This window comes from Nymphaea colorata, chromosome 3, assembly GCF_008831285.2.
Source record: "Nymphaea colorata isolate Beijing-Zhang1983 chromosome 3, ASM883128v2, whole genome shotgun sequence".
NCBI classification, from domain to species: domain Eukaryota; kingdom Viridiplantae; phylum Streptophyta; class Magnoliopsida; order Nymphaeales; family Nymphaeaceae; genus Nymphaea; species Nymphaea colorata.
In genome coordinates this window covers 16,800,388-16,941,258 of record NC_045140.1, presented here as the reverse complement: position 1 = coordinate 16,941,258, position 140,871 = coordinate 16,800,388, and the positions used below count along the sequence as shown (strand labels likewise).

Here is a 140,871-nt window from a genome sequence, read left to right as displayed (position 1 = left end):
CCTGAATTTATAGCTAAATGACTCAGTACCTCTCCGAAAACTTACACTTTATCAGCTAAGGATGCGAGTCTTACAAAGAATATGAACGTCAGACCAGTTGAACACGACGAGTTTAACTTTTCAGTAACGCAAAACTGTGGGTTAGAGATGCTGACAACTCTTGTGATAGAGAGAGAGAGAAGTAATAAATTACTAATTGCGATACAAACCTTGACCTCCATTCTGTATTTATGTCATCTATAATTAGGGTTGCACCATAATTGTCTGTCCTTTTCTGTTGATAAGCGTTTTGGTTTTTCATTGAGAAAACGAGGGAAATGTTCGTTGTCATTTCTTCCATAATCTTATCTCAATTCTCACCTATGGTAAAAAAAACAGTGGTCCGCGTCGGAACACCGTTAATTTTATGTATAGCAAAAACAAAAATTACAAAATACCGTTCGACAATTGATAGATTTACAGGATAGCGATCAACTTTCAAAATGGACTGGTTAGAAGACAAATTTACAAATGATCGTTTCTCAATGGAAAACGTTAAACGACCCTTGAGCGTAACAAAACTCCCTTCGCTTATTAATGAAAATATTAAAATGCCCTCACCCTCTTGTCCACTGTTTGGAACCGGGACGTAATTGACCAAGATTTGAGGGCGTCCGTGTCAGATCAAACATGCACAATCCAATTCATAGATGAAAGTCAAGAATGTATGCAATAATGTGGGCATGTGTATGTGCGCAACTTTACATCGAAAACAATTTCCAGACTTAAGAATTATATTTAAATAACAAAAAAAAATCTGGCTTCATTTTTCCAAATCTATAGTTTTTACAAAACAATGCACTATCCTAAAAGAAGGAAAAAAAAAAAGAGAACCGAACCTTTAAGAACTTAAAAACAAAAAAAATTTAAGTTTGTAACAGTATTGATGCCGTACCAGCTTGGCATATGGGCTTGTAAAAAACAATTTAACATTACTTTAAATTGATTTTGAAATAGAAAAATATAAACCTATGCTTTCAAACGCCAGACTTTTTTTTTCATTTTTCAAAAACCATAATTAAAAAATACATAAAAATATTTTTTTTCAAATTTTAATAGCGTATTTTGACGCTGCTTTAGAGCAAGCGTCAGCTGTTGACGACAACAGAATGCTGCTTTCCGAAAAATAACGTCGGAAGCCAAAAGAAAAACCTATTACAATTACAATATTAAGACTCTCAGGCCCAGAGAAATCGGGCTTGACCGGGCCCGATAATGAAAAACCTAAAAAGTTCGGGCCTTAAGTATATAATATCAATAAAAATAATATTAAAAACAAAAAACAACAATCAAAATATGACAATGTAATTTAGAAAAGAAGGTGAGAAGACAGAGAGAGAAAAGTGACCGTATGAAATGGACGGGAAATCATAATCCACCGTTTGATAGACATGCATAAAGAGAACTCCGAAACCATTGGGATGTAATCTCTTTTTTTTTTGCTGTTGCCTCCGTAATTCTCTTAAAAGCATTACGAGTTTTCTTGAAAACTTACCGAAAATATTTTCTGCAAATTTACTCAATATCATTTTTTTTTCATTCTCATCTTTTTCTCCAAATTTACTCAATATCATTTTTTTTTCATTCTCATCTCATTTTCCTCTCGTACCTTCGGTTGAGGCGCCGCTGTACGTCTGCGGCTGGGTGACTGTGCCACTCCGTCTTTCCTCTCTCACCCCGCCTCTCTTCTTTATCGGTGCATTGTATTGTATATTTATTTTGCTTGCTTTTGTTTTTGCGGTTTGTTTTTGTATCTAGGAGACCTCTTGTCCGTAAATTTGTTATATATTCATATTTATCGGCTCTCGTGCCTTTGACCCTTGAACGGTTTTTTTATTATTCTTCGGTTGTTCATCCAGACGGGAGCACTGGCCTCATTTTCTCTATCTTCCTCTTTCTCCTTTACTGTCTACGACTCCCTTCATTCATCCTTAAATTGGACATCTCTAAAGCCTTTGACTCGGTTAGTTGGGAGTTCCTTTCTGACCTCCTCACCTGTCTTGCTTTTGGTCCATCGTTTAGACAGTGGATCATGTCGCTTGTCACTGGGGCCCAGCTTGCGGTCTCCTTCAATGGGAAGTGTGGCGATTTCTTCAGTCTCGAGCGTGGCCTCCGTCAAGGTTGCCCGTTATCGCTCTTGCTTTTCAACTTGGTTGCTGAGAGTTTTTCTACGCTTTCCATCACGCAACGGTCGTTGGCTCCCTCACACCTCATTCACTCCCTCACTTACTGACTTTCTCCACCCTTCAGTATGCTGACGATTTTTTCCTGTTCGGCAGTGCTTCCCGCCAACAGATTGTGAGAACATGGCTCATCCTTCGGGTTTTTGAGCTCATCTCGGATCTTTCTATCAATTTCGCCAAAGCTTGCTTTGGATGTAAGACTACTAGCCTGCCCATGGACTACTTGGGGCTTCAAATTACGTTGTCGCTTCCTGCACTCTCCTTTTGGAATGGAGTGGAGCAGAAGCTTACTGATCGCCTTCAGTGTTGACAGGGAAAACTGCTTTCTCTCTCTGGTCGTATTACTCTAGCTAAGCACTGCTTTGCGTCGGTCCCTCTTCATGCTTTGGCTGTCTTTCGGCCTCCTGTGGCTGTTTTGCGTAGGTTTGATAAGCTTATTCGTAAGTTTATTTGGAATGGTGATCGACCTTCAGATCGCCTTGCACATTGGGATGTGTCTGCACCTTCTTGAGGGTGCTGGGGTTACTAACCTTAGTCGGGCTTGCGAGTCTTCTCTGTGTTCTTGGTGGTGGCGGTTAGCAACTGAACATTCTCCTATCACCCAATTCATTAGTTCCAAATTCGACCTATCTTCCCATAGTATCTGGAATAGTTCTATCTCTCACACCTCTTTCTCTTACTTTTGGTGCGAGATGCTTTCTGTCTTTCCTCTTTTCCTTTGCCTTGCTGACCTCTCATCATCCACGTCCTCATCCTAGCCTCTTTCACCTATCCGTGAGTTCACATTTTCTTCTTGCTACCTGGCCTCCTTTGGTCATTCTGTCGCGTCAATCCCACCCTGGTCCCTTTGGTTTCCTGACCCATCTCCCTGTGCCATTGCTTTTGTCTGGCTTCTTCTTACTAGCTATACTAACACTTTTGACCACCTATAACGTCTTGGCATCAGTTTGGCTAACCAGTGTTCCATATGTCTTGTCGCGACTGAGTCTCGGGTCTGCCTTTTTATTTCGTGTCTTTTTTTCTCTAGTGTCCTTGCTTCTGCCTGGTCTTCCCTTGTTAGTAGTCTTCCAAACCCACCATCCATTCGTCTTCTTTTCTTCTTTTGTCCTTCCCCCCACCTGACTGCTTCCTGGGGTCATGTCTGGAGGCCGTGGCTCATTTCAGCTTGGTGGCGCATTTGGGAGGAGCGCAACAACAGAGTCTTCAGGGACACTTTCTCTTCGCCAGATTCTGTGGCTCGTCTTGTGCAAGGGGATGTCCAGTTTGCCATTCGGTTGAAGCGCCGCTGTCTGTCTGCGGTTAGGTGACTGTGCCGCTCTGTCTTTCTTCTTTCTCTTATTTTTCTGTGCATTGTATTGTATATTTCTTCTTCTTGCTTCTGTTTTTGCGGTTTATTTTTTGCGGATTGTTTTTGTTCTTAGGGGACCTCTTGTCTCTAGATTTTGTTATATAATCCCATTTTATCGGCTCTATCTTCCTCTCTCTCCCTTCCTTCCTTTTTCCTTTTCTCTCTCTCTCGTGGGTGAGGGTACCGTATAGGTTTGAACACTCTAATTTTGAAAACTATGAGCATGTGGGTATGATCAATTTTATATTTTTAAAAATGATAAAATAAAATAAAAACATTAATAGTTTATAGTTATAATTTCATAAGTCTCAAACAAAACACAAACAAAATTAAGAAAAACTGAGAGGAAATACAGAATCTTAACGAAAGAGAAATATAAAAGAAAGGAAAAATGAAAACTAGAGAAAAATTAAGTTTAAAAATATAATTTTAAATGTTTTAAAAATGCAGCCATACCCACATACACGTGTCACCGTACCCACGTTCCGACACGGGCACCTGGCAAAATTACAAGTACTTGTTTCACAATTCACATAGTTTCACCCTCTATAGTAGAATGAAACCCTTTGAGTCGAAGGCGAAACCACCCAAGGAGGGTTTCCCTTTGACACATGAAAAGGGGAAAAAATGAATCATGATGCAGTGGGGGAGCTAAAATTTTTTTGCAACAAGGAACTGTTGCCTCACGCACATTATGAACCAGAGTTGACATCCAATAGTGGATGCCATGTGCACCGACAAAAGTTGCTATAACTTTTGTAATGTAATGCATGGTGCACACTACAAAAGTATAAAATAATAACAATAATAACAACGATATATAATACTGAATTAATGACAATATGGAATGTTAACTTATTGCATGACAGTTCAATGTAATGCATGGTTAACCACTAACATTCTTGTGACATATGCATACGTGTTCTCTAATGTCATTTGACTAAGTGAAACAGCTTAATTCTTCAACTCCCTCGCTCTAAAATTATACGACGAAGAAGCATATCTAGTACCCCGTATTCAATATTCTTTCTCAACCTTTAAACCACCACGGTCATTTTCTTATGATTGCTGCCATGGGGGCGATGGATATGGCTGTTGCATTTCTGATGCAAAATTTAAATGCTCATAAAGCAAAGTGTGGGTCTCCTATTTGTCAAACATGGGCCAGAAAACATTCACTGAGGATGTATTCTGTCACTTCTACAGGTCTATTAGAGACCATCTATATGGACATCTGTGGATGTTTAAGATTCGAACTCGTAATGACATGCTACTTTTTTGTGATATTCATTGATGATGTCTCATGTATGAGTACCTCTGTTTAATTCATAACAAAATCATACACTCTTGAAAATTTTAAAGAATATAAGAAGTGAAATTGAAAACTCATTTCATCAGTACATTAAGATAATAAGATATGATCGAATAAGTGAACATAAATGAATTTTTTTAATATTATACAAATTTTAGAATTGATACAAAAAAAAAAACTTAGCCACAATAAAATAATGATGTTGAAAGGATTAATAAAACCCTCTTGGACAGGGTAAGATTAGTTTGCAACTACATATACATTGAACAAGGTGCCTTTGTCAAGCTGTTCTAAATATTTTTTAGGAGAGACAGATGTCTATGAGACTATGGGTCATCTCAAGATATGTGAATCTCGAGCACATAAAGATATTGGATCCAAAAATTGACAAAATGAACAATAATTATTTGGTGATATGGGTATTTATTAGATATCCAAAAAATTCCAAATTATGATACTTATAGATAGTAGAGTTGTGGACTTCATAAAAGAACTCAAGATAAATTCAACAAACCAATTAAAGATCAATTTAAATTGCTGGATGATGTTAAATTAACACTGGGTGATGAAACATCAAAGAAATAATAAGGCAATGAATAAATTGATTCTGCTGCGTTCACATTTTAGTTATTAAATGGCCTTAAAATGCCTATGGTCCCTCCCTGATATTTGAATGATTATGATGTTGTTTGCATCCCAAAATTTTCATTGGTTTTGGAGTGCTCCAGAAAAATAAGGTTTTTGTTTTGAAAGAGGAAAGAAAGGGACTCGCCCGTCGGTACGAGGATCGACCATTCCCGGCGCCTTTACCGGGGGTAATCAACCCAAGGACTATGTTTATCATTGATGTATTTCGTTTTAACTAAAACATCTTTTTGATTCTATATGCGGTGTAGAAAATATTGAAAGTTTTGAGTTTCAAACTTTTGAAAGGGTTCTTGAAAAATTGCTTGAAAATGTGAAATGTTTTGAGGAAAAAGTGAAACTAGTAAATATCATTTGAAAAACTTGTGAAAACATTTTGAAATCACTTTAGTGTTCTCTTAAGACTTTAAGTAGGTTTGAGATTTTGCTCTAATTCGGTTACCACCTAGCTAGAGTTCCGTCCCTTCTTGCTTAAGTTCCTTTAGAGAGGTGTTTGTGATCATAAGTGAAATAAAGTGGGTGAGAATGCATGAATGCATTTACCCTATATGATTGAAAAAAAGTAAAACATTCCTACCACAACATTCATCTAATATCATTCCTACCACAACATACATCTAAGATTTCGTTGTTATAATTATTATATATAAGAAGGAAAAGCTTTTGAAAATGGATAGAGATTGTAGACCATCAAGCATGATTCCAATATTGGGTCATTACTTGATTTGTGGTCTTATTTAACTTGGTAAATAGAAAGTTCATGAGATGAGAATGTTAAGAAGAATACAAGAGATAAAACACTCTTATGAAAGGAAAGAGAGAGATATAGAGAAAGACATGCATACTTGTATACATATCATCACATATAAAGAGAAAAAGATGTATTGATTCGAAGAGAAAGAGAGATTTTAGAGGAAAAGAAAAATATCATACGCATATATGGGTATGAGAAATGTTATAAGAGAAGATTTTTGTCTTGAAAAGAGGAATAAATATTTGAAAGAGAGGAAATGAAACACATGTACATACGTATTCATGCACATATGAAAATTTATAAAATAAAAAGTGAAAGCATAGAGAGAGAAAGATGGGGGTCATCATGTTGGCATAAATGTATATAACATGTGTATACATCCATACCTTTACAAGATTAAAAAAAAAAAAAAATCAAGGAACAACTTTAAATTACCAACTTCAAATTTAATGTAGGCCGGAGGGGAGCTTGGACTCATGCAAGAGTCTAAACTAAGTCCCTAAGGCCATATTAGAAGGTTCTTTTTTAAAATGTTTTGGAAAATATGATTTATATAAGTATAAAATGTTATTATTTAGTTTGTTGTAAGAGATATATTTCTTCCACCGTTGGGTATGAAAGAAAACAAGCAACATAACGAAGCACTCGTTAGGGTTCCTAATGTGATGATTAAGAAGGAAACTAGCGCACAATGCCATGAAAATGCATATTAACATGTACATTTTCGTGAGGGTTTATCCCGGGTTGGACAAGTTCCAACCTCAAAAATTAATATGAAAATAAAGAGTCTTCAAACCACACTCTCATTCCCGCCATACATTCACGTGTAAGTAAAGAACCAAGCAACCATGCGTGCATAATTTATAGATAACATTCAAGGAATGAAAGAAAGAAAGAGAATGATGGAAAAAGCAAAGTTCAATTAGGAGGGAAGACATGATGTAACTATGAATTGATATACCACCTCATCTTCTCATGTTCCCGGTGCACTTGAGTATAGCCTCTTGACTCTAAAATAAAGATTGAGAGCTATCTCTTTGGCCATGGAGAAATGAGGAAGAGAGGAAAATAAGAGGAAACAAAAAAAAAAACAATAAGAACACTATGTTTAAGAGAAAGAAATAACATAATAATAAGAACATTAATGAAAAGAAAGAAGAGAGAAATGAGAGAGATGAAGATTACATACCTCTAATAGGAAATAACTTAAGGAAGATGAACACCTTCACTTGAAGATCCCTTTTTGAATGAAGCTCCAAAAGTGCTTGCTCTAAGTTGGAGAAGGAAATGAAAAGAGGAAGAGGGAGAGAGAGAGAGACTAAAATCACCCTTTAAAAGGGTTTTTTGGTCAAAAGGAGGGGTAAATCGGTCTTGCTTGAAAAAGACTAAAATCACCCTCTAAAAGAAGGTTTTTTGGTCAAAAGGAGGGGCAAATCGGTCTTGTTTGAAAAAGACTAAAATCACCCTCTAAAGGAGGTTTTTTGGTCAAAAGGAGGGGCAAATCGGTCTTGTTTAAAAAAAGACTAAAATCACCCTCTAAAAGAGGTTTTTTGGTCAAAATGAGGGGCAAATCGGTCTTGTTTAAAAAAAGACTAAAATCACCCTCTAAAAGGAGGTTTTTTGGTCAAAAGGAGGGACAAATCGGTCTTGTTTAAAAAAAGACTAAAATCACCCTTTAAAATGAGGTTTTTTGGTCAAAAGGAGGGGCAAATCGGTCTTAAATGATTGATTTGGATCTGAACTTGGGTTTTGGATCTAAAAGTAGTATTTTGGATTTAATTTGGATCTGAGAGTTCTATTTTAGATTTAATTTGGATCTGAGAGTAGTATTTTGGAAATCTTGTGCCTAAATTTGAATTTCGCATTTGGATAAAACATCATAGTCCTTTAGAAAAATTTGGGGTGATTACAGATGTGTATATGACTGAGGAATTTATCATATAATTATATTAACATTGATAAGATCATAGATAATCTGACATACAGTAGAATGATAAATTAGCATGAATCATTAGATGGGATAAAGGCTATGGATAAAGAAATCTATAAAGAAAAAAAAAGTTTAACAATGAGATCTTTTAGAATGGAGAATAAGTGTTAAAGAAAAATATAAAGCATACGAAACGAACTTGATCTAAATATGAAGGTAGAATAGTTGTATAGAGTTGCCCATAGAAAAAAGAACTGATTTTCTGGAAACCTACTTGTCAATAGCAAGATTTGCTCCCGTAAGAATTATTTCAGACATAGCTGCACTTTTTCGTCTAGATGCATTGCAAATGGATGTGGGAACCATTTCTTTCCCAATGGTATATATATATATATATATATATATATATATATATATATATAAAACAGCTGTCGTGGACTGAAATAAAGTCAAGTTATCTACATTGAAAAATCCTTATATATATGGTCTCAAATGATCTATAATTAGACGGTTGCATTTTACTTTTTATAGGGCTATAACAAATATTGGATATGTTGCTAATTAATTATATTGGAATGCATATGGGAAGAATGGAAGTTTGTTTTGTTTTGCATATTATCACTATATGCTAACGATATTATTTTAACAAGAAATGACAATGAACTATGGCTAAACTATATGGGTAGAATATCCCATATACTGGCTATGGGAATCACCTTGATAGAAAATCAATCCGAACAAGTTTGGGCTCGACGATTTGTAATGCAAAATGCTTAACCAAATGGAGATCCCATTACAAAAAAGAGTTAGGACATGACAATGGAGAATGACAACAAAAACTAAAGGTATCCAGGCATGGTCATGTAGTTAGCAGCTTGATGTATTTAAACCCCAGATGGTATCCCACTGGTCATATAGTTAATTAGAAATCGACAATTCCTGTCAATTGATATGATTAGTGATCCTTTAATGACTTTCATTCTTTCTTCATAAAGCACGTAATCTATATCAAGCCCAAGCTATCGTAAATGAATTACGACGGAGAAAACCTAAATATTAAAGGCTTCATATCAAACCTTGAGTTTGAAAAAATAAGTTACATTAGAAAGAAAAGGTATAGAAAAATCCATAAATGTCTTTGTAAGAACGGAAGCAAACTTAATTGCAAACAGGAAAAAGATAGAAGGAAATTAAGGTGGGTCAAAAGAAAGCCAACGACGTGCGTGCAGGAAGATCGGATCATCATCTTCATTTCAATCTAGAGAGAGATACTAGTAGCGAAAATTTTCTAAAAGAACCATATACTTCTGCGAGCAAGCCTCCTTCCATCTCACTGAATCGGACGCAGAAGTTGTAGGTTCTTTTCATCAAACTCAGGTTGATGAAATCACCTATGTTCTACCTGGGATTTCTCGCCTCCTAACTTGGCAAAGAAAAGAACAGTTGTAGAAGGTATCGATCGATCCCCACACCCTACGACACATCTTATTGGCCAGAGTTGATATCCAACAATGAATATTATGTGCGCCCACATAACTTACCATTACTTAAATATTATTGTGTGTTAGAGAATAAGTAATTAATAACAACAATAACATGGAGTGTTAATCTATTGCAAGACGTACGGTTCTGACCATAGTATTCAATTAAATAATTAATGCCACATTCTTGTCATATATGCTTACACGTTCTCTGGTATCATTAATTTGACTAAGTAAAACAGCTTTTGTAATCCTCGATTCCTTCAACTCTTTCGCTCTATAAATTGATGAAGAAGAAGGTTATAGATACCATTCCCCTCACGACCCTAGTCAACCTTCCTCCAGCAGGTTCAAAAACCAAGGTGCTGCCACCTTCAAGAAATTCAGTAGTTGGGGCAAGTGCTGATTTAATCATCTGGCCAGGTATACGTCGCTTCGCTTTTAACAGATCATATTTGGGCTCTCTGCTGTTGATTAATCTCATCTTTTCCTGTAGTTTACAATCAGTAGCTTCAGGATCTGATACAGACGGTTGTATCTGATAATATAATAGATGGTTGTATCTTATATCAGACTTACAGTTTCATGTGTGCACGGTGCACAGGAGCCTGTGCACAATGCATTTGTATACAAACTTGTGCATATAACCAGGTTTCAGCGTCCCGTAGTTTGATCTCTCTCTCTCTCTCTCTCTCTCTCTCTCTCTCTCTCTCTCTCTCTCTCTAAGTTGTCCAACTGGATGACGGTCACTAGCTGGGTGATTTCCGTTCGTTTGGTCTACGGTCGTATTATTAGTATCACATTTTAACAAGGTTCAGTTATGTGAGAAACAAGAAGTAGCAATGACCAAAGCACAACAAAAATGTCGAATGGATAAGGAAAACTGAAGAACAAAATGTATAAGGCTATGCTCCTTCTAGATTGAGAGCTTCGTTGTTGAGCCGCTTGATTCAGATCGGTTGATTCATTATAACATATCCTGCCATGGGCAGAGCCAAACTAAAAAATATTAATGAGCCTCCTGCATTTGTTTCCTGGCTCTGCCATTGAATCCCATTTTGCACGAGTTAATTAGTGGTGATAATGAATTGCTATATCAACTCCATCTCTGTGCTGTAGTAAGTCATTTATGGTTATTTCTTTATATTTTCGTAGTTTTTCCAATGAAATTGCCGTTGGACTTAATTATCAGCGGTCTTTACATTGAAAAGTGTCCCGTACATCTTTTATTAGGAAATAGTAAAAAATGTCGCTGTCCTTTCTTTCATCGTATAACTAAGCAGAGGTGAGTTGTTAACGGGGTCAATAAAACTGAAGATCCTCCTTATTTAATATAAAAAAGAGAGAAACACTCGCGCGCCGCTACTTCTTTCCTATTAGCTTATACTTCAGCAGAGATAAGCTCTTAACGTGGTTAAATTAAAACTTAAGCTATATGTATATAATATATCAAGTTGGGACTAAAAGGTGGTATTTTACACCAAAATTAGTTTCCCTTTTCTAAAGTTTTATATGAACAAAAGTTAATCTTCTAAATAATAAGTTACCTGTGTTGACATCACTCGACAAGAGTATAATCTCTCCACAAGAATATAAAGAAAAACTGGATATATGCATACGCCTGTGCAGCTATGATAACGCATAACACATACCCCTGTGGGTCGGCCAGAGTCTCCTTTGAAGAGGGTTTGACGACACATGTCATGCACGGAGAGTTGTACACAGTAACATCCCAATGCACATAACTCTCTCTCATAATCCTGACTGAATATTCATTATCATAGCTTACAAAGTGGTCTGAAGGCTTCTTTGATCTCTCCCTTTCTCCTCTCATACACATTTGTAATAAATTTCTTCAATACTATACTTCAAAAGTTTTCCCCTTTGGATCCTTGATATTCAAATCCAGATCTCGGTGTTAGATTCACAATGGTACGTTCAAGCTCAAGTCATACAAACATTTATAGATATTCTTAGTGGCTCGCTATAGATAAGAACGGGTGGTCCAGTAGACTATAGTCACCGCTACAGAAATCTATAGAAGTTACATCAGTGCTATAAATATCTTGCGAACTTCCCCCAGAGGAATGAAGAAGAGTTTCCGGATCAGGAGAAAAGGGATTCAACGGGGGTGACTGAAAAATCACTGCTCCAAATAATTACAGTTGCCAACTACAGTGGGGATCACATAAGCACCAAGGAGAGCAATTGGTAGAGATCCATGCCGGTGTCTATACACTGTGAAAGCTGTTAGAAATGCTTTACAGCGATCAGAGCTCAAATGTGTCTAGGACTTAGTTTGGTGACTGAAGTTGACAACCCGTCAACCGTTTGCCATCCTTACATGAACACGGGCTTAATGGAGAAGGCGTGCAGGACCAGTTCCGGAGAAGAGAATTCGGTCCATACGTGTGTATCTAACCAATTCTCTATTCGTTTCTGTTCTCGTATATATCTATTCTCATCATACAGCTAGGTACTGTCTCCGAATCTTGACGAGACAGAGGTCTATATATACTGAGAATCTGAAATCATGATGACAGCATTCAGCAATTGAGCTACATATGGGACAAGTCATACTTTAAACCTAGTTTGGTAAAATGGGAATGAATAACCCGGCCCCTTTAGGTTATTCCCAAAAAACTGTGCTTTGAGTGTGTCATCCAAACACAAAAACTAGTATTTAAAGAGCACATCAGAAGACTTAAAAGGGGTGTTTGGATGACATCATCAAAAACCCAATTTTATGAAAACTTGGTTTTGTGAAAACAAATTCTTTTAGTGAGTTTTTAGGAAATGCATTTTGTGTTTGGGTGTTGCATGCACAACGAACTTTTTTGTGTATAACCAGCTCGGGGGCCGCGGAGGGGAGGTTATTCATTCTTCCTTTGGAAACCAGATTTTGTAAAAATTTGTTTTGGATAAACCTAGTTTTGACATCATCCAAAAGACACCCTAAAACTGGTTTTGCTTCCAAATCTTAATTCTGGACTGCCATCCAAACACCTCTAAGAGTTCATCAAAGAAACCATGTTCATAGCAAACTGTCAAGTTACAATCACTTCATTGGAGAGACTTTAGTATTTTATTTTGGAAAAATGGAGACTGATTGTCTTGGGACACCCTTTGCCATGCTTATTTCAATTCCTCAAAATTTGAGACAACTTGAAAATGAAATATTGGTGCAAAGTACCTTAGGGACCTTTTTTTCCACCGATCCAAAGGTGTACTTAAGGAGAGCTTACTCGATCATAGAATGCCATTCTTGTAAAATTTTTATAACTCTCTCTATCTCTCTCTCTCTCTCCCCTTATCAGTTTTATATATTGGTTCTCGACACCATGGCTTTCTTTTATCTTCAAATATACCTTTATTTTTGCTATGTAAATTTTTTGTTGTATGACGCCACATGCAATTACGGGCGGATTTGCTACGTAATTTAACTAGCTAGTAGTCCTCATATTGCTTACTCTTCACTTTGTAGGAGACATCGAACAAAAAATAAGAAATGGCTCAAATTCCTGTTCAGTTATTGCTCAAAACATTGGGAGATTTCTTGGTGAGCGAAATAAGACTCCAAAGGAGTGTTCGACCAGAGCTTGAACAGATCATGTTGGAGTTGCAGAACATGAGGTCTTTTCTCAAGGATGTAGACAGTAGGTTGCTGAAAGATGGAGCACCGGTCTCGGAGCAAGAATGGGTTGAACAGGTGCGGGCGGCAGCCTATGATATAGAGGACATGCTCGACGAGTATATGCTTCATTTTGGTCGTGTGCGATTTGAATTTGGCATTCCGACCTCATTTCTTATTAGATCACCAACGTGCATTAACAATCTATTCAAGCGACGCATATTTGCAATGATGATAGAAGACATGAAGAGAAAGATATCTGATATTTCTGCTAGAAGAGACAGGTACAACCTGAGAGGATTAGACGAAGGAACGTGCTCGCCAACCGTCGAGAGCCAAGTAACCGTCGAGCGCCAACAATTGACAACTACTAATGAAGCATACATTGCTGAAGACTCTCATACCGACGGGATCGACGAGAACGTAGACATCTTGATGAAGTGGGCACAAAGTGGAGACCCGAAACTCGCCACAATCTTGTTGGTGGGGATGGGAGGCTCCGGCAAGACGACCGTTGCAAGGAAAGTCTACCATAAACTCATGAGAAATGGTGCTTCTGCAGCAAAGAAAATTTATCGTAGGCTCATGGGAGATAGTGCTACTATAACACAATTTAACTGCTTCGCATGGGTTCCCGTCACCCAATCCTTCAACGCGAAGGATGTCCTTCAACGCCTGTGGATCGACCTCGGCATTGATGGTCTCGCTATGGAGAGGGATGTCACGTCACTAGGGGAGGCCATCAGACAACATCTCCACAGTAGAAGGTATGTTATCGTACTAGATGATGTATGGAGCAGCGATGTTTTAAACACCGTTGGTTTTGCATTTCCTAAGCATGACCACCAATGCAGACTCATCGTTACATCTCGTTTAGAAAATGTGGCTTATGGCAGCATAGAAGTTGAGACATTTAGTCCGACCAAGATCCATCGAGTTAAGCCCTTGAAGCCTGAAGATTCAATGAAACTGTTCTCTAGAAACGCATTTCGAGAAGACCAGGAACGCAGATGCCCCGAGCACCTTCAAGAAACTTGCGAGAAATTAGTTGATAGGTGCAATGGTCTGCCGCTTGCTCTTGTGTGCTTGGGAGCTGTCATCTCAAGAAGGGAGCGCACACAATTAGAATGGACTGGCTTCTATGACCGCCTGTCTTGGGAATTAGAGGTCAACCCTGGACTTGGTAGAGTGAGAGCCATCTTCTCACTAAGCTTTGATGAGTTGCCCATACACCTCAAGGCATGTTTTTTGTATTGTGGCATATTTCCAAAGAACCACTTGATCAAAGCAAGTAAGTTGATAAGACTCTGGGTGAGTGAAGGGTTGGTGGAAGAAAAAGACGGCACGACATTAGAACAGGTTGGGAAGCAATATATTGAGGAACTTACCCAGAGGAGCTTACTCCTGGTGGTGGAAAAAAACGACAAAGGAAGAGTAAAGTCATGCCAAATGCATGAACTTCTCCGAGAACTGATGATGCCAATGTCTAAAAGGCAAGGGCTTTCAAGAATAATACATGAAAGCGGTAATGGATCCCAAGATCATGTATCCAGAAATGAAAGAAGCAGGTCTTTATCGCTCATGGGTTCTACCGACAAAATCATAAAAGAGATCTGTCTGCGTGATCCTAAGAAGGCACGGCGAGTTCGTTCTTTGTTGATGTTCGATTCCCCCCGCATCCCTAGCCTGCTTCATAAGTTCATGTTGTTGAGAGTGTTGGACCTGCAAGGTGTCTTCATTGAGGAACTGCCTCATAGCATAGGACATTTGTACCACTTAAGGTACTTGAATTTGAGAAACACCAATCTCAAGAGAATTCCAAGGTCACTCGGGAAGCTCCATAACTTGCAAGCGCTCGATATCAGGGACAATCAAATTGAAAGGATTCCAAACTTATCCAAGGTAAAGAAATTGCGGTATGTGTCTGCATATTCACATTTCATCCATCCATACACCATTAGCCAGTTCTCAGGATGTGATTTTCCAAGGCATATCTGCAAGTCTGAATGCCTACAAAAACTGTCAGGTATAAACGCCACAAACAAGATCATTGAAACAATTGGCAACCTGACCCAGCTTAAAACCCTTGGGTTATTCAAGGTAAAACAGGAACATGGGGAGAAGCTTTGTAAATCCATTGAGACGATGAAGGACCTTCTTTGTCTAGGCATATCAGCCGACTCCGAAGGTGAATTAAGGCTGGAGCTGCTGAACACCCCACCACCTCATCTCGAAGATATCTGGCTCTTTGGAAGAATAGAGCGCTTCCCGAAATGGGTGAAAGGTGTCATTAACTTGAGGAGGTTGGGCTTGTACTTTTCCAAATTACGTGACAGCCCTACCCCCTACCTCCAAGAATTGCCCAACTTAGAGTGGTTTAAACTCTATGATGCCTACGATGGGAGGAAGCTCAAGTTTCAGGCCAACAACTTTCCTAAGCTGAAAACTCTCACGATCGTAAAGCTCTTGAAGTTGAGAAGCATTATCGTGGAGGAAGAAGCCTTGCCGCAACTTCAAACACTATCCATTTGTGGGTGTCCAGAGTTGAAGAGGATACCTGACCATCACCGCCTTACCAACCTCAAAAAGCTGGACTTGGTAGACATGCCTCATTACACTGTGACAAGTGTTCCGGGGCAAGGAGAAGACCAACATTTCGGTGCAAAACTTCATCTCTACAAAGGAAGTGGTGACAAATTCAACAAGCTTTGAACTGAGGACACCCAATTAGGCGTCGTTCCTTGTGCATGCTTAAGACCGATCTCGGGACATAAGGAACATATCAATCTACTTTGCCAAACATGCTAATTATGCATGTGCTAGTTCCTATTCTCTTGGTTTATCAATCTGTCTTGCTTCAATTCTTAGCATTGCTTTCAAATTTCCTTTGGTTTGTCAAAAGTGTGCATTTGGATTCTCATCCTTTTTCCACACCTGTGACCTCTAGAATGGTCTGATGCTATGTTTCTCTGCTTCTGGGGAATAAAAGAGCTACAAGTATCTAATTAGTTTCGTAGTTGTTTGCTTTCTAAAGCTTGTTAGGCGCAATATCAAATTCACATATCATCTCATCCAGGACCCTGTATGGTTGACTCCAAAGATTGTCAGAGAACAGTTTCAAGGAAGTATCTATGAGAAGGATAATGCTGCAGAAAGTGACACTGATAATCAGGAAGGAAAGTCAGATATGTTTCCTCAAGGTGGAAGTGTCTGCATCCCTGCTAAGCAAGGAGATATTTCAAAATGTAGCAAAAAGCATTTTTCTGTGAACAGTTGCTCAGATAAATGTAAATCAGTTCCTCATCTCATGATGCCTTTAATAATTCAGGATCTGATGTAGAAGGAAATTCCTAGATTTCCTTCCTTTCTTTACTGTGTAAGACTTGATTAATATGAACAGAACCTCCCATGTTTCTCATTCAAGAGGGAACGTGAGGAAGAGAGAGGCGTAGGTGGCTCTATTACAAAACCTCTACAACTGTTTTTTGTCTCTGTTATCTTTCATTTATAAAGACTATAACCTAAAAATATCAAGAAACTGACGAAAAAAAAATTAAGCCAGAGTCTGTGTAACGTGGAAAATAAATGAAGGTCGCACGTGACTTAGGAAATCATGAAAATCGATCCAGTAACTCATAGAATCGATAATATGAGTGCAATGCAGTTTTATGTCTTATATGTAAATGAAGAATTATCTAGAAAAGCAGGAAAACGCTAGTCAGGCTGAATGGTGTGTTATTGATGTGTCCTCAATTTGATTCGTTAGGTGCTACTTCTGTAGGTTGCAAATAGTTATATGCATGACACTTGAGGTCACGAAGTCGCTCTGAATCTCCAGGGGAGAAGGAAGAAGGGAGGGCTTCGGCCTCTGACTCGAGGAATGGGATTCCCTTTGGCTTACCGAAAACTCATCTATGGCGGCAGAGGTGAAAACCAGATGCTGGAGGCGTCAGACGCGGGTGGACATGGCGTCTCTTTTTTCTTAATTACTCACGAATGCAAATGTTTCTACGTATATTCTCGACTTTCGCTTTTAGGCACACAAGACCAGCTATCTAAGTATAATATTGAACAGAGCCATTCTATCAAAATTTCCTAACGTACAGAACAAAACATGCACTGAGAAAATTAAGATGAGGAAAACAGCTGTAAATGATTCTAAAGAATAGAAAGGAAGCAAATTGCACAGAGAGACGTTCTGACTAGATCCACCTTAAGATGAGTTATCCATAAGATGCTAAAATGAAGCTAGAGAGTTCTTTGTTGTTATAACGTTACAACATTTTAATTTGTACAGTATACGACCATTTTTCTTCGCCAATAACGATTTTTTTTTTCATGATCCGTATAAAATAATAATAGAGGAGTTGATGGTGCAGAGTAAAAAATAATAATAATAATAAAAGAGGGAGAGAGAGATTACTCAGCGCTTTGCTTCATCGCATTTGCCCATGCTACGGCGAGACTGGACGGTGGCGACGGTCGGGCGATCCTTGCCCTCGCTATAGTATCTGGCTGCGGTCGATTCGACCCTCGCTAATATGGGTCGAGCAAAACCCTTGCTGTAGAGTGATGTCTGATAACGATGTAGTTCATGAACTTGAAGAGGGATCGGTTGTTGAACTCGTGGCTTGCGATCTTCCTTGGGACCTTCCGCATCAGCCATCGGTGTTGAAGAACCATCACCAACGAGGTCGTAGATGCCAGAATAGAAGGAGGAGCCTTTTGGGTGAGCGTGGAACCGGATGTTGAACATGTGCTCGACGTTGGAAGGGCTGCAGTAATGACAAGCAGGAAACGGAGGGAGGCAGAAGAAGGCATTGTGGGTCAGAGAGGCGGGGATGATGCCAGACATGTATTAGGCCATGCGGTCGACATTAGCGGCAATAGAAAACACAAACCGACAATAGAATTTGGGTCCATCGGAGGGTGGTAATGGGGATGAAGAATGCTTGAGGAATGGTGCTCTGGCCATGGTCTTGAAGAATTTGATGGTGAGAGTGATGAACAGAGTAGCAAAGGTCAATAGAACTGTTCTTTCCATGTTCTTTAGTTGAATGAGGGAAGAAATAGGGAGATAACCTCGTGGGTAGGTTGCCCCTTGTTGCAGCAAGGGCGAGGCTCGGCCGACCATCGTCGTCCGGTCTCGTTGTAGGGGTTGGGGTCGACGACTCTGCAGGGGTTGACCCTTTGCTGCTGCCCATCCCTCGCCGATGGCTGCAGCGGGGCTCCATTGAGCCTCGCCGTGTGGGAGGGTCGAGGGACCGTCGCTGGACAACCCTCGCTAGACAGCAGCGAGGTCGCCGGCAGCTCTCGCTGACGGGTCCGGCGATGGTCATCCTTTTTTTGTTAATTTATTTTTATTTTTAAATAATGTATAAGGGAGAAATTTTTGGTCATTTGATTTATTACGGATGTTCGAGTGTTTGATGGAAAAATTGATGGCCTATTTGTGGTTGGTGAGGGTTATTTGATGTTAGCTCATTAGTTGAACGCCATTTTGTAAGTTTCTCTTGTAATTTTTACAGTTGGATTACCATGGCATATCACCTGGGCTACTTTGCACACCATCTTGGGGATTGTATACCAAATTTTAGAACAGCTACAGTAACAGAACATAGCCACTGCCCCACAGTACAATGAGTACATAGCTGTGATAAAGAATAAAACTACAAATGTTTTTGTTTCCCCTCTTCCCAAAGGAAAAAAAAATCGTCAAAAATATTACTGGTGAACAGAGTAATAGCATTATCCTTCTATTTATTACATTCTTTATCCACTTCGCTCATCCTTACTTGTGCTGGAATTTTAACGCGGGCCAAGTGTCTTAGCCATATATTGCACGCCAAGCTTCCACACCAACCTTAGCTTTCTCTCGTGTCAAACTTCCATTAATCTTGTCTGTGCATAAGCACAGTCTTCCAGAAGATGCCAAAAACTCGCCTAGCTCATAAAGTGCCTAAAGAAGAAAACATAATGTTGCGGAAGATATTAGGATTTTGTTACACAGCACACAGGATTCTGAAAGTGATTAGTGAGAGCATATATAAGGTATTGACGTTTAACATCTTGGTTGTCAGGATTTCCCTTTATAAATTTTAGGAGTTGCTTATTTTATGCTACAGAAGTCAAATGCCACCAAAGTAGTACAAAATGTGAATATACAGCAACAAAAACAAGAAACCAACATAAAATCTGACTCCTGTCCCTGCATGCAGCTCAAATCTAACAATAGAAGATTTGTATCCACTGCTGCAAAAAGATGGCTGAGCATATAGCTAAAGTGCACATTGTTTGCATGAGAAGCATCACAGAGTGTGTCCATTTAAACATCACACTCAAAATCATACTACTTTCAGGTAGTTCAAGTTGAAAACGTCGCTGTTTTTTTTCCTGAAAATTGCAGAAGCCTTTCACTTGATTTCAGCATATCTCGATATTCCTTTTGCATATATAAATCAGTGACAACTTAAATGACCACAGCTTCCCCAAACTAAAATTAGATCTTTCATCGCTTAATGTGTCAGCTATAGCATTGCATGGTTAGATACGTACAGCTTATTTGCACTCTTAGAATCTAACGGCAAGATCCATTATTATAAGTGGATTGCTCGTTCAACATCATATGAAGTTTTACCTGATCATGCAACCTAAGGGTTGGTGCAGGTCATGTCAATCTCGTATCTTTTAATTTGTGCTGATATCTAGAAGTACACGTAATATTAGCTGCCATTATGTCAACTTGATGCACATCAGAGAACATTTGTAATTGTCAGCAAGGTTGCAAACCAGACCTTTTACAGTAGTTGTCCGCAAGGTAGTCTCTTTTTATTTCTTCACATCCAAAAGAACTCTGCCTAGTTTTATCTGCATAGGTGGTGAGAGGAAGGGCAAGGTACCCATCTTTCCGTCAGTAGTTCAAATGATTTTATTGAGTGTTTTATATCAATGCCGACTATGTTTGTTGGTCAAGGTTCAGGATGATTGGGATGCATTCAAGTGTGGTGGACTGGATTTGCACAAAGAAAAACAAAAAAAAAAAGTCCATAGCATTGTCTGCAAGAGAGGAAAAAAAGAACATAAATGTTGTGCTGATTACTTTAAGAGTTTAGAGTTCAGATCTGCTGCAACTTTATCTTGCATAATCAACTTTGAGAGCTACGTTGTTTGATCGGTGAATTTCACATTTCACACAGTTGCTTGACCAGATCATCATGCATACTTTTCTTATATGGTCAATCCTGCACACCTCGAGCAGAAGCCTTTGGTCTGTATGTAAACACGGCCATAAGGCCCTGATCTTGTGCCAATGTCTGATCTAGCTGTGATGTAACAGCCGTAATAAGGTTCACATTTCTGAATCTGCTGACTTGAGATTAAAGCTTCATGCAAATGAATCATATTTATCATGTATAAATTTGTTTCTTTGTTTCGATGGTGATCCTTCCGACTTCTTTACTTGTCGGTTTTCTTTTGTACTCATCTTGTATTAATTCCCAGCCAATTTTTGTTATTCATATTCGGGTTTGAACCAAGGCACCTCATTGTAACCTCAAATATGCGCATCTAGGAGATGTTTGACAACAGGGACATTGACACAATGTTCTGCAAATATGCCCAAAATATTAGACCGAACATTGCATTAGTATTCTCGTTACCAAATGCGCCCCATATAAAGAGGAAATTATGGGGTGAGGATGGTGATGGGGAACAGAAGTAGAGGCCGGCACCAAGCCGACGGCCAAGAGCAGAACAAGGATCCACCTTGAGCTCACATCCTTTTCTTCATTTCTTAGAATATCAGGATATGTTTCGGAGTAATACTTTCTTTTATGCTCTAACTTGTATATCGGTATCTCTTTTGCCACACAGAAAGTTTACATACCAGGAATTCGAAAAAAAGACTTGACTGTCTATCAACCCTTGACCCTTGTTCTGTCCGCCAACCGAAGTAGTTTTAATTTTTTAAAAAAAAAAAAATAACACCAAAACACATAATGTTAAGACACGTACTTTTGATCTATATATACAAAAAATCATGTGAGTAAGTGAATGTGATAATAATGACTGGACCAACTTGGCATGCATCTACAGACCATGCAGCAATGACGTCCCATAATTCGTGACGTTATTGACAAAATTATACGTCCGAAATCAATAACAGTCAGAGATGTCCAATCTTTGCTTTTCGTTCGCATCAGGTGTTTGCCAGACTGGGGAGGGAATGTCCCCGAGACAACCTTCCAGTGACAGAATGTCGTGGATGAGCTGTCTCAGGGCACGTGATAGAGACCTAAATATACCCTTTACCTGTTTTTCCGAAGACAGATCCGATCTGATCTAAAGTCTCATGTTAGAAAGCAAAAAATGTAACGCCGGATACATATATGCAGACAAGAGACAAAGAAGACAGAGTTCCGTAATTGGGGTGCTCTTCCGCAGCTGAAAGAATCCTGCCTAACCCTAACTTTTTCGATTTTTCAATGGTCCATAAAATCTGCGCTACTTTTATTTGTATGCATTGGCTTGTAGTGCCTGCTTTTCATTTTTTGAATCAAAACAAACATTTTAAATACTATAAATTCATTTTAAAAATAAAAATAGAAAATTTTAAATCTGCAATGAAGTGGCTAATACCAGATTATCCCTAGCTGAGGGGGGAAGATGCAGTATGGACACACTTACTCCATCGGAAGAAAGAAAGTCCCACAGATAATCAACCGAGTCTTCAGTCATTTCTTTAAAAGACAGATTGATTTACTGGTTCCACTGGAGGATACATCCAAACTATGATAATCTCCTTCACTGGAATGTCGCTCCAGCAATCCTTCCAGAATTTGACTTTCGATCCATCGCCTAATCTCCATTTGATTTTTGTCCTTCACGCTTCTCCAAGCTTGGTGAAATTTCCTCCAGGTAGTGGACGTTCCAACACCAAGGTTGCTGTTGTCCCAAAGGCTTCTTCTAGAGAGCTATCTCTCTCTGACTCCACTTGCATGCACAAGGAGAGTCATGACCACTTGTTTTGGGATTGAACGGTCACGCCGGAATTATTTTCTGCAACTTGGAACGTTCAGGCGATAAGGGTAAGAAGCGATTGGGTTACTCAGACACGATGTGTCCTCGATCCTTTAATAGGGTTGCTCGATCGGATTGGGTTAGTTGATGTGCGCGATTCTCTGAACGTGGACTAGTATGACCGACAATCGTCATAACTCATAGTTATTGTATTGTCAGAAGAACTCCTTCATCCAAGGGTGATGCATCTAACAGACCTGCTATTCAAAGACCTCTCAATAATTTGATGTGGGCCTTCATTGAAAGACATTATAAAAGAAAGCTCGTAAACAAGATACATTCTGCTTTCAGGAATTGCCTAACTTGCTTCAAAATTCTTGATCTAACTTTCTCCAGTTCTTTTCTAGATCACAAATTCCCCCATTGAAATTCTTGCGCAAATTCAGATTTGGCATTCAAAACGGAGAGATCGATTCTGTGAAGCAAGCGCAATTAGATTTCAGTTGGGGACTTCCGATCGAGGTACAGATCCTGACCTATGTTCATAAATTTTTCTCAACTTTCATTTCACTTCATTCTGTCTCCTCCTCTATTTTGGAGTTTGTTTTCCTCCCTGGGGGTTCCTCATTTGTATGCCTTTTCTACCTTTTTCACCAAAAGCTCAATGGCCTCTATCGCCATGGAGCTGTTGTCGGTCTTTGCATCGTTACTTTTTAATGTATGTATTCGGCAAAAGAATGCATGATAGATGGAAATTAAAACCAAATTCAAATTTGGAGACATTATCACCCATGTAGAGCTGCCATAAAATGGAAATGTATATCAAAATTTGGGGACAAGAAGTCCCCTAGATACAAAAATTGGGGACAAGTCCCCTAAATACAGTAACAAGAGAGAAAGAGAGATGAAGCATTTTTCAAGGGTACCTCGGCAAAAATGTACGTATGAAATCAGCACTCATGTGACACGATCGAGATCTACTTATTGATTTTAAATCCCTGTAAATCATCATTCGATCTACAAATAGAAAACCAATAATTTTCAAATACTCTTAGTATTAATACCAAGGTTTTTTTTTTCGATGATTATTACCAATTATTAAATAGAGTATTGCATCTACTTTGTCTACCTTTGTTAAACAAAGGGGAAGCACCATAGAAACAACCTCAAACAATCGACCTTCTATATAAATTCAAACACCAGGAGAAGTGCTGGGTTATATTCTTTATAGGATACAATTTACTGAAGTCTAATTATCATTTGTAGTTGGAACTTAGTCTTCAACGTCATAATGAAAGGTGTGTCGCCATCTACCAGCTTGGGCAGTTTTATGAAGCCAGCGAAGGCAGACCCCAACTTGTAGTACGACATCCAAGTTGATGTGATAATTTATTCATTTGTTTCTCAAGCTAGATAAATCCGACCTTTTCATGTATCAGGCGCCCCAACTGCAAAGATAAATAATAGAACAAGAGTTGCCGAAAGTGGCGTGCACGCTCCTGTGTTCTTTCTCTCTCTCTCTCTCTCTCTCTCTCTCTCTCTCTCTTCTCATACACATTTTTAATAAATTTTATTCAGTTACTTACCTCAAAAGTTCTCTCTTTGGATCCTTGACATTCAAATCCAGATCTCGGTGTTAGATTCAGAATGGCACGTTCAAGCTCAAGTCACACAAACTTTCATAGATTTTCTTAATGGCTCGCTATAGATAACCACTGTTTTATAATGATGACAGCATTCAGCAAGCGCTCCATATGGGACAAGTCATGGTTTTGACAAAACCTGGTTTTGTAAAAAAAAGAAAAAAAGAAAAAACTGTGCTTTGAGTGTGTCACCCAAACACAAAAACTAGTTTTTAAGAAGCACATCAAAAGACTTAAAGGGGGAGTTTGGATGACACCCTCAAAAACCCAATTTTATGAAAACTTGGTTTTGTGAAAACAAATGCTTTTAGTGAGTTTTTAGAAAATGCATTTTGTGTATAACCAGCTCGGGGGCCGCGGAGGGGAGCTTATTCTTTCATCTTTTGGAAACCAGATTTTGCAAAAATTTGTTTTGGATAAACCTAGTTTTGACATCATCCAAAAGACACCCTAAAACTGGTTTTGCTTCCAAATCTTAATTTTGGACTGCCATCCAAACACCTCTAAGAGTTCACCAAAGAAACCCTGTTTATAGCAAACTGCCAAGTTACAATCACTTCATTGGAGAGACTTCAGTATATTATTTTGGAAAAATGGAGACTAATTGTCTTGGTACACCCTTTCCCATGCTTATTTCAATTCCTCAAAATTTTAGACAACTTGAAAACGATATATTGGTACAAAGTACCTTAGAGACCTTTTTTCCCACCCATCCAAAGGTGTACTTAAGGTGACCTTACTCGATCATAGAATGCCATTCTAGTAAAATTAACATAACTCTCTCTCTCCCCATATCTGTTTTATATATTGGTTCTCGACACTATGGTTTTATTTTATCTTCAAGTATACCCTTTTTTTTTGCTATATAAATTTTTGGTTGTATGATGCCACACGCAATTACGGGTGGATTTGCTACGTAATTTAACTAGCTAGTAGTCTTGTTTCCTGCTTACTCTTCACGTTGTAGGAGAAATCGAACAAAAAAGAAGAAATGGCTCAAATTCCTGTTGAGTTATTGCTCAAAAAATTGGGAGATTTCTTGGTGAACGAAATAAGAATCCAAAGGAGTGTTCGACCAGAGCTTGAACAGATCATGTTGGAGTTGCAGAACATGAGGTCTCTTCTCAAGGATGAAGACAGTAGGTTGCTGAGAGATGGAGCACCGGTCTCGGTGCAAGAATGGGTCGAACAGGTGCGGGCTGCAGCCTATGACATAGAGGACATGCTCGACGAGTTTATGCTTCCTTTTGGTGGTCGTGTGCGATTTGAATTTGGCACTCTAACATCATTTCTTATTAGATCACCAATGCGGATTTACAATCCATTCAACCAACGCATGTTGCTCTAACTCCTAAAGTGGAGGAGCTCATGAGAACGTGTGGAGCTCGTGGGAAAAGAGTGTGTGTGGTTCCAAATAGTGGGGAGTTAAAGAGAAATGGAGAACGTGAGGAGAATGTGTGTGCGGTTCCCAAGATCATGGGTGATGGAAAAAATGGTGCGAGACTTGAGGGCTGAAATGGTGGGAGTGACCAGCGGTTACTAAGTTGAGGGCTGAAATGGAGGAGATCATGGAAAGCACGATCAGCAGTTGCTATTATTAAGGATCAAGTTTTGTTTTTGTTTTAATTTTTTTCCTTTATATAGTTGTTAATGAGAAAGTTGAGATGCATACGCCCAAAAGAAGAAAGACGTTTTTTCTTTTAGCTTTGCCCTCTACCCGTGAACTCTTCTTCCCTCTTCACTCTCGCTCTCTCTCTCTCCTGCCGTCCTTGCTCCTCTCTCTCACTCTGCCCTAGACGCAGCCTGCTCCCTTCTCTCTCTCTCTGCATCTTGTTTTTCCTTCTTGGAGTGCTGCCACCGTTCTTTCCCTCACATCAGCAGCACACCTCCACGCCTTGAAGCCTTTGTTTCCTCAAGCCACTCGACATCTTTGGAAAAGGCAAGCCTTGCCGACCGTGCGAATCAAGGGAGACCACCAACATTTGGTATCAGAGCCAGGTTGTATGCCAAAGCTCCCTCGATTCAAGCCGATGTCGATCATCACAAACGAGGCAGCGCGGGAGATTGCCAGCGGTACGTTCCAATATCCGCTGCTCACGGCGACCAACTACACCAGTTGGGTGATTAGGGTCCAGGTCATGATGGAAGATCAAGGCGTCTGGGAGGCAGTCGAGCCGACGGTCGGTGTGGCTGTCGACACGAGGAAGGACAAGAAGGCGATGTCGCATCTTCTCCAAGCCCTCCCAGAGGATCTCCTAATGCAAGTGGCGAAGAAGGCGACGGCGAAGGAGGTCTGGGATTGCCTCAAGACGAGATTTGTCGGGGCAGATCGCGTGAGGAATGCACGTCTGCAGACGTTGAAGAGTGACTTTGACGCCATGAGGATGCAAGAAGGAGAGTCGTTGGATCAATATGCGGGTAGGCTCACCGGAATGTCCGTCAGGTATGCCAACTTAGGGGGCACCCTAAGCGATGCCGCCTTAGTCAAGAAGCTATTTGACACCGTTCCAAATAGGTTTCTTAGCGTAATCGCGGGCATAGAGCAATTTTGCGACCTCGACACAATGTTGTTTGAAGAGGCTGTGGGACGACTCAAGACGTACGAAGAACGCTCTCGTCCCCGAGCATTCGGTACCGGCGGCAATGGTGATGCGCAACTGCTTCTCACTCAGGCTGAGTGGGAGGCACGGCAGAAGAGAAGCGGCAGCGACCCGTCGTCGACCCAAAGGGAGACGGGTCACAGGGAAGGAGGTGCTCGCAACCGGGGTGGTCACGGGCGCGGTAGAGGGCGCGGGAGAGGCGGACGAGGCGACTTCCCACTGAAAGACAGAGCAGGTGGCTCTGGAGGCGATGGTCGTGACAAGAGTCACATCCGTTGCTTCAATTGCAACGAATTGGGGCATTATGCGAACCGGTGCAAGGCTCTCAAAAAGAAGGAAGAGGCGCATCTCACACAAACTGACGACACCGAACCAACTCTGTTGCTTGCAGAGTTGGAAGAAGCAGTGCCCGCTGCACCTGAGAGACAAGAAGTCGTCCTGCTGAATGAAGAGCAAGTATGGCCCGAACTACACGGGACCGAGCACGGTAAAGAAACTACCGACACCTGGTACCTGGATAACGGTGCCAGCAACCACATGACCGGAGACAAGGTCAAGTTTCGGGAGTTGAACGAGACAATCACCGGCAAGGTGAAGTTCAGCGACGGCTCATCGGTGCAGATCATGGGTAAGGTTCAATTCTTTTTAAATGCAAAAATGATGATCAATGGCTGCTCCAGGAAGTATACTATATTCCAAGGCTTCGCAGCAACATCGTGAGTCTCAGGCAACTCACTGAGGTGGGCCACAAGGTGGTTATGGATGAAGACAAACTAGAGGTATTTGTCAAAAATCCAGGGCAGTTGATCATGAAGGTAAGACACACGCCAAATCGTCTCTATCGCATCGAGCTGCAGATTGCAAGGCCAATGTGTCTCTTGGCAAACCTCGAAGATCCGGCATGGTTGTGGCATGCTCGTCTCGGCCACGTCAACTTTCAAGCATTGAAGATGCTTGTAAACAAGAAGATGGCAACCGGGGTACCGCCTATCTCTCATCCCGCTCAGTTATGCCGGGAGTGTTTGGTGGCGATGCAGACGAAATAGTCGTTCCCGTCGGCAGCCATCTATCGAGTGAAGGAGCCACTCGAACTCTTGCACGCTGATCTTTGCGGCCCGATCACGCCACCCACCCCTGCCGGTAATAGCTATTTCTTACTAATAGTTGATGACTTCACTCGTTGGATGTGGTTGTGCGTGATCAGAACAAAAGACCAGGCATGCTCAGCGTTTATGAAGGTCAAGGCGTTGGCCGAGAACGCGTGCGGGCATCACGTCAAGACGCTCCGGACCGATCGTGGAGGCGAGTTCCTCTCTCTTGAGTTCGCCAATGTGTGTGAACAGGCGGGCATTGCGCGACACCTCACTGCGTCATACTCACCACAACAAAACGGTGTGGTGGAGAGGAGGAACAAGACGGTGATGGCGATGGCAAGATCTCTCCTCAAGAGCATGAGCATGCCGGGAAGATTTTGGGGAGAGGCGGTACGACACGCAGTCTACCTGTTGAACCGCTTGCCTACGAAGGCCATGGGCGAGCGCACCCCGTATGAAGCTTGGAGTCATAGGAAGCCGGATCTTGCACATCTTCGATTGTTCGGCTGCACGGCGCATGCCATGGTGACAACACCACACCTCAAGAAGCTTGATGATCGCAGCCAGCCAATGGTGTATCTCGGCGTCGAGGATGGCTGCAAGGCACACCGATTATTCGATCCGCGGCGCGGGAGAATCCATGTAAGTCGTGATGTTAAATTTGAAGAAAAATTAAAGTGGAATTGGAACATGGATGCAGGAGGCAGTGATTCGTCGAATTTCACTGTTGAGGATGAATCAACAGTGGACAACTCAGTTGCAAGCGGACAAGCAGGAAGGTCGCTATCCATGGATCTAGGCTACCCTACTTCTTCATCGACACCGATGGGTGGCGAAGCAACGCCGGTGGTGACGCCGGCTCGGAGATTGCTGGCGGATGAAACTGCCGCAACCTCGGAGATGGAGGACAGTAATGACGGACCCATTCGGTATAGACATATCGATGATATCATGCGAGACGCTCGGCATGTCGAGCTCGATGATGAAGACATCGAAGAAGAGGCCATGCTTGCGGCAATAGAGGAGTCATCGTGTTACCAAGAGGCAATGGGCCAACCGGCATGGGTGGATGCGATGGCCAAGGAAATTGAGTCCATTGAAAAAAATTCGACCTGACAACCCTACCGGTTGGAACCAAAGCAATTGGACTCAAATGGGTGTTTAAATTAAAGAAAAACTCAGACGGAGAGGTGATCAAGCACAAGGCCAGACTAGTCGCAAAAGGCTATGTTCAACGGCAAGGGATCGACTTCGATGAGGTGTTTGCACCCGTCGCCAGGCTCGACACCGTGCGAGTCATCCTTGCCGTCGCAGCCAACCGTGGGTGGCAAGTTCATCACCTCGACGTCAAATCAGCATTCCTCAATGGCGAACTTGAGGAGGAGGTTTATGTAACTCAGCCAGAAGGTTTCACGGTGAAGAACAAGGAGCATATGGTGCTCAAACTAAGCAAGGCATTGTACGGCCTCCGACAAGCACCTCGTGCTTGGAACACGCGGCTGGATCGAAGCCTGAAGCACCTTGGGTTCTCAAAGTGCGCGCTTGAACAAGCCATGTATACGAGGGGAAAAGACCGTACCGGTATCATCGTCGGAGTTTATGTTGATGATCTAATTGTAACAGGGGAGGATTCGGAGGCAATCGCATCATTCAAGCAGCAGATGATGGCTGAGTTCGAGATGAGCGACCTCGGCCTGCTCACCTATTACCTTGGGATTGAGGTGGAACAAGGTGAAGACGGTATCTGGATCAAACAAGCAGCCTATGCCAAAAGGTACTAATTCAATTTGGCATGTTTGATTGCAATCCTACTAAAATCCCTATGGAACCAAGGTCACAGTTGAACAAGGATCCCGAAGGACAACCGGTGGATGCAACTGAGTATCGACGAGTCATCGGATGTCTAAGGTATCTTCTCCACACAAGACCAGATCTTTCGTATGCTGTCGGTGTAGCTAGTAGATTCATGGAGAGACCGACAGTGATGCACCACAAAGCAGTGAAGCAGATTTTGCGTTATTTGAAAGGCACAATCAACTTTGGTCTTGTATACACCAGAGGAAAAGGAGAAGAAGTGATTGTCGGGTTCACGGATAGTGACCTGGCGGGCGACGTCGATGATCGGAAAAGCACCGGAGGCATGGCGTTCTATGTAAATGAAAGCCTAGTCTCATGGAACACGCAAAAGCAGAAGACCGTTGCTCTGTCTTCATGCGAGGCTGAGTTCATGGCAGCAACTGCGGCGGCATGTCAAGCACTTTGGCTTAGAGGACTCTTGGCCGAACTGATTGGGAGAGAGCCGCAAGTGGTGAAGTTGTATGTGGACAACAAGTCCGCAATCGCACTGATGAAAAACCCAGTTTTTCATGGACGTAATAAACACATTGATACAAAGTTCTATTTCATTCGAGAATGTGTCGAAAGAGGACATATTATTGTGGATTTTGTACGCACAGATGAACAACGAGCGGATCTTATGACAAAGGCATTACCAGCGGCAAAGTTGGCAACAATGCGACACGTACTTGGTGTTCGAGAGCTCGGGCCACATCAGGATTAGGGGGGAGATTGTTGCTCTAACTCCTGAAGTGGAGGAGCTCATGAGAACGTGTGGAGCTCGTGGGAAAAGAGTGTGTGCGGTTCCAAATAGTGGGGAGTTAAAGAGAAATGGAGAACGTGAGGAGAATGTGTGTGCGGTTCCCAAGATCATGGGTGATGGAGAAAATGGTGCGAGACTTGAGGGCTGAAATGGTGGGAGTGACCAGCGGTTACTAAGTTGAGGGCTGAAATGGAGGAGATCATGGAAAGCACGATCAGCAGTTGCTATTATTAAGGATCAAGTTTTGTTTTTGTTTTAATTTTTTTCCTTTATATAGTTGTTAATGAGAAAGTTGAGATGCATACGCCCAAAAGAAGAAAGACGTTTTTTCTTTTAGCTTTGCCCTCTACCCGTGAACTCTTCTTCCCTCTTCACTCTCGCTCTCTCTCTCTCCTGCCGTCCTTGCTCCTCTCTCTCACTCTGCCCTAGACGCAGCCTGCTCCCTTCTCTCTCTCTGCATCTTGTTTTTCCTTCTTGGAGTGCTGCCACCGTTCTTTCCCTCACATCAGCAGCACACCTCCACGCCTTGAAGCCTTTGTTTCCTCAAGCCACTCGACATCTTTGGAAAAGGCAAGCCTTGCCGACCGTGCGAATCAAGGGAGACCACCAACAACGCAGACTTGCAATGATGATAGAAGACATGAAGAGAAGCATATCTGCTATTTCTGCTAGAAGAGACAGGTACAACCTGAGAGGATTAGACGAAGGAACGTGCTCGACAACCCTCGAGCGCCAACAGTTGACAACTACTAATGAAGCATACATTGCTGAAGACTCTCATACTGAAGGGATCGACGAGAACGTAGACATCTTGATGAAGTGGGCACAAAGTGGAGACCCAAAACTCGCCACAATCTTGTTGGTGGGGATGGGAGGCTCGGGCAAGACGACCCTTGCAAGGAAAGTCTACCATAAACTCATGAGAAATGGTGCTTCTGCAGCAAAGAGAATTTATCGTAGGCTCATGGGAGATAGTGCTACTATAACACAATTTAACTGCTTCGCATGGGTTCCCATCACCCAATCCTTCAACGCGGAGTGTGCCCTTCGACGCCTGTGGATCGAGCTGGGGGTTGAAGATGGTCTCCCTAGGGAGAGCGATGTGACATCAGTAGGGGAAACAATCAGACGATATCTCCACAATCGAAGGTACGTTATCGTGCTGGATGGTGTATGGAGCAGTGATGTTTTAAACACCATTGGGTTTGCATTTCCTAAGCATGACCACCACTGCAGACTCATTGTTACATCTCGTTTAGAAAATGTGGCTTCTGGCATAGAAGTTGAGACATTAGGTCCGACCACGATCCAGCGACTTAAGCCCTTGAAGCCGGAAGATCCAATGAAACTGTTCTGCAGAAACGCATTTCGAGAAGACCAGGAACGCAGATGCCCCGAGCACCTTCAAGAAACTTGCGAGAAATTAGTTGACAGGTGCAATGGTCTGCCGCTTGCTCTTGTGTGCTTTGGAGCTGTTATCTCAAGAAGGGAGCGCACACAATTAGAATGGACTGGCTTCTATGACCGCCTGTCTTGGGAATTAGAGGTCAACCCTGGACTTGGTAGAGTGAGAGCCATCTTCTCACTAAGCTTTGATGAGTTGCCCATACACCTCAAGGCATGTTTTTTGTATTGTGGCATATTTCCAAAGAACTACTTTATCAAAGCAAATAAGTTGATAAGACTCTGGGTGAGTGAAGGGTTGGTGGAAGAAAAAGAAGGCACGACATTAGAACAGGTGGGGAAGCAATATATTGAGGAACTTACCCAGAGGAGCTTACTCCTGGTGGTGGAAAAAAACGACAAAGGAAGAGTGAAGTCATGCCAGATGCATGAACTTCTCCGAGAACTGATGATGCCAATGTGTAAAAGACAAGGGCTTTCAAGAATAATACATGAAAGCGGTAATGGATCCCAAGATCATGTATCTAGTAATGAAAGAAGCAGGTCTTTATCGCTCATGGGTGCTACCGACAAAATCATAAAAGAGATCTGTCTGCGTGATCCTAAGAAGGCACGGCAAATTCGTTCTTTGTTGATGTTCGATTCTCCTTGCATCCCTAGCCTGCTTCATAAGTTCACGTTGTTGAGAGTGTTGGACTTGCAAGGTGTCTTCATTGAGGAACTGCCTCATAGCATAGGACGTTTGTACCACTTAAGGTACTTGAATTTGAGAAACACCAATCTCAAGAGAATTCCAAGGTCACTCGGGAGGCTCCATAATTTGCAAGCGCTCGATATCAGGGACAATCAAATTAAAAGGATACCAAACTTATCAAAGGTAAAGAAATTGCGGTATGTGTCTGCGTATTCACATTTCATCCATCCATTCACCATTAGCCAGCTCTCAGGATGTGATTTTCCAAGACAAATCTGCAAGTCTGAATGCCTACAAAAACTGTCAGGTATAAATGCCACAAACAAGATCATTGAAACAATTGGCAACCTGACCCAGCTTAAAGCCCTTGGGTTATTCAAGGTAAAACAAGAACATGGGGAGAAGCTTTGTAAATCCATTGAGACGATGAAGGACCTTCTTTGTCTAGGCATATCATCCGACTCTGAAGGCGAATTAAGGCTGGAGTTGCTGAACGACCCACCACCTCATCTCGAAGATATCTGGCTCTTTGGGAAAATAGAGCGCTTCCCGAAATGGGTGAAACGTGTCAATAACTTGAGGAGGTTGGGCTTGTACTTTTCCAAATTACGTGACAGCCCTACCCCCTACCTCCAAGAATTGCCCAACTTGGAGTGGTTCAAACTCTACGATGCCTACGACGGGAGGAAGCTTAAGTTTCAGGGCGCCAACAACTTTCCTAAGCTGAAAACTCTCACGATCGTAAAGCTCTTGAAGTTGAGAAGCATTACCGTGAAGGATGGAGCCTTGCCACAACTTCAAACACTATCCATTTGTGGGTGTCCAGAGCTGAAGAGGATACCTGACCATGACTGCCTTACCAACCTCAAAAAGCTAGACTTGGTAGACATGCCTCATTACACAGTCACAAGTATTCCCGGGCAAGAAGAAGACCAATATTTCGGTGCAAAACTTCATCTCTACAAAGGAACTGATGGCAGTTTCCACAAACACGCTTTGAACTGAGGACTCCCAATTAGGCGTCGCTGCTTGTGCATGCTTAAGACTGATCTCAGGACATAAGGAACATATCAACCTACTTTGCCAAACATGCTAATTATGCATGTGCTAGTTCCGATTTTCTTGGTTTATCAAGCTGTCTTGCTTCAATTCTTAGCATTGCCTTAAAATTTCCTTTGGTTTGTCAAAAGTGTGCATTTGGATTCTCATCTTTTTTCCACACGTGACCATCTGAAGCGTGATCTCTAAAATGGTCTGATGCTATGTTTCTCTGTTTCTGGGGAATAAAAGAGCTACAAGTATCTAATTAGTTTCGTAGCTGTTTGCTTCCTAAAGCTTGTTAGGCGCAATATCAAATTCACATATCATCATCCAGGACCCTGTATGGCTGACTCCAAAAGATGATCAGAGAACAGTTTCAAGGAAGTATCTATAACAAGGATAATGCTGCAGACAGTGACACTGGTAATCAGGAAGGAAACTGTAAATCAGATCCTCATGATGTCTTGAATAATTCAGGATCTGATGTAGAAGGAAATTCCTAGATTCCCTTCCTTTCTTTACTGTGTAAGACTTGATTAATATGAACAGAACCTCCGTTGTTTCTCATTCAAGAAAGGAACGTGAGGAAGAGAGAAGCGTAAGTGGCTCTATTACAAAACCTCTATAACTGTTGTCTCTGTTATCTTTCATGTACAAAGACTATAACCTAAAAATATCAAGAAACTGACGAAAGAAAATTTAGCCAGAGTTTGTGTAACGTAGGAAATAAATGAAGGTAGCACGTGACTTCGGAAATCATGAAAATTATCCAATAACTCATAGAATCGATAATATGAGTGCAATGCAGCTTTATGTCTTACAAGTAAATGAAGAATTATCTAGAAAAGCAGGAAAACCTTTCTTGACAGGCCCTTTTAACTCCCAAAATGTTAAACTCAATTATGGAGGCTCCGATGGGCGTACAATAGCTAGTCGGGCTGAGTGGTGTGCTATTGATGTATCCTCAGTTTGCTTCTCCTGGGTGCTACTACTGTTGATTGTAAATGTGCATGAAACTTGACGTCCTGAAGTAGATTGTAAATGTGCATGACACTTGACGTCCTGAAGTAGCTTTGAATCCCGAGGAGAGAGGGAAGAAGGGAGGACTTCGGCCTCTGACTCGAGTAGTGGGATTCCTTTTGGCTTATCCAAAACTCAACTATGGCAGCAGAGCTGAAAAACAAATGCTGGAGGAGTCCGCGGGTGGATATGGCCTTTTTTTTTTTTAATTTTCCTTTTGGGTGAGATCTTTATTGTAATGTCGGTATCCAATGGATCTAATGAACTTGATCAATTAATTACTCACAAATGCAAATGTTTCTATGTATATTCTCGAGAAAGACTTTCTCTTTTAGGCATACAGGGCCAGCTATCAAAGTATAATATTGAACAGAGCCATTCTACCAAAAATTTCCTCACATACAGAACAAAAAACATGCACAGAGAAAATTAAGATGAGGAAAGCAGCAGTAAATGATTCTAAAGAATAGAAAGAAAGCAAATTGCACAAAGACACGTTCCGAGTAGATCCACCTTAAGATGAGTTATCCATAATATGCTAAAATGAGCAGCTAGCTGGAGGAATTGATGGTGCAGAGTAAAATAATAACAATAATAATAATAGAGGAGAGAGAGAGATTACTCAGCGCTTTGCTTCATCGCATTTGTCAACATGGACCCACGCTACGGCGAGACTGGACGGTGACGACGTTCGGGCGATCCTTGCCTCGCTATAGTATCTGGCTGCGGCCGACTCGACCCTCGCTAATATGGGTCGAGCAAAACCCCTGCTGTAGAGTGATGTCTGATAACGATGTAGTTCATGAACTTGAAGAGGGATCGGTTGTTGAAACTCGTGGCTTGCGATCTTCCTTGGGACCTTCCACATCTGCCATCGGTGTTGAAGAACCATCACCAACGAGGTCGTAGATGCCAGAATAGAAGGAGGAGCCTTTTGGGTGAGCGTGGAACCGGATGTTGAACATGTGCTCGACGTTGGAAGGGCTGCAGTAATGACAAGCAGGAAACGGAGGGAGGCAGAAGAAGGCAGTGTGGGTCAGAGAGGCGCGGACGATGCCAGACATGTAACAGGCCATGCGGTCGACATTATCGGCAATAGAAAAGAAAAACCGACAATAAGATTTGGGTTCATTGGAGGGTGGTAATGGGGATGACGAATGCTTGAGCAGTGGTGCTCTGACCGTGGTCTTGATGAGTTCGGTGGTGGGAGTGATGAACAGAGGAGTAGCAAAGGACAACAGAACTGTTCTTTCCATGTTGTTTAATTGAGAGAGGGAAGAAAGAGGGAGCAAACCTCGTCAGTAAGTTGCCGGATGTTACAGCAAGGACGCGACCCTCGTCGTCCGGTCTCGTTGTAGCGGTGAGGGCCGACGACTCTGCAGGGGCGGCTGCCCATCCCTCGCCGAAGGCTGCAGAAGGGGGCCTCCGCTGCGCCTCGCTGGACAACCAGGGTGGGTCGAGGGACGCTCGCTGGACAATCCTCGCTAGACAACAGCGAGGTCGCCGGCAACCCTCACCCGATGAGTCTGGAAATGGGCGTCCTTTTTTTTTAGTTTATTTTTACTTTTAAATCATGTATAAGAGAGGAATTTTTGGTCATTTGATTTATTACGGATGCTCGAGAGTTTCATGGAAAAATTGATGGCTTATTTGTGGTTAGTGAAAAGCGAGGCAGTCATTTGACGTTAGCTCATTAGTTGAGAGCCATTTTGTAAGTTTTTCTTGTATTTTTGACAGTTGGATGACCATGACATATCACCTGGGCTGCTTCTGCCTACCATCTGGGGGATTGTAACCACTACAGTAACAGAACATCGCCACTGCCCACAACACAATCAGCACATAGCTGTGATAAAAAATAAAACTGTTTTTTGTTTCCCCTCTTCTCAAAGGAAAAAACTCGTCAAAAATATTACTGGTGAACAGAGTAATGCCGTTATCCTTCTATTCATTACATTATTTATCCAGTTCACTCATCCTTGTGCTGGAATTTTAACGTGCGCCAAGTGTCTTAACCATATATTGCACGCCAAGCTTCCACACCAACCTTAGCCTTCTCTCGTGTCAAACTTCCACTAATCTTGTCTTTGCATAAGCATAGTCCTCCAGGAGATGCCAAAAACTCGCCCAGCTCATAAAGTGCCTAAAGAAGAAAACACATTGTTACGGAAGACATTAGGATTTTATTATACACCACAGACAGGATTCTGGAAGTGATTAGTGAAAGCATATGTAAGGTATTAAAGTTTAACATCTTGGTTGTCAGGATTTCGTTTTCTAAATTATAGGAGTTGCTTATTTTTATGCTACAGGAAGTGAAATACCACCAAAATATTACAAAATGTGAATACACACCAACAAAAACAAGAAACCAACATAAAATCTGATCCTGTCCCTGCATGCAGCTCAAACGTAACAAAAGAAGTTTCGTATCCACTGCTGCAAAAAGATGGCTGAGCACATAGCTAAAGTGCACCTTGATTGCATGAGAAGCATCACAGAGAGTGTCCATTTAAACATCACACTCAAAATCATACTACTTTCAGGTAGTTCAAGTTGAAAATAACAGAAAACTACAGAAACCTTTAACTTGATTTGAGCATATCTCGAAATTTCTTTTGCATATATAAATCAGTGACAACTTAAAATGACCACAATTTCCCCAAACAAAAATAGATCCTTCATCGCTTAATATGTCAGCTATAGCATTGGATGGTTAGGTACATACAGCTTATTTGCACTCCTACAATCTAATGCAAGATTCTTTATTATAAATGGATTGCTCGTTCAGCGTCATGTGGAGTTTTACCTGATCATTCAGCCTCAGGTTTGCTGCAGGCCATGTCAATCTGGTATCTTTTAATTTGTGGTGTTATTTAGAAGCACATGTAATACTAGCTGCCATTATGTCTACTTGATGCACTGTGAACATTTATAATTGACAGCAAACCAGACCTTTTTACACTAATTGTCCGCAAGGTAGTTTCGTTTTATTTCTTCACATCCAAAAGAACTCTTCCTAGTTTTATCTGCATAGGTGGTCGATTCAGAATTACATAAAGAGGAAGAGCAAGGTACTCATATTTTCTGTCATTGGTTCAAATGATTTTATTGAGTGTTTTACATCAAAGAAATTCCTGAAAAAATAATTTATGCATTTTGAAAGAGAGAAAAATAAAAGAACATAAATGCTATTTTGATTACTTTAGAGTTCAGATCTGCTGCAACTTTATCCCCCATAATCAAAGGCTTCCAAATAAGACTAGCCTAGGCAATTGGTTAACTGCAGTACTCCTAATGTCTGCACCTATTTAACTGCAGATGTGCTCTAATCCACTCACGAACCGAAGAAATTCTTAGTTTCATGCAATTTCTTAGTGCAACTAATTCTCAAGAATAGCTACAAACGACTGTTTATTTTGAGTAATTCTGACTTTTAAGTAAATAGTTGTAATTATGCTAAAATTTCAGAAGAACCTGACGTAGAGAAGAAGATAAAACAGCAAGAAGAATTAAGACATTTATACCTCAACTTCGTGATCAACTGATTTTGAGATCATACTGGTTGCTGCAACTAGAAGAACAACTGGAAATTTCAAGACCGGGACAATTTGCAACAAGCAAGCCAGAGGTTCATTTTGCAATCTGAATGATAGTGGTGGATATTGCATCCCTCTAACCATAATCTGAGTGACATCTGTTGATGGCCCAAATTCAGCAGCGTAGAGAGTAACCTTTCTATTTGCTGCTGAGGGAATTTTATCTACACTGCCAATCCTTGAATCTGCTACAACAATGGGCACTATGATAGAAGGCATATAGCCTGACGTTCCTTTCATGATACATCTCAAAACCTCACTGACAGCACATGCAGCAACTGGAGGCTCATAGTTCTGCAGAAGTAACATCGACACCTGAAAGCAGAGAAGATTCTCTATTATGAAAATGACATGAATTGTTTTTCTTTCATTTGTCGGTGATGGCATCCAAAGTAAATCAGCATCTTTAGCAATGCCTAAGGGAACTTCTTACCGTTCTACATATCATACACAACTACTGCATGCTTAATAATGTCTCGCAGACCATGGCAATGGCCAATTTGGTAATATTTTGGCAACTACCACTGCCTTAAGTCCCTTAACCAAAAGGGGCTAGGCTAACCAGCTTTAGATGAAATTGTTACCAAATTACCAATAAAGAAGTCATTTGGATGGAAAAACCAATACCATAATTGTGAAAATAACCACTATAATTCCTTCAACATAGTCACCTTTTGAAGGTATACCTGTAACTCGAGCTCCTCTAGAGAAGTCACAGCCGTTAATTCTATAATCGTGACGTATCATTCCAAAGGTCCTCTAGGGCCATATGTATGAATAAACTCGTCTATGCAGGAAATTAGGAAATGAAACACTGGCATGCTCCAGCACATTCTGAGATCTTAAAATAACCGAATAACTGAAATACCACGCACATCCTGATCATCGCCATGGGATTATTGTAGAACGAAGAGTTGTACAGAGAAAGGAAAAGAATGCAACATGAGCAATACAAGTTAGGATACTAATGGTAAAGGAACACACCACAGGCGACCCATGAGCATCAATGAAGCTGATTAGATCACCCGATGCATTGGTGCCGCTAATGCCATAGCTCTCCAGCGATAGTTCAAATGATGATTCACTGTTACAATCACCCAAAGAAAATGCACGATAAGCGCTACAACAAGAAAAAATCACAGATTAACGTTTTGAGCAGCAATGATTGCAACGAAAATAAGCAGTCTGAGCCACAATAAGTAAAAGGAAATGCGGAGAAATGTTCTGATCAGCAACAATTGCAGTCAAAATGAATAAAGCTCCACACGATAACTTATGAAATATCACCAGAAGCCATCAATTTCATTGATAGTTCTCGCTCAACCAGAAAAGCGAAAAGCTTGTAAGGGGTGTTTTGGATCGACTCACTATCCCAAAACGAGCAGCAAGATGGAAATCTCATCATAAATGAAGATGTAAGCAGTAAGCGTCGGCAATGGCATATCCCAAATATTCAAGACTTGTAGATAGAGCAGATGCAAAACAATCACACCCTCATGCAAGTCCACACAGGGGGGTTGAACCATTTGAAAGAAACAGAAAGTTATTTTCCCTTTTCTCTTTTTCCCCCTTCAAGCTTTGTACAATTGAAACAAAAAATTCTTCACAACCAGCAACCAAAGGAAGGAAACATGTAGAAGAAAAAGGAAGAGAAACGGTTGGGAAGATTGTGCTGACGTTCTCTGGAGTTGGGACTGAGGGCTTGGCTGGAGGGAGTTTGCTAAAGCGTTCCCGTGGCCTCTCTTGTCCCTGCTGAGGAAGATGACCTTCGGAGCCACCTCCATATCTTCTAATGGCGGATGAGGAGAGAGATACGTGAATGGGTTCGAACTGAACAGAAGGAGCGAAGACTTGCCTTGCCGCCACTTCACATTCACAGATTCGGGGCGAAGAATCACTAGGGTCCTAATAGGGATTAGCAGGGGCCTTCCACTCTCTGAGATACAAAGCCCTATTATTGTTCTACTAAGTTGAAGAATTTATATTAAGTAAGCATATTGTTATCTGAATGGCTTACTTTTCTTTTTGCTTACGACACCTTGGTTTATACTTTTAAGTTTATTTGCAATGGAACACCTTTTACAGGTCCTAATGCATGTTGGGAAATTTTGTGTTTGGGTGGTTGGCATTTAAATCCTTGTCTCTCGACCATCTAATGTACATAAAGTTGAGATTTCTTTTCACATCTCTTTGCTTTTATGTTCTTGTCATAAATGCAATTTATGTTCTTTACAAGAGCATCCCTCCATCAATCTTTGATTTCCACGCATACTCCTTTCGCACACTCTTGAGCACCTTTAGGAGCTATTACCAGGCCGCACGGGCCAAAGAATGTGAACCTATGACACTTACTGAAAAACAGAAGTTTTGGTTTGAATTATCGTGGTCACTGTCATTTTTTTGTGTAACAACTAAAATACTGCCATTCCACATTAGAGGTGGATTTTTGGTCCTTGCCAGCCCCTAAAAGTAAGGATAGAAGAAACCTTTGTTGACATTTGATTGGGTGTCCTCAAAGCTACAACAGAACCATCTTTAGGGAGTTCAAATATGAGACATTTGGTAATAGGAACACTATGTGGGCACATAGCTTCCTCCTGCCAAATTCGATCTCGAGAATCGAGACCAAACCTGGGATTGGTTTGATGGGACATATTAAAAACACACACACAGTGTTAAGTACACATGAGAAAAGTCATTCTCAACCTTCATGAGAACAGCAGTAACAAAGCTTCAAACTCTTGGTTCATATAGGGGTGAAGTTCATGGAAAGGGAAGCTATCATTTAGGTTGTGTTTGTTTTCTTCGCTGATTTGAGATCTGCAGTGATCTTGATTCATAAATTTATCCAATCCAACCTTAAATGTATTGCAATTTCGGACCTCAGATCTAAAGCTATCAAATACACTTATAAAATTTTATAAGTAAACCGCTCTTAGAAATACTTGGAGACCAAGAAAAGTCATTAATTTAACCGACAAGTGCCCTATGGAACAGATGGATGGGTCTAGTTAAAGTATGCAAGTCTATAGAGTTCAAGAAATTAATATATATTATATTATATATCGTATGGACCTAGCAAGATGCTTGCCAATTAAGACAAGTCATAGTGCGGACCCATGGTGACAAAAACATGACGGAATTTGATTGGTCACACGAGTAAGCCATGTGTACTTATTTTTATGAAGCTCGACCATCCATTGTTTTTGGGACCGTTCTTGATTGAGTGTATATAAAGGTAAATCTTTTGAAAGTGGGGCGTTTGGATCATCTAACTCAGTTTTGTAAAAATTTGGTTTTATGAAAATCAAGTTTTTAATGAGTTTTAAAAAACTTGGGGTTGGTTAATGGTACCCAAACACTTTTAAAATCAGGTTTTGAAGGCAAAACCAGGTTTTATCCAAACCCTGGTTTTAGGGTGTCATCTAAGCACCACCTAAAGTATCTTTAGATGTTGTAGCTGAGATCGGTTGACAGCTTATACTCTTATTTATCATAATAAAGAACACAAAGAATGTTCCGCATGCTCTTTAGAAGTTTATGTATAGTTCCCATATATATGACGTTCACAATGCTCTCATATACTATACTATTAACACACATATACTACAAATATTTTTAAGGCAAAGAAAGTATCACTTCTCATCACTAAATGCTGCAGCTCAAAATATACAGGGCAGTATCAGTTCATAGCTTGTCTAATGTGACCAAATTATTTTTTGGAGTGTATTGGAGGAGGCCAGCTTTACCCGCCATCCTAAATCAAATATTTCATGAATTATAGATGACAGAAAGAATGTTGCTAATTGATCAAGTGGCAGAAGTGATGGTATTTTTCGTACCTAAGTTAATGTATAAGCCAGAATCGCTAAATAATTGAAGAGTGCATACACACACACACACTGCGAGAAGAATTATCTGAGCACAGTTCTTGGGGTTGCCCTCAGAGAGCATCTCGGAAAGCAAAGGTATGTCCTCGTGGTAGATGATGTTTGGGGTGATGACGTTCTAAATTATCTGCGCTTGCATTTCCAAATGATGCTTGTGGAAGTAGAATTGTGGTCGCATCTCGCAAAAACAACACTACTTTTGGCATTGAAAACAAAGTAGAAAAGTTTGGTAAAGCCCATCACCTTAAGCACTTGTCCCCAGAAGCTTCAATGGACTTGTTTTGTAGGAAGGCATTTCAAGACGACCCAGCTAGAGTTTGTCCTCCTCATCTGCAAAAATCTTGCGAGGAGTTGGTGGATAGTTGTGGTGGTTTGCCACTTGCTATTGTGACTTTGGGGGTTGTCATGTCCAAGAAAGAGCAGTCGCAGATAGAATGAGCAAGAGTCCACGACCGCCATGGCTCGGAGCTAGGTGACAATCAATCCCTTGACAGAGTTGGAAATATCCTGTCATTGAGCTACGATGAGCTGCCTGTTCATCTTAAAGCATGTTTCTTGTACTGTGGAATATTCCCAAAGAATTATTTGATAAAAGTGAATAGGCTTATCAGACTGTGGGTGCATGAGGGGTTTATTGAAGAAAAGCAGGGTATGACATTGGAAGAGGTGGGGAAGCAATACCTTATGGAGCTTATTAACAGGAGCTTGCTTCAAATTGAAGAGAAAAAATATCAAAGGAAGGGTGAAAACATGCAAAATGCATGATCTTCTGCGTGAATTGGTAGTGCCAATCTCCACTCAACAAGGGTGTTCTAAAATAATGTCTGTAAACAATGGTTGTTCACACAATGGTTCCGATGCTTGTGCAGTGGCTAATGGAAAAATCAGGCGTTTGTCACTCCATGGGGCCACTGATGAATCTCTGAAGACATATTCCAGTGGACAGGCACGACCGTGCATCCGCTCGCTTTTCGTATTTGCTGCTCCCTAAATGTTTAGCATTGCTTATAAGAATTTCATTTTGATGAGAATCTTGGATGTGCAGGGTGCCTCCATTGTAGAGCTGCCAGATGCTTTAGGTGAGTTATTTCATTTGAGGTACCTAAATTTGAGGACCAAACTCAAAGAAGCTTCCAACTTCCCTAAATCAAAACCTTCAAGCAATAGATACAAGAGAAAATCAAATAGAAAGACTGCCAAACATATCAAAAATGAAAAAACTGCGGTCTGTATCTGCGTGTTCTTGTGTTGATTACCCTTTCACCATCAGTCAAATCTCAGGATGTGAAATTCCCAGCCAAGTCTGCACATTCCAAGGCCTGCAAAAACTTTCTGGCATAAATGCTACCAACAAAATCGTCGAATCGATTGGAAACTTGACACAACTTAAAAATCTTGCGATATACAAGGTGAAAGAAGATCAAGGGAAGAAACTCTGTGATTCAATTAAGAAAACGACAAGCCTTTTTTCTCTGGATATATCCTCGATCAGTGAAGATGAGCCTCTACATTTGGAATCCTTGGTGTCATCTCCACCATATCTTGAGGATGTCTGGTTGTTAGGGCACTTGGAGAGGTTGCCTCCATGGATGAAGTTAGGCTTGTACTTCTCCAATTTAGCCCAAAACCCATTCTTCTCTTTGAAATCACCGCCAAATTTGCTGTGGCTCAAACTTTATGACGCCTACGACGGGACAGAACTCCGATGCTACACAAGCATTTTCCTTAAGCTCAAGACTCTGATCATCATGAATCTCGCAAACTTGCGAAGCATTGTTGTGGAGGAAGGAGCCCTGCCAAACCTTCAAACATTGTCAATCTGCGAGTGTCCTGATTTTAGGAGGGTGGGTGAAGGAGTTCGCAGACTGGCCACCCTCAAGCTGCTGAATTTGAATGGTGTGTCTCATGAAATGGTGAATAGCATTGGGAAGGGGGAGAGGGAAAGGTGGTGTCAGTATAATCGTCCAAGATTCGTTCAGAACAGACGATGGAAGATTCTACAAACAGGTTCTGTGAGGATTCTTTAACTGTCTGTGGTGGATCTTAGTTTCATCTTCTGAGAGTTTTTCAAAGAGCATTTCGAGGAGAACCAGATCGCCGTTGTAACAAAGTCTCCCGAAGTTTTGTATTTTCCTGGTATGTCGTTGTATTTCTCTCGCCATTACAAATTTAGGCATGTAATTTACAGATGGAGACTGGAGAGACTGGTAAGAGGAACACTGGACTTTACATAGTGTTAAAATGAAAATTGTTCAAGTTTTTCGAACCTCCCACCCTGCAGGAAACACCGAGGAAATGCAAAACGTTTCGCAAGATTCAGAAACTCCGATAATATAAAGCTAGCGAAAAATTCGAGATATTTTCAGAAATTCTGCCGATATTTTTGTGCCTCGTCTTGCCGCTCTACGTGGAGAACGGATACCCAAATATTGGCGCGTTCGCTTCCGCCTTATCTGCTCTCTTCCTCCCTCCCTCTCTCACTCATATCTTTATCTCTCTGGTATGGTGATGGAGAGTTTGCTAGCGAAAGCACTGATGTCTATCAGCGGCCTTTCATTCCTTCCAAGGTCAGGCTTGCGCTTTGCTTTATTCTTTCTGGTTCGGTTTTTTTCCGTTCTGGTTTTCCCCAAAAATTTTCTATCGAAGACGATTCCTTGCAGAAAAGGAATTTGTCTGTCTCGTGGAAGTTGTATGCTTCTTACCCAGTTTCTTATATGATCTCCCTTTTGGCGGTTGCAAGAGCGTGAATAACCTGAAGTTAAGGGTTGTGGGTATATGTTCTTAATTTGGGAATCTTAATTTTGTTCAAAAGAAAAGAAAAAAAACCAATTATTCAGTTAAAGGAATGGCAGAGCAAATTCTTGCAAATCCTTTTTCCTAGATAATATTATCTTTCTGCATTTTTGCTTCTGCAAATTCTGACCACTGAGAGCGGACTGTCACAATCCAGGCTCATTTGGAGGAAAATGCTTCTTTGTGGATGGGTAGTTGTTTCGCGTAGGTATTGCTTGTTTCAGAATTCATCCCATACACGAAAATTGCAAAAAATGAACAGAGAGCAGTTTGCAATACATGAACAAAGACAGGAGGCAATAAGGTCGGAGATTCAATCACAATCGTGAATCGGTCTGTGAACTTTTGGCGGGAAAAAAAGTTAAACCCAAACCCTAATTTTGGGTTTCACTGTGCTTTTTGGCTACATAGCGCAACAATTTCATTGCTATTCCTTTTTCTTTTTTGGTTAATTCACTAATAATGTGAACATTTGGCAAGGATCTTTGTCTTTCAAAATAATTTGCTTATCGAAATAAACTCTTTGTAATTCTAGTATGCAAATCATACCAGTCGTGCTGTTCTTTTGCTCAGACTTGGGGCTTCGGAGGATGCTAGGGTTGGAAATACTCTTGCTAAGGAGTTGAGTAGTCAAATTCCTATGAAAATTAGCTGTAGAGTGCCGAAGAGGATTTTTCTTCTGGGATCAGTTGGATTAAGTTCTGCACTATTATATAAGTGCTCCACCATTGCTGAGCCGTTGGCAGAGATGGCAGATACTGAGACAATCCGGTTAGCCATTAGCTTTTCAATTCTGTGAATGTTTTCCCTGCTATAATTGAATTTCAAGATTTGAACTCACTAATACGAGCAGGTGCTATCAGTTTCTTTTTTTATTTGTTCTACCGCTAGCTATCATAATCTCCTCTTTTATCTATCAACTTTGTTTTTTGAAGTCTCCAGGCCAAGAAAAATGACCAGCGGAGTTAAATTTCTAGGTAAGATCAGCATTTACATAATCATGTTTCCTCGTTATCTATGGCCTGTGAAGACTGATACATACTTCTTCATTATGGTAGCACTTTTATTACAGTTGTCGTTGAGGATTTCTGTTTTGCTGCTGGATCATTTTGACTGGTCGGGCTACAATCGATTAGGCAGATGATTTCTTAGGAAGTTAATCTGCAAAGATGCTAATGTTCTGCATGTTATTTGCGCACCTTTCATTATACTCTTAAAGTTATGTGTCTTCCTATAATAGTTGGCATTCTGATTGTATTATTATTTATCATGTAAGACATGATCGAAGGAATGGGACCTGAAGCTCATGAAGGGGATTTGGTCAAGGTTAATTATGTTTGCCGGCGTTCAAATGGATATTTTGTACATAGGTGGTCAACTCAATCAGCTGTTATTTTATTATATTATTCACCATTTCAAAGGGTATTCTTTGAGGCTCTCTCGTATAACTGTGACGGACTCTTTTGCATTTTATAACTAATGCAGCACCGTAGATCAATTTACTGGTGAAAGCAATCCGATAATACTTCCTTTAGATGATAAGGTAGGTTAGTACTTTCTGGTTTCAACTTCTTTTTATAGTGCTAAAGTTAATTTTCTCTTTGTAATTTAAAGTAGCCAAATAATTAAAAGAAAAAAAAAAAACATACGGTTTATGGGAAATTAGATTCCAATTTCTGTCTCATAAGTGTAGAACTGCAAGTTGTCCGTGTGTTTCTGCAATTTTTTTTACTCACCGTTACATGAGTAAAAGAATTTTCCATGTATCGTTTTTAGCTCTTTAATCAATTTCGAGTAATTGTGGAGGTTCCCTTGCTTTTTTTTTTTTTTTTCTGTTTCAGATTATTAAGGGCTTGAAGGAGATTCTAGTTGGCATGAAGGTTGGAGGTACACTTTATATTTCTCACCCTGTGGTTTTTCTTGTTCAAATGAATTATGTGCTTTAATCTTCTAGCCTCGTGCCTTCTTTATTTTCAATTCACATGTTTCTTGTTTGTTGGTGTTGGCTAGTCATGTTTTGCAACTCCATATCTGGATAGATCAGTCATCAAAATGTGACAATCACTTATGAAAACAAGTCCAGGGCAGTGGGCATGCTACACTCTGTTTACAGGATATGCAGTTCAGTAGTTCACGAGCGTTTATTTCCTATTTCCTGGGGCTTGCATAATAATTTAAGCTGCATCATCTTTTGTCTTCTTTTGCGGTATGAGATACTAAGTTATGGAACCTTCGTGGCATTTATCGGTGCAGGGAAGAGGAGAGCAGTGATACCACCTAATGTTGGATATACAAATGAAAACTTGCAACCAATACCGGATGAGGTGATTCTTTTTCCTTTTGCCTCTCTTTTTGGTATAGTTACTTTGAAAGCGCAATGGGGTAACTTGTCTAGAACTTCACTGGCAAAAGGAAAGACCTTGAAAGCTTGAATTTTTAAAATTAACCTTGATATTCTCTATAGAAAGCTTTGGAATTTTTACTGCTGTTAGTGAAAGGCACTAAGGTGAAGAGCCTGAATCATGCGCCAGCCCTGCCACATTGTTTCCCAACTTAAGCTTTGCATAGTGTTGTTCCTGTAACACCCAATAACGCATGGTAGTCGGCACTCCCTCCCTCCTTCTCTCATGCACATGTGCTAAGTCATGTGTGCACAGGCACATGTAAACTAGACATATTTACACATACCAGTTTGATGGAGTTAGTATGCCTTGTTTACCTCGAGAGGCCGTCGGCTTATTCTGCTTTTTGGTATTACTGGTTTGATCTGTGTATTACATTATTCTGATAGTTGACTAGTTGTAGTTTTAGAGTCTTGAACGACCCTGTCTGACTTTTGATCTTGACAACTTGGCATTTAAAAAGAATAGATACTAGTCAGAGTCGGACTGACTGATCATGCCGGTTGAATTGTTTTTCTTCTTCCTGATAGGATTTAGTTTTCCTTATTTTAAAAATGGACTGTTCTGAATAATATATGATTGGGTAAGCAGTAGACATATTATGGTCTTCGGCTGATATGTTCTCCGTTTTTATTTATTTGTTTTTCTAAATTATTCATTTCTTAGAATTTGTCTCCAGTTTTCTTTGTTGCTTTTCTGGATTATATAATTCACACGCTCTGGTAACTTCTGGTCAATCTTCTCGCCTTGAGCAGTTTGGGCATCGAAGGAGAATTCTTTCACATTCGAATGAGCCGCTCGTGTTCGAAGTTCAACTCTTGAAAATTCTGTAAACTTTGGCCTGGCGTATACATCTACAATTTCTTTGTATATTCCTTTTGACCTGACCAACTGTAAGATTTAAATCCTTATTGAAGGCCATGTGATTTTTCTTTTGTTTTAAAAATTCTTCAACCTCTTGTCGATCGCATTGAGGCTGATTTCGTACTGGGATATACATCTATGGTTTATTTTGTGGATTCCTTTTGGCCTAGTAAACTGTAAAACTTAAATCGTTATTGAAAGCCATGTGATTTATTACTGTTAGAAAATATTCAACCTGTTCAATCAATGGCATTAAGCCTGATTTTGGTTTCTCGTGGATATGTATAGCTCCTTTCACGCTTAAAATTCAGAATTTCTGTTACTCCCGGATATTGCTCCATGGGATGGTATATAAGTCATGTTCTAGTTGCCAAACAACTCCCAATGGGCATATGATTGTGATTTTATAAGAAAACGTGATATTTTCTAACTCGTGATTCTTAAATCAGACATAGGTATGTCAATGATTTGGACGGAGCGATCCCTGATTTTAAAAGAAAATTTAATTATCGCTAAACGAGGATGCAACTATGATCTAGAACCGCTCTTCCCTTTCAATGAATCTGGTGGATGTTGAAATTTCGATATATATGAATCCCTGATTATACGTTGAATTTTGCCAGGGGCATTCCCTGAGCTTTACGGGTGGCATCGGTGCCACACTTCGGCGCCAACACAGCCGTCAGTTCTTATGGAAATCGACTATGGTTCAGTTTACTAATATCATATTCTGGGACGGACCCCTATAAGTCTATCATCCGTTTAGCTTAAGAAAACCGAATAACTATCGTTTCTATAAAAATAAACACTGTATGTAAAGTTTTGAAAAGCCTTTAGCACTAGTAACAACAAATTGTTACTATTCTCAAAAGTTGAGGCACATTCACTAAACTTTGTAACATAATGTTTTATAAATCTGCATCAAATTTTGGAATAGATTCATTGTACAATAACAATCCGTTATGAATGCCAAACAATCCCATGATACTATATGTGATACGTAAAAAGGAGTATCACTTTCATAATATATAATAACGTTGAAAATATAATGAACAGATATGACAGATTGTAGAGGAATATTTGGTAACAAGAATAATGTGTTTTTTTTAAAGTATATTTAATGAAGGCACATTTATAAAACACTGTTATGCAAAAAGTATAGTATTTTTATTACCAAATTCGCCCTAAAAAATTAGCAGTGGGATAAATCTACTTGCACAAGTAAGTCACGAGGACAACAGAGGTACGAGTGACCGACTCTAGAAGGTGTTTGGAAAGAACTATAGAAATTCCAGTATTTGAGTAAATGGAAATTGATCAAACAGACGGGGAATCAAAACTCCGGGATCGGTCCTTAAATCAAAATTCCGTACCACGAAGGGTCTTCCTCTTTTTCTCCCGCGAAGTGCCTTCTTCCGCATCTTCCATTGTTCTCCCGCGGATTGCCTTCTCTTGCAGCTTCCATTTTTCTGCCTTTTGCATCGCCGTCATCCTTTCGCGGCTTCTTCTTCGTCCAGTCCTCCCCGTGAAGGGTCTTCACCTTTTTCACTGACAAGTCGCGTCTTCCCCCTACAGCTTCCACCCGCAGCTTCCCTCGCCGTCACCCATTCGCAGAGAGGTATACCACTCTCTCTCTCTCGCGCGCGCTCGCGCGCTACGTCGGCCATGGCCGACCCAGGGAGGCCCTCCTGACTGGAGCCCCTTTCTTTGTCTTTCTATTCTTCTTTTTTTTTTCCCCCACAATCTCTCTCGTTCTCTCTCTTTTCCACCGATGCTGGAGGCGCTGCGTCGGCTATGGCTGCCCCACCTTGCAAAAAAGTTTGGACCCTTCCAGGGCTACCATGCCGGACGCGAACGGGGGAATTGTATATACACTTTTTTTTTTTTTTGTAGTCGTGCTTCATCTGTAGACTGTTTCTATTGCGTCGTATATGCTGTGTTGGTCGTTCTGCTTTAGCTGCATTTATATATACTGTGTTGTTTTCATAACCTTCTTCTTGTAGATCGATGCACAAAACAGAACAACGTCTCTAAAATATGCTGAATTATATATACGGTGTTGATCATTCTGCCTCTGTTGTGTATACTGTATAAATGATGCCTTTGATAAATCTGTTGTGTTTCTTCTCAATAAGCATGTGAGAAGTATCAGTAGTATCAGTAAGAAAACAAATGACAAGATAGCACTTGATCATCCATGTCTGGGTACTGGTTACAGAGAACAGTATGCATGTCGCATTTGTCTGAGTGGTTTCCATATGATCGACAATAATTTTTCGGCCATGAGCAATCAGTTGAAAAACTGCTAAATACATTCTCAGGGTCATGCAAATCTTGTCTTTGGTACTTTATGTGTAAGGGTAAGGTAATCAACAATGCAGTCCTTGGAGTTTTCTGTTACTGGCTTTCAAAGCCATGTAAATCTGCGGTTTCCTAATCTTTCTCTCTTTTTCTTTGTAACAATTGGAAATTTGGAACAATGTATTCTCAGCATCATGTAAATCTTGTGTTTGGTACTTATGTGTAAGACAGTAAAAGTACTCAAGTCTCAGTCAACAATATAGTCCTTGGAGTTCACTGTTAAGTGTTAATGGCTTTCAAATCCATGTAGTCTGCTGTTTTCTTAATCCCCGTCTCTTTTTCTTTCTCAGTTCTAACAATTGGAACAGTGTAATGCATCAGTTTGCTGCTTGCTGGTGTATGTTTATTGTTGATACCTTAGTAGCTCATGGTGCCTCCATGACAGAATATTGTGCATCTATTGGAGTTCAATGTGTTTAAAATGCATTTTTGTTAAAGGTCCTTGCGTTGTAGTATTTCCTACCTGAAATTTATCACACAGCAACACCGAATGGTCGTAATGGCAATTTTGCAATCCTTTACTTCTGTATAGTGAGTCTCCAGTAACGAATTTCACCCATTCTACTTTTCGATAATGACCTCTAGATATATTGCCTGCATTGGAGAACAGATCTGATGCATGTACTAGACATTTGATATCTTCAAATAGCTGTAGCAGTTAATCATTAATGACTCTCTTTTTGTGTGCGTGTGAGAGTGAGACAATTGTTTGAATTATCATCCCTGTTTTTTTTTTTTTCCTATTGGATCTTTGAATTGCTCAGTGGAGTTATGGGTTTATGCAAGAAGTCTGCAGAGTTTCAAATGAATCCACTGGCTGCATAATTCTGGGTAACTAATTCCCTTTTCATCAAACAGGTCTTTTTCAATTCTGGAATCAAAATTTTAGGCTATCAAACATAAAGAAACTGGAACTGGAATTTTAATTCCAATTCCAGTTTGAGGTGGAATTTTGATTCTGGAATTGTTGAGTGTCCTGAGTCTTCAGTAGCCTTTCAACAATGGCGGAGAAGGCAGGAAAAGCACTACCCAAGTACCGGACGGATCCTTCCTCAACCGGAAAAGCAGTGCCCAAGAGACACATGGACTCTGGTGACTCTCCCTCTTTCTCTTTTATTTGTTTCTTCCGTGTAATTGCATGGTTGGTTTGATCGTTGTTTTCTTAAATGGTAGGAAATGAATTGTGGTTCTCGTGAATGCCAGAAGTTTTTCTTGTAACGCAATCAATTTTGTATTAGTTTTCAAGATTCATTTTTGAACTAATGTTGATAAAGTGGTTGATTGTGCTGTTTCAGTGCAAATGTAGGAAGGAGTTGGTTATGTATTTTATGATCGGCATGATTTGAATGTGTTTTATCTGCTTATGAGTAAGAATTTGACGATCGTCTGGACATTTATTAATTGGGCATATTCAACATTGTATAGAATGAGAATATTCTTGAGAAACTGGTTGCTCAGACATGCACAGGGCACATCCTGCTTGGGCAAATGGAAATTCAGCTGTTTCTTTTCCGAGTTAGTAAAAACTTCAAAATATTGGGAGTAATATATCAAACTAGAGAATAATAGGATTTATCTTCTACCTTCAGGAGAAAAAGGAAATATAATGACGTGAGTAGATGTCTAATTGTTTGGCAACAAGATATAATTATAAACAATGTGAATGTAGTTATCCATATGGCAGATTTTTTTACCTATGCAGGTGGCATCTGGTCTTGCGATTCTTGATAGTGTGATCCTACTAATTTTGTGGATCTTGCATATGATATCTATGCAATTTGATTGACTACTAGTAAGTTTTGAATGATGATTATTCTCAGGGAATCCTTTCACATGCTTCTGGAGTACTTGGGTAACTTGTCTTGGTAATGTAGTTTGATCATGATCTAAGCCAACATATTTTCACCTGCAACTTTTCAAAGGTTGTTAGGCTATTATTGGGGGATAGTATTTATCAAGGAAATGGCAAAATCTGGATTTTGACTTGATCATTTGAGAAAGTTATCTCAGACATCTTCATCATAGTTATCTCAGACATCTTCATCATCATTGACATATAAAGCACAAAATTTGAAACTTTTTGGCGCGCCAAATCAGCTGCATTGACATGATGCTGGTGCGGATTCATTGTCGGTATGTCACCTGACTTGGTCAATGCGAGTCAGGTGTTACTGACTGCATCCTTTTTTGTCTCTGGCTCTTAGTTTTTCTTTCTCTCCCTTTTTTCGTTTTTCCTTCCGCCTTTTTGTATTTCCCTTTTCTTATTCTTTTTTCTCTCGCATTCAACCTCTTCTTAAAAGAAAGACTGCCTTTCTCATTTTTCCCTCCACTTTCCTTTTGTTTTTCCCTCTTTGTTTTTCCTTTTTCCTTTTCCTTAAAGGAAAACTGCTATTTTCCTTATCTAGTCCTCCTTAAAAGGTGACGCAGTGGGGATGAGGACTGCTTCTCTAACCCACGGTCAATACCTAAATTGAACTAAGGAAATCAAAGAGAATATGAAAAGGACACGTCTTTATATAGCCTAAAGCGGATCCCTGGATCTGGATCCAAACAAAATAACAATAATAAAAATCCAGACACTTTTATTACTCCACCTGCATCAAAATGACACGGCCTCAAGGGTGCCTTGTTGCCCTTTTAAGAAGGACGAGGCCTGTCCTGTCATCCTTTTTCATCCTTCTTAGAGAAAAGGACAACAGAGGGTCGTCCTTCTCTCTCTCTATATATATATATATACACACACACACACACACATACATATATAAATGAAAATTTCCAGGTATTTATCTTCCTTTCCTCTTTTATGATTTGGATGGCTGGAGCATTGATAAGTTTTTTTCATGTTCGTTCCAAAGGAAAGGTAACTGCTTCACAAAGAAGGAATGGAGCAGAATATCCTGATCCTCCAATCTCTTCAGGTTGGTCATTTTGCCCAGAAATATTCAATTTGATTTGTAGTTCTGCACTAGGCTACTAGCTTTATTCTAAAGTTTAGATTACACATATTTCCAAATCTGGGTTATGTGTCACATGTAAATTTGTAATGGATGGTGCAACCAAATGTAGGAAAATCAGGCAAAGGTGAAAATCTGTATAAAACAGGTGAGGCTGGTAAGAGCACGCCTGCAAAGCAGCAAACAGCAAGACCTGAAGATGGAAGAATAGAAGATGGTAAGTTCCTATTTTCTTATTGTTATTTTTTTAACCCGTTTATATGACATTTTTGTTGATGTTGTGGACACTTAAAATTTCCATTAAGATCCAATTTTGAATTGTCAACTTGGATGCTACCTCGAGTCCTCATAATTCTATAGTTTTGACGACCTTTGAAGCTTTCAGAGAAATGGCACTTAAATTAAATAACTGATAGTAATAATGAAAATAACTAACAGTTTTAGAGAAGTTTTATGTCAAATAAGGAGGAACCGTAAGAACAGTTCAGATTATGTGAATCAAACTACTGGTGCTTTCTGCCAATGTTGAGCCTGGAGATTGTCTGGGAGTAACTTAGATTCCGTGAACTTATCCTTGCTAAAATTTGATATTTCCATTGTTTTTAGTTGTTATTATAATAAATAGTCTCCTATGTAATTGCCATACACCATGGTTAGATTATAGTACATTTATTTATAAGTGGGTGCTAATTACAACTTTTTAGTAATATGTATCTGTAGATCAAATTTGGATTTGGAGTTCAGGAATGCATCATGAGGAAACCAATTTTATGTTCTTGGATTTGTAAAGTGTGCTCTGACCTGGTGGCTCCACAGAAATTCCAAAGAATGCTAAATGTCTGATGGACTGTGAAGCTGCTATTAAGCTGGGTGATATTCAAGAGCAGCTGCAAGCACTGGCCAATGACCCAACAGTGAAGATACCAAAGTAAGTACCTTGGGCCACTGAATTTAGTTCACCCTATTTCTTCTTGTGTTAGCAGGATCGCTATGTACACAGCGACCCACCAGTGACCATTCACACATCTTAGGATCTTTCTTTCTGCAGATCATTTGATCAAGGCTTGGTGTATGCGAAGAGTTCCACCCACTACTCGAAGCCAGATTCTGTGAAGCAAGTTCGAGAGTATCCTTCAGATGTTGCTAAGTTCTAAACTTTGATCTATGTTAGCTAGTGTTACACAGAGCAACTAGAACTAATAGCTAGATCCTTAACTTTGTTGTCAGAGTGCTCAGCAGTTACAAGCTCTCTGATGTGGAGGTTAGGATCATTTTTTTTTCTTTTTGTACTTAATTTTCATTTTTTATGGTTTATTAGAAGAAGCATGCTATATTGCTGCAGATATGTTTGATTGGAAACACATGTCCCGAAACAGTGGATGAGGTTTATTCTCTTGTACCATCTGTGAAGGTATGTTCTGCAACCTGCATCTAGTTGGCATACTGCATGTGCATTTGCGTGTTGCTTCAGTGCATTCCAGTTTAAGGGGCTGATATGCAAAAGCTGAACTTTGACGTATTGACTTCTTATTCCCCCTTATCCCAACAATTTTCTTCCCTTGGCTTATTACTTTTATTTTGTTTTTGTGGGAGGTGTGTTTGAACTATATACAAAATCACTGGTGAGAATTTTGTTGCTGCAAGCTTGCTTGCCCTAAGCCTTAGCCAAGGAAGGACTGAGTAAAAGAAGATTTAATCTTTTGCATCAAATTAAAGCGACCTTTTTGTGGTGTCAAATTTGTATGATTAAGATCTCCAAAACCCTTTTGTGCACTGTTGGAAAAATGCTGCCCCAAGTCTCTTGTTTTTCTTTTTGTTAGACTACAGAATTGAAAAAGTTCTTTCTAAATGAACTGGAATGGTATGAAATGTTGGGGATCTTTCTTACACATAAAGCAAAATGATTGAATGCACATTTGACATATCGCTGTCTTTTGTAGTACTTTGCTTGTTTCTTCATCGAGGTGCTCATTCCTGCACTGGAATGTTTGACGCTTTTGAGAAACCAGTGCTACTCTGTCCAACCATTGTTTCATTGCTTTGTCAGGGGAAAGCACTGATGAAAGAAGAAACCATAAAGGACATGCTTGCTACTTTAGCCAAACTTAAAGATGCAAAGTAGGCAGCTGTTCTTGCTGCATGTCCAGATGGGTAATGAAAAGACTTCTACTCATGTTAATTCGTACTCTTCGATCCCCTTTTCTGTTTTGTTCTTTCATTTTATGTGGAGCTGAAAAGTGGGACCTAATTTTACTTTTGTAAGGCATGGGTCGTGGTCCCTTTGCTGATACAGGCTCTGAATTTCCATTTGTATATATTGGGTGATAAGTCTGCCTCTTGTCTAAAATGTATTGGGCATTGCCCTCTTTAATTTTGTGATTTTCATTCTCATTAATCTTTAAGCTTTCAACGGGGTAAGATAACATGCAGGGTGATAGAAATCTAGCACCAATATCTGTAACCAGAAAACAGCACTTACGCAGGAAGATAGAGATAGAGAGAGAGAGAGGGAGAGAGAGAGAGAGAGGGAGAGAGAGAATGAAAACAAGAAGAAACTGAGGAGAAGAAACCGTAGCCAAAATGGTTTGCACGGCCTCTATTTATAATCCCATTTCCAGAATTCTAAGAGTCTTCAATCGTAGAATCCTAGGAGATTTCACAAGCTCCAAGGACATTAATTACATCATAAAAACCTAAGAGACTTCACAAGGATATTAATTACAACATAGAATCTTAGGAGACTCTTCACATGTTACAAGGACATTAAATATCTTAACACATTCTACAAGGAGGTGGAATCCTAAGAGACTCCTCTTCAACGTGCTGGTGAAGGATTTATATTTTAACACCCTCCCTCAAGTTGTGCATGGTTTTGCACCATGTACAACTTGCCTTTTCAGAATCGTTCTTTTGTTAATCCTTTTGTAAATAAGTGTGCAACTTGTTCATCTGTACGAACATAAATAGGCTGAATCTCCTTGTCTTCCACCTTTTGTCTAACAAAGTGTTGATCAATCTCAATGTGCTTTGTTCGACCATGTTGTACGGGATTAAAGGCAATGTTAATAGCGCTTTGATTATCGCACATTAACATTGATGTTTTAATCTTTTCTCCAATGTCTTCTAGCAAATGTCTAACCCATGTAACTTCAGCAGTACCTGCAGCCATGCATCTGTATTCAGCTTCAGTGCTAGATCTTGCTACTGCCTTTTGCTTTCGACAACTCCAAGACACAAGATTACGTCCAATGAAAATACAAAAACCAGAAATGGACTTTCTTTGATCGGGATCTCCAGCCCAATCTGCATCTGTGAATGTCATAAGTTGATGTCCAGTAGTTATATTTTCACTCTTACCATAAACTAAGCCATCTCCTGCTGTCCCTTTAAGATATCTTAATATTCTTTTGACAGCATCCATGTGAGTATCTTTAGGTGCATGCATAAATTGAGATACTTGATTCACAGCATATATAATATCTGGTCTAGTAAATGTAAGATATTGAAGTGCCCCAACAATACTTCGATATTGCGTAGGATCTTCATATAACTCCCCATCTTGAGCACTTAGTCTTTGATTTAGAACACTAGGAGTTCCAACAGGCTTACAATCAGACATACCTGACTTTTTCAGCAGATCCAACGTGTATTTCTGTTGTGTCAATGTGAGGCGATTATTGTGCCTATCAATCTCCACTCCAAGAAAGAATCGTAAATCACCAAGCTCTTTCATTTTGAAGTTTTGCATCATCAAAACTTTAGCTTCTTCTATGTGTTTTTCTGAATTGCATGTGATAACAATATCATCAACATATATAAGAAGTAAAGTAAATATGTTTTCCTTTCGATAAATGAGAGAGTGATCTAGAGGACATCTCCGAAAACCACATTCTTGAATCTTGCAAGAGAAACTGTCAAACCACGAACGTGAGGTCTGTTTAAGTCCATAAATAGATTTTCTTAGTTTGCAAACTCATGCATGAGAGTCTCCTTTCGTGTATCCTGGAGGTTGTTCCATATATACTTCCTCCCTTAAATCACCATGAAGAAAAGCATTCTTCACGTCCATTTGATGTAGTCTCCATCCATATTCAACTGCCAATGATATAATCACGCGAATTGTTCCCATTTTGATCACAGGGCTGAATGTCTCATCATAATCTTCTCCATATTGTTGTGTAAACCCTTTTGCTACTAACCTTGCTTTGTGTCTTTCTATGCTGCCGTCAGGTTTGTATTTAATTTTGTATACCCATTTGGAGCCCACTACGTTCTTTTCGTGTGGCCTCGGAACGATCTCCCATGTTTCACATTCATGCAAGGCATCCATTTCTTCTTTCATAGCCTTTCTCCAATGATGTGATTTTGATGCTTGATCAAATGAAGTAGGTTCTTCCTCCTTGCCAACTTTTGCCATGAATAACTGAAAATCAAGTGATAAAGAATCATAGCTAACCCACCTGTGAATGGGATGACGAATGCGTTGGGATCTTCTAAGGTGGGGCATGTTGTCTTCTTCACTGTGAGCATCTCTGTCCCTTAGTCGTCGACTGTAGATAAGACCCGAATACTGATGTGCATCGTTGCTCTGTTCTTCATTATTGTTTTCGTGATGACTTGATGACTGTGTTGGATCTTCTTGATTTTCACTTTGAGCCATATCCGACGGTTGTATTGCTCTCTCTGAATCTTCACTTTGAGGCACATCATTTTCTATAACAGGATCTGCATTGAATAACTGTGTACTGGTCCAGGGATCATAAGATTCAATGGTCATAGGCATTTCATTTGTATTATCAAAACTATGTTCATCAAAAATGACATTTCTTGAAGTTTTGATACGTTTAGTTGTTGGATCATAGCATCGAAAACCTTTATATTCATCAGCATATCCAACGAATCTACATTGAATAGCTTTGTCTTGAAACTTGTTCCTCAAGGCAGCATCAACGTGAACATAGCATACACAACCAAAAACCTTCAAGTTCTTGTAATCAGGTTGTTTGCCTAAGAGTGTAAAATATGGCGATTTAGACATCAAGAGTGTCATAGGCAAACAATTTATTATGTATACAGCAGTATGGAAGGCTTCAGTCCACAAGGAAATGGGCACATTAGTATCATGCATCATGCTCATGGCGCTTTCAACTATATGTCGATGTTTTCGCTCAACTACACCATTTTGTTGTGGTGTGTAAGGGCAGGAAATTTGTTTAGTTATCCCTTTTTCACGTAGAAATTCAATAAAATCAAGCGAGGAATATTCTCCCCCTCCATCACATTGAAAATGCACCACATTGGATGAAAATTTAGTTTGAATCATGGCATAGAAGTTTCGAAATATGTGAGGTACTTCTGATTTGTGTTTCATGAAGTAAATCCAGGTGAAACGTGAGTAAGAGTCAATGAATAAGACATAATATCTTGACCCAGACATGGAATCAATAGGGGCTGGCCCCCATACATCAGAAAAAATAGTTTCAAAAGGTTTGGAAGCCCTTTGATTTATATTATGGAAAGGTAAAACATGACTCTTACAAAGTCCACAACTTGAACATTTTTTGACACTTGAAGTAAGAGGTAAACTTGATCTTGGAATGAGACTATCTGTGACAAGTTTTTCAATGAAATGTCGACCACAGTGTCCTAGCCGACTATGCCACAAATCAGACTCCAAAAATTGGTTAGGGCCCCTTACTTTTGATTGAAAATGGCAGGAACTTGGCACTGATGACGCATTATGAGAAAGAGAAAATGTCTTCAATCCTATATCAAAAGTGGATGAATCCTTGGGTAGACATTCCTTGAGGACGTACATATTCCCTTGACGCTCCCCTCTAGCGAACATTTTCTTCGTTTGGAGGTCCTTGACATAGACAGAAGAAGGTGTGAATTCAACAGAAGAGCTTGAATCATCAATGAGTTTAGAAATGGATATGATGTTCTTTTTTATATTGGGAGCAAGAACAACATTAGACAGTGATAGAGACGAGGATGACAATGGAATATGTGCATTTCCAATATGTGTAATAGGATGAGATTTTCCATCACCTGTTATAATGCAACTTCTACCGTAATGAGGGGTTAAGTTAGTCAATTTACCTGCATTTCCTGTCACATGGGTAGCTGCACCTGAATCCAAGAACCATTCTCCTTGCTCATTTTGCTTTATAGTCATCTTTGAGAATGCGGTCATCAATAGCTGTTGCATATCTTCAGCGGTGGATTTAGAACTTTGTCCTCCTTGTTTATAATCATGTCTTACTCCTTTGTTTTTATTTTGAGGATTAAACCAACATTGTGCCTTCATGTGTCCTTTCTTGTTGCACTGAAAACAAATTGGTATTTTTCTTGAAGTGTCCAAAGGAGACATACCTTGGTTATGTGGTGTTGGTAGAATGCCACGACCACCATGGTTGGAGTTCCCATGGCTCTTACCAAACTTTACATTCATAGCCAATACATTTTGGGAGTTCCCTTGATCAGTCCTTTCAATGACTCTTTTCATATTCATTTCATGTTGGAGAAGTTTACCTTGTAGTTCGTTGAAGGAAGGCAAAACAGGAAGGACTTCAAGAGCTGTAATAAAAGCATGATAATCATGCCCACGTCCATTCAAGGTTTGCTGCACCTTTTCCTTATCAGAAATGTTATTCCCTGAGGCAGCAAGTTGGTCTGCGACGGCCTTAATACGCCCCAAATAATCCATGATAGACGTTGAACCTTTGCTCAAATTCTGAAATTCTTTCTTTAAGTACATAATTCGAGCTTCTGATATTTGGGAAAAGGTATCAGCAAGGGTTTCCCATAATTCTTCTGCAGTACAATCATCAGAAACTGAAAGTAACACTTGTTGAGATAAAGTGGACAAAATATACGCAACCAGACTTTGATCACGTCTCATCCACATAGCATGTTCAGGATTGTTGTCTTCATGAACAGCAATAACTTCTCCTGCCTCATTTTTTATTTCCTGTAAGACGGATATTGGTGGAGCCTTTGTTGAACCATCGAGATGTCCAAAGAGGCCTTGACTTCTTATGAAAGGCATGATTTGCCTTTTCCAGATCAGATAATTCTCATGGTTGAGTTTTTCGGTAATAAGGTGAGGAAGAAAACTTGAGGACATGCTAGAATGCGAAAGGTTTTCCATGACAGCAGAAATGAATGGTATATAGGTAGAAGATGAGAGGGAAAGAAGACACGATATAACAAGATGTGTCCTTGGGTAAGCAAGAAGAAAAAGGAACAAGAATTGCGCAAGAAAAAAGTAAATTCAGGATAGAGACAAGATGAGAAAAGAGTTCTAACCAGATCAGACCTGTTTGGGCATTTCGTTTGGTAGAGATAACGTAACCTGGCGCTCTGATACCATGATAGAAATCTAGCACCAATATCTGTAACCAGAAAACAGCACTCACGCAGGAAGAGAGAGAGGGAGGGAGAGAGAGAGAGAGAGGGAGAGAGAGAATGAAAACAAGAAGAAACTGAGGAGAAGAAGCCGTAGCCAAAATGGTTTGCACGGCCTCTATTTATAATCCCATTTCCAGAATTCTAAGAGTCTCCAATCGTAGAATCCTAGGAGATTTCACAAGCTCCAAGGACATTAATTACATCATAGAAACCTAAGAGACTTCACAAGGATATTAACTACAACATAGAATCCTAGGAGACTCTTCACATGTTACAAGGACATTAAATATCTTAACACATTCTACAAGGAGGTGGAATCCTAAGAGACTCCTCTTCAACGTGCTGGTGAAGGATTTATATTTTAACACAGGGGTTGTTGTGCATGTAGAAATGCATTCCTGCTTGCTCACCTCCTTGAAGATAAAAACTAAGCTCATTTCTGGCTTGAGAATCTGTAGTTTTGAATCATGTGTTTGAACTTGCTGGCTCCTATGTCCTATTGGCATCCTCGACAGATAAAGCCCATTCTTATATCTGATAATTTTCCTTACAGTAAAAATAGTCTTCTTTCTCTTCGTAAATCACAAGCATGTGATTCTGTTTCTCAAGGCAGACGGGTTAGATTACTATTTTTTTCCTAGGTGAAAACGCTTACTTGTGAAATTTCTATTCAATTTCTGCTTGGGTGAAGAATATCACTCTACTTTCTCAGATGCAGCGGTGTCTTTCCCTAGCAATTCACATTCGCAGGTCATGATCCGCATCGGCAGGGAGGATTACCGCCACAACGGGATCAAATTGGGCTGTGGATGTCAAGATCCTGTTTAACTTCAGTGGGATGTGAATATGGATCATGGTGTTAGGAACAAGGACCTTTGTCTCTCACTCACAACACAAGAGAAGAAATGAAGAAGGCAGTTTGAAGACAAGGGTTTTTTTTTTATGTCCATAGCCGCACTGAATTTTTTCACTATCATATAAGAAATGAAGAATGCTAGAAACCGCCCTCTTTTATAAACATGGAGATTAAGGCAAATCCATAAAATGCAAAAGTACATGATTTTCTTTACAAAAAATTCACAAAAATTAGGGAAGCCTATTAAGTATAGATTCACACACTCTAACACATAATACACTTGAATCCAAATCTGAAGTTCAAGTGTCAGGTCCGTAATGATATTTTACGAAGCAACAGCGGGCCCAGATTAAACATACTTCACATTATGCTTTAGTAAGATATCTGGAATCACGTGCAATTCTATTCTGTATTCTGGATCTAAGCCCAAAAGAACAAAATCCGTCCACAGGTTCACGTCCCATTCAGAAAAGTATTTGAGCCCAATCTTGACACCGATCCAAATATACAAAAATTTGAACCATTAAGATCCCGGGGTTGATGATGACGAATCCATTGATAAACCCGCGTTGCCGCCAATGACGTTCGGATTCGGGTCGTACAACCAAGACACTGTATTGGACTTTGGATCTTCAATTTCTTACATAACACGTTGGCGTCAAGGCGGCGTTTCGTTCTGCCGCTTTTAAGCGATTGGTCTGTTAAAATGCAAACCTCCGCTGGTGCTTATTCTTGAAATTCAACTGCCGATCACGCCACAGTTTTTACTCAAAACGCAGAAACAGTCACCTGACGGTATTACTCCACCTCAAGCGGGGGCGTGTGTCTCTCGCCCACTTCCGGGATCTGCTCCGATCTCGGTCGTCGGAACCCTCCATGAACGGACAGGATTTCGTCTTCTCCAGGAGACGTCGCCTCTCCATTTCCTTCCCCTGAACTCCTGAAGCCTTGATTAAGAGCCTAGGTTTTCTCTCGGTTTCTTCAGAATCCGATCCCTTTGTCATATATCCCTTGGAAGCTTAATCCCGGTATGCAGAAGACGGCCCAGGCTTGGTTTATGGGTGGACCGAGCAGCTCCGAGCCAGAGAAGCCGACCTCTCTGCTCGCGGAGTGGAATTCTTACGCTGCTGCGCGGTCGTCGGATGACGCCGGATCGTCGGGCTTTGGATTCGATCTCGAGGCCGCCGTGCGCACCGCCAATGATAAAGTCTCCGGGACGTTCAATGTGTAAGGACCTAGCAGTTCCTCTGTTTCTTTTCTTTTATTTAGTTCTTTCGTTCTTTTGTTTCTTTCTTCTCTTGTTTTTTCGGATAATTTTCCTTGGGGTGTTGTGTTGAATTTGATATATCAAGATCTCGGAATAGAGTTTCAATTATGCTTCGCATTCAGATTCCGTGCGTCGATCTTTTATACTTGGTTATTTTCCTTAATTAATTGTTCAATTTTGAGCTTGTTTTTTGCTTTTTTCGTTTTCCTCTAGGCCCTTTTCTGTTTCGTTCTTATCATTTCCGTTGTCTCATTGTCCTTGCGGCTTCTTTGGAGTCCTCTTGCTGTGTAATTTCTCTCTATATCCCTTGTTTATTGAACTGGGAATGGATCCGAAGGTTTCTTGATGATGACAATGCAAGTGGTGGTTGATTCTTAAGCGGAACGTCGGTTATGATGGAACGTTGGTAAATAGGTTAGGTAGCCTGAGTTTGATAGGTAGGCCCTGAGAATTGATCGTAGATTGATATTCTTATACTATTCTTTTTCATTTGCATATTGAATTCATTGTTGTGATCGTACTGAAACAAGCATTCTGGAATAATAATCTAAGTTTTTCACTTCAACTTAAGAATTGCATTCATTATTTTCCAACAACATGCAATTTGAGTTGGAACTTGTTTGAATTCGATAGTTCCTGTTGATTAGTATCTTAAGCTGATGATATATAGAGATTATTAGTGCACGGTTTCCAATTCTCCTTTCCTAGCTTATGATCTCATCCGCTGGATGATACTAAATATCAATATCGAACTAACATGACAAGAATCTGATTTGGATCACAGCACGTTAACTTGGTCTACATTTGCTCTTTCTTGTCAAAGCAAAAAAATAATTATGCGATAAATGAATTTAGTTTGTTAATGTTCACCCTCTTAGGCTCTTAGCAGCGTCCATTCAAATCCATCTTAGAAACAGTTTTCCGCCTGCATGGGTTCAAATCAGATTGTACAAATATGTTTAGTGAATATAGTACTTTCTGGATAGATCTAATTATAGCGTTGTGTATATGATCTCCCATACTATTTGTTCATAGAAAACAAATTCCTAATTATGATGTCGAGCTGTAAATACTCGCTTAGTTTTAGCTTGACATCTATAAACCTGTAATTGCGAATACTGAAATCTTATTCCAACCGTATCCATTACTTGCTTACCTGATGGTATATTAGTTTCTTCTGTTGGCAAGAGCAATGATAACCTATGAGAAGTTATTTTTGATCTTCCATCTTCTTATTTCTTATTCTTAATCGGAAGAGCCTTTTTTATGCTGTAGCTAAATTTATGTTAGCAAATTTTCTTTCTACCATTACTAAGAAACAGTATGTGCTTATGCTAACGTCCCGTGTTGCTGACATGTCTTTGTGTGGCCATTAAAGTGGCCACGTTGTCTTGGTTGTCATCAAATTTTAGAAGGGAGACAATGCCTGGGTATAGATGGCGATAAAACCTAGTTGATCAGTTGTGGTCATATGTCCATATTAGCTTGGGATGCCTGCTACTTTTTTGAGTAGTGATGCATCCAAGGAACACAAAAATTTTGATTATTAATGAAGCATTTTTTGGATCTTTGACATTTTCAATTGTCTCTCATATGCTTGAGCATATGCTGTTTCTGACTCTCCTCTATTTCAACCTTCACATTACGTTGCAAAGAATTTTCTTTAGTATAAAAGTTAGGCCTGTTACGAGTCTATGATTGTCCAAGTCCATTTTCGAATTGCATGAGTGTGGTTTTCAAGGTATGTTTTTTAATTCCTCAGTGGTTTTCAAGGTATATTTTTTAATTCCTCAGTGGTTTTCAAGGTATATTTTTTTATTGCCTAAGTCTTGTCTGCTGATTAGGAAGCAGCATGTTCATAAAGTTGTTATTTATTTATGCATTTGTATTATTCTTTGTGAATTGTGGCACTAAGTGGCTATGTCTGCTGTTTGGCTTGCTGAAAGCATCAGCATGATTAGTTGCTTCTGAAACTTGGAGTCCTAATAATTTGTCCTGTTTGCTCTTTTTAATGCATACATTTTACATGCTCATTGCCTGCTTATCTGGTTATCTACTCGTCAATAGGTCTACTTAGAGCCAGTAGCATAGGTATCAAGACAAAGATATTTATTGGTAAAGTTGACAGGTTTTTTCTATCCCACTACCCTGTTTCATGTTTGTGCAGCTTTTGTGTGTGTGTGTGCTGATTAAAGGGATAGTTTCCAGTTCAACGCATGTTACAGTGATACATTGATCTTATTATTTCTATCCGAAATTTGATTTGATATCTCAATATTTTAGACTTAGTTGTGAGTGAATAAATTCCAATGAAAATATTCAATGCATGTTACAGTGGTACATTGATCTTATTCATTATTTCTATCTGAAATTTGATTTGATATCTCGATATTTTAGACTTAGTTGTGAGTGAATAAATTCCAATGAGAATATTGGCAGTGGAACATCCCAAACATGATTGCTATTACTGCTCTTATAGGGTTTCTAAAGGAGTACGCGACCTACCTGGCAACATACAATCTGCTGCTAGTACCGTGCCATCTGGAAAGTCACTCATGTACTTTGGGCTTTTCTTGGCCAGTGGTGTTTTCTTCATTTTTATTGCCTTTACAATGTTTCTACCAGTTATGGTGCTGATGCCACAAAAGTTCGCCATATGCTTCACACTTGGATGCCTGTTTATTATCGGGTCATTTTTTGCATTGAAAGGCCCAAAGAATCAGCTTGCCCACATGTCATCGAAAGAGGTAAACGAAATCCCATCTTATTGGTTGTGGTCAATAAAATCTTCTATGTCAAGCAGGAAAAAAAAAACGGAAAAGGGAATTCTTATGCCATGTTTGTGAAATTATGAATCAGACGCTGAGTAGCTGGTGTGTGTTGATTCTACCTTGGACTGCAGTTATCAGTTGAAAATCTTTGTTGAAGTTGATAGAATCTCTTGTTCTTTAAATGGTTGTTTAATCTGATCTTCTGTTGAATTGTTTCTTGTATACTGCAGAGACTGCCTTTCACATTGGGATTCATAGGCAGCATGGTGGGTACAATCTATGTGTCAATGGTGCTTCACAGTTACATTCTCTCTGTGCTATTTTCTGTTTTACAGGTAAAGTCCTGCTTTTGCTTCGTCCCCCTATCTGCCATCTCTATAATGTAATGAACATTTTTTCTTTGTGTTTTACGACCATTATATGCCACCTGAGTGTTTCAGTTCTGTCATTGCCATGCTTAGCGTTTCAGCATCATCATCGTGCATTGTATGAAAAAGTTCATGTATGGTCGACCATTTTGTCATATTATCTGTCTCTACAAAACAGAATTTGTATGATTGTCCTTACATATAAGGATCACTTGTTAGCTCCAACCAATAATCAAGAAAAGCAGATCCCTCTATATAGGAGCATTCCATGCCTTTCGTTCCTTTGGTTGATAATTGTTCCAACAGGCAAAATAAGAGTGGTACGGTTCATCTTCATTGAAAATGAACCTTGCCACACACGAAGGCTTCAACAGTTTTGTTTTCTTATGACTGGTCAAACTCATGTTTTACAGTTCCACCTTTTTTTTTTTAATCATAGTGAATTCATTCTAATCACCTTCATTTGCTCCAGGTATTAGCACTATCTTACTATGCTCTCTCTTACTTCCCGGGAGGGTCTGCTGGACTGAAATTCCTTACGTCTACTGTTACATCTTCTATTCTAAAATGCTTTGGCCGGTGACGATTGATCACATCTTCTTCAGCGGTGTTTGTTCCTCGTTGTCAGATGGAACTGCTTATTTTAGCAAACATTCGGAGTTTGGACATTGTATTTTGGTACTATTAGTTAACTCAATTGTAAGTTCCTAGTTGGCCTAAAATTTACCTTTACCGTAGCTGGTCCACAATTTTCGGCGATAAACAACCGTCAACAAGAATTTGGATTCTGTGGGCTGTGATATAGAAGGGCATCTGTAAAGATGGAGTTGAGGTCACATTACTACCTGTGTGAGTCTATGAGCGTTAGAATGAAGTTATTTTCAGCCAAACAATAGAACGGTGCCATGTTGCTTCAATTTTGGAATTATTATATTATATGCATGGGATACATTTTCGCAAAGAAGATTAAGGTGCAGACTGGTTAGACTTGTTTATCATTTCTGTGAACCTCGGTGAGCACAGGGAGAGTATAAGCTGGTCGGTAGAAATTATTGTCCTTTGCCATTTTCTGGAAGATCTAACGCTGATTGAAAACTTTTTATAGTTGAAAAACGCAAAAAAAAAAAAAAAGTCATGCATTAGTTGCTTTAGGATTAAAAAAATATTATGCCCTCAAATTAGGGAAAAAAAAAGAAAAGAAATTGCCATTGCGTCATGTTCCGAAATTGTGCCGCAGATTTAGATTTTTCTTCTTAAAGCCTTAAAACTTCGTAGCATGCTTTGGGAAAATAATTCGTTGAAGTGAGATCCCTCTAATGCAGTATTTTACTGAAAACCAAGACTCTAATACATGAAGCGTAGGATTTCTGGTTTCTAATATGGAATCCAGAAGAAATTGCTGCCGAATATTGTCTGAAGGTTCACTCAAATTACGCTACAACTTACAAGGCCGGTTTATGAGCCCAAAGTTGGTCGGACCTACGATTTGATGAAATGTCTAGTAAAGATTAAGATGTCCAAACATGGGCTTTTCTTTAGATTGGAGGTCTCTGTCTACATGGCCACTCACCAGAATATTCCAGATCAAATTATATTGCAAGCATACTTTGGAAACCATGCGTACCACGTCCACAGGAGATCTTTCTTTAGAATAAGAGGTTTATCATTTTAAAAACATCTAAAATATTCAGATTATAATATTCAATTATTTGAAATGTCTTTGATAATTTCAACAATGTTTTGCTGACGAATATTAGCTAAAATAATACAAACAATTAATTTTGAGCTCACTACCGGAAGCAAACTACAGGGATAAAGAACTCATTTCGTGTTCTATTTGACAAAAAAAAAAAAAACTCAAACTCATTGGAGTTCATGTTCGTCATGTTCATGGTTTTCTAACAAAGGTTGATCAATTAGGACCCCGTAGTTTTCCACTTTCTTGGACCTTCTATGGACGCCATATTGGGCCTTGAATGTATATCCAAACTCAATACAGCTATCGTTTAAGTTTGTCCTTTTACTATTTTTTAATGCTTGACGGATATCTATTGAGAACATTTTTCAGTTTAAAATTTGAGAAAAGACGTTCTTTACAGATAACAAGTTTGAAATAATATTAATACGGTTGTGCCTTCTCAGTGTCATCATGGGGGCCAAAGGCAGCTTGGTGATGGCATGGTTATCGTGAATCAAGGGAGGTTTTGTTTGTCGTCACGCCAACCGTGGTCAATACATCAAGAGGAGGAATCACCTCTTCCCTCCAATCATACCCATGAGTTGTCGCCGACGTTCTCGCTCGTTCGTTGCGGACAGAAAGCACCCAACCTCCATTCTCCTCATTCCTTAACCATTCCCAGCTCTCTCTCTCTCTCTCGTTGTGCCTTCTGAGAAGAAGAAAACGATTTGAAGAAGGCTCATCGACGATGTTTTGGTTCAAACAGATCACCAAATTCCTCTGATTTCACGTGTATTTCTTGTTGTCTTTTGGGTATCTACCAGATCGAATTCTTCGACCGGAAAATGGGCTTTCCAGGCAGATTTTCTGCCTGATTATTGAGAAGAAGGTCGTTTCTTCTTTTGAGTTGAATGTACCAACCAAAGGAAAATAAGTTTTCTCGATGGTTGGAAGCAACTACTCAATGGGCCAGTTTCTTGAATTAAGAACCGCGAGAGTTTGCTATGATGTTATTTGTCTGAGATGAACAGAAAATGTGAATTTGGGTGCTGTATGTCGAGCTAGATCCATTTGGAATTGAATTTGGCTCCGGCGTCTTCTGAACCGTACCATGCAGGAATCGATCCCGATCCCCGCATGCTTTACCGGCGACAAGTCATCAGACGATCCATCAGGACTAAAGTCCGGCCAGAGTGCGGTCATGTCCGTATACCAGGCTATGATTGCCGGATTGTCCCGTTATGTTACAATTATATGGTGCAAGAACCTAATGGCGCATTGCCTTTGGATCCTAATCGATACCGGCGGCAATGAACAGCAGTACACCTGCAAGGTGGATCTCAAGCCCTGGCATTTCTGGAACAAGAAAGGATTCAAGTATTTCGAAGTCGCGGGAAACAAGATCGAAGTGTTTTGGGACCTCCGGACGGCAAAATTTTCCGGCGGCCCGGAGCCCCACGGTGAATTCTACGTTGCCATCACCTGTGACAACGAGGTCGTTCTGCTACTAGGGGAATTGAAGAAGGAAGCCTACCGAAAGACCGGATCAAGGCCTTCGCTCGTTGATGCCCTGCTGCTGTCCAAGAAAGAGAATGTCTTTGGAAAAAGGTGTTTCGTCACAAAAGCCAAGTTCGACGATAGAGGTAAGGAGCATGATATCGTGATTGAGAGCTCAATCTCAGTAGCTAAAGATCCCGAGATTTGGATCAGCGTAGATGGGATTGTTCTGGTCCATGTTAAGACTCTGTGCTGGAAGTTCAGAGGGAATGACACGGTCCTGGTCGACAGCGTGCCTGTTCAAGTTTTTTGGGATGTCCATGACTGGATATTCAGTCCTGGCTCTGGCCACGCCTTGTTTGTGTTCCAGCCGGGGTCGCCGCCGGAAAACACAGGCAGCGATAGCTCATTTTCTAGTAGCTCAGGCTCAATTCAGGGTTATTGTTTGATTTTGTATGCATGGAAAATGGAATAAAAGATTGACATCTTTTTGTGCAGAGAAAGTGGTATAATTTAGTCTTCTTCTACCTTGATGAACTTGTGTTTAAAGCTTATGGTTCGAACGGACAGATCCTGTGGCAATGCTTCCTTGCTCAATTAAAAGAAAGGCCGCGCTCGCACAATTATTTATTGATGTACTAAGAAAGTATGTGAAATCAGAAGCAGCTTTAATGCGAGGCCTTTGCCTTTTTTTTCGATAATAGTGAAACAGCCAAGAACTCCCTCCATTTCTTTAGTGAGATTGAGCATTAACTAAGACCTTCTTTTAAAAACACAATTCATAATTAAATGAATGGGCATAATTATGTTACGCTTCATCCGGGAAACCAGGTAGTGCAAATTTTTGTAGGCCGTCCTGCTGTTCTTCAGAATGACATGCTTCCAAATACTACATTCAACAGTAATTGTGCTGCTGGGCCATACCAACGTGAAGTGGGAACCGTGTAAGGGCCCATTCACATGGTCAAATCGATCTGTAACTGTCTATACTCTATTGTAATATCCCACGATAAAGACAGATTCGATACACTATAAAGTGAAAGGCAACAACAATATTGCAATTCGGATAATATATTATCTTATGAGACAATAGAACTTTAATGGAGGAGACATCTTAAAAGCTCATCTCCTTTTACTCCTACCCTTTTAGGGTCAAAGTTTGCTTTAAAACTTAGGTGGGTAGTCATACACACATAAATTAGAGTGTTGTGTATTCATCCTTTTCAGTTCAAAAGAATAACACCACCCATAAAAATCAAACTGACGATTGGATTTGGGACTAACTATGCTAGAGTAATTTGGATATACAATCTTCGGCATAAACAAAACCTTAAGGGGATACGAAGAGATCAACTATATATTTGAATTTGCTGAACATTGTTTTCTTTCTGTTCCTTCTCCATCGTTCTTTCCTTGAAACCAAGAAAACCAAAATGGGGAGTCAAAACAACCGACCTTTGGCTCCAATTCAGCACGCATTTCTGGGCCGATTCGTTCATGTCCAGCTCGCTGCATGATTAACTTTGGCTTGCAACCTTCGTTTTCTATCGGGTGATCTGCCAAACCATTACGCAAGTAGGAGCTGGAGATGATAAAATTAGTCACTGCTAGTCTGCTACTAGTGGAATATGAAGTGTGCCCAAGTAAGGAAGAGCGAGTGGCATACATGAGCTCTTATGGTAAAAGTAAAACTAGGGATGACCTCCGCAAAGAAAGCTCCTCGCGAAGAAGAAGAACTCAATTGACAAGACGTGTCTTCCACCAAGAGCGCGACCATTTCATGTGGCAGCAATATATTGCAAGTGCTCTGTTTCGTCCTATATATTTGGGTTTTCTCTGGTGCAAGTTGCAATTTATCATATAGTTTCAAGGATTGGTAGTGCTACTACTATTATTATGGTTATGATTGACAGGCTTTTGTTATATTCTGCCAAGACATGCATTTTAGGGATGAGACTTTTGAAGGTGTGCCGTTTCAAGCTGCCAACCGAGGTTGGAGAAAGTGGAAAACTTCCAAAAATATGTGATCTTAGCAGTTCCTGCTTCTGGGTTATGAAATTCTAGCAAGAACCGGGCAATTTGTTCTTCTACTGGATTCATCATTTTTGGAATCATGACCAGATCTAATACAAGAGTCTTGGAATACTAAATAGCTTTTTTCTTTCTTTCTTTTTTTTTTTTTTTGATCTTCAGCTGCCAATTTGGTGAATCGGCCCATTCACAATTCAACTGATCGGTTGCAGATCAGCCAAAAATATTTAAAAAATCATTTTTGAAAAAATAAATGAAAAATATATAAGTTTATTAAAATAAGAAAAACTCGGACATTTTAAAAATAAGCAAAAGCTCACATGTTGCACTCTTGAATTGGGGCTAGCGACTTGAATCAGTTTGCCACCGATTCCATTCGGCTGATGCCGGTACATAGTTAGAATTGTGATAACGTCCACTTTTTTCCATAGAAATACTGTTCTTGTTTTGGTATACAATTTCATAACTGAACTCCAATCCAAATCTGACATCCAACTAAGAATCATGAACATCTGACGGGATTAAAATGTCAATATCGGATGTTCTGCTGAATGGATCCAAACTGGTTTTGAGAAATAAGCCTGAAATCGACTCCAAATCAATCGGATCACTTAGAATCCTATTAAGTCGAATTCAACCCGAGTCCGAAACTTTACGCCCCGCTTATCGAATATGCAAAAGTTTCACGTCGGTGAAACTTTAAATTCACGCGCTATTTTGGAAATTGAGGTCATACATGAGCGGGATAAATGATAAAAGGCGGCAATATAGAAGATATTTTTAAAATATCGGCAACATTTTTCCATATCTGCACCGTTTAAACCCCGTAAACAGCCAGAGTTACCGGGAGCTTTTCTACATGGCGATTTTGCGCGGGCAACTAGCAATTCAATGTTACACAGGGCTTCGATCGCAAGGAATATTACCCCTGTAAGGAATCGAGCCTTTCTTCATCTCCATTCTTCTTCCTCTTCTGCTTCTTCTTATAACAATTGGTACCTTTTGCGCCGCCAGGCGACATAAACCCATAGATTTTACAAGCTAATAATCTCTTTATAGAGGATGTATGGGGTTTATCGATGAGATTGACGTGCACCTATATAAAATCCATTCAGAGTGTAGCTTTTCATCAGATATGTTTCTTTCTTTTCCTTGGGGTTGCTATTTTTCCTGAAATGGTGGCAACCATCCTGCTGATTTTCAGCTTTCTGTCTTAGGGCAAAGGTTTCTGGTGCTTCTAACATCTGCAGAGCTAGCTCTTCATCTGGACCTGTAAGGTACATTCCCGGCAGTTACTCTAAGACAGAAGGAGATGAGAACCCTTCATCCGTCAAGCATCCTAAGGATCTCTCAAATGATCGACCAGAATCGAAATCGTCACAGCATGAAAATTCTCCAGATAATCAATCGACGCATGAGGTGCCAAGGTTGAAGAACGCCCTAGGCAACCAGAAATTAAATGCAAATAGAACCTCAGGTTCAAAATTGGGTATGACTTTACAAAAAAATTGTAAAAGGTTGTGTATTCTTTCTCTCATTTCAGATGTATGAAGCAGGTGAAAATGTAGATAATAGTCGTGTTCTATGATCTCTTTTCTGTTCCTTTTGATGCAGCAGACTGGAGCCGCAGATTGGAAGATGGTAAAGTTTTGAAGTTTCAAGACGATGTTGGTTATGCCAGGGAGGACAGATATGGTGATCTAATGCGAGAAATTGAAACACAGGCGAATGGGTCTGAGAACTCCTACGAGACTGCTGCTTTCGAAGTAGAAGTTTCTGCTAATAGATTGAAACGAGACGCCGAGACCTTCGCTATTGAAGCACTTGCAGGAAGGTCAGGATCCTGATGTGCTAGAACACTACAAAGATGCTGAGTTACTTGACAAATGATATTTCTTTAATGCATTGTTATATGGACCGATGGTACTTACTTTTTTGTTTCCTCCATAACACGACTCCTATTATTTCAGAGCACATACAGTGATCGAGTTGAAGAAGAAATTGCGAGGAAAGAAATATTCGCCTGACGTCGTTGAGTCCGTCATATCTGATTTCCAGGCCAGGTGTGCTTGCTCATCTGTCTTGCTTCTTCTCTTCAAGCAATAATGCGTGGAATTTCTTTTTGTTCTGTGCAGGGAGGAAAATTCTTGAAATCAGTTCAACTGATTAACACTATGTGCCTCATGTACATGTTTATCTGATGTCATCTCGTTGAATTTGTTATATGTTCTTGGAGTCCTAAATTTCCTAAGGTTCCACGTAAACTGTTTATGAGGTTTTGATGAGATCTTCACATGAAAAAGTACATCAGTATGGCCAACTTTTCTCTGGAAGCACCAATTTTTGTGGATTTATTCCTGTCCATGTTGGTTTCATACTGGAGAAACTCCGTCGATATAAAACTGTGATGGCTGCTGGAAACAAGGAGCTTAGATTACCTTTTGCATCATTCAGAAGCTTCCACTATTTCACTGACTCCTACTTTTCTTTTCTTGCAGGGGGCTGCTTAACGACTATCTCTATGCAGAAACAGTAGCTCGATCTCGATGGCTATCCATGACCTGGGGACCAAGAAGAATTAAACAAGTGCGTACTCAGATAGCTCTTCCATCCAACGTTTTGCTTGTTTTGCATTATTAGCTCCACTTACAATCTCACACTTCCAACAGTTTGGTAGTCATCGAGGTCTGTTCGTTAGGTATGGGCTATTTTCCTCACTTAGCATTCATGTTTTCTGCACCAGAGACTGAGTTCACTTTATTTTACTTTTCGAACTTGAAGAGACGTGTGAAATCAATCCTGTAACTGCTAACCTTATTTGCATGAGGTATAAAAGAATATGAAATAAATAGGCAATTCTCAGGGGTCAAGATAGTGATCATGTAACGTAATGAGAGTATCTCCATTTATTTTTCCTTTGCCTAGAACCATTAGCTAACTTCTTCATGGAAGTAAAAGCAGGTTCATACTTTGGGCTTGGTAAGGTTAAGTATTCATCTTGGGCATCCTTTCCAGGCACTTTTGAGCAAGGGAGTGAGTGAAGAGACAATTATAGAAGCCCTGAAGCAGGTTTTTGACGAAGATAACGCTGGTGATGGATATGCACATATAGGCATGTCTTCAAGTTCAATAAATAGCCTTTTAGAACGTGTGTCAAAACACTGGCTACGAGCAGTTGATATACCAGAAGAAAAGCGCAAAGCTAGGATCATGAGATGGCTTCAATACCGTGGGTTTGATTGGGGAGTGATCGCCCTCATTCTGAAGAAGCTGGAGGCCAAGTACCCATCTAATGGACCAACAGATTCTTGAAACACGTGTGGAGTTATAAATCATGCTTAATGAAGGTCTGCTTTACGTAATTCAATCTTGTTACTTTTTCTTTATGCCAGCACCACTGGAATCTATACTTGCAAAAAGTAATGGAGATCTTATTTCTGGTGGGAATATACTGGTTCCAATGGAAAGATCTTAGTTCTCCACCCTAAACATGTGACTGTGTCTGCATGTTCACATGAGAGCGCATCTTCGCATGCCTATGGTTCTTAACTTTTTGAGAAAAAGGATGGATGTTGGCGCACAATTTTCCTGTCTACTAAATCTAATTATCGTGTCTGACTGGTGAATGTGGATTCATTGGAGAGAATAACTCAATGGCTGATCATATTTTATATTATGCTTCATAAAATATTTGGTACTATGAAAGCAATGACTAGAATCATCCTTGAAACAAATGTTTCCCACACACATGGCTTTTACAGAAATCATAAACAGGGTGAAACAACAGAGATAGGACAAACCACCTAATGGCAGTCGAGTTCGATTCATCTTGTGCAGATTGAAGCTGATTACTGGCCGCATGTACTCCAGTTAAGCTTGCCAAAAGAAGAATGATATTTGATCCTTATTGATTAATTATAAACACACAACAATTTCTCACACATAGCAAGGAAGTTATCTGGAAAACCCGAAACTCAGGATGAAAATAGTTTTGTTTGTGGCACAGAATGGTGTCGTCTCAATGTAGAGATAGAAGTGCTTCCTTTCGTTGTAAGCGAGGCATCATTTGGAACTTTATTCTCATATTTTCCAGCTGAAATCGTTTCTCATGCTTGCACTAAGCCGCTGCTGAGAAGTGGGAAAAGAAAAATTCAATTATTCGTCTTCTTGTCCATCTGAGTGACGCAAACTTTAAAATGTATATCCGAGAATGCACTCCTTGAAGAAGCACGCATAGCTTATGCAATGAACTAGTAGGAAAACCAAAAAAACCAAATTTTTGTTCGTATGAGACATGACGTGGCCTACGGTAGTGTCTGGTCCGAACAATGAACATGCATGATCTCATGAATATATGAGTGTAGCAAAGAAGGCACGATCAAGACCTCCCCTGAGGTCCAGGGGCTTACTGCAAAGTAGCATGGTTGCAAGGACGTTACGGTACATTTAAGGCCGATTTTTGTTTACGTAGGAAGTTCCCACGGTTATGTGGAAAATTTGGTAGAGATCACGATTTTTCATTCTCTACCGTGGTCCTAACAAATCGATGTTCTTGCAGCAAAACTCAAATGTGACTTGACGTTTATGAAAATGATTTTCCAGAAATAAAAATATACAGCAAAGCAACCTCGTAAGCTTACCTGATGAAAGCTCATGAAATTCTGGACTCATGCATGCTCTGAAAAAGCTTCCTCGGTCTTGGTGCATTTGACAATAAGGTCTTGCTAAACCCTTGCCTATTTTCAGGTTCAGAAGAACCACTCTTCCTGTTTTGCTCCACCCTCGAATCATTCTGTATCCCAGATTGCTCAATAGCAGACCTTTGCAAATGAGGTGCCACCTGAAACTTTTGCCCAATTTTCACCTGTGCCTTTTTTTTCCTAATGGCTCCACGCGTAACGTTGAGCACTTGCCTGAACTGCTCCTTCTCATGATCAGGACAGAATTTCTGCAGGTTGGTTCCACTATCTTGAGAAATAGTGGTGGACAGTTTGTCTTGCTTGTGATTGCCCAGTGGTATGCAGCCCTCAGGTGCATATTTTTCTGTGAATGAAATGGATCTGTTCAAACAAGCACCGCTCGGGTACTGTAGTGGTTTTTCATCCTGATTGTCACTTACGTCACCCTTCATTCTGCTTTTTCTGTGCTTGCTGTAATCAACCGACAGCGATCTTCTTTGTGGAGGTGATTCTAATTTTGAACTCTTAGAATTTGCCCCACTTTCTCCTTTTGCAGACGGTAGATTTTGGTTGAGTTTCCTATCAGAATGAGCCGAAGGAAAACTGTTCCACTCTCTTGTTGGCGAAGTGCAGCTAGTCCAGAGCATAGTTTTGTTCTATAAAAAAAAGGGAGAGAGCTAGTTCATAGGTCAATATGGAAGACTGATAACTATGTAGCTCTATACATAAGAAATTCAACCCTTCGGTGCAGGATTGATTACAAACCCTACCTCAAATTCATATATACTGAACATGTCGAAATATACTTTTTTCTTTTTCTACAACTTCTCTGTCTTCAGCCGTAGCGAATAGCTACTAAATTAAGATACAGAAGTCTACCTCATCCCATATGCTTGGTTAACTATGGAGCAAATGTATATTGAAATTGTTTCGTATGAAACTGAACTACCAAGAGCATTCTGGTGCGATAGTTTCATTTTCAGAAAACATTTTTATATGATCTCTGTTCGACATAATCCAGTAGGGCTAAGAGAAAATGCATCCATCTTTTAGTAATCAATGCAAGCACACAATATGGTGTTGTTAGGAGAAACTACCATGTCCACCAAATGGAAATTATGAATGATCTGGTAAGTACCTCCAAACTTCCAGTTTCATCTGGGGGTGGTTGTCCTATCTGCGACCTTCTGTTGATATAGTTTTTAGGTACTTGAAGGCATGTAGTTGAGAAGTCAATTTCTGTCTTCTCAATTCTTCTAGCACTCTGATCAATTTTGCCACCTTTCAGCTGCTCTAATTCAGTTTCCTTGTTTCTGAGTGTTGACATTAGATTGGAAATCTGGACAAGTTAAAGAATAATCAGCTTGCGAGTTTAGCACGACCATCTTTCACCCGTAGGATAGATATTGGTAAGCAAACCTCTTCTTTCAATTCTCTGACTTGACTACTTTCCTTATTTGAACGTGCTGCTCCAAGCTCTACGCAGCTAACCCGCTCGGCAAATTTAAGTGTGCTGATTGTCTCCTTGTAAGCTGTTGCATGAGGATTTATGTGTACAAACATCAGTGTCTTGGCTTGCCCACCTGTAATGAGCACAGATTAAAGTGAAACACCAGAAGAAATTATAATAATTGATGGAAAAAGATTCAAGCTAATATTGGACCTAGTGATTCCTGGAGCAACTGTGTGAGCTTGCTGTTTCTGTAAGGAATATGTGCATTCTTCTGTCCAAGAGCGGAGATAACATCTGCTAGTGCTGACAACGATTTGTTTATGTGTTGAGCTTCCTTTAGTCGTTCCCCCACAGCTTCAGATTTATCCACCCTCTCGCTTCCAGCTAGATCCACAAGATAGAGGCGGCCTCTGAGAGTCGATCCACATGATAATTCACTCCCTTGGACATGGAGTATCAATACACTGTTGAAGGATACACAGCAGACTAAGGTAAGTTCGTCCTTCGGACAAGAGAAAATATCTCTTTTTGAAAATTCAAATGTGAATTCTAGTTGAGTTTGGATCATTATTGGTCTGCCTTGACAGATCGAAACTGTCGAGTTCCACTCAGAATCAACCCTCCCAAGGGCTTGGAAAAATTTCCCACTTCGACTAATAAATCTCCACTTCGTCAGTAGATTTTCCTTTTAGCAGTCGATTTTTTTCCCTTTTTCTGAACTTTCATAATGTTTTCAACATCAGAAATTTTCCTTTTCTTTTGAAATAACTTTGTCAAGAAAACGCATGATGTTTTATTTTTCATTACCAAGAAGGAAGGAAATCTGAGCCAGGCGAGGAAATAGATAGAGATAGAGACGCATGTGGAAAGGGAAGAAAATTATAGTTCTATTAGAAGACTTGAAGTAAAATACTGCTGGAAAAAAAAAAAAGAACATGTTAAATTGTACGTAGCGAATCCTGTAATGGAAAAGCACGGTCGTAGAACCTAGACTTGTAAAATTATGCTGTGCAAACCCAATTATTTTTACATACTAATGTTTCTTGGGATAGATTCTCCAGCTGAAATACTGGTTCACCGTTCACACTAAAAATGTAGAAAACAACTGCATGATTCTATTCGAAACTAAGTTCTGTAATTCAAAGGGAAGATTAGGTGTAAGGTGACATCCTGAAGAGTCTGTAGAATCAAATAATCAATAATTACTCTACAGATCCTGGAATTCCAACATTGGGAACTTGAGAGGAACTACACATATTCTGTAAATGAAAGAAAACAGGACGTTACCTATGAGAACGACTGCTGCGTTCATTGAGTGCAGTAGCTCCTACGGCACGATTTCTCTGCCCAATTATCATCAGATTGAATGCATCCTGCGCGGAATTGACAGGAACCAAGCTTGCTTCAGGCACATTGAAACCACACCGCTGCGAATTGTTCCTTATATCCAGTGTATACATAGTTAAGAAAGGACTCCAGAGAAGTAACATGAAGTCAGTAACTCAGAGAACTAGAAGTTGACATAAAAAATCAAGCCTAGGAAGAGCATGTATATAGAAGCAGCCTTTATTTAACAGTGCCATACAAGTAAGAAATGTTTAAAAGGATATTTTCTGTTAGTGCCATCAGCTACCAATAGGTCTCTCGCTTTTTCATTATATATCTCGACCATTTGGATGCCAATTGTGTATGACACAAGATTCTCTCGGGACTTGGACAAGTGAAATAGATCGCTAAGAGCTCGATAATTCAGACCCATTTTTTCTGCTGTGAACTCTGGCCCAGACTGAAAAGAGAATAATTTTAAAACTGTACACATGTTAAAATGAGTAGACAAGAAACATCATACGGTAAGAGGTATAGAAAATGTTAATGAGATCATGGATGCGTATCGGTTGGAAGTTCTAACTGCACCATTGTGAATGTCTTCCCTGAGCCCGTTTGTCCATATGCAAATATGCAGACGTTGTAGCCATCCAAAACAGACCTGATTAATGGTTGAACATCTGCATAAACTTGTTCTGTAACAAAAGTTACACCTTTAGCATCCAGGTATAGACGTTTCTGTGCACGAATCTCTGGCTTAGCAGAACAGTGGATGCATTTTCATTTCTCATGCACCTTCGGAATTAAAAAATGAAGGTAACAGCAATAACGACCAAATGACCATAAATAATGTTTCCTAGTGATCTGGAAGTTTTCTAGTTTGTAAAATAAATGGCACCTCTATTCACCCAATAAAGCTAATTATGTTGCTTTTTTGAACAAAAAAGTATATATTGCTTGTCTAGATTTATCCACTTTCTTTTGAAATGTAGCTTCGAAGAAAGTGCTAGTTTTAGAACGGAAGCCGTAATAATTGCAAAATAAATGGCACCTCTATTTACACCATTTATTCCTCCATAACAAATTGTGTTTTCCAAATTAATAGGAAGTTCTCCAAAAAGTACTGTGATACGAGTCGGTTACATCTTCAAAAAACAAAATGGAAAGGTAACTTCATTAGTTCCTAACTGCAATAATATGCGCTAAAGTGATTGATCAAGCGCATACCTTGTGTTGCATTCCCCCCAAAGACTTTGTTGAATGAGAACATCTTTCTTGCATCCTTGCCTGGCTTGTCGGGGTTGACTATCATTATTTCTCCATTTTCTCCAATATAATCTACAATAGACTGCCCATAATGTTTCCCTGACAAGAACGGCCTCGCCCTGCAATACACCCTGATCGTCCCTGCACAACAGAACCTGATAATTTTACTGCATAGAAATTGTTATTCGATAACAGAATTTACTGCATAGCAATTACTGTTCAATAACCTTTGAGATCTTGTACTTGATTGTAGAGTTGGCGGTTTTCCTCAAGAGCTTTATTGTAGGATGATGCCGCAAGGACTAAGCCTTGAACACGATGCTCTAGGGAAATCATCAAGAAGTGAAAGCCATTACAGTTACATGAATCTAGAAGAAAAATGGATGTTGTGTTTAAGTCCAGTATAAAAATCTCAGCAAGTTTGTCGAATGCTAAAAGCCCCCATTGACATGTAAGAGTAAGCTCGATTCATCATGCTCCACTACAGCAAAGTCATGAAAGGTCATCCTCCGAGAGTATGCACATGTAGGTGGCTACCGACGGACCAGGCAGCTATACAAGTCGGGGTTGGGTTAACAATGTCAAGCTAGCTCAGTCCAGTTAGTAGTCGTGGACTTGGTCCTGGGCCGATGGTAAACTTCAGTGGGTTTGACCGCGTACAACCTGACAAGTGACAAGCGCTGGGCAGCGTCAATAATAATTGGACCAGGCGGTCCAGGCCTTCGTTGGGCTTGAATTGCTTCAGAACTTGTCCAGCCTATTCAGTCCTGGCTTTGGCCCGGTCACATGTCAAGGCTCAAAGTTGGCTTCATTCGCTTAGTCGACTTGAACCAGACTAGGTAAACCCGATTGTCGGCGCAACTAAGCCCTAATTGAGCAATCCAACCGTTAGTCATCACCCATAAAGCTGACTTGATAGAGCGCCAGGTCTGATTGTCAATAAGAAGGATGTTTTCTATATGCAAAAATAGTCATCCGACTATAAAAGCACCATGTTACATATAAAAGCTCATGGATTCTCACCTAGGCTTTTGAATTCGTCTTGCCATTTTGATTGCATATACCGAACTTGATTCTTGGCCTCATGAACCATACGCTTTAGTGCCTGAGAAATCGTTCATGTAGAGAACTGAGAACTGTGATTACCAAAATCATTTAAGACACATATGATGCAAAGAATTATTTTTTTATCCTTCGTAAATGGTGTCATAATAATATGGCTAATACCCTACGGATTGGCCATTTGCGAAAAAGAATTGGTTTGCTTCCCGCTAGCTCTTTCTTCCTAGCATTGGACTCATATAAACATTTACCCACACAGACCTAGATATCCGAACGGCTTTCTTTTCGAGGCAGTGTTGCATTACTTCTTAGAAAACTTTCATCAAATGCATAGCTGGAGATATTTCGAAGATGTCTGAATGAAAGCTTACATTCATCGATGGATTTTCAAAAGGTGTTAGCAAATTAAGACTGAATTATGGCGCCATTGTGCGCAACAGGGAAGCTCCTAGGATCAGAAGATTTACCCATCCCCTCGGAGGAAAACCAAGGCCCGCTTATGCATTACAAGTGATTATGTAGCAAAGTATAATTGTTTCTATGTGTCGTTGGGCCAAATTACGTTCAGAAGTATGGCGATGTAGAATGAATAATTCGTCTGCAAGGTAATAAGGTACAGTTCTGTGAACGAACAAGAATGCCACCTTAGTATCTTACCTTTCTATCTAAATTGTCATATTCATTCGGTACTGTTCAAGCAATTCTGGCGCCCGCTTTCACGTTCTACTTTATTTTGTTATGCTTTAGGTATTATAAAGAAATTAGTTGTAACTAAAAATGACAACTCGTCCGTTCAAAAAGATTTATTTAGTGGATTTTATCTACGTAAACAAATGTGATCATAATATGCTCACTTGGATATTTTGATACAACTTGCACTCGGTTTGAAGAATTCGCCGAATAAGTTTACCTTTCCTCAGAAAACGAGAATGCGAATGACAACCTGTTTATGGCAGCAACTAGGGCATCAACTGCAAGCAAATCGACATGTGATTTGCTGCCAAGTTCATGGACGTGCAACCACTTTTCACAGACAAGGTGATGCATGCCAGGTAAATGTAAATCAGAATAAATAGTTCTAGCAATATGATATATGGGATGACATTAAGTGGTTAAGGCCTATGTAGATTTTACAACCGCAGTTGACTTGGTGAAGAAAACAAGCTGTTGATAATAGGCAATGCTTGCAAAAAATCGAATGCCAATAGAGAATAGGGTTCATTGGAAAGAAATGATCAGTAAATTGTTGAGTTTCTACCTCAAGTATTTCAAGTTGATGCTGATAGATGTTGCTTCCATGATCTGACAGCTTGTTTTCTTCCTGAGTACAGCACAGGCGACTTCTCAAGTTGTCATTTGAAGCGTTAGATTTCTTCTGCTCAAAATAGATGGACATTGCTACCAAGAAATTAGCCACAGACGAGGCTTTCTTCCCCAGTATTTCTTTGCACGCAAGTTCCAACTGAGAGGAACAAACAAATAGTAACTTAGGTATCAGCTTTCTAGCCTACATACTCCTCCAGCATATGATTCATACGTATATAGTCCTAACGTTCAATCAAGTACATAACAATCACAAATTGTCACCGAGAAACAACTCCTTCCTGTGCAGCAATGATCAGCCAAATATTTTGAAGGTCCCGGTGACTAGCTTGCTTAGAGGACAAATAAATGAATGCATTACATTGTGCATGTTTTCATGCAGAAAATATCATAAAACCTCCACACTTTTTGCTTTATTTTATTCTCCCCATGTTTGTGCTTCATTTGCGTGAAAAAGTAATGCTTGCATAATTTGCTTTACTCTGCAAAGGAATTGAGCTATCCACATACTTGCATACTCTTACTAGAGCATCTTTGTGGAATACATTGGGACATCATCAATGCAAAGAGTTGTGCACAAAAAATTGAAAGCATCAATGGAATATGTTACAGAATGATAAAAGAACTTCATAAAAATTGACAAAAACAGCCAATTAAGCACTTATGATATGGGACTGATAAGAAAGAAGTAACTAAATATCGTCAACTATTACATAGCCAAATTGGAATCTAAACTTTTGCCAAGGAAAGAAAGGTTATTGCTACCAAAATGAGGAAAATATTTCTTGCCTCTGTCCTGACCCGATGCACTTGAAAAATAGGATTCACTGTCTCAAATGGTTTAAATTTCTAATCTGCCGCACAGGGAGAGAGAGGAAAAGAGAGAGAGAGAGAGAGAGGCCTCCTCTGTTGCAAGGAAATAATACCTGATTGCTTCCCTCAAGAAGTAAGTTGTTAAACTCCTGAACTACCTTTTCCAGTACAGCATCAACAATCTGTGATCCATCAATTTTATGGCACATATTCAGTACTTTCTCATTGAACACCCACAAGCAGAAGAATCATGTTACCTATTGCAGATTTACAATTATGGGAGACTAGAAATATGTCACTTTCAAGGAGAAGAAAACTACTGTCGTTGCATTGGGAAGCAATTCATTTATAATCTTTAGTTTAGGGACATGTGTAGGTTGTCTGGCAAAATTTCCACTTCTCTTATGTATAATTGTTCACCTATTCACTAAATACTTTCTGGGCAGCACAGATATTCCATTGTAGAACTATTCAAGATCTTTCAAATAAGGTGATTTGGTGATCAAACTAACAACATATGGCTGCAGGAAGATAAGTTAACACTCATATGTCAACCTAGTAGATAAAAGCTGCCATGTTAATCCTTCAAGAGAATATTGAGTAAGATGCCATACTAATGATAATCTCCACTTAATTTAGCGAGGCACTGCAATTTTTTATTTAAAACATAAACACAACACTTGGACTATTTGTTTTACCTGATTTTCAATCTCAAATGCGTCTCACACACGCATGCAGTATGGAAAATACTGTGCTGAAAGACCACCTAAGTCAAATTTTGCTAGTGGCCCCTCACGAAATGCACATTAAAATAAAAAATTAAAACCATGCTGTGGCATTGCCACACCAAACTGCAACCTCTTACCTACCATAGAATGTAATGGTGGCTCATCAGCCCATTTTAGATGTGTCAGTACTGTTTGTAAAATACCAAGCCCAAATTGATCAAAAAGATGATTAAGTATTTTTCCAGCTTCTGAACTTTCGAGGAAGAAATTGCAAGATTTGTGGATAACTTCCATTATATTCTTGTTGATGTGTTGCCTAGACGATAAATTGATGGAGTGCAAGGGCTCAGGAATGCTTGAACCATCATAACATGTGGAGAAGGCAGTGGAACCATTGACTGTTATTGGTGACTTTACAGTTCCACCATATCTCCATATTCCAATCCCTCCATCTTGTCTCCATTCATGATATCCTTTCAGACAGAGAATGCAATCAACGACCTTACTTGACATGCCTCCCTGAAAAGAAATTGAAGTCGAATAATAGACTTAAACTATAAAAGCACGACATCAGCAAAAATGGATGACGCCAGGCACTAAAGTAAAAGCACATCCAAAAGGATTATTCTTCTGCGCCAAATCAGAAAAACTCACATGAAGATGGCAGAAACAACTTGGCATAGTTATTGCGTGGAATTATTTCATCTTTTAAGAGGCTTTTTCTAGTTCCTTGAAAATAAATACAATAGTAGTGGTACTCAGATAGAAGGACAAAGAACTTGCTGTTTTGAAAATTACGAGGCCTGGCCAAAAATTCACATCCTGGTTACTAAACCAACGACTGTAAATGCTCAATAGTATGAGATTTTGCAAATTAATTTGTGAGCATATTTTGCAGGAAGCCATTTACGTAAAATGAGAAAGCTGACTATACCCATAAGTTAAATACCTTCTCTAGATCAGAAACTTCAAATGCCAAAAGCTTCATTTCTTTAACTGCTACAAGGAAATTCCTCATGTTTTCAAAGTACTGAATGGCTGAATGAGCCGCTCCATCTGCTGATCGGATAGACGGTACTGGATTTTCCACCACCTACTTTACAAACAATTGACAAAGAGAAAATCCATCCAAAAAGGAAAAAAAATGTTGTTAAGTCGTTTAGTAGCAAGAAGGGTAAATGCTTGGTTCAGTGATTACTTATTAACGATAAATACAATTTCCGGGCAGTGTCAAGAAAAAAGGAAACATAAGAAAAGTTGCACCTACGTTGCCAAATAAGCAATTAGAATAATAACATAAAGGCCAAATTTGGTTCGCATCGGGAACACAAAATTACTGAATTGCCTTTTCTAATTCATACCTTCGAGACAGCTCCAGGATTGGCCTGCTTCAACACATTGCAAAGAATCAGCCCATTACGCAAAGCAAGGCAAAATTCCTCTTCAGAAGGATTGCTGCTCAGAGATTCAGAAGCTCCTTGATCCATTTTCCTTAGCCACTGTGCTGCTTGATATCTTCTATACGCTGTACATTTTCCACTGTATTAGGTTTTGTGAAATTCCAGTTTCATGGATTCTGAAAATTTTATTTTATTGGTACAGGTCAGTTTTCAATATGTTATCACATTTTCGATCATTTACAACTTGACTTAAAAGACAAAAGTGTGGCAGAAGAGGGCCAGAAAAATGGAGAACCAGGACTTGTTGACGGTGTCAGCAATCTGATACTTATAGAACATTGACAATGGGAATTAAAAGCTTGGAAATCGGGAAAGGGAGACAAAATCATCAAATCCAAGGCCACATCTTGCGTTTGTTTTTCCAGCATTTCAGAACAACGTAAAGGAACTGCAGGTTGGGGATTTTCTGGCCTGGTTTGTGTTGATTATGTAAGTTCCAAGTCATGTAAAAGGGAATATTCTCAACGAATTGAAGATTTTAATGTTTTGGTAGGCAATTATATTTGGTGCTCTAAGAATTGGAGGCCTCTCTCACTGCAAACATTTATAAACCTCATGTATTACCTGTTTCTTCTGCCTTTCTGTAAGCTAATCCGTCACCGAAAGGCCTGCTTGGTGCATTGCCATCATCTGGGAACAGCCCCTGAACTTTTGCCTTTGTTCCAACGCCTTTCATGGTTTTGCAAGAAAATAGGAGGGATGACCCTAGTTCTCAACTTGAAGTATCTTCTGACGGATATCACTTGGATTTCATCAAACAATAAATTGGTTTCTGCAAGTAATGTTAAACAGCGAGAGATAAGCAATCGCCTCAAATTTTTTCGAACACATTTGAAGTACAATCGAATCAACAGAAATTGCAAGCAGTATCTTCAAGTCAATAGCAAACTACAAGATCTTATTACGTTTGACGACCATAAAAGGCATCAGCGTAAAAAATTAACATGAAGATATTCAGATTTGAAGCTAATAGATAGAAACTACGGTCAGGAATAACAGAAACCGCACTTCTCTACAAAGCCGTACTCAGGCATCCTCCGATAAAGAAAAGAAGTCAGATGGCTGATGGCCCTTATCTTCTAGAGGTCAGAACCGCAGCAAGAATTCTCGAATCCAACCAGAAAGGAAAAATTCCGATAGACAAATAAAGTTACGTAGTAGCACGAGATCCTCGTGACGGCTTCAATAACTCTCCCTGGAACCGACGGCGACGACGTGTGACTCCGACGATGATGATGAATATAAGGAAATAGCAAAGAGGAGTCGGTGGAAATCAACTCCGCGATGAGATGGAGTGGACGGAAAAGCGCCGCGCTTTATTCCAAGGAGTCCTCGGCGAAGAATCTAAACCGCGTAGGCGTGGACACTCACGGGAGAGGGAAAGCATTTGAGAGGAGAGCGCGGGAAGGGAGCGATGCGGTGGAAGGCCAAATGGCAGGGCAGTGCTTTATGAAATTCTGTTGCCCGTTAGTTTGACCATGGTTCAAGAATCAGTTAACCTGAGAGTGACCCTGGTTAGTCCAACACGGGACAAAGGAACCAATATGGATCGGAGGAGGGTTGGTCTCGGTTCCAATTTTATTAGTGTCTGATCTGGATCCTAAAATATCAGAATAGAAAAAGATCACATCTAAAACTGGATCTGAACCTGATCAACCTATGTAATCCGATATTTCCATGTCATCATTTATAGGGAGTTGAACCTTGAAGTCAGATGTCGGACCCGATACTGAATCCTGTTGGCTCGAATCCGGAAAACTGATTCTAGATCTTGAGCAGGTCCATTGTATTTGTGGCTGACTATAGAATGATTAGACATGATTGCGTTTGTTTATCAGGGTGAGCTTTTGATGTGCATGTTGGTGTTTTTGGGGACCATAATGAGCCCATCTTACAAGCTAACAGCCATTAGATTAGTTTTATTAGACAATTATAGTGGCCGTGATTCTTTTTCTAGAAAAGAAAAAAAGTAGGAGGTTGACATTCTCACACTGCAAAGCGCATATGGCTGCCATAATTTAGCGCAGTATGTTTGGATTGGAGAAGAAACGAAATGACTAATAGTAACACGGTATATCAGTCTTTTACCCTCTCTCTTGGGCGCCAGTAAAATTCTGGCTAACCTGCACCACATATAAAATTTTAAATTTTAAGGGACACCAACATATAAGTAAAAAAATTGTTCAAAAATATCAATACAAAATTTAAAATGAATTTGGGTTCCATGTACACCTCCCTCTGCCTTTCTCTCACTTGTGTCTAAACTCCCAATGCTTCACTTTCATCCTAAGTCACAAGACTCTTTTATTTTACTATCGCATTGAAGTTTGCATCGAGTCAAGTGCGCACTGGATATGAGTGCGGCTTCGACTCACACCCGAGCCCAATTAAAATGTCCTATTATTAAATTATTTATATAATATATGTTGTTTTGATATTTTTCTATGCAATACAATTATTCAAGTATTATATACATTAATAACTAAATTGTAATAATATGTTTATTTTGTTATATATATAATAAATTAAAAATAACAATAATAATAAAATACCCTCGCTGTACCATAACACATAAATTTTTTGGTATGTGCCGTTTTGACACCTGCACCCGCACCCCGCACACTATGGTGACATATTAGCTAAAATGTAATTGTTCTAAGCATTTTAGTATATGTATTTTTAAATATTTACTTAAAGGAAACTAAACTTCGAATGTACTTGTCTCATCAAACCCACACCCTCCTCTTTTGGTTTATGCCAGATACAATAAATCTTACTGTTTTTTTTTTTTTTAACTTATGGCTATAGTGTTTTTACTCTTATTTGTCACTCTCTTTGTCTTTTTTGTGTCGCTAATGGCCTTTGGTTTAAAGAATAGCGTTGATCTTAAGTGCCACTATGGGGTAACCGGTTTTTATCCCCTTTTTGTCCCTGTCTTTTTTCTCTTTCTTTCTCTCTCCCTTATATAGGAGAGTCTTATTAACATTTTTAGAAACTGCAGAGACGGTTTTTTATTCATTTAGCTTTTTTTTTAAACATTCTAATGGATACTACAAAACATCAATATTATAAATTTCATTTTTTTTAATCAAGAAGGGAATGTGGCACCCCCGGATTAGCATATGTAGCTGCGCTTTATAACGGTTCGTTTATTTTTTATTTTTTATTTTTTACATTCTAAAAGGATAACTAATCTCAATTTTCTTTTAAAATCAAGAAGGACATGTGGTGCCCTGGATTAGCGTACGCGCCTTTTACGCTAGCCGGAGCTGAAAGCATGACATAAAAGGCAAAATATAGACGTTAGGGATGGAAAAAGTGCAGCTAATTCTCCTGTTGCACCACCTCCCAACTTGATTGCTAGTGAAAGCCATGAGTGCACATTTGACCCGTCATCATTCTTCAGCGGAAAAGAGCGCGCTGCTTGGACCCGCTGAATCGAGCACCACAAGAACGAAATAGTGAGCAAAGGATCCGTGCTGGGTCGCACTTCACATATGTGTTTTCAGGATCTCATTAAAGGGAATAATTAATTTTCCATACACAATTTCATTTATAAGAAAACCAACCCAAGACATCTTAAGAGAATTGGTCCAGGTGGTCAATTTTTGTTTCCAAAGTTCTCTAAATTGTAAAAGTAGAGCACTGATATGCAAGTTGAAGTAAGATCTATCAATCTGATGTATCGACAGGCTTGATATTATAATGGATGATAGGAAATGTAAAGGTTTCTGGCTTTTGGCCATGATAGTAAAATGAAATATTCGTCTTGTTCACCAAAAAACAACCAACGGAAGAAGAATTGAGATATTATGTGAAAAGTGTAGTTTGGAGTAAATAGATACTCTTTCACATAATTCAACAAATTAAAAAAAAAAAAAAACACCTAAAACAAAATCAGGCTGTTTAAAAAAGAAGCCACCTTGTGATCTAAATTTTGATTGATTAGTATTTTAAAGATGCAGCTGCTGCAGGCACTCTCTCTCATCATTGACATTTCTTTGGGAAGGCCATGCTTTGTGATCAACCTAATTAGTCACGTATTTCCATGTACGTGCCAGAAACGGCTGAACACAAAGCAGCTAGAACCATTAAAAACGGCATCATTTGGTAAATAATCATGCAATTCTTTCCATGCAGATGCATGAAGTTAATTTGTTCTTTCAAGCTGGCATAGGGGAAAGTAAAGAAAGGCAAAATTTTAGGTAAATTGTAGGCAAGCGCTTAAAACCTAAAATCATGGTGTGAGCGCATATAAGTGTGATACAGTTTAATGTTTATCCAACTTTATGTAACCTAAAATCATGGTGCGAGCGCATATCAAGGGTGATAAAGTTTAACGTTTATCCAACTTTATGTACATCGTTGATTTGAATAGGTACAAAAGTAGGGTAGCTAACATCATTTTGTTCCCTAGCTATCTCATAAAATGGAGACACGACCATCTCTTTCGAACAGTTAAGGGGTCATTTGGCAAATAAAACACTTTGTAATTGTTTCATGAATTTATCCTAAAGATTGAGACAAATTCATGAACACCTAGTTCGACTGTTTCATGAATCTACCTTAATCTTTGGGATTGATTAATGCAACAATCATAGAGTGTTCCAACTACCAAACAGCCTTTAAGGGGATGTTTGGACGACACCCCCATGGTTTTGAGAAAATTTAGTTTTGAAAATTAAGCTTTCTAATGAGTTTGAAAATCTTGTGTTGTACAGGACCACATATATAAAACCTAATCTTTATGAATAATTTGAGGAAGGTCAGGTGCTTCACTCTCTTTAATTTACAGAACCAGGTTTTATGTTTGATGGCACTCGAACACTAAAAAAACTGATCTTAGATACATGTTTTACATCCAAAACCTAGTTTTGGGGTCGCGTCTGTACACCCTCTAAATGCGTCCTTCTCATGATTATCTATGGCTAAAGGCCAACTTCAGAAAAATAAGAATAATAAAGAAGAACATTGCATCTCAGCTACTAGTTTAATATAAAAAAAATATATCGACGGTCTGACTAAGAAACGACCCCACAGGATCCTCATGTCAGGTCCTTACGAAGATCAAGGTTCTCTAAATCCGATGCGTGGTCAAAGCTTACAAATAGAGGGAGGTTCAACCAATAATTTTCATTTCTGGGAGCTTTGGGTTTTGTAATTTCTTGAATGGAAAGTCTATATTCTGTTTAATGTGATCAACCATCCGTAGAATGTGATACATTCAGCCTCCTCTTCTTCCTAACGAACTAATTTTGGTTGATTTGAGAGACTGTTGCATAAGGTTTAAAATATTAGGCTCGGCTTCTGGGGTCGAGCAGATGTAGGCACAGTGCGAACAATTGCCAATACAAAATTACAAAAAGTTACTTAGTTTCATATTCATATTTTGAGGTAATTTTTGTCATTTAGACAAGTATGCATTAGAGACGTCAATATATTTGATTTGGATCAGATATTCGATCAAATCATTCAGAAAAAGTCGTATGTGAAAAAAAAATTGATAATTTGATTAAGAATTAGGATCTGATTTAGATATAAGAAATGACAACCAACATGTTTCAGATATAGATACACATTCGATTATGTTGAGATTCTTATCAGATTTAGTTCTAAACAGATATCTTATATCCAGTACTTTTATATTTAGAAAATCGGCCAGATTTTGTATAAAATTAGGGTTTGGATTTGTATATGAATATAAAAGTCAGGTTCAAATTCTGATTATAATATCAGATTTCAGATTCAGATTTGGATATGACTTTTGTTAGTTTAGTATTCAAATCCAAACATTTTAATATCCAAAAACACGAATATGGTTAAGGGTGTATCTGATTCGAATATGATCTATTGACTTCCACAGTACCCCTTAAAAATTTAAAATTTTATAGCTAGTAATCGTTAGGCAGAATCATCACCGTTTTCCTTTCGGGAAAAAAGGAAAAGCTTTCTCAAATGTTATGGAAGAACATTTCTTTTGGATCTAAAATATGAATGGAACCAACATTGAAATTGTTTAATCGGTTTGTCAGGCTTGAGATTAGCTTAAACAATATCATCTAAAGAGTAAAGAGCTAAGTTTGTCAGGATTTAGACATTTTTAACCCAAAGCTTTAGGCTTGTAGCCTTAACAAATAATGGAAAATTACAAGATGTCAACCAATTGTGAAGCATTTGAGAGAAATCATCTACTAACATTTCTGGCTTCCCTAGCAAGAAAAGACTAAAATGTTCTTTACACATATAAAGTCCAATCATCCAAGCGAATGTGTGAATCCAACTACATGGGGTTGCAAAGGAATCAAAAAGATCCAATCCAACTGGCCTAACAGATTATAAAGGAGATTAGGAGACAAGAGACATTGAGAGATCCAATCCTGCTGAGACACATGACTGCAAAGGAAATCATGAATCCATTGATTGTATTGCCAAAGAAATATTGTGTTAATTAAGGAGGGTGATAAATATTGTGAACAACAGAAGGAGACAAGTCAATTTAGTGACCTTGGAGATAACATGATGCTGTTGTTACAAATATCTAAGGATGTCAATGGATCAAATTTGAATTGGATGTTTCCCTTAACCATATCTGATTTTTTGGATACTTCATCTATTTCGGGTCATATTCGAATATGAACAAAGAAAAGTCAATCTGAATCCAAATCCAAATCAGATTTAAATCTGATTTTTACATACGTATCTGAATTTGCACCCTAAATTTTGAACCGAATATAACTGATTTTCCAAATTTAAGAGTATGGGATATAGGATATTCATTTAAAATTAAATCTAATCTAAATATGGTCAGATGTCATTTCTTAAATTTGAATTCAAACTGATTTTTTGATTGGATATTAATTTTTTTTCCATATGTGATTTTTTCTGAACAGTTCGACCGGATTTCTGATCCAAATTATCGACAAATTTCATTTATAGGTTTTAAACGACAAGGTTTAAAATTTTCTTGTATATAATAGCACAAAATTGTTTTTGTGGTCAAAATCTCAAAAACTTTCTAAAAATTTTAAAAATAAATCCTAGAAATTAAATTCAAAGAACATGAAAATAAAATGAAGTAATAAAAGATGAAAAAGAATGGGGAAAAAATTGCAGCTTTTTGCATTTTTTTAGAGTTTTTTCCGTTTGGCGTCTTTTTCAAAAAAGGGTTTTTTTTTTTTCCACAACCCTACTTTTGACATGTAAAGACGGTTTTTATTTAAAAAAATATATTTTTCGTGACAATGGTCGAAACTGATAAATCTGGTAAAAAAATCTTCGACAGCTCATATTAGCATAATGACCATTATGAAAATATTGTAGTTTTTCTCAAAATAAAGGATATGATCAAGCTGGTACTTCACTATATAAGTAGAATCTCTTCACCATAGTTTGATATCGTAGAAAGACATTTCATCTGCACATAGTGATTCAATCCATGGAACCATCTGTCTATCTTCTCTCTTTGAGTATTTATTTTGTGTACTCTTCGTTTCGTCGAGGTTCATCTTATGCAGTCATTCGAGATTCACCCTCACCGTTTCCTTCATCCCCAAGGGATAGAAGGGATCTAGAAATGAGTCACAAAGCACATAAATTTCTGGACATCTCGATCGTGATTGTCCTTCTGCCATCATGTACGCAAACGAGTTTTCCTTAGAATTTGTTGTTGTTTTTTCTAATTTCTCTAGTTTTCATCTTGTTTAATTCACTTGTTTTCCCGATAATTTGATGCTGAAATAATGTCGATGTCGGTGGTTAGAATTCTTGATCCACTTGCTACTAACACCTTTTACAGAAGAACATAAAGAATAAACGCGTGAATCCCCTTTCCCATTCTTGTCTTTGAGCTCCCAGCAAATGGATGGACCTCCATTAACGTTTCACAAAAATAAGATCATTTCATTTCATTGGGAAGCTAAAAAAACTTAAGGAAAGGCATATTGAGGTGCACTTCGTATCCTTCATGCATTTTAAAAGATATTTATTTTAAAAAATTGAGCATAAAATCTTTAATTTTGGAAAATCTAAGGGAGCCAGTGCGCTTCCTGGACACCATGTGGCTTCATGATCCATCAATTATTGGTGTCTGCTTTGGTTTTCTATGAGAAACCGTCAATCGCACGTTGTGCTTAAGAGTTGAGATACTTCGTTTCTGTATAGGAGGCAGAGTTGTGTTGTGTTCAGCAGAAATTAGCCATTAAAAACAAGAACGACAAGGAAATGAGAAACCCCAGTGGGGTATTCATTTCTCTATGCCTCTATAATGTTCCACCTCCTGAAACCCATGGGTCTGTAAAGTTTCCCACTTTGGCCGCCTGCTAAACATGTGAATCACATTCATGTAATAATAATAACAATAATAATATAATGTTAACTAGGAACCAGGGTCTACATATTATAACCCACGAAGACGTGCTAACGAAGAACCAGAGCATGGAAAGGAGAAAGGAAAAAACCATGACAGGTAGGACCAATGAAGCCTTTTCCCGACCTGCATAAACATTTTTCTGCAGATGGCACTGACAAACAAAACCTCCTGTGGACTCCCCCCTTCACCTATACCTATATGTATTGTCCTGTATCGAGCCCTCAGCTACACTTTTCTATTGAACCCAAACCCTCATCTTACATGAACTTGCTTCAATTTCTTAAAGGTGCCGATGAACGACCACCTGAGAATCCCTCTTTTTGCTTCAGTGCCTTAAAGACGCTTCAACTCGGCCATTGTGCCAACCCCCTGAGAATGAATCCCTCTGTTTGCAGCACACAGAGTCAATGCCTTGATAATCTAACAAGAGAACTGCCCGCCTAACTCAAGTAGGATTCTCAGTTCGCTCTGTAACTGTCTAACCGATACAGGAGTCTTTGAGGGGGTTGGCGCAATGGCCTAGTTGAAGCGTCTTTAATGCACTGAAGCAAACAGAGGGATTCTCACGTTCATCGGCACCTTTAAAGCATTGAAGCAAGCTCAAGTAAGATGAGGGTTTGGGTTCAATAGAAAAGTGTAGCTGATGTTTTTTTTCTCTGTGATGGGGGAATCCACAAGAGGTTTTGTTTCTATGTGTGAATCCTTATTATCATTGAAAGGTTTAGCTAATTTTAATATATTGAAAGCAGCTTCTACCATGAAGTTTGCATAATCATCTGCCGGGTCTCTCTTCAGGGCAATTGGGCCCTTGAGAGGGGCGTTGGGCGTAGTTGGGGCGAGCGTGTTGAGGTAAAAGGAATTGTTGAAGACGAAGGGATAGGGGTAACCATTTTGCTTTTGCAGCTTCTGATCTCTCCCTCTTGTAAGCATTCTGGTGACCACCCAAGGCTTGATATGTCATGAATTTCTTATGGCGGAACTGACAAAGAAATTCCATTGGCTCCATATAGTTATCAGGCATTGGAGTCGCCATTACTGCCATGGTTGTCCCACTCTTCTCCTTCTGTCAATCAACCGAGGTTCGCAGGCAGAAACTTTCCAGACCGATGGGTAGTCGTTCATTCGCTTCTTTGGCCTCCTGGAGTGTTGCTTTCAGACCACCACAAAACCGCGGAGAGAGATCCAACGCGCCCCCATAAGAGTCGAGCGTTCAGAATTCTCCCTCTGTTTCAACGTTAACCGCCACTACCCTCTCTCTTTGCCCGTCTTTCCCCTCTCTTTCTTTCCTTTATATATATTTATATACACATTTATAATAATAAATAAAATCAGAGAAAATAATAAGAGCGGTAGCCGGTAATATAGGAGCAGATACGAGAGAGGACTCTGTGAGTGTTGCCACATTTCTCTTTGAAATTTTGATTTAAATGTGATGCAGTTGTTAGATTCCTTGATGCTTAAAAACCATTCCCCTCTCCCTGTTGTTAAGATTCCTTGATGCTCTAACACCTCTCTACCCCCGTGCACACACACGCCGGGTCTCTCTTAAAAATGAAGGAATTGATCGTAGATCTTCTCCCAAAAATAATTCCACAAGTTTATACGATCTCCTCACTGCTTATGCTTCAAATAGGCACTGAATAGCTTTGGAGCATCATGGAATCTAACAACAGGGAGGGGGAATGAATGGTTTTGGAGCATCAAGGAATCTAGCAACTGCATCACATTTACAGCACAATTTCAAAGAGAAATGTGGCTATACTCACAGAGTCCTCTCTCTTATCTGCTCCTATATTACCGGCTACCGCTCTTATTATTTGCTCTCATTTTATTTTATTTATTATTATATATATGTATATATATATATATAAAAGAAATAAAGAGAGGGGAAAGAGAAAGAGAGGGAAAAGACTGGGCAGAGAGAGAGAGAGAGAGAGGGTAGTGACGGTTAACGTTGAAACAGAGGGAGAATTCTGAACGCCCGACTCTTATGGGGAGCATTGGATCTCTCTCCGCGGTTTTGTGGTGGTCTGAATGCAGCACTCCAGGAGGCCAAAGAGGCGAATGAACGACTACCCACCTTCAAAATTGTTTTTGTTATTTAAGCTAGCTATTCAATCTTGAAAATCTGGTCATAATGCTATTTTCCTAGCTTCAAGTAGAGTGGACAAACGTGGTGACTGGTGACAAAGAAAAAGCAAATGCTTTTACTACAAATCAATCTTTTATAGTAGAACATAAAGAAATGAACGTGTGAACCACCTTTCCTATTCTTGTCCTTGAGCACTAGACCACCATTAACATTTCTCCAACCACTGTTGTTCCTTTCCTCTTCAAACAGGAAATACTTTTCACTTATTTAACCCTCTCACTCTGAACTAGAAGGTGCATGGAAGTTTGAAACCCCAGTGGGGGATTCATTTTTCCCTGGGTCTATGAATTTCCACCACCTGAAACCATAGGTCTGGAAAGTTTCTACCTGTGAACCTTGGTTGATTGATAGAAGGAGAAGAATGAGACAACCATGGTGGTAATGGCGACTCTAAAGCCTGATAACTATCCAAAGCCGTAGTTTCTTTGTTAGTTCTGCTATAAGAAATTCCTGATTTATCAAGCCTTGGGTGGTCACCAGAATGCTCACAAGAAAGAGAGGTCAGAAGAAAAGAAGCTGTAAAAGCAAAATGGTTACCCCTACCCCTTCATCTTCAACCATTCCTTCTACCTCAACTCGCTCGCCCCAACTACGCCCAACGCCCCTCTCAAGGGCCCCAACTGCCCTCAAGAGAGACCATGCAGATGATTATGCAAGCTTCCTGGTCTGGCAGAGGAAGTACAGGGAGATAGTGGCAAAGTACTGAGAGTTTCCTCTTGGGGAACCGTCTTTTAGGAAGAGAAACAATGCCCCAGGACTTGTTGAAATCAGAGATGACGCTTTGCTTTTCCTCGCAAGGAGCCAAAGCTTGACCAAAGACAGGTAGGAGCGATAGGAAAGGAGAATGAGAAAAACCACGATAGGTAGGACCAATGAAGCTTTTTTCCAACCCGCAAAAACATTTTTCTGCACATGGCACTTAGCCATCTACAGACGTAGCGTGAGGCCGAGCTTTGGCTCCTTGCAAGGAAAAGCTAGAGTGTCATCTCTGATTTCAACAAGACCTGGGGCATTGTTTCTCTTCCTAGAAGATGGTTCCCCAAGAGGAACCTCCCTGTACTTTGCCAATATCTCCCTGTCTAACTCTGCCAGACCATGAAGTTTGCATAATCATCTGCATGGTCTCTCTTGATGGCAGTTGGGCCCTTGAGAGGGGCATTGGGCGTAGTTGGGGCGAGCGAGTTGACGTAGAAGGAATGGCTGAAGACAAAGGGGTAGGGGTAACCATTTTGCTCTTGCAGCTTCTTTGCTTCTGACCGCTCCTTCTTGTGAGCATTCAGGTCACCACCCAAGGCTTGATAAGTCAGGAATTTCTTATAGCAGAACTGACAAAGAAACTCCTTCGGCTCCAGATAGTTATCAGGTTTTGGAGTCGCCATTACCGCCATGGTTGTCCCACTCTTCTCCTTTTGTCAATCAACCAAGGTTCGCAGGCAGAAACTTTCCAAATAGGACCTATGGTTTCAGTTGGTGGAAATTTATAGACCCAAAGAGGAATATCTTAACTCTTAGGGCCCGTTTGATGGGCGGGTGAAATTTAACGCGGTAAATTTACCATGGTAAATTTTTCTGGAAAAATTTACAGGATGAAATTTCTCCCTCTTCCAATTTGAGGCCTTGTTTGATGGGCGAGAAGAATTTACCGTGGTAAATTTAATCCTGTTTGATGCACAGGAAGAATTTAACATGGTAAATTTAACCATGTTTGATGCACATGAAGAATTTAACATGGTAAATATTGTTTTTGTTGTGTCTTCTCCTCTCCAAATCTGACTTGGGAGATCACAAAGGAAGGCATCAAAAGGTTGTTCTTTGTTGTCTGGCATTCAAGACCAATACATCAAGGTTCCTCAGAAAGTCCCTCTTCCAACTCATCGATCACACCATTAATTTAGTTAAACATATCCAGAACGAACGCATAATCAACAAAAACCTTAATTTGAATATAGAGCGATTCAGAACTTGATGCATTCATAAAACCCAAGGTTCAATAAGATACGACCAACATATGTTTACCAATAAATTATCACTTTGTGTACAATACTACCAAATAACAGCATATGGTCGGCCATGAAACCAGAACAGCCTAAAAATTCAACAACCAAACTCTACATCTTAGCCATAAAGTGCACTCCCTTGCTGTGAAACCTCTTCATGATCCTCCCCACCTCTCCACGGTCTCCATCGAAGCACGCCAAATCTTAATTCTTATCAAACCAATCTCTCTATTCCGGCAACAAAGAGGTCAGGAGATTGATGAACTCTTCCCTGGCTTGCTCCTTGGGCATGTCCCCAAGTGCCAGCCATGCCTGCTGCATCGCCATGAAGTTATGGTCAGTAAAGCAAGTAAAAAATATAGAACACATATACAAATGGTGACATATGTTTGACATATGTTTGCTTGGCAAAAAAAAGCATGACATAGACAAAAAAGTACATAAAAAGTTGCAGAAAAATTGAATGTCGAATCACATATGTTTCAAGGTAAGATTAACTTTAAAGTGACAAAACAGAGCACTGGAAAGTGGAAAAAAACCATTTCCTGATACATAAGCAGCCTAAAAGATCTTTAAAATCAAAACGAGACATCGTTTTGAAGATAAGACAAGAGGATTAACTGATCAGCTTGTTTCTCAAGGTTGAATTAATGAAAGAGAAAACCCTGCAAATGAATCAACTTGGCATCTTCAAGCCTGCGCTTTTTTGTCCTAACAGCTGCCTTAATCTTCTTTTTATTTGCCCTGACTTCACTTTGTTTGCTGCTTTCAAGGCTTGCGCCTTCGCATCAGGTTTCTAAGCAGGAGCTGTACGCAGAAATTTCAAATAAGGTGACTTCTGTCAAGATTGCCACATGCACTGCAAGATCCTAGGAATTTAATAAGGAGCCGAACATAGACAAGTGCCTCGCATGGTACTGGATCATAATCATAATCATAAAGGTTATCCCAAAAAGAAGTTGGAAGGAAAAGAATTTTAGGGAAAACAGCTTAAAAATGTCCCTTTTCAAGAAGCAAGGTGCCGGTGGAGATGATGAACTCCACAAGGGAAGCAGACCTAAACAAATTGTTGATGATATAAGACAGTTATCATGCCACCAAATACTGCACACACACATATACACAGATAGCGAGAGAGAAAGGAGCGACCCCGAGAGAGAGAGAGAGAGAGAGAGAGAGAGAGAGGTGTAGGCGACTTAACGACATTTGCTCACTGAAGCATAGCGATGGCTCTCTGAAAGGCCTGGTTTCCATTGTTGGTCCTCCTCGATCACGAAGGATAGAGAGGAACCATCTGGAACCGATTGCAAGAGAGAGACAGAGAAAAACAAATTGGGCGTTTTTGAAAAAGGGACACATCGAGAGCAAGAGAAACCCTTACATGAGAGGCGACTGTGGCGTTGGCGAATCGGCAGAAGAGCGGAGCAGAAATGGCGGAGCAACGACGTTGAGAAAGGCCTTTGGTGCGACGGTGAGAAGACGGTGAGAAGTTTCTTTGTCAGGGAGGAGCAGCTGCAGAGAAGGAAAAGGGTGAAATACGACGGGAGGAGAGGGTGTCGAGCGGGTGAAATTCCACCCGCTCGAAAGTCCGAGGTGCGAGCTCGGACTTTCGAGCGGGTGGAATTTCACCCGCTCTCTTTTGCATTAAACGGGGTGAAATTCACCCCGTTTGATGCGTTTTTGGTGGGGCGGGTGAAATTTCACCCGCCCGTACCGTTTTTTCTCTCTTCTCTCATTTTTCCCCGCCTATCAAACGGGGCCTTAAGCACAAAATGCGATTGACAATTTCGTATAGAAAACTATAAGTTTTACTTTATGCGACAATTACAATATTATAATGGATTGCCCATGCACCTTTTGGTTCAGAGTAAAGTGAGAGGGTTGAATAAGTGAAATGTATTTACCGTTTGAACCGTGGCTAAGACTACCACGGTGGATTAAGGCTCAAGGCTCAGTAGTGCCAGCAATGCATGATGGCCCAGTGTTGGAATCCAACCACCTATATAGTGTATGCATGAACAACATTTATCTGCAAAGAACGTTGGGACCGACCATTGTCCATGTGCTTTCAGTTATGAACCAAATCACACCGTTGTTGTTGAGGGATGTGGCAAATCCATGTTATCAAAATCAGAAGTTTAAAAGATTCGGTCTGCTTGTTGATAATATAGCGAATAAACTGATTAAGCGATTCTAGTTGGATTGGTTGAAGGATGAATAGAATTGATCTCTCTCCGCGGTTTTGTGGTGGTCTGAAAGCAACACTCCAGGAGGCCCAAGAGGCGAATGAACGACTACCCACCTTCTCTAGCGAGAGAGACAGAGGGGAAAGCCGAGCCGATGTAGTTTAAAACCAAACCTAGCCACCTCTTTTGAACAGTTAAGGGGTCATTTGGCAAATAAAACACTTTGTAATTATTCCATGAACCTGCCCTAAAGATTGAGACAAATTCTTAAACACCTAGTTTTTAAGAATGTATCCTAATCTTTGAGATTGATTTATGCAACAATACAGTCTCTAAGGGGACATTTGGAGATCGTTTTGTGAAAAAATAGTTTTGAAAACCAAGCTTTATAATCAGTTTGCAAAATTTTGTTTTGTACACGACCACATATCTAAAACCTGTTCTTTATGAATAATTTGAGGGAGGTCGGGTGTTTCACTCTCTTTAAATTATAGAACCGGGTTTTATGTTTAGTGGCACAGGAACACTCAAAAAACTGGTTTTAGATGCATGTTTTACATCCAAAACCTAGTTTTGGGGTCTCGTCTGTACACCCTCTAACTAGTAAAATATTGAATATGAAAAATAAAGGATCGTGATTGTTTTAAGATCGAATATTAAAGCTTTTAGTTTACCATGCTGTGCAAATGCATTTGAAAAACACTTGCTGTTGGGATGCAAATGACATTTGAGTGCATTATATCTATTTCAGATCCTTCCTGTTGTTGGGATATTGATTTTCATTTTAAAAAAATATTCATTGTAAAGGCCGTGTCTTACGTCCTGGGTGTCGTTTCTCTGTGTCGGAAACCAGGAAAAGGCTAGCTCCGCTAGAATACCTCAATAATTGATGAATAAGAATAAATTTCCACGCACCTTTTCTGGTCAGAACAAAGCATAAAGTAAGCCATAACATTCTGGCGGAGCCATGCATCTTTCATGCCTTTGGAAAAATGCGTCCTTCTCATGATTATCTATGACTAAGGAGACCTTCAGAAAAATAATAATAATAATAATAATAAAGAAAAAAATTGCATCACAGCTACTAGTATAATATAAAAAAAACACATCGAAGGTCTGATTAAGATTCCCTAAATCCGATGCGTGGTCAAAGCTTATTAATAGAGGTTCAACCATTAATTTTCCTTTCTGGGAGCTTTGGGCTTTGCAATTTCTTGAAGGCTGGCAGTTTATGTACATGGTGTTTAATGGGATAAAGTATCAATAGAGTATGATACATTCAGCCTTCTCTTCCTTCCAACGAACTAATTTTGGTTGAGCTGAGAGACTATTGTATAAGGTTAAAAAATTAGGGTTGGGTTCAGGGGCCGGAGCAGGTGTAGGTGCTGCCTGGACAATTGCCAATATATAATTACACAAAATTACTTATTTTTCATATTGATCTTTTGAGGTAATTTTTCTCATTTACATATTGCTGTGTATAAGAGATGTCAATATATTCGATTTGGATCAAATCGTTTCGAAATTCGGATGTGAAAAGAAATTTGATAATTCATTTAAGAATTTGGATTTAATTTAGATATAAGAAATGACAACCAATAGGATTCTGATTATTTGATTGGGTTCAGGTTCTGATCAGATTAATTATAATAGTTATCCTATATCCAGTACTTTTATATTTTGAAAATATGTCAGATTTGTTTAAAATTGGGATTTGGATTTGGATATGAATATAAAAATTGGATTCAGATTAAATTCGGATTATAAAATTGGATTTCAGATTCAGATTTGGATATGACTTTTGTTGGTTCATATTCGAATCCGACATTTTAATATCCAAAAACATGAATATGGTCTGATTTGAATATGATCCATTGACATCCACAATGCCCATTCAAAATTTAAAATTTTATAGCTAGCAATCGTTAGGCAGACTCATCACCGTTTTCTATCTCAAAGGTTATGGAAGAACATTTCTTTTGGATCGAAAATGTGAATGGAACCAACATTGAAATAAAATCCTATTGGATTTGTTTAATAGGTTTGTCAGGCTTGAGATTAGCTTAAACAATATAATCTAAAGACTAAAGAGCTAAGTTTATCTGGATTTTGACTTTTTTAACCAGAAGCTTTAGGCTTATAGCCTTAACAAATAATGGAAAATTACAAAATGTCAACCAATTGTGAAGCATTTGGAGATAACATGATGCTGTTGTCACAAATATCTAAGGATGTTAATGGATCAAATTTGAATTGGATGTTTCCCTTAACCATATCTGATTTTTTGGATATTTCATCTATTTGGGTTCATATTCGAAAATGAACAAAGAAAAGTCAATCTGAATCCAAATTTAAATCATATTGTAATCTGATTTTTACATACGTATCTGAATTTGCACCCTAAATTTTGAACCGAATGTAACTGATTTTCCAAATTTAAGAGTATGAGATTTACGATATTCATTTAAAATTAAATCTAATGTAAATATGGTCAGATGTCATTTCTTAAATTTGAATTCAAACTGATTTTTTGATTGGATATTAATTTTTTTTTTCATACGTAATTTTTTCTGAATAGTTTGATCAGATATCCGATCCAAATTATGACAAATATCATTTATGGGTTTTAAACGACAATTTTTAATTTTTCTTGGATATAATAGCACAAAATTGTTTTTGTGGTCAAAATCTCAAAAACTTTCTAAAAAATTTAAACATAAATCCTAGACATTAAATTCAAAAAACATGAAAATAAAATGAAGTAATAAATGATGCCAAAGAATATGGAAAAAAATAATTTGCAGCTTTTTGCAATTTTTTAGAGTTTTTTCCGTTTGGCGTCTTTTTCAAAAAAAAGGGTCATATTGTTTTTTTTTTTTCACAACCCTACTTTTGACATGTAAAGACGGTTTTTATTTAAAAAAACATATTTTTCGTGACAATGGTCGACACTGATAAATCTGGTAAAAAAATATTGACAGCTCATATTAGCATAAAGACCATTACGAAAATATTGTAGTTTTTCTTAAAATAAAGGATGTGATCAAGCTGGTATTTCACAATCACTTTCTGGCCCATCACTTGTTTCATTCTCCCTAACATCTTCTTCCTCCATTTCCTCACCCTGATCCATGATTTCCATGAGATACTTTTGAAACCATTTGCTGACCCACACACATTGATATCTTCACTTTCTTGCCCATCACTTGTTTTATTCCCCCCAACATCTTCTTCCTCCATTTTCTCGCCCTGATCCATGATTTCCATGTGATACTTTTGAAGCCGTTTGCTGACCCACACACATAGATATCTTCACTTTCTTGCCCATCACTTGTTTCATTCCCCCCAACATCTTCTTCCTCCGTTTCCTTGCCCTGATCTATGATTTCCATGGGATACTTTTGAAGCCATTTGCTGACCCCGCTTGGTTTACGATCGCAATCCATCTATTTGGCCATGCTTCATTTCATTCCTGGTGCAGCATGAATGTTGATTAGCTGTGATGCACCCTATCGTTTTGAGCCTGATTAAGAATAAGAAAGGCGATTCACCAAAGAGGAAATGTTAATGGTGGTCTAGTGTTCAAAGAGGAAATGTTAATGTATTTAGTAAATACTTTATGAATGCGTGAACCGCCTTACCTATTCAACCAAAAGGCGCATGGGCAATCCATTATAATATTCTTAATGTCCCGTAAACTAAAACTTACAGTTTTCTATGAAAAATTGTCAATCGCATTTTGTGGAGTTAACATATTCCTGTTTGGGTCTATAAATTTCCACCACCTGAAACCATAGGTCTGGAAGGAACCTCGGTTGATTGACGCAAGGAGAAGAGTGGAACAACCATAGAGCAGACGGAGTTTCTTTGTCAGTTCTGCTATAAGAAATTCTTGAGTTATCAAGCCTTGGGTGGTCACCAGAATGCTCACAAGAGGGAGAGGTCAGAAGCAAAGAAGCTGCACCTCAACTCGGTCGCCCCAACTACGCCCGACGCCCCTCTCAAGTGCCCAACTGCCCTCAAGAGAGACCATGCAGATGATTATGCAAACTTCCTACCCTCGCAGAGGAAGTACATGGAGATAGTGGCAAAGTACAGGGAGGTCCCTCCAGGGGAACCATCTTCGAGGAAGAGAAACAATGCCCCAGGCCTTGTTGAAATCAAAGACGACGCTCCTGCTTTTCCTTGCAATGAGCCAAAGCTCGATCTCACGCTACGTCTGTAGATGGCTGAGTGCCATGTGCAGAAAAATGTTTATGCGGGTCGGGAAAAGGCTTCATTGGTCCTGCCTGTCGTGGTTTTTTCCTTTCTCCTTTCCATGCTCTATTTCTTCCTTAGCATGTCTCGTGGGTCATAATATGTAGACCCCGACGTGCATGTGTGGTGATCATAATAACATACGAGGAACAGGAGGCTGAATGTATCACACTCTACTACTGATGGTTGATCACATTAAACTAGCCGCCATTAAATTACAAAACCCAAATCTCCCAGAAATGAAAATTAATGGTTGGACCTCTATTAATAAGCTTTGACCACGCATCGGATTCAGGGAACCTTGATCTTCTTAAGGATCCGACATGAGGATCCTGTGGGGTCGTTTCTTAATCATACCTTCGATATATATTTTTATATTAAACTAAGAGCTGAGATGCAATTTTCTTCGTCATTATCATTATTTTTCTGAAGTTCGCCTTTAGTCATAGATAATCATGAGAAGGACGCATTTTTCCAAAGGCATGAAAGATACATAGCTCTGCCAGAATGTAATGGCTTACTTTATGCTTTGTTCTGACCAGAAAAACCAGAAAAGGTGCATGAAAGTTTATTCTTATTCATCAATTATTTGACGTTTTTAGAGGAGCTAGCCTGTTCCTGGTTTCCGACACAGAGAAACGACACCCATTACGTAAGACACAGCCTTTACAATGAATATTTATAATGAAAATTAAGATCCCAGCAATAAGAAGGATCTGAAATAGATATAATGCAACTCAAATGTCATTTGCATCCCAACAGTAAGTATTTTCAAATGCATTTCACAGCATGGTAACCTAAAAATTTTAATATTCAAGCTTAAAACAATGAACTCCAATTCGATCCTCTAAAACATGCATCTAAAATCAGTTTTTTGAGTTCCAGTGCCATTAAACATAAAATCTGGTTCTGTAAATTAAGTAGAGTGAAACACCCGACCTCCCTCAAATTATTCATAAAGAACGGGTTTTAGATACGTGGCCCTGTACAAAACAGAATTTTTCAAACTGAAGCTTGGTTTTCAAAACTAAATTTTCACAAAACGATGGGGGTGTCGTCCTAATTCTCCCCTTAGAGATTGTTTGGCACTAGAAACACTATGTGATTATTGTATAAATCAATCTCAAAGCTTAGGGCAAATTCATGAAAGGCTGGAACTAGGTGTTGATGAATTTGTCTCAATCGTTAGGGCAAGTTCATGGAACAATTACAAAGTATTTTATTTCCCAAATAACCCCTTAACTTTTCGAAAGAGGTGTTCGTGTGTCCGTTTTATAACATAGCTAGGGAACAAAATGATGTTAGCTACCCTACTTTTGTACCTATTCGAATCAACGATGTACATAAAGTTGGGCAAACATTAAACCGTGTCTCCCTTGATCAGGGTTTTAGGCGTTTGGCCTACAATTTACGTAAAATTTTGCCTTTCTTTACTTTTTCCTATGCCAGCTTGAAAATCTTCAAGAAGAACAAATTAACTTCATGCAAATTGCATGATTATTTTCCAAATGATGTCGGTTTTAATGGTTCTAGCTGCTTTGTGTTCAGCCGTTCAGGTTGATCAAAAAGCGTTCCCCGTGACGTTCTGAAAGAAATGTCAATAATGAGAGACTGTGCCTGTAGCAGCTGCACCTTTAACATACTAATCAAAATTTGATGGCTTCTTTTTATAAAGAAGCGTGATTTTGTTTTAGGAGTTCATTTTTTTTTTTAATTTGCTGAATTAAGTCTTGTGCATTTCTCAAGCATTTATGGAGTTCCTGTAAGGCTGAATAATGCGAAAGAGTATCTAGTTTCAAAACAAAGGAAAAAGTTGCCGGGAACTACACTTTTTCATATAGCATCTCAATTCATCCCAATTCTTCTTTAGTTGGCAGCCTCGGCCATAGCCCGGGTGAGCCCAAGAAATATGTTTTTTTACATTGAAAAAATCAATTTTTTTTAGTTTGGCCCGACCGATCGCTCCTCTTAGCCCGACCCGCAAATCTTGGCTTGACCCTAAAAAAAAAAATCCTCTCTCCGCCCTGCCTACCACCTGCCATGTTCTTGCCCATCTTGTGGACCAACTCTCCTGGGAATGTCTTTGGTTGGTTTTCTTATAAATGAAATTGTGTATGGAAAATTAATCCTTCCCTCTAATGACATCCTGAAACCACATATGTGAAGTGCGACCCAGCACGGATCCTTGCTCACTATTTCGTTCTTGTGGTGCCCGATTCAGCGGTTCCAAGCGGCGCGCCGTTTTTCGCTGAAGAATGATGACGGTCAAATATGCACTCATGGCTTTCACTAGCAATCGGTGCAACAAAAGACTTAGTTGCACTTATTCATTTGAGTTGGATCCCTATCTAAAAATATAGATTGCATTCCAGCATGGTGACCTTCCCGTCTCTCCTCTTCTCTCTTTCTTCCCTCCTTCATCTCTTCTTGTTCTTCTTCTTTTGCCTACCTCTTCTTGGTTCTTTTCCTTATTTCTTTCTAGGAACTCTCTAAGTAAATCCTCCCAGCATCCTCCCCCTCTTTGAAGCCATGCCGCGTCCAAAATTGAAAGTTGCATGCGCTTTCACTCCCTCACACACCATGGGGGTTTGAAGCCTCCTCTGACTCTCACTCCCTCTGAGATAAAGGGGCCTTGGAAAGTTGATATTGGGATGAAAATTTTACTGCTCTGAACCCTATGGGCAAAAAAGAAAGAGAGAGGCTATGGCTCTCGCTGGGACGACAACACATGCAGTTTTGACCCCTCCGTTAAAAGTGAGAGAGAGAGGAGGAGGTTTTGACCCCTTATGATGTGTTTTGGGGAGAAAGCACATGCAGTTTCAACTGGCTCCTGAACAGGACAAGAGGTTAATATAAGCGTTCTTGACATGGTGTTTGTGGGCGGAGGCAGAACCATTATTTTGGACGTTCCTTTTAAAGAGGGGGAGGATGTTCGGGGGACTTACTGCTCAACTGTAACTATCTCTCGTGCACAGAATCTCGACAAAAGAAGAAGGAAAGAAGTAAGAAGAGGTAGGCAGAAGAAGAGGACGACGAAGAAGAAGGAGAAGAAGCGGGAGGGAGGGAAGAAAAGAGAGATGGGAAAGTCACCATGCTCGACAAGGCAAACGTTAAGAGGATCATCTTTATCCTGTTTCTGGATTATCTTAGGTGTTTTTGTAAGATCATTTGGTGGGCCGACATATATCAATTAGGAATTTCAGACATTATGGGTGTCTTTCCACTTAAGTGATTGCATTTTGAGATATTACGTCATTTTAGATGGTATGAGGTAATTTTGAAATGTATAGATACCAGTACGTAATTACGGAGTCTTTGATGGGCGGAATCCGTAATTGTCCTTATTATAAAATGGTAGTGGTCCCTGGGGTCGTGCAAGGGTTGCTAGAAACATTGGTTTCTAGGGTTTTCCTCTTCCCTATCTGAGAGAGACCTCAAGCGCGCCGCACGTACCCTAGAAGACCCTGCTGCGATCTTCCCGTGCACCAGAACAGATGGATTCAGGTACGCTTCCACTTCAGTTTAAGGTTTCATTTATTTTAATAATTTAGCATGAGCATGATCCTGTTTAGGGTATATACGTTTGGTTTTGTATATGCGTTATGGAGAGAAAATTCCAACAGTTCTACCTGAGGTTATTTTTTGATCTCATTGGCCCTACCGACCGTTAATCCACGTGAATCTGATCTCTCTGCAACGGAAGCAGTAACCACAGCTTTTGTGGCTGAGATGCCTTTGTCGACGCATTACAAAGCAAGGTTGAAGGTAAGTGTCGGCTGCACTCCATGGAGCCAACTCCTAAACCAAGTTCTTAATTATTAGATTTGGGTCCAATTATATGGATCAGTGTTCTGAATGACTAGATTTGGGTTCAATTATATGGATCAGCTCCATGAAACCTAAGGCCAACTAAAATTTTTTTACTTATATATTTAATGCCCTTATAAACAAAAATTTCTGGCTCCACCCAAGAACAAAAGTGAATGGCAGTAAGGGTGGTTTTCTGGTCCGTTCACACACTACCGGGTCTGGATAATCAAACAATTGACTGGGATCAGATCGGCCTTACATGACTGAATATTCTAGGATCTGTTGAACCGAGTTAAGCTTGTTGATGACCTAGCAGAGCTTCGTGAGAATGGGCACGGACGGATCATGGCCAGAAAGGTTGCTAATCTAACTTCTCTTCAGTTGGAACAGATTCAAATTTCTATTGGGAATAATACCCAATCTGGATCCGGTCAAACAGCCGGGACCCGATATGATCAGCTAAGACTCGAAGAACATCTAAAACTGGAGCTGGATCTGATCAGCTTATAATCTCATATTTCCAATGTCAGGTCATTGTACATACACAGACTTGAACCTTGAAGTCGGATATCAAACGTACTGGATCCAGTTCACTAGTATCCGACTCGAAACCTGTTTCTAGATCTTCACCTGGTGTTGGGGTTTCATTGTGGCTTACCATACAAGCATTAGATATGATTGCGTTATCGAACACTGTAACACAGTGTTCTTTCGAATCTGTCCAATGTTGTTGCCAAACTGTCCCTAAATAAACATTAGACTTCTTGAGTTGCCGAGCACACAGAGTCGTGTTTGACTTGCTGGAAAAGTCAAACACGAATTTGACAGTGCATACCAAGAAATTCCAATACGTCAAAGAAACTGAAGTTTTCTCGGCGTCTAAGAAACTGATGTTCCGAGCATCCAGTTTCGTGTTTGATTCGATTTGCATCAAATGTTGCATAAGCAGAAGTAGGGCTGCCCAGTAAGACTAGTCTCGGCGCTTTGTTCTACAACAAAATCTCCAAGTCTGAGACCAAAACAGGGAAAGTTTAACATTTTTTCTAAGTTTAGACATTACATCTATTTTGGACCCGGTTAGGGTATCTTTAGTTCGGATTTTGTGTTTTACCCAAGATCCAGCCCAAATTTAACTTTGGGAGGCTGTGGTTTTTTTATTTCAGAAGGAAAAAACGGGGAAAAGAAAAAAGAAAAAATCTTCTCCCTCTATTTAGAGGAACTTATGTGACACCAATTGGACGCGGGAAAGAGGGGCGCACTATTAGGTTCGGGCCCAGCTTGGCCCGATCCGTCTCAATCTGATTAAATTGGATAAGCCTTGCTTCTCTGGAGTCCTTCTTTTCTTCCTTTAGTACTGGATTGATAGATGCTGACTAAGAAACCATTTTCCTTATTAAACAAAAAAAAAAAAAAGAGAAACTGACATTCATACCATTTAAAGATTCAACATTACCTCAAAGTCATATTTTCGGGCCCTCATACGAGGCAGCCCATGTTAGGAGCTGGAAATTACGGAAATGCTCTTCTACTTGAAAGGTGGACGGACACTCCTACAACCACAAGGGCAAAGGCGAAAAAATAAATAAATCAAAAGCCAGTTATTTGAAAAATTACTACAATATGTAATTCTTCTTCAAAAAATGGAAAATGTTTTCCCCCCACACAACAGAACATGAGGCCCCTTGTTCGGCGCCGAACATGCAAGCTGCAGGGGAGGCCGTACGAATCCAACTGTCAGATTAAATGAACCACTGGATCTGGATCTGGATCTGGATATCCTCAGCTGTACGTACCTCGAAAATCGCGTTCCATTCCATAGTTTCAACCAGGGCGTTCCAGACTATAGAAACGGTTCCTTTTTACTAAGAAAGGTGAGAAAATAAATCCATGAAGCCGCTCTTTACTGTCTCTCCTGTTTGTTTGTTTGTTTGATGGTTGGCATTGGGTGCATAAATTTGCCCCAAAGATTTGGAAGATTCATGGAACTATAGAACTAGGGTTACATGAATTTGTTCCAATCTATTGGTACATTCATGGGACACTCTGGATGTCAATATATGCTTAAAAGAAATTAACTAAGAATTAAATTTATTTTTTACTAGTTTATCATGGTTTTTTTTTTCTTTCTTTCTTTTTGATTTGCTGCAATTGAGTTGAATCTGATATAAAGTTAATACTTTTCAACTGTATCAGATTTGATTTCAACCATACGTAACTCCAACACATTCATCTCTAAGGAACCAAACCGTAGGCCTGAGTCTCATGGGGGAACATCGTGTGCTTCCCACTCTTTTGGCTCAGCCGCTGGTCCAACACAATCGTGGTCCTATAGTCAAAGTCACGTGGATGCCTCACCTTAAGCATCGTAAAAGCGTTTGAGACCGACGTCACTGACAACGAAGTCTCCGTTTGATTCACAGTTCCATTCGGCACTAGTTCCGTTTTCCACATGCTAAAATGAAGGGAGCCGGGAGCCCACACATGATGTCCCTCACACACTTCCTACCCTCTTCGTTCGGAACAGCGAAGACCGACCTCACTGTGAACTCCTGAAAGAAGAGACTGAATATTGCTGCCATTTAGTGAGCTACAGATCCTCCCACCTGGCTTACAACTTGTGTTTTGGAAGTTGGAGTTGAAGGAAATTGTGCAGTTGTTCTGGACCAGCAATGTTGCGTCGTTTTCTATTCACCTCACCTGAATTCAGTCGTTGATTGCCTAACCTCAACAAAAAAACAAAAGAAAGTGCACCATGGTAGTGATGAGTGTCTGGTACTAATTCTATTAATACAAACATACAAAACGGGGACCAATGCCAGACAAAAATTTTGGTTTGAGAGACATTAATTCGTACAAGGGGCGTTACATAGCTGGTCGACAAGGGGCGTTACATAGCTGGTCGACAAGGGGCGTTACATAGCTGGTCAACATGAGGACTCGTTACAGTTTTAGATTTTCAAGAGCACCGATATGTAGGCTTGGCATAGCTGGTCGGGTGTGAACATGCAAAAGGTGCATCACCTGTTTGTAGGTGTTAAACATTAGGATTAGGGTGGTAAGACCTTAATTGATGGACCGGAATGCGACTCTCTTACTACCCAACCTTGCAGACAATTCATAAAGCACATGGGAGCTGGTGTGGGCTGCTGCATACACTAGCAGTCACAAAATATGCTCATTTCATATTATTGTTTCAAAATATTTGATTGTTCGTATATATAAATGCTCCCAAAAGAATTGATATTTGATTGTTTGTATATATAAAATGCTCCCAAAAGAAATGAAATTACCTGAATCACTAGTGACTGAAAGTGGATCCGACGTTGTGGAGATATGGATAATATTAAATAGATGATGATAAATGAATAGGAAGATCTGGTTAGATAACTTACAAGTTATTGATTATACGTGTAAAACTTGATTAGCAAGTTTGGCATCTGCGAGATATGGAGCAACTGGTAGGCAGTCAATCCTTGGTTCAAATCTCAAACAAGCTCAGGGCCTACACATGCCAGGAGCACGTGGGTAGGGAATGGTCAGTTTTACCAAATTATGCAAGATGCCGCTTCTTTCAAAGCAAAACCTGTTGGATTTTTTCAAACTATAAAGGCCTTTCAAGCCTGTCCATTAGCTTAGAATGCGTGTTCTTGACGTGGCAGTGACAGTGGAGCCTAAAATCCCAACAGTGAAATGTTGGGTGCCTTTTTTATAAGATGGCGACAGAAAGGCCAGAAAATAATAGAAATTCCCTTGCATAGATGCTTTGAACCACCAACCAAACCCAAACACCACGCGAAGATCCAAATCTTACAATGCTAATCTTTTAATGTAGTAAACAACATTACCTTAGACTTCTTTTTCTTTATGATTCTCAAAATTCATATTGGTTTCCTAACAAGCCAAAATGGGGTTTCATAGTTTCTCAAACATTGATTCACGCCCTCCGTTACAGCAACTCTTTTCTTTCAGAAAAATCTGCTACCATCGTTTAATTGGATCAAATTAATCTAAATTAACAAATTTAAACCCAAAGACCTATTCAAAACGCTTAATTAGTAACGCACTTTCTCTTTTTAATGACAATAAGAAGAACGCACGAATTTAAGAAAACCCCAGAAAAATATTTTCCGCCATTCTAGCCGAACCTACCTTTTGTGAGACAAAATTATAGCTGTATTAATTGATTTCTATAATTGGACTTGGACATAGTGCTCACATCCTGCCGGTTTATATAAATATCTCTCCCCTCTTCCTCTTTTCCCCTCTCGAGTCAACATATTGCCAATAAATTTGGTCCAACGATCTGTTGATGAATTTATTGAAAACTACAGTGGTACTCATTTAAAAACTGTAATTCTAATTAGCATTAAATTATAATACCCCCTCTCACTACTGGTAAAGCATTCTTGCTTACAAAAAAATACGATGTTTTTTTCCACGTGCATATTGGCATAAAATACGAAAAGTTTATGAATGAAGGGGTTGGCACAGGGACACTACTGATGTATGTATATATAAAAGGGGCCACACACAAACGTTCTCAAAATAAGGGATGTATATTAAAAAGAATAAAGAGTTAGGTGAAAGTTTCTGCTCCCTGTCGGTCGGTGAGTCTCTCTCATTCACACAAAAATGGAGGCAAGCATTTAAACAAGCTTCACATCAACTCAACTTGTATTGGTGCATGTTGATAACAAATAATATTTTAATATAAAACAATCACTTATCCTATCATAGGTCTCATAAGTGCTATTTAAGAGCAATGATACTTTGGTATTATCTTCTCATGAATCTGACCTAAAAGTGAGACAAATACTTATCAAATGAAGCAATGGATCTACTTTAATTCTTTTCCATGCACCGACAAGCCATTGGATACCGGGTCCCTTTTCAGCCACGAGTTGGCTAATATCGTTGCTTGTGATTTTATGGGCCACGCACGCACGATTAGGTCTCACGGTTCCGTTGAACGAAACGAAGCAGGATCCGAATGTCTGGAAGTTGGATTTGGATCCCGACCCAGATCTGCACCCGGTGGTGACACTTAGCAGAGAGCAGCCCTAAAACTGCCATGGAAGATGCTCCGCCCGCGGAGGCGTTTTCGACGCCGAAAGGAATGGCATCTTCGATAATTCTCCCAAGCGCAAGGGCGTTTTCTGGATGCCGCGGCCGATGCTGAGTCGCTATAGAGCCTCTGCCACGCGAGCTCCTCTGGCGCACCGATCCTTCCTTCTTTCCTTCCTGCTGCTTCTTCTTTCTTTCTTCTTCTCCTCCTCCTCCTCCTCCTCCTCCTTCCGTCGAACTGTTGAGATCTCGAACATTACGGAGAAGAAGGCAAGCAGATCGAGGAAGAGGAAGAAAATAGCCACGTTTCTGAGGTTTGCTTTCTCCACGATGCCGCATTACCCATTCCTTCTTTGCCTTTCTTGTCTCCTCGCAGCGTCTGCTTGAAAATCTCGTTTACGTCTTTGCAATGGATTCAAGGCACTTGATTGAATTTTTAGTGATTTGAAAAGCTGTTTTGGTTTGTTTTTGTTTTTTTCATTTTTTTTTTTTCACTTCCCCCCTCCCGCTTCTCTGTGTCTATCTCTATGTTAGATGCGGCAAAGATTTTAGGCAGGCTGGAGGACTAACTTGGTGTAGGAATGGACTAACTTATCCACATATCTTGGAGAAGTTGGATACTTTGATGCAACTTTTTGCGCTCTGTGGCGCCGTTCTTGTCTGGGCGTCTCTGTTTTTCTTCAGAAACATATGCTGAGATTTGCGCGAGCGACAGATTGAATTTGAAGGCGTTAACTCTTTTTTTCTGCTACAGATAATGTTCTTTTTTATTTTTCTGAAAATTTAGTGTGAAGGCGATTCAAATTGAGCCATTTATTGAGTAACCTTTTCAAAAGACACTTCTGGAACAGACTTTGTGTGTGTGTACGTGTGTGCACGCGCAGGTGTGAATGACGGAGTACTTGTTAGATCAATTCCGGAGTAGTAGGCATTTTCTTGATGTTTGAAACCTATTCGTTCATTCAGAAGCCTGGGAATACTCCATAGAACAAATTGTTGCACAAAGTCTTGGATTTGCTCTGGCAATGGGTGCATGCACGCATACTCCTTTAAAGATTTTGTTTTCTTTACCATTTTTAGCTTTTTTATCACTTTTATTGTGGCCTTCTCAAGGATATGATTATAAGAAGATTTCTCAGCTTCCTTGGTTATTCTTTGATCTCCTTGTTCATCTGAGCAGCATCCTGATTTAGTGATCTAGATTCAATTGCAGCATTCAGTTTCAGGCTTTTATTTGTTTGCAATAGTCATTACAGGTTTAGCCCAGATTCATTTTGCTTGGGTGCCTCCGCACCCATAATCAGCTTATTTTCTTTAACATAACAAGCTTGTTTCGCAATCATGTTGTCAATCAATACTTAGCAATCATATACTGGAGTTTGTCATAGATAAATTTACTTGTTTTTTTCAATGTTGTTTTCATTCCTCATGCTGATTCAATAATATTTTTTGTTCTAGTTTTGGTGATTCTGTTGACTCTTATGGGGTCTGAGGATGTCGTAGAGCTTCTCGAGAAATCATCGGGACCTCATTTCTCAGGGTTTCATTTAGATGGCATAAATGGATTAAATTCACAGGAGGAGCAACCAACGACCTCTAAAACTGAGAGTATGCACAAACAACCATTTATAATTGGTAAGTACTTTATTATTGTTCATCAAAATTAATTCGCAATGCTTTTTGGCATTGATGGTGAGAAACTCAGGGGCATGTATCAACTGGAGGGAACAACACAAGTATTGACATAAATCTGTTGTGATGGCTCAACATGTGCAAGTCAATGCACTACTCTAGGAGTCAAATCGTATTTAATGATAAACAAAGAAGAATCTATGGTCAGACAATGGGAAAATGCCAAAAATACAGTATGTGCTATTGATTCCTGGGACATCATGTTTTTGACGTCACACTATATTTTCCAGGGAAAAGTGCAATTTCCCATATAATAGAACAAGCTTGTATACATATCTTCTATTAGCCCATCAAATTCAGCTACATAATGAAGTGAAGCTTCTTCCTGTAATTGGTTTTATTATCATTTTGGCATTATTCTTGCCAATGGTGCATTTCTGTTGTGCTTTTGCATGAAGTTGATACGTGCTGGATATTTCTTTTTGATAATTAATCCCAGTAATCAAGTTTAGCTTCTGGCTAAGGGCACTGCTATGGAATCCTTTCTCTAGTTTCTATCTGCCTGACATGCCATAGCAAGAATGTTGAAGCATAATTTGTATGGACTTGTTGCTGAATGCAGGAGTAGCTGGTGGCACAGCATCTGGGAAGACCACTGTGTGTGAAATGATAATTGAACAGCTTCGAGATCATCGTGTTGTTCTCATTTGCCAAGTATGGTTACATGCTATACCATCTTGTGACTGTCCTTCATTACCATCGATCTGCTGATACAAGGGCTAGTCCTCTGTCTTTGTTTTATATCTCAACATAATCAAAGTGTGTGCTTCAAAGACTAGCTTGACTTTGACCTTCTTGTTCGTTATCACTGAAAAATATTGTGAACAGATCAACAGAAGTATATGTTTGGGCTTTGTGCCTACCCTTTTGATGCTCTACAGAAAGGGCATAACTCTTAAACATTTTAATACTAAGTCTTGTCCAAATTTAGAAGTACATGGTTTGGAAATCATGCCGCCTTCATTCATTTCTGTGATTTCATGCCCTAGTAGTGAACAATATTAATGTTGGTAAGCCAAAAAAAAAAGAGACTTGCATGTATTTGTAAGTTGTTTGTCCATGTGCATATGACTGATTGTGTATTAGATTAATCAGGTGAATGCAAATTTTCATTTTATTTTATTTTAATAGTACTATTTAAATAAGTTTGAAAGAGATGACATGTTTCTTTGAGCAGCCACATTCATTTGATAATCAATCCCCAAGATATCTGTGCGAAGTCCTTTTGATGCACATTTTCTCATGAGTATTAGAGCCATCAGAAACGCAATGGATTCCCTATGTTTTCCTATGCACCTACCACACATGTACATTTGACAGCATATATTACTGTTTTGTGTTTGGATTATACTGCCTCAGATGCATGAAAAGATTTAAATCCTGATGAACTTGATATTCAACCTTCACTCAGATGCATGGCGTAAAAAAAACAAAGTTTACCTAATATTGTTGGATATGTGAATGCAGCCCTGAAGACAGATCCTTCTCTTGTTGATGTGTGTTGTGGTTCCATACGCTTTAGTGTTTGAGTTATATCCATATGTTTCCTTTGCACTGTTTTCTTTATCTGTCTTTGACAGACTACTTTATTTAGATTTCCTAATTATGGTAGCTCTTATTTGTAGGATTCCTTTTATCATCCTTTGACAGAGGAAGAGCTAGAACATGCTCATGAGTATAATTTTGATCACCCTGGTGAGTATTGCCTCCATGATCCATCACATTAGGGCATAGTCTATTTACTCGACTATTTTGAAGTGTGAATACCATCTTTACTATTTTCCTTTTAGCATGCATGGGTCTATACTCTATCTTTTCCACCAAGGACTTGCATCCATCGGGGCATTAAGAAATTCAGTCAAAAGGGACATGTTTATCATATGATGAATTTTACTTGATATCAAAGGAAAATTTTCCCTCATTATGTGATCATTTTCTTCTAATCTTCTTGTCTGACTTCTTTTTTTTCAATCAGATGCCTTCGACACTGAAAGGCTGCTTTCTTGTATGGAGAAGTTGAAACATGGGGAGTCAGTTGATATTCCAAACTATGATTGTCGGAAAAACTCTGCAGGTCCAACACGTAAGGTACCATTCCAACTGCTTATTAGGTGGATTTATTTTCTTCTTTCTGACCAGAACAAATAGGAGTTATCAATTGAGACCAATATGCCAAGGTGGTCCAAATAGTAACTTGCTGTTATGTCAACTATTATATTGGCTTATATTCTCAAATTACCATGGTACTTGGTAGTTTCTGGCTGCAGATTTGAAGAACATGCACTCTATATTTTTCACTGTAATTTTCTACTTTATTATTGTGATTTGTGTCCTAGGCCCCACATGTTGCTATTCTTTATGTTATCTACGATATCCAGCTTCTCTAACATGCTGCACTTGATTGTTGTAAGTTTTAGATGTCTTAACACTATTTGACTACTTTTATTCAGTTCATTTTTTAGGTAAATAATGTTTTAAATTTTTAAAACATTGTCAGGACTTAATATGAACTTTGGAATGGTATTGTTTGATCATTTTAACCATGAAATGTCAATGTATTGTCTAAAAATTCTCTTGACTGTAGCATTTGTGAACTTGAATTGCTCCAGGTTAACCCCGCAGATGTAATCATTTTAGAAGGCATATTAATCTTGCATGATCCTCGGGTCCGAGAATTGATGAACATGAAGATCTTCGTTGATACAGGTTTTTCTTTGTCTATACTCTTCAGACTACACACCAACTTGCACATATTAAAATTCTGTGCTTGGCCAGCTTGAGGCCATCTTAATTAGGTCCAGTAAGGTCTCAAAATCATGCATGGCTAAGACGTGTGGTCATCCATTCATGTCTTGAACCATAACCAGGGAATTGCTGAGGGCTGTACTTTTTCTGCATGATGTCCTCTCACTCACACATGTTTCCACCTTCCACAAATTTGTCCTCTTGGAGAGGACTCATTTGTCTAAATGAGCTTATCGGATTTCTTGTCATTTTCCTTCCCTAATATTCTTGGTGAGAAACCTAGAAGAAGTGACTCTGAAGCTTAAATTAGTGCAGCTAGTCTCCTACCATGAAAATAGTGTCTTGGTTGTTCAAAAAATTATGTGAAATTTTTAGCTCCTGCTTTTTGATATAGAATATGAGAGGAACTTAAGAATAATATCCAGTGCAGATGCTGATATACGATTGGCAAGGAGAATAAGACGTGACACTGTTGAGAAAGGGAGAGATGTTCGAATGGTGCTAGACCAGGTTAGCAAATTCTTTTGAAAATTTTTAGTGTAAATTCTGAAGTACTTTTGCATCTCATGAGTATAAAAAAGTAAGCAAGCATATGTTGTACTCAATTTAGTGGATAGCAGTTTTGTCTGTAATGTCAAAAGAGGTATGGAGCAGTGGAGCACATGCTTGTGTACTTCCTAAATTGTTCCTTTTTCCTGTAGCTTCTGACAATTGTTTGTGATTCATATGAAATGATGCTTAATTTTGATTTAGGTATTGGCATTAGATATTTAGGGTGTTGACCTTATGGCCTAAGTATCAGTGTATTAATAGTTTTTGTTTTCTTATTTGCTAATTGCTAGTAGTTTTCAGATAATCAGGGTTCAGAGAACTCATGTTAAGCTTATTTTTTGTGTATGTTATCTTCTATTTGTGTTATTTTCATTATCCCATTCACAATTTTGTCTGTAATTACTGCAGTACTCAAAATTCGTGAAGCCTGCTTTTGATGACTTCATACTGCCATCAAAGAAATATGCTGATATTATCATGCCCCGTGGAGGTGATAACCATGTTGCTGTCGATCTGATTGTGCAACATATCCACACAAAACTTGGGCAGCATGATTTGTGCAAGATATATCCAAATCTGTATGTTATCCATTCAACTTTTCAGGTAACATGGCTCCCTTTGTTTCGCTGATGGAGTTTTAATTTTGGTGTTCCATCTGAACCTTATCCTGTGCAAAATCCCCCCAAAACAATTTATTTGTCAGTCCTTTAATTCTTCTTTCAGTTCTGAATATGAGGTTTTGTTTATAGTGGTGACCTTAAATTGTTTCAGATTCGTGGTATGCATACGCTAATACGTGATGCACAGACAACGAAGCATGACTTTGTATTTTATGCTGATCGCTTGATCCGTTTGGTTAGTAAGGCTCTTTAGTAAGCAAGGTTAATTTACAAATAATGATGTGAGATTCCAGCTGTGCATCTCATGGACAGGTTGTTGAACATGGATTAGGCCATCTTCCGTTTATTGAAAAGCAGGTGATCACTCCAACAGGTAAGCTGCAACATTGCCTTTACTTGCTCGTGAATTTGTTCAGAGTCTTAAGAATTGTGAGCATTGCATATGTGCCTGTCATTCCTGTAATTTCTTGTATATCCTATAGGATACTGCCATAATATTGTCTAGGAAATTAATTTCAGTGAGTATCTTGTGATTGAATCTTTTTATTGAGATGAAATGTTCCATGTGGTGATATTTTCTGAATAGAGAAACCTTTTGTCGCTTCTCTTGCAGTGCAAGTGCCAGAACATTGTTGTGCAGCATGTGGTTTTATGAGTTTATTGTTGATACAACTCTTGCCATCATAATCATGTCCTCGGTTGTTGTACTGCACTGACATGTGAAACCTTTTCTTCAAACTGTATCGCTTTGTCACACAGTTGTAAGGTGCAGCATTTTTCAGAAAAAACATGGGTATAGTGATATATATGTATATTGACTAGTGAGTGAATGGTGACTCAGACTATCCAAAGTCATCCAGTCATCTAACCAGGGCCGTTCATTTGAAGTAGATGGATGGATGAGGGAAAACAAGGGGAAAATGTGAACTAATACTAGATGAGGAAAATGACCATCACATTTTTCTCTTAAGTTCTTAACCGTCCATCATGATGGATCAGACAACACTGGTTAGATGGTTGGGTGACCCTGAAAAGTCAGAGTTACCATTCAATTTTCCTGTATATACAATTAACAAGATATATTTTGACGACTGATCTGCCATGAAGAAGCAATCGTTTGTCACCCCCACCCCCCCACCCCACCCCACCCCCACCCCCTCCTTTCCACTCGAACCGTGTTGAGTCATGCATGGTGATTTCTTGAGCAGCCTGTCTTACTTCTTTCTCATTTGAGAATTTAAAATGTGAAGTTCATAGCCTTTGCAGAGCATTTGATGGATCTGAAATGTTCTGATCGGTGAAACATTTCAGGCTGTATGGCATGAAAGGTACTCCAAAAAAAATAGTTGGAGATCACATCTCTGACTGAAACCTGGAAAAGGTGTATAAATCTCCTTATAACAACGAGAAATTAAATCTGACATCTTGTTTGGTGTTTGATGGCAAACCAATGTTGCAAATACCAAAGTCCATATTGTTTCAATATTCTTGGCATTTTGATATATTGGCCATGCTGAAAACTCATTTTCACTTTCTTTTACTGTATCTTGTTTTAATGAGATTTTGAAGTAAATTCATTAAAGAAAAAGTTAAAATGCAAAAAATAAGAAAAATTTTTGAAAGCGATTGAAATTTGTTAATGATTTTGTTAAGATAATCTCAAAAAGTAAAAGAAATTGATAAGTTTGGTTGGGTGGGGGGTGGGGGGGAGATTACAGGAATAATGTTGTGCCAAAATGACATGGTGGTGGTTGTGCTATAAGGCGAGCATGGGGCATGCAAGATGTGGGTGTAGACATTTCCACTGAATAGTGGAAATTGATGCTATCTTTGCATCCAAGAACGACAACTTATGGCACAAGTGTAAACCATAGCCACAAATATTGCAATATTTTTGAAAATATCGCGATATTAATGAAAAAAATAAAGAAAATAGAAGAAACGGGAAAATATCACATATATTGAAAAAACGTTAAAAATGAATTTCTCATGATTTTATCGTGTTTTTTTCATTTATTTTTATTTCATTTTCTGTTTTTTATTTTTTTCAACTTTTGTTTTGTTGTTTTATTTCCTCTTGCTTTAGGTATTTAACATGACCTCCTAAATGCAATACAATACTTATTAACTTTTCATTTCTTGTATTTTGACCTAACATTTTGATTTTTATTTTTTAGAAAAACTGATATATTTAAAAAAAAAAAACAACTTTGCCGATAAATACCTGAGAAAAAACTCATTGATAAAATCCCAGAACAATATTTGTGGCTACGATGTAAACCCATATCAACCAAATGGGAGGAAGCTGAGCCCATCTTCAGCCAAAAAATGGGGAAGGGAGATGGATTGCAGATCCATCTCCTGCTAAAAAGTGGGAAAAGGAGGAAGGGCTTGAGGCACTCTTAGGGCAAAAGAAATGTGAGCCGCTCCTCAGAGTGAGACTCCTTACATGTGTTTGTTTGTGTGTGTGTGTGTGAGTGAAAGAGAGAGAAAGGGAGAGAAAGGTTACTCGTTTCAGATGGCAGGGGAGAGACACAGTGTATCAAAAGGTGAGTGGTGAACACTTTTTGGCTCAGTGAAGTTTCTTTTTCTTCACATTGTTCAGCGATTTTCTTAAATGGGAAGAAGAAACCAATGTGGTATATGGAATTAGGATAGTTTGGATCTGACTCTTATGAAGGATCCGTCTAGCACTTTGGTTTTTTTTTTTACTCATTTGGAGCCGGATCCATTTGGGCCAGTTTGCTTAGGGACCCTATTGACCCTATTTAAAGTTACGTGTGGTTATTTTGTTATTCATTGGTTGAGATTAAAAAGATTTAGCGCTAATTTCAGTTTTCCTTTGCTTTCTTCATTCTGTGTTTCCTTTTATTCATTTTATGTTCACCGCATTCTTCTGCAGGTATTACAGTGACAAACTCTAATCCCCACCTCATATATCTATACCCAAACAGGCCCTTAAAGACCTTTGAACTTGTCACTTTGTGTACTATTTTTAGATTTCAGGGTTTCCTTCTTACTGTTTCAATTCCATGCAATTGCATTGTATTGGGAGATGTGATATCAAATAAATAGATGTGCATTCTTTGCAGTCAGATTCAGCATTGAGGTCACATTGTTATTTTCCTCGATTCATTTTTCACTGGATGATGTCCTAGCATTAAACTGGCTGCTATTTTATTTACTAACCAAGTTTTACTTCATCTAAAGTACCTGACACTCCATTTGATGCAGGTTCAGTGTACACTGGAGTGGATTTCTGTAAAAGACTTTGTGGTGTCTCCGTCATCAGAAGGTACTTCTTGTTTTGTGCAAAATTGGATGTTATTTTCATCCAAGAAACACTCGTCTTTTCTTTTTCACATTGGCTAAATTACTTGTCTAATTTTGATGTAGCTCTTTGAATCGTTAAGTTTGCTTCTTACCTTAAACTTTAGTGAAAAACTTAATATTCAGCCGTCTTATGCAACTTTTACTTTTTAGAAGCAACTTATTTATCATCTTTTTTGTTCCGAGGGTCTAACACAGAAGTCTGTTGTATGTTACACCCATTACAGTATGGTAACAACTATTGTTGCCGGTGTATCATTTTTTTTTTTGTGCATAATTACGTTATGTAATATAACATACCCTTTGAAACATATTTTTTAGGGGTGTGTTGTATCTTTGGTGTGTTGTATTTTTCTCTACATAAGTATTAGTTACATTGTGTTTCACAATGCATTCTACAACATGCTATATCAGGTTCAAGACTGCGTTCTTTGTTCTCGTACCTTCTCTCTGAGCTCCTCCCTGAACGCAGATGCACATACAAGGGGCAAACAGAGAGAGAGAGAGAACCATTAACCAAGAAATGGTCCTTGCTGACATTTAGCATGCGAGACATTGGCCCCAAACATGCACAAGACTAATACCAAATGTATAGTCAGCTTTATTTGCCCCGATGTGACATAGCATAGTGGAGCACCAGCCCTTGCATAAGCCAAGTGTAAATTGGACAGAAAAAATTCATCTTTGTTTCATTTCATGAATATTTTATTGTATTGCCATGTGTACTGCAGTTTGAGAACACAATGGCGTATCAATGTCATGTAAAATCTTGTAAACACAGAAAAAAGATCCTTCTCACAAGTTAATCTGATCGCATGATTTCACTACAATTCTACTTTTGAGTGATGTCTGGTCACCCTTTCCCCAATTTCACAACAATAGGCTTCTTTAAACCAAATGGAAACTTGCTTTGATTTCTAAGTTCATGCTTGCACATCTACCTGTAATTTTTCCTATTTTAGTCAAGCGGTCATTTGAACGTGATCATATAGTGTTGGAATGTCTCTTTTAGATCGATCCCTTTTATTTAGCATACATTTACATAATATGTCAGTGGGGAGAGCATGGAGAATGCACTGCGAGCATGTTGCAAAGGGATTAAGATTGGGAAGATACTAATCCACAGAGAAGGAGATAATGGTCAACAGGTTTGTGTTCTGGGAATTATTACACTTGACCTGCCTCTGATTTTCAATCTATTTACTGGTATTTGGTTTATTCATGCAGCTGATTTATGAGAAATTACCTGAAGACATCTCCAAGCGACATGTTCTTCTGTTAGATCCCATCCTTGGCACAGGTTTGAGTTTCTCTATGTGATTTGGATCGGTTAACTACTATCATATATTACAAATCGATGTCTGACTTGCGTTGTCTTGTGATCATTGTGGTGCATTATTTTTCTAGTACCATGAAGTTGCTGTTCTTCTCCTTAGAGGCATGAAGCCCTTGTTTTCCCTTTTTACAGGGAATTCAGCAGTCCAAGCCATCTCACTAATAATCCAGAAAGGGGTGCCAGAATGCAATATCATATTTCTCAATCTCATCTCGGTAAGATGCTCCTTTGTCAGCGTTTAGATTTTATCGTAGTTCTACCGGGCGTCCAAATGAAAATGCGGGCATTTGTCCTTCCATCTTCTAGCCAAATTTTCTCTTAGGCGTTTTATCTCTAATTCTAGACTCTCATCACTTTGCAATTGTGTTCATCCTGGAAAAATAATGAAGGCACCCCAAGGAGTACATGTGGTGTGCCAGAATTTTCCGAGAATCAAGATTGTGACGTCAGAGATAGAGACCGGTCTCAATGAAGAATTCCGTGTTGTTCCTGGTATGGGGGAATTTGGCGATCGATATTTTGGCACAGATGATGATGATGATGCTCAGCAAACATAGGACGCCCGATATCTGCACATTTTTGCCATTTTTTATATGAGGCCTAGATTCTGGAAGTAACTACTTGCTCTTCGGGATAGTTGTGTCGTCTCCTCGAGCGTCTATTTTTCTCCTCTAATTTTCTTTCTCTCTCTATATATATATATAAACTACGAGCCAGTGTGTGAGGCTTCCACTCTATTGCCTTGCGGCTTTGATGTTCATACGTTATGAAGCAATTTTCTAATAATGGCTTTTGTGATTTCTTTCCCCAATCCCCATGTTCTGTCTCACTCGCCATTTTCGAAACCTCTGCTTTCTTCCCGTAATTTCTGCCTGTGATCCGTCATCTTCGTAATAAAAAAATTGTCCGTCTTTTCTTGATGGTGTCAACAAAGAGCAGTTCGCGGTACCTTGACAAATCCAAAAAACAGGCGGACAGAGACCAAGAGATTGGCATAAAGTAGCCAGTTCTTAGATGAACTAATTTCGCGAATATATGAGAATGCATTTACTCGAATATATTTTGCCAAGTCTATTGCTCGAAGAGAGAGTACTTTTACCGTCTCGGCATTAAAACGTCTGAAACTTCAGCTGCAGACTAACGAAACTCACTTCAGTGATTAGTAGCTGGCAGACTTTCAAAACTCGAAGTGGAAGTTGGGGGCCTTTTGTTCCATTCTATCTCTGGTGCGCGGGCTATATTTCCCTATAAACTCGCATGCAAGGCGACGCTGGCCAAAATAAACGATTAAAAATGTTCCGACTCTCAAACAGTGAAACAAAGCCAACACCATGCACCGATCAGTAATGTTACAAAGATCTCAATGCTACTCGGCCAACGTAGAGAGGAGGCATACGGGGTCCGAAGATCATCCCACTCCCATAACCAGAAGATCAATAAAATTAGAGAGAGAAAACGAGAGATATTGGATGACAAAATTATCTCAAAACCAGCCACTAGAGAGAGAGGGAGAGCAAGACAAAATTATCTCAAAACCAACTACTAGCACGATAAAATTTGTCATAAGCAGCCACGAACGTCCGACAGAAATAGGACAAAACATCTGTTTCTGAGGAAAAGAAAAAAACACAGGCGGATGAAGATCCACAGCACAGCCAAGGATAAAACACTTAGTACTTGTATCCCTTCACATGGAGGCTCTCAGAGGCCAATCCGCCGGCATTACCACCAGCATACTTGCCAAGCGTGGCGTCCGAGTTGGCCTTGCACCTCGTCAGGAACGCCTCCTGTGCAGCCTTAACGTTCTCCTCTTTTCCCTTCCATGTCTTCAGCGTGCTCTGCTGCAGGGCACGCCCAAATGAGAACGACAATGTCCATGGCTTCAGCACATCCAGCTTGTTCATGGCGTTCAGATTCACCGACGCCTCCTCCTCACTCTGCCCTCCTGAGAGGAACATGATGCCTGGAACGGCGGCGGGAACAGTGCGCAGAAGCGCCCGAACCGTGTAGTCGGCGACCTCCTCCGGCGTTGCCTTCTTCGGGCAGTCGGAACCAGATGTCACCATATTGGGCTTGAGAAGAGAACCCTCAAGGAGAACATGGTGATCGTTGAGGGCCTTGTATACAGCTGCCAACACTCGCTCTGTTACTGCCGCACATTTCTGAATGTCATGGCTGCCGTCCGTCAGGATCTCCGGCTCGACGATGGGGACGAGGCCGTTCTCTTGGCAAATAATGGCATAGCGAGCTAGGCCATGAGCGTTCTGCTGGATTGCGAGCTCGGTTGGCTCCGTAGGTCCGATCTTGAGAACAGCACGCCATTTCGCGAACCGGGCGCCGGCCTTGTAGTATTGCTGGCACCGGGCAGCAAGGCCGTCAAGGCCCTGAGTGGTGGTCTCTCCATTGGTTCCGGCGATCTCGACGGTGCCCTTGTCGACCTTGATGCCGGGAAGAACCCCGCCGTCAAGAAGGACGTCGACGAAGGGCTTGCCGGAGGTGGTCTTCTGGTAGAGGGTCTCTTCGAAGAGGATGACACCCGAGAGGTAAGGCAAAGCACCAGGGGCTGTAAAGAGTAGTTGGCGGAGGGCTTGGCGGTTAGCCTCTACATTCTCGACGTTGATACTGGCGAGACGCTTGCCGATGGTGCCGGTGCTCTCGTCGGCAGCAAGGATGCCCTTGCCGGGAGTCGCAATGTATTTAGCATTCTTGATAAGTTCCTCTGCATATATTAGCGCAATATTAAGGACAAGAATGCAAAGGAAATAGATAAACCTTTCTACTAAATCAGGACCCCGAGGAGAAACATAATGAAGCGCCTCTTACCATAGGTCCATAACAAATAAAAGAAAAAAAAAATCTTAAGAGTTAAGATAATTAATAAAAGCTAAACAGAAAAGGGGCCTTTTAATGTCCGATACACTTAACGAGACGCTACAAAAACACAACAAATTTTCAGATCCATCTTAGATACGTTTGGAGAGGAGAACCGTCGCAGCTAGATCACGCTTCACGGTCTCTTATAAGTTTGGACTAGATAAAGAAAAATAAATGAATAATACTAAAGTATAATCGTGACATGCGGACAAACTTTATATGCAAAAAAATCTAGAACATGCCAGACAGGTCCAAGCAAAAACGTTTTTAGAAACATTTCTTCCAGCAGAAAACAAGCTTCTAGAAACGCTTCTTCTGAGAATGAGTGATTCTCCCAGTACGCATGCCTAACTTGGGGGTACAAATCCAGTTTTTTCAAGATCGCTTCTCTAGTTATCGTTTTGAAAAGGCGGGAAAAGAAAGAAGAAGAAAGGGGAAATAAGCATCTTTCGCAGTATATAAATCAGGGAGCGAGATGAACATAAACAGAGTCCAGAAAACCAGAAGCAGATGAAGAAGAAGATACGCAAGATAGGATCTCAAGGAGAAGCCCACTGAAAAACCAGAACAAATCAAAACAAAATCACTTTCCGTGATCAGAAGCTCAAATGATGTCAGAAAAGAAAGAGAAAGAGAAACTTTCAGCAACTCACTAAGAAGACCCTCATAAAAGGAGAGGAGCCAACCTACCATGATCTAACAGAAGACATCAAAGTTGCAACATCAAAACTTATCAACAACTAGGCAGACGAGAAACGAGATAAGAGAGACCGGCCACTGGTATTCACCTGAGTACTTCCCGTTGTAGGCCGACATCTTCGACTGGAAGAAGAAGAAACCCTAGATCGGAGGCGGGAGAGAAGGCGACAGAGGCGTGAAAGAAAGATTCTGGAGAGCACAGGGAAGCTCACTCTCCCGGGGACCTATTAAGAGTAAAGCAGTAAAGAAACCGGTGGACCGACTCGTGGATTTAAAGAAGAGGGCACATAGGAATAACCGTCCTCCGCTCGCCACGTGTCCTCATAAACCCGCTGGCTCTCGGCCACGTGGATTTCCACCGCTCGGAGTTTCGGCCAGCTCTCAGGTTCCGATCCGCTTTTGTCTGGGAGATTACGAGAGAGGTCCCGCTCTTTGCAAAATATTACCAATTTGTCATAGATCGTCCGGACCTAGCGTCTCCCGCCGGTCCGGACGTGGGCCTGACCACAAGAGAAAGCTCTATATGTCAAAAATAAAATTTAATTGTATACGTATATATAAGAATTACGGATTTCCCTGCTCGATTTCATTTAGATGAAAAAAATGCTCCAACTTTTTACACCACACCGCGTAACAATCACATCTAGCCGCTAGCGGTCTGCCGTGAGGGGTTGATGGGTAATTTTGAGAAAAACTTGCGGCGCCCAGGAATTGTGAAACAGCGGCTCGAGAAAGCAACGGTTGATATTGAAATCAGAGAGGGTGGCGGGCGGTGGCGGTGTGGGTCCCATCTCCTTCTCCTCTTTTTTTTTTTTTTTTTTTTTTTTTTTTTTTTGGTTTTTTACCCTTTTTGCTGTTTTTGTTTTCTTCTTCCCTGTTTTATCTGTTTGTTTATTCAACTACTTTCGAGTGTTTTTCACTCTGTTGTTGCGGCTGGCAATGGAAATGTTGTGTGTTTTCGAAAGGGATCGTTTACCTAATGTGCTGCAAAATTAAGATGCTAATTCCTTTTCTTTCAAGTTAATGGGTATTTAGTAGTTGGACCCAAGTTGGCCATCAACATGGTTTAGGATAAATATTAGTTGCATCCGATCGTAGATATTTTCAGGGTATCTCATGGTGGATGCCCGGAATCGATGCTTTTTGCAGAGATATCGAACGTCCTTCTTTTTTTTTTATTGTTTTCAAGAATGAAAACCACGGAACCTTTCGGACACAGATTTACCGTTGTCCTTTTTTATCACGAAATCTTTTTACTGTTATCATTAACACACGGCTCCATGTTTGCAGTACTTTTGTCATATAGAGAGAGAGAGAGAGAGAGAGAGAGAGAGAGAGATTTAAGCCAATCTGCAAAATCTAACTTTTACTCTTTCATGTTTTTTCTTGTCCATGAAACGGTATTTTCATAATTTTGAGTCCAATATATGACCTTCTCATGCATTACAACTTGATGGGTAGAAACTTTCATCATTTTTTGAAGAATGTAGCATAACTGTAAGCAATAGAGTGTTGACGATTGAAGATAGTGGAAGCATGCGGCCAAGACAATTAAAGAGATTTAATTATTTGAGTGCAGTGGGTTTAGTTGTCCCTTAGCTTTTCATTGAGTCTGTCCTCTTCTGCAATACAACTTTAATTGTAAAGCAGCCATCCAAAACATTATATTATGTTTTATATATATAATATACCTTATGAAATGAACACTAAATTAAGTTGTTATTTGGTGCGAGTGTCACTATTCAAAAGCCCAATCGCGTGCCCCTTTCATGCCACCACGAATATGGTGACATCTACTTTTTCTTTCCAAACTTGAATATGACTCACTGAGACGAATTATTTTTCCTCAAATTTTGAGCTTAGTTACAGCTAAACAAGTTTTGCTCAAAATTACAGCGAATCTCATTAATCTAATAAATTTCTTATCTTATTCAAGTGAGAGAGAGAGAGAGAAAGAGATTACAGTTTTGTCATGAAGAGTTAAGCCTAAGGACAATGGTAATAAACGATGCTCAGGCTTCCATGCTATATGCATGTTATTACCCAAAAAAAAAAAAAAAAAAGGTTAACAAGGAAATAATTTTGTATTGCACAATTGCTAGCATTATTAACCCTGATGTCCACATGATCATCATAGTGTTGTCATTTCCCCGCCAGTTGCTACATAATTTGTTGAAAATCGACAACGTAGTTAGGTACTCATGGTAGAGTTGTCACAATAAGACATCATATCTCCAATACTTTAATTGAAACAACAAACACCCCTTATATATGAGCAAGTGAGATATATATATAAGGATGTAAACTGTAAGGGTGTGTGTTTGGTAATCTCGGATGTTAAATTCAAGATTGATTTGAAATCCCTTTTTTGTGAGGTCTCACAAAGTAAACAAACACTGGATTTGAAATCTATTGAAAAATGTGAATTTGAGATCCTCAGTATCTGGGCAAAGCTCAGATTTGTAGTCCAATAGGAGGGGCCCTGAGACCAAATCCTTGGATCTGAGATATCGCGAACATTCCAAAGTAAACAAACGCCCTCTAATGTTACCATTGATACTGGAAATTCCCAGGTTATGTATTGCCTCTCACTTAAGCCAGTTATATTACACATTTAAAATATAGGAGATGTCCAATCTAACTCTTGTTAAACCAGTTCTCATTAGAACATTTTAACTAGTTAGACTAGATCGTGCTATGTGCTAGGGAAATCAAAAAGAAGAAGAAGAAGGAATGATCTAATGAAGTTTTCTCATGTGGGCAATGTAGAACTGGTTCTGATTAGTACTTCGTGATTAATTGATAGTGCAACAGATTACACTTTTCGATCTTGACTTCACACCATGATTCAATCTTTGTATTCCATTAGTTGGTGTATTTTCGATGGATGAATTCGAGTTTCACATCATTTTCTAGCTGGTTCATAATTGGCAGAAGCTCAGGTGGGCTTGTCTGGACAATTGCCTACACCAATTATTTATTTATATAATAGTTCATCATACCTCCATTTCACTTATTCACATGTCGGTGCCCATCAGCATTTTCTGAAGGGTTTGCTCCTTAACAATTTTACTGTATCTTGAGTAAACCATTACATCATTTATTTGTTTTCTTGTAAAGTTTACTACATGGATGTCATCTCCACAGCTTAAACAATACAAATCTTCATAAAAATTACACATTTGGAGTATGTAACTACGAGTTTATAAAAGTTTAATAATCAATCTGTTAGATTTCTTCTTCAGCTCATAAAAGACAGAATCGGGTCATATTCTAACCAGTTGTGGTGATGTAAGGTCCAGATCGAAAATGTGCATTAATCAATTAATAGATATCTAACAATGATATTTAGAAGAGTGGTTGTTATATGTAAGAACTGGATCTACGTTGGACGGTAAGTCGGATTCGGAGCAAATCTGACTTCAAACGATTATTTCAGTCTGAATGTAATCTAAGTCATTGATTTGAGTCTGAATGAATCTGAGTTTCCAATTCGGAATCTATTAAAATCCTTTACGAACAATTCGGGTGCAAGAAATGAAGGTCGGGTAGGATCGGGCATCCCCAACCAGGAACCGGGTCCTTACCCGAGATCTATCAAAACTAAAACGGGTATGGACCCGAATCTACCTTCCCACAAGGTGGTCAGTGTGAGGCGGGAACGCACCTGACTCGAGTCAGCCCCCACCTTTTCCCCGTCGGAATTCTCTTGCAGGAGAGTTGCAAGAAAGTAGAGCGAGCGATCTCGAATCTATCAGGTTTCCTTCCTCCTTGAATTGAGATAAAGAGGGTAGAAAGAAGAGGAAAATCTCCAGAGTTCGACGAATAGAGCAATGGGGACGCAGTGGATCAGCGATTTTCCGCACACCCAAATGGAGAAAAGGCCGAGAAAGCGTCCCAGGCTAACGTGGGATGTTCCTCCTCCCCATTTGGTACCTCAATTTTCCTCTTTTCGCTCTTCCTCCTGCTAATCTTTTCCTGTTTGAAGAATTTAATGTTGTTTTTTTTATTCTTCCATTTGTTGGGGTTCTTCAATTTGGGGATTCGGTTTGCTATTGATTTTCCAAATTGATGGATCGGAAAAGTATAATTGGGAAATTAGAATAGATGTTGATATAAGCGTGACTTCTGTCTTGCCAATTGGACTACTTCGGTATGGACTGCCTTAGTAGCGGAATTTGCTTTTTCATACTTCACAGGTGCCGTGCTTTCCTCTTAAATTGCTGGCTACTCATTTTTCTTCTATTTATCTTGACTTTTGGTTAGCATTTTCAACAGTGTCGTTGTCATTGAAGGGGTGATTCGTTTTTCATTCTTTCCGCTTTAGATATTTTCTCTTGTTTAATTATGCGGTTTTTTTAACTTTAAAGAAAAGGAATGAATTATTCGTCAAATTAGAGAATAATAAATGGCATTTTATTCGACAATCATCTTTTGTTTCTCTTCTTGAAGCTAGGTTCTCTTCCTTTAAGGCGGTATGATTCTCGGAATCTGGAAGTAGTCTGAAATTTCAGTAGGTTATGCACATGCTGTTCGTTATAATACTTTATGCGCATTCAGTGATGTCATCAAAGAGGGAGAAGGAAGAGAGAAAAAGAGAGAGGAATGGCTTTATGGCTTCAGTTTTTGATACAGTTTTTGATACATGCTTTGAAGGGAATTGTTGTTTTCAAATAAAATGGGTCTGTATTGGTTCAGCAAGAATTTGAGATATTTCTTTAGCTGTTGTTGTAGATTTTCTAGATCACACATTTGGATTTTATTGTTTCTTTCAATTGAATGACAAAGTAATGTCAAGTGTAGTACTGATGCTATTATTTTTCTTTGTCTCTTACAAAGGAATTGAATGAATGGCTATGTGTAGGCCCAGCCAGCACTTTATTGTGGGCAAGAAGTCAGGACTGGCACCATCATCAATGACTTTTGCTCTTCTATGTGTTTCAAGAATGCATCCCGTCATGCTTCACCCCCTTGGCGAGAAGATGACAAGGATGGGCATTACACTTTTGCAGTTGGAGAGAACTTAACTCCTCGTTGTAATTATGCTTGATCTTCTCTTACCTTCTTGAATTATGATTTGAGCTGTTTGTTTAGTAGCACAAGCTTCTGCAATTTCATCTGACAGCAATAATGTGTAACTTTTCCATTGCGTAACTATGTAAATTTAACTAGCTTATAGTAATAAAGCCATCAAAATCAACACACACACACAAGCACATACACAGGCATACACATTTATGCGTACACACACGACATGCCTGCACACATAATGAGACTCATTATAGAGGAAAGTAAGGCTCATAGTGAAAAAAAAAAAATACTCTTCTAAGCTACTAATTTAGCCTTATTAACTACATTGCTAGCATGACATGTCCTGATATTTTGTCAGGATTTCTTTGATCAAAACCTTATTCAGCTATCAAACTTCAAAGCACAAGCTTGGGGGTATTATAAAGCTTGTTTATGTTCACCAAAGTAGTGAACTGGTTCTCTCTATTTCTGTTGGATTTCTACTGCAAATTTGATATGTACAATTTTGGGTGCTGAAAGCCTTTTCCTACCTTTGCTGGTTGTCTGGGACGTGGACTCACATACCTTGATTTCACTAGAGTAATTCAAGTAGTGTTAACTTTACTTCTTGAGCTAAATAACCAGTGTGCAAGCATGCAATGATATATTTTCTTATAATTTAGAAAGTTCATGACCATGTTTCTCCTATTGAACCATTATCCCTTTAGCATTGTATCAATGCATAAATGCATGTATAATCCTTTGAACTGTGGCGCATTCCTTTGTGCATTTTTTTCTTTTACTGTCATACAAGCTGTTTATTTTTTTTTATTTATGATTTTGGGCATATCCATGTGAATATATGCTTTTTCCTGTTGCATTTGCTAATTACTTTTGTGTGTGGATCCATGTGCTTTCTTTCATTTTTGATTGCTTTTGATAATCTTTTTCTTACTTTTTTTTTTTTACTTTGGTTTTGCAGACAAGATTCAAGGAAAAATGGGTGAAGGTATCATTCTGCTCTCTGTAGATTTTCATGATTTATGTCAATATAACTTTTATTGTATTATTTCCTGTTAACTGTCAGAAGGAGACTGGTGTGAATGTTATGGCCATCTTATTTGCGCTTTAGATTCTAATATCCTTTCATCAGTTGCTATTTATTCCAAGTCATCTTGAGAGGTTAATTATTACAACGTTATAAATTACAATTAATTAAATATGACTTTTTTTTTTGGGAGTTGGGTATGTTAGTTCTTATAGCTTAACTTTCCTGTCATTACTCAAATGGAATATGAATACTTCTATGATTATGTTGATGGTAACCAAGATTTTTTTTAGTTTTTACATGCTTACGTTCCTTTAGTGATTCCAAGGAACTAAATGCCTGCTCACTGTATAATTTGTCAATGAAAATGCTTTGAGCAATGCCAGGAAAATGTTTAAGTTGTTCTTCATAGGTTAAAACAACTTAAGATAGTTTGTGCTGCCCTATTTTCACAAAATATTCTCATTTTAAACATTTCACTGTTACCTCTTGTGCCCTTCAGGTACATTTGGGCAGGTATTGGAGTGTTGGGACATGCAAAATAATGAGATGGTGGCTATCAAAATTATCCGTTCTCTTCATAAATACCGTGAAGCTGCAAAAGTTGAAATTAATGTACTCCAGCAGCTTGCAAGAAATGATCCATGGGGTACTCGGTATGTGCCTGTGTTTAGTTACTCCTTTGTTCCTTTTGTAAAGTAATCCCATTTGCTTTGGAGGTTGCAAATGAGTCTAAGTGATTTTATTCTTTGCAGTTGCGTACAAATCCGGAATTGGTTTGACTATCGTAATCACATATGTATTGTAAGTATCTGTGACTTTTCTCATTTCGTATGGCAATGATTGCTTGAGTACTATTGCGAGTTATAACTTTCAAGTGGGATAAATGTTATTAACAGGTGTTTGAGAAGCTTGGCCCAAGCTTGTATGAATTTCTTCGGAAAAACAGCTATCGGTCATTTCCTATTGATCTAGTCCGGGAGTTCGGCCGACAACTTTTGGAGTCTGTAGCATGTGTGTGGCAAAACTTGTACCATTTTGTTGTATTTATATTGATTCCACATTGGTATTGACATTGAATAGCGATGGTTGTTTTAAAACTTTAAATTGCCTGCATATTTTGAAATAACATGGTTTTGTACGATACAAGATGAGTGGTTCTTTTGAGAATTTTCTATCCAAATTAAATTTGATTTCCTGTAATCTTTGATGTTCTTTCTTCTCATTCTGTCTTCTTTGCTACTTATGTTGTAGATATGCATGGGTTGCACCTTATTCACACCGATTTGAAGCCAGAAAATATCCTTCTTGTATCCTCTGATTACATCAGAGTGCCAGACTATAAGGTATATGTGATGCAGGTTCTTTTCTCTGTTGTCTAGCTAGGTGTATCCAAATGGTAGTTTTGCATGGAAATCATGGTTTCACATAATCAGGATTGCTGATTTTTCCTTCTTTTTACTTTGTCATGAAGTTGCCATTTCAATATGGTAAGGATGGGTCCTATTTCAAGAATGTCCCGAAGTCAAGTGCTATTAAACTAATTGATTTCGGAAGTACAACATTTGAAAACCAAGACCACAATTATGTAGTTTCCACGAGACATTACCGTGCACCAGAAGTTATTTTGGGTAATTATTTCAATGTTATTCAAAGAGTATTAGTTACCCTATTGTGCCAATTATTTTGTATGAACTGATTGTTAATTTCTGTCATCATGTTTTCACAGGCCTTGGCTGGAACTATCCCTGTGACTTGTGGAGTGTCGGTTGTATACTTGTCGAACTATGCTCAGTGAGTCTCGCTTTTGGTTGGCACCTCTAGATTCGCTTGCAATGATAATATTCAGCTTTTTTGTCCTCCTTTCATGGAAGAGTACCTGGGAAGCATTACTTGCCTACATGTATGTATGCACACACAAATGCAAAGAAGTACATAAGTCATTGATGCTTCTTTTATGAAGAAAATGTGTACTAGCAGTAGAGCTGATTAATAGAAGTTCATTGACAAATGATTTATGTTTTTGTATTTTATGAATTTTTTGGCCTGTATACTAGCTGATCTCATTTTTCTTCCCTCATTCCAGTAAGAGGTCAATATGATTGAATGGATTTTTATGATTTTTTTTTTATGTTTTTAATTTTCTTTCAGCAGTGTTCAAAACTTTCCTTTATCAGCATGTAAGTTCTTTGAATATTTGGATGCTTGACTTTCCAGTTATCCTCAGGTCATTTAGCTCTTTAAGTTTTTTCTTATTCCTTGACATGTCAACGAAGCTAACATGGGAAATAATAGAACTTGGAACTTAAAACAGTAGGGTTTTTCTCCTTGTTGTGTATTTTTCAGTGTTCTCATCTAATTCTTGTGTGCATTTGATGCATAGGGGGAAGCACTTTTTCAAACCCATGAAAACATGGAACATTTGGCCATGATGGAGAGAGTTTTGGGCCCAATTCCTCAGCATATGATTAATAGAGCAGAGTAAGAAGCGATCATTTTTGTGTAGTGCATTTTGATGGGCTGCAAATTCCACTTTTTTTAAGCTTTAGATTAACTGTTCCTGAATTTTTATCTGTGCCTGCAGTAGGCATGCAGTGAAGTACTTCCGTCCAGGGCCAAGATTAGATTGGCCAGAAGGCGCAACTTCACGTGAAAGCTTGAGATCAGTTTGGAAATTGCCTCGCCTTCAGGTATATCAATATGCAGGCTTTTACTGCTTCATATGGGTAGGATGCATTACTTTGGCTAAGATCTTGATGCTCAGTATCTTGTTTTGTCAGTCTTGTTTCTTATTCCCTCTGGACCAGCTTGTCATTTTCCTTTTGTAATTCTCTGTCTTTGGTTTCATTTTGCAGAACCTGGTGATGAAGCACGTTGACCACTCTGCAGGTGAATTGATTGATTTATTGCAGGGCCTTCTTCGATATGATCCAGCTGAGAGACTGAGGGCATGTGATGCCCTCCAACATCCTTTTTTCACAAGGGATCACAGGAGGTCTTGTTTCAGCTGTTAAGATCTTTCCTCCTATCTATTCAAGAGGTAAATTGGTCAGGGTCTTTATTCAATTTTGAGTGGCATGTGGGGGCAAACAGGCATGCGATGTAAGGTAAATGTATAGAAGAATACCTTCTCTGTGTCTAAAATCAACCCTTTTGTGAGTCATTCTTTTCGTCATGATAACCAGAATGCGGTAAACCTTCTACGTGCCCTTATGGATTTCGTCTTCTTGATCTGTGTTGTTCGCTTTGCCACCATTTTTTGATTTTCAGGGAAAAATAAGTGAACTTGCTGATGAGTGAGGTACATCAGAATGGTGGGTTAGGGGCTTCCATCTGGTGCTTTGGGTGATGAAGGCTAATATAGGTAAAAGTTAAGATTCCAAAAAACTGCTGAAATAATTGAATCTTTTAGTTGTCTGCAAAATTCACATGGCATGAAATTATGGAAAACACTTAACAGGACTTGACCAAACCAAAGAGGAAATCTAGTCTCTGGATTTATTTTAAATATCTTCAACTATAATCTACATGGTTTTTTGATTGACGTACATATCTTTAAGAAATCAAGGTTTAGCAATTTTTCATGCTTAGAGATGTGGAGTTCCTTACTCCAGTTTTCTTTTTTTCAGAAAAATAGCAAACCTCCATTTATTTATGTGACCGAATTATCCAGGGACTTCCCACAATAGTGAAATCACAATTTTTAAATTTTTTTTGTTCTGCCACCTGATTTATTACCTATTTATCCACCCCTACCAGCTTTCAGTGAAATGTTCTATTGCCTGAATTTCTGAGCAGCTTTTTTCCTTCATTACTCATCAGTAAAATAGCTTATGAAACGTTATTAGCTCATTTGAAACATGGAACTTCACCGATGCTGGACTTCGTTTTTCCTTTGGAAGACAAGTTTAACAGCTTCGACATGTCTACAAAGTCATGGGGGAATTTTTGCCCCCGAAAATATCATGCACATTGCTTTTACTTTTGTTTTTATTTTCTTGGGTATGGTTTTTAGTTGGGAGCAGGAAGCCAAAGGATGGGGGTGGGGTTCGGTTAAAACCATCGGTTGATCCTAAATCCACTGTCATATTACTGGATTTCCTGCTGCTGCCTATACTTTTTCTTATGAATATTGAAATATGATATTAGGGTAACTATCTGGGAAAAATATAAAACTTTGCATTTTTCATGTCTTACTTTCAAGCTGAAAACTGTGTTGAAGCTCATAAAAGACAAGTTTATTTCATTCAGTTCGAGTTACTGTTAGGGGTGGAGCCAAGGGGGGAGCCGCATGGGCCCTAGCCCCACCTCAAATTTTTTTATTTAAATTTATGTGTACATTTAAAAAATGCACTTGTTTTATATAAAAATTTTGAAAAATGATATTTCGTTTATTTTCAAAATTTAGAAACTTTAATTCGACTCACTTCATAAAAAATTTGTGGCTTCACCCCTGGTTGCTGTCCAGGCTTTAGGGTTCAGGGATGTTAGTTAGTAAAAATAGGCCTTTATAAGGAGATTGATAAAAGAAAAACATTATGTTGTTGAAACACGTCTCACAAATATTGTACTCTTCCTCCAGGAAATATAGTGTACTTCCAGATGTTCTTCCTAGATTCAACAATCCAATGCTGGGCATAATTAATTACACCATGTTTTTGTGGAACAGAAATATGGTGTTGAAATATGCGTTTTAAGAACACAATGTCCTCTTATGAGACACCCTCACTAGTTCATGTTCATGGTAGAACTAAAGTGAGTATGATCCACTTAGAAGCTTGGGCCATATTTTCAGCACACAAAACAGTACAAAAGAATGAACGACCGACCTTCCCTACTGCCACAAGTATTACATTGTTTCACGAATCTGACGGGACTCACAGAGTTTCTTACTGCCAAACGATCCATAAATATGTTTTTTTTCCTATTCAGCTTCATCATTTACCGTCGTGAACAACTGTAACTTTAGAGAAATATTAATAATGTTCTTTTGAAGAAAAAAAGTTTCTAGCGTCCTCTAATTCCCCAGGTATTTCCAAGACATTGGTTTCCCCGGCCCTGCCTCTCTCTCTGTCATCAACTGATGGGTAGCCCATTCAGTTGGGTTGAGTGGCATGGTGTGGTTAGGTTCTCAATTGGAATCTTGAAGGGTGTTATGATGATGGTATTAAAGAGTAATGTTGTTCTTGAGGTTAGGAATGTAAGTGAACTGGTTCTTGTTCATCTCTCTCTCTTGGCGGAAGCACACATCTTTGCACCTAGGGCTGGTAAACGACATGATCGGGCCTTGTTCAAGACTGTTCATTAGCATGCCATCCCGTCCACCAGCACGTCGTCCCTGGATCTTGCAAACATGTTCTAGTTCTTTTTTAAGAAAGGGCTTTTTTGAACTGATTTAATAATTCTTTTTTGGGCTTGGAATTGCTGACGTAAGCCCCCATTCACTAACCTGTGCACAAGAAAGCAATCTGTACATACTGAAAAGAAAGCACACAAAAGAGTACAAAAGAATGAACGACCGACCGACAAGATCAAGATCATTATCTGAATATCCTCTTTAATGTTCCAAACTGCTATCAAACCATCTATGCTCTCGGTGGTGTTTCTCGAGATCAAACTACAGACATACTCTCATCGAATGGAGACAGAAGGATTCCTATCACTAATGGTAGGAGATCAGACCTTTTGGCGGTCAAATATTGCGGACGGCGAATCAGTTCTTCAAAGAGTTTCTTCTCACTGCCTGTGGAAGAGGATTGCTGCATCGGTTCTCTAGGATTCTCCTCGTTGACGCTTCAGCAACTAACATGATCACAACATCTTTCTCCAACGACGTGTTTGATCAAAACGACTACCCGCCAGAAAGATACCGGAAGCGCGAAGAACTTAGCTGTGGGATGGTCGGAAGCCTATGTCATAGCCGTCAACTGCACTCCACCGAATGTGATTCTTGAGACACGAGCAGTGGTACAACCTGATCCTTGATCGTCGTACCTATTTCCTCTTTGGGTAGCGTTTGATAGGTAGGGTCATCTTTCAAAGGAAGCATGTCTTGGATGTATCGGACAGGAGTAACTCTAAAGCAATGGATGAATATACTTAACGCACTTCACACCCGATATTCATTTATAAATTATAACGCATGGAGTCCCTGGCGTGTCTACGGTATAAATTATAACCTCACAAACTGTTTGCATCCGCATGTGTGTGTGACAGATGCTGTATATTGTCTAATCTGGATGAAAGTAGCATTCATACCCTGGATTTGGGTCCAGAGAGGAGATTTGGTTTGTTTGACTTTCTATTAGCATAAGACGTCCTACCCTACTTTTGGTGAGTATCGTTCCTTTGAAGACCTCTCCAAGTCCTTTCCTTCCTTTTTCTCTTTCCCAGTGCCTGGCACTCATTTATAAGCTAAAACGTGAACAAACAAGAAGACAGATTCATGGCACGCAACAAACATGTAGACTGATGTATCACGAGATTTACGTATCATATAATCTATGAAAACACCCCTAAATTTCTGGGAATGAGAAAAAGCCAGTTGGACTTTTTGATATTTCATATATACCTTTTCCCCCTAGTCCCTTGACATTAGGACGACTTTTCCATTAATTTAACCTTGCTGTCAACAACCTAAACTGAGTTAATAAGATCAAATAATGAAGCTACTTGAAAAGAATATTCTTTCTTGTCGTACTTGCTTGAGCAGAAGTTCATACAGTCTTGAGGTCTATGCGTCTTTCGTTTCCAAGTTTTACCGTGTTTAGGAAGAACAATGGTGGTGCTTTGAAAGTAAATGACTAAACCAACGCGGCAACGTCCATTTTTGTTTGAAGTGGAGAGAAACTAAAAGTCCGGTGTCAATCTCAGATGACCTTCTGCGGCTAAGGAGCCCGGCAGTGAGCAGGCAAGAGTCCACCATCTTCTGTTTGTGTGTAGCAAACCTTATCTCGATTAGTGGCCGAAGGTCGTGTCTACTGCACCAACCATTATGAGTTTCTTTTTGTCTCATTAAACGCGCATTTTAAAGCGACGTGTCGGTCATTTTCGCCCATTGCAAACCTTTTCTTTAGAAAAAGACAACCCAAAAGATGTCATTTATAACAAAATTGAGAAGACCGTTCCACACATCCAACTCCAAGAGCCTTTTCTTCGGTTACGTAAATCACTCAATAGGCCGAGAGATGGTGCAATTCGTTATCAAACTAAACAAACATCTAATGCGGGTTCTTTATTACTTACGTCAGAAAAGTAGGTGGGTATTGGCTTTCTTTCACTTATTAAATGGTAGGGCCGAAGGAGATGGGGATTGATTTGACATATGACAAGAAATGCGGAGACAGTTACTTTGCCTAATAGCGATGCCATAATTGCACAAGATTTCCTATCGATCGAAAAGATACAAGTTTGTGTTCTACTTTTCCATTCCGAGGATATCATGCATCATCTTATTTCGTCCACACCACCAAACGATTTGGGGTCTCTCAAGAAAAGTAAGATGGGATCGTGGGACCCATCCAAGTTCACGACATGATTGGGGGTGTGGATAAGCATCAAACCGTAGAGCCGAGGCATTATCTTCCAAAAGGAAATGGCCCAATGGGACCAGCTTGGCGCCACTTCAAAAATAAAATTTAAAAAATGTACATATAATAAATTTTTTTTTAAAAATTACATATAAACTTTTTTGAAAAATGATACTTTGAAACCATATTAAAAATTCCGACATGTTATTCAGCTTTTGGATCCGAATCCAAATCTTGATCCGGCTTCGTGGACCTGCTGACGTTAGCAAATCATTCCATGTATACTTCACCTTTTGTCATTTGCCTCCTCTG

At 39.4% G+C, this 140,871-nt stretch overlaps 13 protein-coding genes across 21 annotated transcripts; 8 read left to right on the top strand and 5 right to left on the bottom strand.

Annotated features, from left to right (window-relative positions):
• Nucleotides 1-13,302: 13,302 nt before the first annotated feature.
• On the top strand, nucleotides 13,303-16,035 carry LOC116250344 (disease resistance protein RPM1-like). Its single transcript, XM_031623973.2, has one exon. It carries the CDS (start codon nucleotides 13,303-13,305, stop codon nucleotides 16,033-16,035), a length of 2,733 nt encoding a protein of 910 aa, XP_031479833.2.
• A 20,222-nt stretch (nucleotides 16,036-36,257) lies between these two features.
• Nucleotides 36,258-39,979, bottom strand: LOC116250860 (uncharacterized). The gene is made up of 4 exons (XM_031624829.2): nucleotides 39,713-39,979; nucleotides 39,020-39,119; nucleotides 37,964-38,350; nucleotides 36,258-36,579 (listed from the first exon to the last, which is right to left on the bottom strand). Exons 1-4 carry the CDS (start codon nucleotides 39,817-39,819, stop codon nucleotides 36,448-36,450), a joined length of 726 nt encoding a protein of 241 aa, XP_031480689.1. The 5' UTR covers nucleotides 39,820-39,979; the 3' UTR covers nucleotides 36,258-36,447.
• A 4,323-nt stretch (nucleotides 39,980-44,302) lies between these two features.
• Nucleotides 44,303-48,211, top strand: LOC116249551 (peptidyl-prolyl cis-trans isomerase FKBP16-1, chloroplastic). Of its 2 annotated transcripts, XR_004171216.2 has the most exons (9): nucleotides 44,303-44,492; nucleotides 45,292-45,489; nucleotides 45,661-45,695; nucleotides 45,995-46,088; nucleotides 46,204-46,261; nucleotides 46,560-46,605; nucleotides 46,729-46,839; nucleotides 46,972-47,042; nucleotides 47,876-47,938. XR_004171216.2 is itself a non-coding variant. In XM_031622675.2 (8 exons), exons 1-8 carry the CDS (start codon nucleotides 44,428-44,430, stop codon nucleotides 47,951-47,953), a joined length of 645 nt encoding a protein of 214 aa, XP_031478535.1. In that variant the 5' UTR covers nucleotides 44,303-44,427; the 3' UTR covers nucleotides 47,954-48,211. The 2 variants fall into 2 exon arrangements, 1 of the variants encoding a protein (XP_031478535.1); XM_031622675.2 differs by lacking the exon at nucleotides 46,729-46,839 and having other exon boundaries at nucleotides 47,876-48,211.
• A 1,083-nt stretch (nucleotides 48,212-49,294) lies between these two features.
• On the top strand, nucleotides 49,295-55,688 carry LOC116251661 (DNA-directed RNA polymerase II subunit 4-like). The gene is made up of 9 exons (XM_031626046.2): nucleotides 49,295-49,602; nucleotides 51,204-51,437; nucleotides 53,201-53,263; nucleotides 53,412-53,516; nucleotides 54,116-54,227; nucleotides 54,348-54,425; nucleotides 54,527-54,560; nucleotides 54,642-54,710; nucleotides 55,347-55,688. Exons 2-9 carry the CDS (start codon nucleotides 51,347-51,349, stop codon nucleotides 55,419-55,421), a joined length of 627 nt encoding a protein of 208 aa, XP_031481906.1. The 5' UTR covers nucleotides 49,295-49,602; nucleotides 51,204-51,346; the 3' UTR covers nucleotides 55,422-55,688.
• Nucleotides 55,689-55,783: 95 nt separating this feature from the next.
• Nucleotides 55,784-57,082, bottom strand: LOC126409903 (uncharacterized mitochondrial protein AtMg00810-like). The gene has a single exon (XM_050076708.1). The coding sequence runs from the start codon at nucleotides 57,048-57,050 to the stop codon at nucleotides 56,196-56,198; it is 855 nt and encodes a 284-aa protein (XP_049932665.1). The 5' UTR covers nucleotides 57,051-57,082; the 3' UTR covers nucleotides 55,784-56,195.
• A 5,201-nt stretch (nucleotides 57,083-62,283) lies between these two features.
• LOC116251480 (protein transport protein SFT2-like) lies at nucleotides 62,284-66,696 on the top strand. The gene is made up of 4 exons (XM_031625780.2): nucleotides 62,284-62,795; nucleotides 65,315-65,582; nucleotides 65,837-65,941; nucleotides 66,447-66,696. The coding sequence occupies exons 1-4, from the start codon at nucleotides 62,599-62,601 to the stop codon at nucleotides 66,555-66,557; spliced, it is 681 nt and encodes a 226-aa protein (XP_031481640.1). The 5' UTR covers nucleotides 62,284-62,598; the 3' UTR covers nucleotides 66,558-66,696.
• Nucleotides 66,697-68,145: 1,449 nt separating this feature from the next.
• Nucleotides 68,146-69,664, top strand: LOC116251024 (uncharacterized). Its single transcript, XM_031625077.2, has one exon. The coding sequence runs from the start codon at nucleotides 68,764-68,766 to the stop codon at nucleotides 69,622-69,624; it is 861 nt and encodes a 286-aa protein (XP_031480937.1). The 5' UTR covers nucleotides 68,146-68,763; the 3' UTR covers nucleotides 69,625-69,664.
• Nucleotides 69,665-71,982: 2,318 nt separating this feature from the next.
• Nucleotides 71,983-74,547, top strand: LOC116251458 (uncharacterized). 2 transcript variants are annotated; one of them, XM_031625747.2, is made up of 6 exons: nucleotides 71,983-72,110; nucleotides 72,398-72,669; nucleotides 72,798-73,014; nucleotides 73,151-73,243; nucleotides 73,679-73,766; nucleotides 74,196-74,547. In XM_031625747.2, the coding sequence occupies exons 1-6, from the start codon at nucleotides 72,040-72,042 to the stop codon at nucleotides 74,490-74,492; spliced, it is 1,038 nt and encodes a 345-aa protein (XP_031481607.1). In that variant the 5' UTR covers nucleotides 71,983-72,039; the 3' UTR covers nucleotides 74,493-74,547. The 2 variants fall into 2 exon arrangements, with proteins under 2 accessions (XP_031481607.1, XP_031481606.1); XM_031625746.2 differs by having other exon boundaries at nucleotides 72,795-73,014.
• LOC116251457 (kinesin-like protein KIN-14F) lies at nucleotides 73,193-86,681 on the bottom strand. Of its 5 annotated transcripts, none has more exons than XM_050077105.1 (18): nucleotides 86,299-86,681; nucleotides 85,855-86,062; nucleotides 85,192-85,355; nucleotides 84,780-84,923; nucleotides 83,972-84,349; nucleotides 83,216-83,284; nucleotides 82,225-82,428; nucleotides 80,928-81,009; nucleotides 80,132-80,227; nucleotides 79,866-80,045; nucleotides 79,227-79,333; nucleotides 78,923-79,098; nucleotides 78,600-78,764; nucleotides 77,523-77,776; nucleotides 77,279-77,442; nucleotides 76,998-77,198; nucleotides 75,821-76,515; nucleotides 73,193-73,307 (listed from the first exon to the last, which is right to left on the bottom strand). In XM_050077105.1, exons 2-17 carry the CDS (start codon nucleotides 85,964-85,966, stop codon nucleotides 75,832-75,834), a joined length of 3,180 nt encoding a protein of 1,059 aa, XP_049933062.1. In that variant the 5' UTR covers nucleotides 85,967-86,062; nucleotides 86,299-86,681; the 3' UTR covers nucleotides 73,193-73,307; nucleotides 75,821-75,831. The 5 variants fall into 5 exon arrangements, with proteins under 5 accessions (XP_049933062.1, XP_049933059.1, XP_031481605.1 ...); XM_050077102.1 differs by lacking the exon at nucleotides 73,193-73,307 and adding an exon at nucleotides 74,772-75,308 and having other exon boundaries at nucleotides 86,294-86,681; XM_031625745.2 differs by lacking the exon at nucleotides 73,193-73,307 and adding an exon at nucleotides 74,772-75,308.
• A 10,208-nt stretch (nucleotides 86,682-96,889) lies between these two features.
• LOC126409909 (zinc finger protein KNUCKLES-like) lies at nucleotides 96,890-97,189 on the bottom strand. Its single transcript, XM_050076789.1, has one exon. It carries the CDS (start codon nucleotides 97,187-97,189, stop codon nucleotides 96,890-96,892), a length of 300 nt encoding a protein of 99 aa, XP_049932746.1.
• A 16,049-nt stretch (nucleotides 97,190-113,238) lies between these two features.
• LOC116251014 (uridine kinase-like protein 4) lies at nucleotides 113,239-124,210 on the top strand. The gene is made up of 15 exons (XM_031625062.2): nucleotides 113,239-113,438; nucleotides 114,583-114,759; nucleotides 115,379-115,470; nucleotides 116,442-116,511; nucleotides 116,792-116,904; nucleotides 117,426-117,522; nucleotides 117,992-118,071; nucleotides 118,522-118,716; nucleotides 118,885-118,968; nucleotides 119,046-119,106; nucleotides 121,968-122,028; nucleotides 123,118-123,211; nucleotides 123,291-123,363; nucleotides 123,532-123,614; nucleotides 123,789-124,210. The coding sequence occupies exons 2-15, from the start codon at nucleotides 114,606-114,608 to the stop codon at nucleotides 123,954-123,956; spliced, it is 1,425 nt and encodes a 474-aa protein (XP_031480922.1). The 5' UTR covers nucleotides 113,239-113,438; nucleotides 114,583-114,605; the 3' UTR covers nucleotides 123,957-124,210.
• A 713-nt stretch (nucleotides 124,211-124,923) lies between these two features.
• On the bottom strand, nucleotides 124,924-127,220 carry LOC116251408 (fructose-bisphosphate aldolase, cytoplasmic isozyme 1-like). The gene is made up of 2 exons (XM_031625664.2): nucleotides 127,062-127,220; nucleotides 124,924-126,118 (listed from the first exon to the last, which is right to left on the bottom strand). Exons 1-2 carry the CDS (start codon nucleotides 127,087-127,089, stop codon nucleotides 125,070-125,072), a joined length of 1,077 nt encoding a protein of 358 aa, XP_031481524.1. The 5' UTR covers nucleotides 127,090-127,220; the 3' UTR covers nucleotides 124,924-125,069.
• A 3,386-nt stretch (nucleotides 127,221-130,606) lies between these two features.
• Nucleotides 130,607-136,258, top strand: LOC116250587 (serine/threonine-protein kinase AFC1-like). Of its 3 annotated transcripts, none has more exons than XM_031624328.2 (12): nucleotides 130,607-130,904; nucleotides 131,837-132,008; nucleotides 132,965-132,991; nucleotides 133,533-133,686; nucleotides 133,786-133,834; nucleotides 133,930-134,044; nucleotides 134,285-134,376; nucleotides 134,505-134,661; nucleotides 134,760-134,824; nucleotides 135,414-135,511; nucleotides 135,618-135,720; nucleotides 135,886-136,258. In XM_031624328.2, exons 1-12 carry the CDS (start codon nucleotides 130,806-130,808, stop codon nucleotides 136,042-136,044), a joined length of 1,290 nt encoding a protein of 429 aa, XP_031480188.1. In that variant the 5' UTR covers nucleotides 130,607-130,805; the 3' UTR covers nucleotides 136,045-136,258. The 3 variants fall into 3 exon arrangements, with proteins under 3 accessions (XP_031480188.1, XP_031480186.1, XP_031480189.1); XM_031624326.2 differs by having other exon boundaries at nucleotides 135,615-135,720; XM_031624329.2 differs by having other exon boundaries at nucleotides 131,812-132,008; nucleotides 135,615-135,720.
• Nucleotides 136,259-140,871: the final 4,613 nt, after the last annotated feature.

Coding starts and splice junctions, on each gene's coding strand:
- LOC116251661 (XM_031626046.2), top strand. CDS start 51,347: ATGGCGGAGAAGGCAGGAAAAGCACTACCCAAGTACCGGACGGATCCT. Junction 53,264..53,411: donor TGATCCTCCAATCTCTTCAG/GTTGGTCATTTT, acceptor AACCAAATGTAG/GAAAATCAGGCAAAGGTGAA. Junction 54,426..54,526: donor TCTGTGAAGCAAGTTCGAGA/GTATCCTTCAGA, acceptor CTTTGTTGTCAG/AGTGCTCAGCAGTTACAAGC.
- LOC116251408 (XM_031625664.2), bottom strand. CDS start 127,089: ATGTCGGCCTACAACGGGAAGTACTCAG. Junction 126,119..127,061: donor CTACAACGGGAAGTACTCAG/GTGAATACCAGT, acceptor TAATATATGCAG/AGGAACTTATCAAGAATGCT.
- LOC116250344 (XM_031623973.2), top strand. CDS start 13,303: ATGTTGGAGTTGCAGAACATGAGGTCTTTTCTCAAGGATGTAGACAGT.
- LOC116249551 (XM_031622675.2), top strand. CDS start 44,428: ATGGTGATGGAGAGTTTGCTAGCGAAAGCACTGATGTCTATCAGCGGC. Junction 45,490..45,660: donor GCAGATACTGAGACAATCCG/GTTAGCCATTAG, acceptor TGAAGTCTCCAG/GCCAAGAAAAATGACCAGCG. Junction 47,043..47,875: donor TGCAACCAATACCGGATGAG/GTGATTCTTTTT, acceptor CGCCTTGAGCAG/TTTGGGCATCGAAGGAGAAT.
- LOC116251457 (XM_050077105.1), bottom strand. CDS start 85,966: ATGAAAGGCGTTGGAACAAAGGCAAAAGTTCAGGGGCTGTTCCCAGAT. Junction 79,099..79,226: donor CAGGGAAGACATTCACAATG/GTGCAGTTAGAA, acceptor TTCTCTTTTCAG/TCTGGGCCAGAGTTCACAGC. Junction 77,199..77,278: donor TCAGAGAATTGAAAGAAGAG/GTTTGCTTACCA, acceptor TAACTTGTCCAG/ATTTCCAATCTAATGTCAAC.
- LOC116251458 (XM_031625746.2), top strand. CDS start 72,040: ATGGCGATTTTGCGCGGGCAACTAGCAATTCAATGTTACACAGGGCTT. Junction 72,111..72,397: donor TCGCAAGGAATATTACCCCT/GTAAGGAATCGA, acceptor TTTCTGTCTTAG/GGCAAAGGTTTCTGGTGCTT. Junction 73,767..74,195: donor GACCAAGAAGAATTAAACAA/GTGCGTACTCAG, acceptor CATCCTTTCCAG/GCACTTTTGAGCAAGGGAGT.
- LOC116250587 (XM_031624326.2), top strand. CDS start 130,806: ATGGGGACGCAGTGGATCAGCGATTTTCCGCACACCCAAATGGAGAAA. Junction 133,687..133,785: donor AATGATCCATGGGGTACTCG/GTATGTGCCTGT, acceptor TATTCTTTGCAG/TTGCGTACAAATCCGGAATT. Junction 135,721..135,885: donor GGAAATTGCCTCGCCTTCAG/GTATATCAATAT, acceptor TTCATTTTGCAG/AACCTGGTGATGAAGCACGT.
- LOC126409909 (XM_050076789.1), bottom strand. CDS start 97,189: ATGGCGACTCCAAAACCTGATAACTATCTGGAGCCGAAGGAGTTTCTT.
- LOC116251024 (XM_031625077.2), top strand. CDS start 68,764: ATGCAGGAATCGATCCCGATCCCCGCATGCTTTACCGGCGACAAGTCA.
- LOC116250860 (XM_031624829.2), bottom strand. CDS start 39,819: ATGGAGGTGGCTCCGAAGGTCATCTTCCTCAGCAGGGACAAGAGAGGC. Junction 39,120..39,712: donor CAGTCCCAACTCCAGAGAAC/GTCAGCACAATC, acceptor TGATTGTAACAG/TGAATCATCATTTGAACTAT. Junction 38,351..39,019: donor ATGCTCATGGGTCGCCTGTG/GTGTGTTCCTTT, acceptor CTCTGCTTTCAG/GTGTCGATGTTACTTCTGCA.
- LOC126409903 (XM_050076708.1), bottom strand. CDS start 57,050: ATGATGCAAAACTTCAAAATGAAAGAGCTTGGTGATTTACGATTCTTT.
- LOC116251014 (XM_031625062.2), top strand. CDS start 114,606: ATGGGGTCTGAGGATGTCGTAGAGCTTCTCGAGAAATCATCGGGACCT. Junction 118,072..118,521: donor TTCGAATGGTGCTAGACCAG/GTTAGCAAATTC, acceptor TAATTACTGCAG/TACTCAAAATTCGTGAAGCC. Junction 118,717..118,884: donor TTATCCATTCAACTTTTCAG/GTAACATGGCTC, acceptor AAATTGTTTCAG/ATTCGTGGTATGCATACGCT.
- LOC116251480 (XM_031625780.2), top strand. CDS start 62,599: ATGCAGAAGACGGCCCAGGCTTGGTTTATGGGTGGACCGAGCAGCTCC. Junction 62,796..65,314: donor GTCTCCGGGACGTTCAATGT/GTAAGGACCTAG, acceptor CTGCTCTTATAG/GGTTTCTAAAGGAGTACGCG. Junction 65,583..65,836: donor CCCACATGTCATCGAAAGAG/GTAAACGAAATC, acceptor TGTATACTGCAG/AGACTGCCTTTCACATTGGG.